The following is a 115,298-nucleotide window of genomic DNA, read 5'->3' on the forward strand; positions in this document are numbered from 1 at the left end:
TCCTCTTGCTTACGTGGTAATCCCTGGTCTTTTCCCCCGTTGCTTGCGTGGTAATCCCTTGTCTTTTTCCTCGTTGCTTGCGGGGTCACCCCCGGTCTTTTTCCTCTTGCTTACGTGGTCAGCCCTGGTCTTTTTCCTCTTTGCTTGCGGGGTCACCCCTGGTCTTTTCCCTCTTGCTTACGTGATCACCCCTGGTCTTTCTCCTCTTGCTTGCGTGGTAATCCCTGGTCTTTTTCCTCTTGCATGCGTGGTAATCCCTTGTCTTTTTCCTCGTTGCTTGCGTGGTAATCCCTGGTCTTTTCCCTCTTGATTACGTGATCACCCCTGGTCTTTTTCCTCTCTGCTTGCGGGGTCACCCCTGGTCTTTTTCCTCCTGCTTACGTGGTCACCCCTGGTCTTTTTCCTCTTGCTTGCGTGGTAATCCCTGGTCTTTTTCCTCTTGGCTTGCGTGATAATCCCTTGTCCTTTTTAGTCTTGGCTTGCGTCGTCACCTCTGTATTTAAAATGACATATACACTTTAGCATATGATCACTAGGATATTACTCTATTCAACTATGTTTTAACACGTTCAAACTCCATCCCAACATGGTTTCTTTGTTTGGAAAAAGACATTTCTTTTAAATATAAGGATTCTCATGTTTTTCCTTGCCTCTACGTGTACTATCGATGTAAACATAAACAATCCTATCTTTTCTCTAATTGAATGAATAGTTTGAATTTCGTTAATGCTACGTTAAATGCAGTTACCTTTGAAAGTTATCAAATTAGAGTAATATTATTTTTCTTACACTTATCTTTATTTTTTCTTCTCTATTAGTAGTATTACAGGCATTTTTTATTCTTCTTTGGTACTGAGAAAAATGACAATAAATTATAATATACATTTAAGATCGTAAAATATTGCCAACGGGAGGCAAACACAAGTAAAGATGACCATACATGTTCGTGCTCCTTAGTCCCAACAGGGCATGTGTATGCCAAGTCACCATGGCAACGCGACAGCACTGGTGGATCAACTCCCATTTTGTTCCGCCAAATTAATTTCTAATACGTCCGTAGACAGGTGTGTGTGAGTGTGTGTATATATACGCTGGGACATCAGTATTAACAAACAGTTACATGATAATGCGAAGATATTGACGAAATAGATCAGCCAATCTATATCAGGAGATCTAAACCGAATTTCTATTTCTGCCCTTTCAATCGATATCATTCGCTTCCTCGATGCTGGGTTTGTGAAATATCTAACTAGTTACCGTTGACGTCATAAGAATGAAATATTACCAATCATACGTATATTTAAGGTTCACCTAAGTATTTTTAGAATAGCCGCCCCTCTCGACCCGTGCAGTAAGTATTTGTAGAATATCCGCCCCTCTCGACCCGTGCAGTAAGTATTTGCAGAATAGCCGCCCCTCTCGACCCGTGATAAGTATTTGTAGAATAGCCGCCCCTCTCGACCCGTGCAGTAAGTATTTGTAGAATAGCCCCCCCTCTCGACCCGTGATAAGAATTTGTGGAATAGCCGCCCCTCTCGACCCATGTAGTAAGTATTTGTAGAATAGCCATCCCTCTCGACCCGTGATAAGTATTTGTAGAATAGACGCCCCTCTCGACCCGTGCAGAAAGTATTTGTAGAATAGCCGCCCCCCTCGACCCATGCAGTAAGTATTTGTAGGATAGCCGCCCCTCTCGACCCGTGCAAAGTATTTGTAGAAAAGCCGCCCCTCTCGACCCGTAGAATAGCCGCCCCTTTCGACCCGTAGAATAGCCGCCCCTCTCGACCCGTACAGTAAGTATTTGTAGAATAGCCGCCCCTCTCGACCCGTGATAAGTATTTGCAGAACAGCCGCCCCTCTCGACCCGTGCAGAAAGTATTTGTAGAATAGCCGCCCCTCTCGACCCATGCAGTAAGTATTTGTAGAATAGCCGCCCCTCTCGACCCGTGCAGTAAGTATTTGTAGAATAGCCGCCCCTCTCGACCCATGCAGTAAGTATTTGTAGAATAGCCGCCCCTCTCGACCCGTAGAATAGCCGCCCCTTTCGACCCGTGCAGTAAGTACAGTAAGCTGGGAACAGGGAAAAAAACTCATCTGCTGTCCCTTTGTAATTACCAGACCCTATCTATATGTTATTATCCGATTATTCCGTCTACTTCATCTGCTTTCCTCGAAGAATACTCAAAATATGACCATTTGGGACGGCTTCCTGCTAAGCAGTCCGCTAAGAGTGACTGCTTCGATTTTCATTTGAATAGCTTTCCCTTTCTTGATAGTAATACTCTTGTTCGCCAATTTACTGTGTTAGCATATCACAGTTGATTCGCTATTCCAGAGCTTGTTCTTTATAAAATCATGTCCGTGAAAGATATCGACTGTTGACCGACAAGAATACAACATAGGGTTTCCAGGGATACACTTTGATACAGACTTTATACAAGTTTTATGGTCATCATCATAACCACATTGGTAAATATTTACATTTCCACTGCACAGAGATGTTTCTACTGGACCCAATGTATGTTATTTCCGTATAATTTAATCTTGCTTGTAACAAGCATTTTCATTGGCTTAAAAATTTATGCCATCACGCATATGCCATGCCCATAACGTAAAAAATGACGTCGTCGTTTGTAACGTCGCTTTTGATTGGCTGATACTGCAGCGCAATAATTTCTAAGAGAAAAGAGTCCATCAATAAAAGTGGATCTCCACAGGGATTGTGTATAGTAGATTAAATTATAAGGATTAACTTGAATATATTTGTTATGTTATGGAGCTATAACACAAAAAACCGGAGTGTACTCTCATCCTAAACCGCTTCGCGGTTTATTTAGAGTACACTCCGGGTTTTGTTGTGTTATACCTCCATAACATGAAAAATATATTCAAGTTAATCCTTAAATAACATGCATTGGGCTATTGTGACGTCGCTATGATTATGACGTCATAACTGTAACATTGGAGATTGCACTGCTCCACTGTCAACTGGTGGCTGTTCTCTGTATGGATTTACCCTGACGTTGAAACATGTTCAGACTATTAATATGTCTTTATTTCTGCATGAACTGTACGTTGATTAACATAAAGTGTAAATATAAGTATTGGTTGTCATATTATTGACATGCATTGGTGTGTAACATACATTGGCTTACCTACATATTTAACATGGTACGCTATGTAAAAAATATGACAACCAATCCTTACATAAATTGTTTCTTTGTGAAATATGAAGGTCGATGTTTTGAGTATGCTTATTGGTTTACTTTGTTGTTTTGTTGTCAATACCTCGTTTCTCATAATGAGGACGTGACATTACTTGAAATTGACCTAGATTTACATGGCGGGTGTTGTCAATGAAGCAAAAAGACACTTACACTTCCGGGACTCCTGGCCTTGTTCTTCCTTTTTTTCTGTTTTTTTCAATTCTGAGTTGAAATAACGTTTTTTTGTTTGACATTTCAGAGCCTCTTGATATTGTTTATGTTATTACTGTTGTTGTTGTTGATGATGTTGTTGTTGATGATGATGATGATGATGATGATGATGATGATGATGATGATGATGATGATGATGATGATGATGATGATGATGATGATGATGATGATGATGATGATGGTGATGACGATGATGATGATGATGATGATGATAAAATCTTTATAAAGATAACATTGATGGATATAACCAGTTCTGGTTTCTATCAAATGGGATCTCTACTGGTTTGCTGGAAAGGAAGCTGCATTTAAACCGTTATTGGCCCAGCTGTTTGGGATTTCTCTTTTTAAATCTTTATATGATATAATTTAAATTGATATTATAGCATATCATCAGGATATTTAAATGAACTTTCAAAATACAATTTTAGATATATTTATAATATTTTGCCAATGATTTATCAGAACTTCACAACTTGATAATATCGTACATGTCATGTATTTCCGATGAGGACATATAAGACCCCGTATCAAGTATACATTAACCGATCAGAAGGGTATTTTCTATTCATTTCATTCAAAGCCGATTTTGTTTAGCAGATGAATTATGGTAGAAGTAGACTGAATAAAATTATTAAAACTGAAATCCTTTACACGGTGACAAATATCAAATATGGTATTTGTAACACTGTGAAAATATGGGGTTTTGGTATTAGACGATCAAAACGGTTCGACCGTATCATAAAAGTCGCAAATTTCCTGTTTGGATGCAGATAAAGCGACGTCAGAATAAACGGATGTTTCGGTACATCCTTACAACACTCTTAGATATTGATCTAATGATACAAATTTTGTATGCATAGTTTGCCATAATTATATATCAGCAGAAAACATTAAGTTTACGTAAAGTGACCCATTCAAAATGGCGCTAACTCTTGTCAAGTATGACGTCATTAGAATATGGTACATAACTGTTTTGTTGCAGTAAAATTTTCGTCGCTGCACGAGTTAAAACATGTATTAGATTTCCCGATGGACACCAAACATATTTCATTCGCAATGTAATATATACCGATATTTAGCCCTCGGGGAAAATATCGGTGTTCTGCCAATCGGGAACCGTCGGCACTTTCCGTAAACGAGACACATACTTTTCTCGTTTACTGAAAGTGCAAACGGTTTCCGATAGGGTGTTCTGCAATTCTCGTGAAATATTCATGGAATTCAACGAGAAACCATTTAACATCCTTTATGTATTTGTCTTCGCGTGCTTTTTATCTACTGTTTATTTACATTGTGTTTTCGTGTCCTCCTGTTTTGTTCTTTTAACCGGAAACGGTTGTTGAAAGACTACATGTATTTGCGCCATATTGCAGTATTGATGTTTCGTTCGTCTGGTCGAGACAAACACACACAGTTGTAAACAAAGATTCAATGTTGCTGATGGAAGTTGATTTATTTGAATTGCATACTCGTGTGTTTCCTACAGATAAACAGGCGCGATGGTTTGGCTAACTCACTATTATTGGAAATCGTTGAAAATAAATTACAGTCTGGCGTTGTGTCCAGGACAATGATACAGGACTCGACAGCCAACAAGAATGGATTCCATCCAATCCATTTAGCTAATGACTTTTCATAATATGATATGAATTGCAAGTGACAAAATATTACGTACAAGGTTTGAAGGCAAAAATCAGACGAACTCTAACTGGTTAAACCCTTTCACCCATGTAGACCGAAATGGACTCACCAAGCTTATGTGTATGGTAGAATCTACTTAAGTTACCTAGGGGTGAAAGGGTTAATATCAGAAGGGTCTAACTTTCTGGTTTAAGTAGTATTTTATACCTCATATGTTTTATATCAACACCTGACAAAATGCCATCAAATAGCTGTACCTGCGTACCAGAAAATCCAAGGCTCACCAATATTTTTACGAACCACGGAAAATGAATACTCTCAAAAACAACGAAAAATATATGTCTCGCGATATCGACAAGAATGACAGTAAATGTATTAGATAGAAATTGAATAATATTTTTGTTGTAACATTTGTGTGTGTTAAATATGCATATTATGTGTGTTCTATAGAGCGGATTACTGTAACATCTCCTTCTCTTGCGGGATGATCTATACACTTGCACTGGCGCAATAGCCACCTGGGACTAGAAATCGATCGGTCGCATACATCTATATATATACAGGTAATGGCCAACAGATTGTAGATTACCGAGACACGACACGGAGCTGGCGGATCAGCATATGTATATTCAACTCTTCATATCAATGTAGCGGGCGACACTGCTGCCGGAATATTGAGTGTATTTGTGAGCGACACGGGGAAGAGTCGGTGGTCAATATGTGGGAAGAAAAACTGACCATTTTATATAACAATAGCTAAGGAAGGTGACAGGGCCAGATAACGCAAGCGGACACTGTGATTATTCACGTGTAATTAGATGCTATTACACATGTGCATACCCACAGAAAAGGAACTACGGGCGAGTTGAAGAGAACGCCCCTGACCCTGGAATTATCGCTAGCTTCTAGAAACGGTTCCACTGACAGGGTTGTCAGTTCTGTTTGTCAAATAACCAGCACCACGGGGACGTCATATTATATTAGATCTGTACTGGAATCCGACAGTCAGACGCTATATAGACAGTAGAGAGAGTCATGTGTTATACTTTGCCATCTCGGGGAGGTTCCGGTCCGGGGGACAGCTGACACGCCGACCGCACTTTCTACCATCCAATTCAGGTAAGACCGATGTGAAAACAATAATATCACAGGGACCTAAGAGTCATTCACATGATCTCTTTAGCTTGGTTATATAATATAGTAAATATACCGGGTAGTTATTAATATGTTGTGAATTGTTGGTCATTTATTGGTCATGTTCGGGTGATAATTGTGCCGTATTACAAACTTAGACATCAGGGACCACGTTTAAATGAAAAGACAGCCTTTGTTTGTAACCGTTTTGTTTTATTTCCAAATAATTAGTACAAATATAATGCATGATAAATACGTGACAATTACTTTGTGATGCAACGGTTAAGAAGTCCTACTCATGTTATCATGATAAAAGTAAACAATCACTTAACGATGATTTCAGAAAAATATCTAACGTCAGCGTGATAGAGGTCAAATGAATCTCTGCGTGTACACTGCGAACTCTAAAAAAAAATCTATCTTTTTATCTCACCTGTAAATTCGTACCTGTGTTATCACCCGTTTCCGTATCGTAAGTGTTGAAAAAAATATAAAAGTGAACGGTTTTTTTTTATCCTTTAAGCACACTGTACTTGACAGTTGCATGGTTAATCGGCTTATACCTTTGTGACGTTACGCCAATGCATTTGAGCGGTTATTACCTAACAGAAAAAAACATCATTGATCTTTGGAAAGGTATGATGATCAGAAAGCGTTATGGTTTACTATAAATGAGTTAAGGATTGAATTAATATGCCACTTTCTCGTGAAACGATGTCTTGTCGAAGCTTCTATCAGGCTAAATTTAGTCGAATTAGAAAAGAAAAATGATCCGAATGCAACTATAAAAAAGCTCGTTATCACCGCAGAAATTGTACGTGCGTAATTATTACTAGTCGTAGTTTTAGAATTTTCAATAATCAAATTTTTGTGATTTTTTTGGGGGGACGTTTTAACCATGTTGAAAAAAAAAGTTATGACTTCGTGGGATTCTGGCGAATCGTTGAAGAAGTCGACTTAAGTCAGGTATTAGTGTTTCGGGAATTTGGCTGAGTTGAATAATTCTATCAAGACCTTCTAAAATAGTTCTTTTTACAAATTAGGATTACATATTCCAAACTAAGCATGTTTAATGTCCGGGGAGTGAAAATGTTAAAACCGCACGTGTTTCGTATATAGAATGTCGACAATTTAAATTTCCCTAATATCGTACTAAAGATAGCGTTCCAGATATTTAACACACTGATTGATTGCTACAAGAGACAAGTTGTTTGCTTGTTTGTTTTATGAAATTGAGAGATCAAATATGAAATAGTGAACCGCAGTAGTTATTAAACAATATATTAATTTTGAATAATTTTCCTAAAATGTTCATGGATATTGCGAATATGAGATATATCAACATTTCAACGAAATCGGTGTTTTTTTTTTAAATGTCCAATGACTTCACTTTTTTGTTTAATCGCCATATCCTTGTCCATGGTAAGGAGTAAAGTACGTTTGTTGTGACAAAAAATTAAGATAAATTAAACTTACATTATTGTGTCAGTGAGTGTTGTACCAACCCAATTGAATGCTATAGTATCACTGAAGAAATTATGTCGATACAGAAAACTGCTGTAAACAACGGGTGTTAATCTGAATTCGGTATTTTTTCCCTCTCGTTACTCCTCAGATTTCCTGTTTTCACTGTTGCTTTTCATTTTCATTTTCAAAGAAAACGTAAACCATTTTTTTCGGTAATTGAACAAACTGTTAATTAGATGAATCCAACGTTTTGATTATATCCGTAATTGTCTTAATGCATGACAGAGTTTTTTCAAGTGACATGCCTTCTTTCATATAAAAAGATACGTACGGTACATTAGATAGAAAAAAAACACACACACACACACAACGGAAAACAGTGTCGACCGACGTAAATGAAAGATCATTTTTTCTATTTCATTATCCGAGTAAGTCAATTGCACAGAAGACGCCATTTGAGTTTGTCGTTTAACCAAAAGCTGTTAAACTTGATGTAGTTACTGAGTATCTTGCGTATGAAAATTGATTTAAAACTGTAAAATGGAGACCCAGTGCGTTATAGAGACGCCTACGCAGCGACAGCAATCGTTTGAAGTTTTGTTTTTTTATCTATATTATCATAAATTTTCGTTTTCTTTTAGAGAACAACATATTCTTACATTAGGTCTTAAGGTTTTTATTTACACTCATTCATTGTATGACACATTTTCATCTTTTCAGGAATGAGATACATATTTTAACATTGACTCACCGTTCCTTTTTTCAAGATGCGCTAACGCGCGTCCTGGACTATATATGTTTGAGCGGGGCTGTGGTGTATACCATCATAATCCGGATATTCACGATCAAAACGGGAAAGAAGGGCGCTTTATCTTACGTACTTTGTGTTTCACGTGTGATATAAATAAGTAGAAATAAGAAATACAGAAAGTTCGCAAAACTAGAAAGAAATAAGGTCATGATTTTCTCTCTACCCTCCCAGAGTAACTTTCTCCCTTCAAGCAATCTTATATTTGATTTTTCCTCGCTATTTTTTCGTCCCACCCTGTCAACTAAACTGCCAAAATCCCCTAAGTTGTAAATATTTGCACAAGAACAAAAATATTAGGGTCGGTCGGACTTACCCCGGGGCCGAATTTGCCTCAATCTCCCGTACTATCACCGTTGCTAAAACAATATATCTGTAATATAGAAAAAATCAATATCTAAGGAATAGAGATATTTGAGTCTCCGTTATTTATACCTCGTCACTAGGCTGGGTCCTTATCCAATAAAGAGGACATTTGTGATCATTTAGAAATAGGACTCTCGTCTTTTTTATTATCATAATTGTAATGAAATCGACCACATTTTTAAATGAATGAGAAAATCGATTACAGACTGTTTGTTTCAGTAAATATAGAGTGTTTAACAAATGGGATTCTAATTAACGGTTTTTGTTTAATTTAAAGGGCATGACGTATATACTAATATTAAAATCGATGAAAAAAATAAACAAGGGCGACAGTTGTGAGACAGATATGTCTCATAGGACAATGGAAGCGTCAGAGGTTGCAACAGTTTCCCCTTAAGGATGTATGCTTCCTTAAATATTGCCAGGAACTTAAGGGTGTATGGTACCTTAAATAATGCCAGTAGCTTAAGGGTGTATGTGTTACCTTACTTACATAAGTGATCTCGTTTCAAGTTTTTTTCTGCTTTTTTTATCGTATAATTTAGAATTTCCTGGTTGGTATCAATGCATAAGTTTTCTCGTGCTTTGGTCATAATAAATTATACAACCAACTTATTTAATCAACAGCTGTGTTAAAATAGGATTACACCCGAGGGAGTTTATGGTTTTTTTTTAACTCTGCGAATATCTCAGTCATGATCAGGTGTCTGAAGTCCAGTCCATCAATCGAGAACTATTTTCCGGCAAAAAAAGTTTATTAATTCATTTCTAAAAGAAACCAGTACCTTGTGGATCAGTTATAAAAAACAATAATGAAATAGTGAAGGAGTTTTCTTAAAATTAAAATCCAACATTTTCTTTAATAAAGTTAAGGAGAAATCTTAAGGTAGCGACATTTTCCTTAATAAATTTAAGGGGAAGTGTTAAGGATATTTTCCTTGTTATTTTTTTAAGAGGAAATTTTAACGTTAAAACTACGAGTAATACATGTACTTTCCTATAGAAAATATTTGTCAAGAAATATCCTTCCTAAAACACTCTTGACACCGGAGCTGGGTATTTATTAATCAGTAAATTAAAAATAATATAGACAAAGTATCAAATCGTTGCTATTCATACATTACAAATGAACAGCGCATCAAACTAACCATGAGTTTGGTCAGTATTGACCCCAAGGCAAGACCACGGACACTGTCCATATATACATATATATATATTATGAATATTAGAATTCAAATATTAGGTTTCCGGATTATGTCCGGTGTAACTATAGCACTGCACGCTCCGTGGTCTGGGATCGATATGAAGTCCCGGTCATCTAGACGTTCCCACACAGACATGGTGGGGAAACATTTCATGAGAATCATAAAATCAACTAGTATAGACTCTAGTGTCAAATATACAGACAACCAGAATTGAGAAACTTTGCGATGGAACACAAAGAACAACTTTTGGGCAATTATATAAAACGATACTTGTGTATCTTATAATGCAATGTCATTACCACCTTTTTGTACATGATAGAACGATGTCATGACCCTTGTGTACCTAAAAAGGGATGCAATTGCCCTTTTTGTATCTGATAGAAGAATATCCTTCCCTCTTTCTTTCTTGTAAAACAATGCCATAACCCTTTTGTTTCTTACACAAGGATGTCAGTTCCACTTTCTGATATCGGACACTGTCATGACATTTTGTTTCGTGTACAGAGATGTCAATACTCTTTGTATCTTATAAGGAATGATGTCATGACCTTTTGTATCTTACACGTGGTATTTTTTTAGATAAACATATACGCACTTACCAAAGGTTTTAGCTTAAAAATTAGATCTGAAGTAGCCGTTGAGTTCTATCTTCCTATTCGTGTGATTGATTTGGCCGCCATTGTTGATAAACTGGATCATCACCCGTCAATGATGAACTGTGGTTATGACGTAATAAGCTGACGTCTATGTTGAAAGAGATGTTTAGTGTCATTTTGGATTACAATTTTCCAATTTTGTAAAGTGATAATGCCTAAAAGGCACTTTAATGTTGTGCCCTAATTGAAATATCGATTGCTCATTCTGCACTTCTTTGCATGTCCATAATATCAGCCGGACTGAGTACGTGATATATAAACAAACATGTACAAAGTGCAATCGAGTCAGTGTCATAATGACATGCCGGGCATAACGGAAGATCATCATAAGAGGCAAACATTCAGGTGACGTAAGGTTACTCCGGGATTATGATGTTATCGGAAACCGTCGGCACTTTCCGTAAACGAGGAAATACCTCGGGAGTAGAAGTAGGAATAATACAGACAAATTTTGTCCAAAAAGGCTTTCCGGAGTAAGTTAAGTTAGTCGCAGGTGAACCGTAACGGTCATGGCGGAGTTTGAAGCGTGTGTGGAAATTGCGAAGCGTTGAATCACGAAAGGGAGAAAGACATTTAAAAACATCCGGAATTTACATAATGGCTGCGATGTATACGTGAGGCTGTTCTAGAAACACACAATTTTCATCCGTATTTCCTCGTTTACAGAAAGTGCCGACGGTTCCAGGTTGCATTTATATACGAATCGACCGATTCTTTCATATACTGTGCGAAATACCTATATATGAAATATTTGGTCATCTTTGGAATATCATATTTGTTTATTAGTTTTACTTTCAATTGAATTGGACATCTTATATACTATATAAAATAACTTGAAAGACGGTGGATAGTATTTTTAAGTCCAACTTGACAGATTGAGATTGTTCTTTTTGATCATTGTGCCATCACCGAGTGGGATTATATATGTCCATTATCGCCAAATGTACCGTTAAACATACGTTTAGAGTTTGAAGCTTATCAGAAATCAAGGATATATATAATGATTTTCTTTGGATTTGTTTCAAAGGTTTTATTTACACATTATACAAAACCACTGTGCTAATGGTATTCAAATGACGTTGTGAAAGTTATTTGTTTTAATTCCCCTCTTTGACCGAAACCACTTTAAGTGGGTGATGGACTAACTCCTGACCAAACATTAATAGTGACATAGGCTCGGTGTCAGATTCCTGACTTACTGTCTTCTCTCACGTCTTATCAATCTTGATCCCGTACAAATATGTGAAAGGGGAAGTCAAGAAAGTTCGTCTTAACCCCCGAACTCATCCCCGCTCTGATCTGTTTATCGTTCTACCTACAAGTCAGGTAGAGCCGGGTGTCTAACGTTATGGTTCATAAATAGACAGGTATGTGTTTTGTAATGTGTATACCGAGAGCTATTATTGACCTAGTACTTCAGTATTAACTCACACATGGAGATCTAAGTCAATATACAGCATATATTTAACTCTCAGCATTAAAACCATAAATAGGATTCACACCCCATCGAAGAAGGCTACCAGAACATGTACGAAAGGTGTCTGGCGCTGTATAACAATGATTCAGGCACGCTGCCAAGCCAAGACAAACATTAATCTTATCTATATGAACATTCGTTCGCCTCACTTTATGATTTTCCATATCTCGACGCCAAAATATGAAATCTCTGGCCAATGTCAGCTAAGAGATGGTCTATGGGAATGGTTCAATATAGTCGAGCAATACATAATGTTGGCCGGGGCTATTTCCGTATCACGATTTAAAGTTCGTTTGACAGCGGACTGTTGTCCAATATCACTTTCAGTGATAAATATTCTCGATCACTGTGAATGATATTGTTCACCAAGAAGCGAAACATTGCCCTCGTTTGTAAGTTAAGTATTGACGTGACCCTTGCTTTATGTATAATGCCTGTATGATCGGTAGATGTCTGCGTTATGGAAAGTGATGTCCATGTATAAGTTTCATATTATGTGTTTATGTGTTACATGTAAGTAGGATGTGAAATAATCTAGATTTAATTTCAAGTACTATTTCGTCTTATTTTTCATTGCAAAGTTAATGTATGATACCTGTTCATGAACATGATGTATGTACGAATCATTTAACGAATTATGGACAGGTTTTTTTCATCTAATTAGATTGGGGTTTTTTTCTACGAGAAATACAAATCTCTACACAGAGTTGCCGTTCTTTAGTGTAATGAACGACAACTCTAGGTAGGGATTGGAGATATACTTTGTTTTGTCAACAACTTGGACTTACTGTAATACTAAGACATGATCTGGGTATACAAGAATGGCTGGAAAGAAACAAGTAATGTAAGGATTAATCTAGCTGCACTCATACTGTTAACTGCTGTGTCGTCTACCTTAGACGACTGGAATTGGGTCGGTCGTAAAAGTCGGGTGGGGGATCTGACGTAGAGGTAGGATCACAGGGACCTGAACATGCCTTACTATATAAACATCCTGATCTGTAGGGAGTTTTATAAGCCGTTTTAGGGGCTTATATCAACATTCCCTGATGATGGATGAAAATGAAAATGAAAATGCATGTAAATGAAAAGTACCAATGGTTCCTCTAAACCCGTAAAACGTTTAAGGATACTCCAAACATATAGGTATAAATAAACAACCTGTAATTGAGTCGCAAGTCCCTGTGGTAGGAATGAACTGAGTTAAACTTATGAATTCGAAATCTGAGTGCCAAAATTAAGATTATCAGACCGAATGGGATTTCTTTAATACGCAAATCTGACCATGATTATCACACGAACACACACTGAGGTGAAATGATGCAAGTAATCTGAGTACTTGTTTCCTAAATCTCCAAAGTGTTATTGTCCTGTATGTTTGTTGATGTAATCTTAATGGATTTAGAATTATACTTAATACATAACGATGACGGTGCTAAGTACAAGCAAACCTTTAATATATACCCATAGCTATTATTTATATGTTCACTACAAGTTGTTTTATAAGCATTACTAGAAGAGATTGCGTTCATAGGGCTATACACGCAATTTGATCAGCGTCATTTTGAAGCTTCTCCTCACACCTTGAATACCGTGTGATGACTATTAGACGCAAACATCTTGGTAACAGGAATCTCGTTTGCAAAGACTACATGTTAGTATATTGAACTCGAAATATACCCAGTGTTATTGAACTCGAAATATACCCAGTGTTTCTTACAATCTTACATCCAAAAGTCATGTATTAAGTGGGTTTTTTTATCTGACTATTCGTGTTATATAAGAAAAATATAAATACACAGGGTTCCAGTGTTTGCCTAGGAATAAATATCCGCGAATGATGACGTCAAACTGCAATTTAATTTAAGAATGATGACGTCATTGTCTACAAATGGAAACGCTTCCAGTGTGTTCAGCGTGTAGTTATAAAACACACAAGTTCATTACTCCCACAACTGTTTGTTATTAGAGTGACGAGACACGTGTCACTATAGAAATAGATGTATACATATAGATAGACTCTTTTATAGTTCTCTAATGTATACTTACATGTAAACCACATCTGGTGGCCTATAGCGTTGTTTAAAATGTTAGCTCGCTGGTTTAAACAAACCAGGTGCATGCATTATTCTGTAACAACGTAAAAGCGTAATGCTGCATGCAACTACGTATACCTACGGGCTTTTCGGTTCCATTAACTGATTAAATAAAATGCCCTCAGTTTGCTTGCATGAGGCATTATCTAATTGGTGGATTTTTTAGACTTGTGTGGCATTAACTTTTGGTATCTTGCATTTCTGCTGCATGTCAATATATATAAACTTCCAGAAGACATTGCGTCCATGCGAACGCAATGGAGCTGGTATCTTTTTGGCGCTTCTCTATCCCTCCCGCATAGCGTGGGACTATCGTAAGAAGCAAACATTTAGGTGAATTTAGGCTGTTCCAGGAATATAGTGATAAGGGGAGACGTTTATATTGCAAACAGTAGGGGGTATCTAGATTACTAATGATTACACAAGTATAATGTAAATATACTAAAGAGGGTATATATTTGATTTTTAATTCGGTACGAACGCAAGTTGGTTACAGATCTTTTATATTTACCATGCAACATGCTGGCATCAAAATTGAAAAATAAAGATGCCGTCCAATCCCTAAATGATTTGTTGTAAGAACATATGACTTTTTTGTACCCAGAAGATTGATATTGATCGGCGGTAATGTTTCTAGGTATTAGATTAGGTATTTGATTGATTCAATGATTCAATCACTTTCTATAAGGGGAAACGATAAAAAGTGCGTGTGTAAGATTACAATCATTGAAAGGGAAACATTTCTGCCATCTATGATGGAAAAAAACTGGACCTGCATGTAAGATAATCAATCATAGACGGATTGATTCAGGTAGCTTGACGTCATATTGTCGCAAAATTTCGCTTATCGATTAGTTTAAGAGCTACATACATAATGTAGAAATACGAAATGGTAGTGAAGACACGGGAATATAACAGGATTCATCAATAATATTTTTGTAATGTTTACAAAAGATGTTTGTGCTCTTTTAAGCTAACAAGGAGTTTTGAAGGCGCACGGATATCGAGCTCAAGAGCCAGGAGCATTCAATTGCTTTTCATCGTAAATGGTGATTAAAGAAATAGTAAGAACAGCGATATCTGGGCGTTATCACACCCCAATCGTTTGCGTCATCCTTTTAACCCGAGACCCTTGTGTCGGTGACATGAGACTGGTAAATGGTAGTTTTCCGGAGGAATTGTGGAACCACAAGAGTGGGTATGGATTTGCTGTTGTTATGACTAATCAATAAACTATCGATTAACCCGTCTACCCGGCATATTGAGGACAGCGTGACAGCGCAGCATTGATCACATTTTTATTAATTGTTAATCACAGGGACCTGCTAATTGGGACACAGTCTGTGTGCTGGGGCATCTGTTATTGGGAGTATAAGTAGTAGATGTATTATGGGCTTAATTCAACAATTGGGGAAATACCGTTCTCCAGTTATGGTATGTGTAGAAATGTTTGAAGGATTTCGAAGTCTGAATCTGGACCCAACTAAACTTTCTCTCCGAAAAACTCAAGTTTCAAGTGGGAGTGAAAATTGCTTGACATCGTTGAAAACATGAATATTTTGTATGTAAATGACATCCTATATCCACGCAGAAGGATTTATTACAAAAGGCACAATTTTAGTGTCCTTCTTAAACACATCCCAATATGTATAAGAGTGAGCCCCCTTTAAGGATCCCCGCTCCGCTGCATTGTGATTTTTCTTATATACAGTAACCTCCCCTCAATTTCATCTCGGATTACTGTAGAACAGTTGGACCAGTACGCTTCTCCTGACCGAGTACCGTTTTCATGCTCAAGCATAGATTTTGTGCTCCAGCCGAATTTCTTGGTCCCGCTACAAATTAAAGAAAAAAATCATTTTGTTAATGATTTGGAAAAACATTGCAGAAAATTAAAGCCAAAACTGCTTTCAATGTTGACATTTGACTTTTTGATCGTTTGACATGATTTAAGCGAGTTACAAGAAAGTTGGTTTGAGTACAGAATTCATGTTTGAGCATACCGTCACGAGCCCTGATCAAATCATCGTTCCTGTAATGTAATGACTCTTTGATTCTCGATGAAATCCGTCGCATAGAGGAATATTTTTAACAATGACTCGCGCATCCCGATTGCTAGTGCTGCGCGGAAGGTTCTATAGATTTACTATTAAACGTAATGGACAGACAACGTCATCCTGTGAGTCTCGTACCGGAAGTAACCATTAGCTGAGTAAGCGCTGCCTTAGAATGTCCTTTAATCGCCCTGAGTGGTTTTTGTGCATAATATGCAGCGCCTGGGACGTATTTTTTTCTGCAATCACATATTGACATAAAGTGTCTATCGGCTGTGTACTTAATCTGACGCAGTTAGTGTGTTTATATACTACTTACACGACACTTGTAATACACTCGCTCAATCCCGCCTTTGTAAGCCGAGAATTAAATCCTTTGACAAATATGTATTTTGAGAAAAGATATAAATGTCGATAATTCAAAACAATTCAATTACAGACTATTTATGAAGGAATTGTTATGACCGCACTTGTTGGATTAAAAGGGTGCGATCGAGCTCTGAACTTCATTATGAGTTCGTGTGCAACACCATGCAGTGATCCCCCATCCTACAAGGGTTATTCCGTCTTTGCGTATTGCAGAGTTTTCTTCTCTTGTGAGCAGGTATCGATTGTTACGTCATCGGTTTGTGAGAGTAACGTCATCAACTTTTGGGAAAACGATGTAATTTTCTCACACAAACCAATGACGTTACAATCAATACCTGCTCCCAAGAGAAGATAACTCTGCAATACGCAAAGACGGAATACTCACGTACGCTCTATGCACATGACAAAGTCGATGTTTGTTTGTTTGTTTGTTTGTGTTTAACAGCCCATCGACGGCTGTGGTCATTTAAAAAATAAATAAATAAACAAACATGTAAGTGACGAAGATAAAATCAGATAAAAATGTTCATTTTTAAAAAGCTTTCGCATTGTATGTGCAGATAATTAAAATAAAAAGGGGGTTAAAATAATAAAAGAGATAACGAAAAGATAATATGGACTATGTAATATATATAACGTCAAAGGGGGTAAGGTGGGTTAAAAGACATCAGAGTCTCTATAGAATAGACCGATGTCTTTCAAATAGTTTAATAATGTCTTCGAGTCCACGGAACTGAAAAGAGTTTTCATATCCGGGACTCGAAAGACGTTATCACGAATGTATTTAAAATCGGAACATTCTATTAAAAATATGTTCCAATGTAAATATAGTGTCATGAAGGTGGGTGAGTAGGATATGTGTGCCCAGTACGGAGCCGAGCGAGGACAACCTCCTCTCTGCGAATTTTCCGACTGGGAACAGATGTTTTAAGTTTTGGTTGTACTTTGAAAAGTTTGTTGCTGGTCTCGAGAGACCAGCGTTGCTGCCATGCATTTTGAATGACTGTACTAATAATAGGTTTAAAATCTGTATATAGTAGTTTGATATTTGTTTGTTGGAGATTTAACGAATTTTGTGTTGCCCTGTCAACAAATTCGTTGCCTTTAATTCCAACATGGCTCAGAATCCATAGTAAAGTTATTTCAGATTTTTTTAAGATACGAGATATTCAAAAAGAAAGGTTTTGTACGAGTGTGTATTTAGGATTTCGAAACAGTAAACTTTGTTGGACAGATAGAGAGTCTGAACAAATGATTGACTATTTAATGCGGTGTTCATCGATATGGTCGAGGGCCAAACCAATGGCGCATGCTTCTGCAGAAAAGATGGAGGCGCCGTCTGGTAGTCGAACTGAAGTACAAGAATTAGCAGTATAGCAGGCTCAGCCTTGCATTTAGCAAGGTTTATTTAAAACCTGAGACCAATCAAATAGCCACGTGCCGCGTGCCTTCAATTTTGGTATGAGATACCCCGGGGTGCCGGGAACGTAACTGAGCGTTACCCCTAGAGATTCGAGAGTGAATACCATGATACAACAAACGAGTAACCCAACATCCAGTGCCCGTAGAGGACTTAACTATGCCCCCCTCTTTCACCAATTCAGCTGCCAGGTGTGCTAAAATTATATACTATATCCAATTAAAACTTATAAATTCATTAATTGTACAAAGGAGAAAGGTACGAAAATATGTCTTTCACTGACACTGGTCACTCACTATAATTGATCCCAGTTACTATGGTACAATTTTGGTATACAAAACAGATTCGATCGTTTATAAGTCTTTGTCCGAGCGATCATTTGAATGAGGTGATCGTTGACCCCTTCCCATGGTATTGATGTTCACAAAACAGACACGATAGATGGTACCGTTCAGGCACGATAGTTTCGACTACAATATAATTAAGTTATTTTCACTTGACCTTGACCTTGGGGAGATACCGATTCGAGAGTTGTGAACGTCACGCCCGATAGTCATAATACAGTTCAGGTTAAACGTTTCTTCAAAACAAAAGCGACTATATGACCCAGACAGGCATTTATAACTGTATATACTTTGTACAATCGTAAAACATGTTCATCGATTGAACCACTGAGCCGTCAAGAAGTTAAATGTAGCGTAACTGGACTGGGTCGGCGACCAGGTAGCTCAATTGGTAGAGCGACCATCTAGAGTTCTGATGTTTCCGGGTTCGAACCCCGGTATGGCCGTGCATTTTCCTGCTCCAACTACATTTTGCACCCAATACGCTCATAAAGTGTTATGGGGTCTTGTGTGTCTCCGGGGTCGACGACTTTGTTTAAGGAGGGAGGAATGTACCAGAACTAGACTGGGTCGATCGTAGGCGACCAGGTATAGTGCGTTCGTCTATCATTCGGATGGTCCCTGATTCGAGCCCTTGTCTGGCAGCGCATTTTCTCGCCGCTCCTTATACACAAGTACAGCCACGTGAAGACGGACTGACGGATGCAATTCTAAAAGTCTGCACGGTATCACAGGTGGTGAAACTCCTACCCTACTGAAACTAGATGGTCTGATAAACGATTTAAAGGTATAAGTGTAAGAAAACATTATCAATATCAACTCGAATCATAAAAGTGACATTAAACTAGTACAAATTAACGGAGGCACCAATACCAGGGTATAGAGCAGTCTCTCCGTGTACGTGGGAACTAAACACCCCTGACTCGCGCCATGTATGTGATTATTTTTCTCATTTCTAACCCTTACACAATATATTTTTCAATTAGCCCTGTATACGTCAGTATTTGTACAGTCCTCGTGTCATGTATTTCGTTGATCGATATTAATTACGAGCAACAGGTGTTCTCGTGATCACCAACTGTCTCGTATAACGATACGTTTTGAGACGATTCTTTTGAGTACTGCCTTTGTGTATCAATCAATATTCAAAGAATTATTGTACAAAAATAATATCTGACAGATAAACGGAAGGACCGAAAACTCCTGATGGTTTTTTGAAAAATGTGATATAATCCGTTTAATTTGTTACTGATCTTTTTATGAAAACGTAAATAAAGTTTCGACTGTTTCAAAAACAAAATCGAAGGGAAAGCTAACGAGCCGTTGATTAATTGTCGATAATATTGTTGATATATTGACTAACCATGAAGCGAACACGCCAATACTCTAATTGACTTTGATCAAGCATCTTTTCGACAACAACGAGACTTAGCAATCAGGAATCGTCGGCACTTTCCGTTAACGAGAAAATATTACGGAAAGTGTCGACGGTTCCCGATGGCGAGCGTAAGCTTACATAATTTCTAGTAAAAACCAGTCTGATCACGCTCGACAGTTTCGAGCATGGGACGGAAAAGGGCGAAGTGGTCCGACTGCAATAAACACATTAAAAAACAAAACAAAAAAAAACAAAAAAACACACATTCCACGTTCTTCTTCGGTGAAAATATTTTTTTCTCGTCTAACGATAATCACCAAATGGTTCCGATTGGCGATTAGAAGATAATGCGGAACTGTTGAAACTATAATTGAAAATAGGGGTTTCAGCCGATCAACTGATTTTGGTACATGTTATATATATCGTATAAAGGTCGTTACTTGTCAGTACATTTGGTTTGGGAAAATTCAGAACTTATTTTTTTGTAAATAACAAGTGTCAAACAAAAGTATAGAATATCAATAAAGCTTAAAGATAGAAAAGTAAAAATGCTTTTGCCCGCATGAAAATGAAAAAAGAAAAAGCATTTGACATTTCAATAATTTGGTTAAAACTTAATGTCTGCAGCAGACAACGAAATATAATTCCAAATATCACATTCGGGAAGTCAGAAACTATATTGTTTGTGTCTGTCGCCATGAGCTAGAATATTTGACAGCAAGAGCACGGGCGCCTCGCAATAGGTTGCAATGCGTTATCGCATAGCAATTGTAAACGAATATTAAATTTGTGAACGCGTTGCTGAGTCGGCGGACTGTGTACGCTATAGGGGTCACTTTTTGACGCCAGGCACGTGCGGATGGATGAATCATAGAATATGTATGTTGTGTAGGGAATGATTAACGGTTTTGGTAAACAAAAAGCCCCCTTGTCCTGTAATGATAATACAGATAGATGGAAAGCAAAACGTATTTTCATTACGAGGACATGGTTCATTTAAACACTCCCAGCTTGTGTATTGTTTACTGTTATTTTTCGCCTATTCATGGGGTCCAACTAATTGAATTTTGAACACGCTGTTGCCAAACTGATTTCATATTGTCTTTAGAAACTGTTTCTAGCAAGTGACCGACCATCAATTTGCCGGGGTAAATATAGGGAATAATGCATCAAAATGAAAACGAATGAACATCCTTGTAATTTAGGATGTTTGATGAGAATTTCTATTGAAAGATTGAAACATATCTTTTATCATTTATGATGGTATGCATCGCAGTTCCGATTAAACATAATTTCCAAAATGAGCGTTCAAAACAACAACAATGTTATTTAGTGTTCTTCGTGATCTCAACGGTAGTAGTCTCAACAGTCATGTTTAGCGGGAACGAGATCGTGCTTTCTATGCATTCATCAGAAAACATTCAAGAATTCCTGTCATAATTTCAATTTGACGTCTCGTTACACGATTGATCTCCGATTACTCAAACAGATTGACGGATTTCCCGGACAGTTTCCGATTTGAAAACAATCACGTGTAATGGTTTTTGCTATTATTAGATAACAACGGTATTTTTGGTCGATAGGTTTATCTGAGGAGTGTACAAAGAAAATATTGCGTTTGCAATCCAATCGTGGGTTTAATTGTACGACACAGTTTTCCGTTTGTCCGTGATATCATGGTAAGATCGGCTGGAATAGTTGTGGCTAGTTTAATGATTAGTTTGGTTTAATTTTGTTTAATTCCTATTAACAGCTAAGGTCATTTAAGGACGTGCCTCCGTGTGTGTAGTGTATGCGTGCTTGCGTGTGTGTTTCATGAGACAGGGTATGCTGGTGTACTTGTCTCCTTGTGATAGCGCGGATCTGATGCGGACTTTATAGTGAAATGTCACTGAAACACCATGCCGAAGGCACCCAGCACAGCATCCCGCCCGGTCACATTATACTGACAACGGGTGAACAAGTTGTTGCCATTCCCCTAAATGCTGAACGCTAAGCAGGGAATAACAACTACCATTTGTAAGGACTTTGGTTATCCCGGCCTTTGGGACAAAACCCATTGCCTTCTTCACATGGGTGAACGCTCTACATTAAGGCCAAAAGTGAGGTGTGTTGCCAAGCAAGGCGCTAGGAACTAAATGGTAGTTAGAAGTAAAAAGAAAGATAAAGATCCCAAATATTGCAATGGGTGCAGCAGATTTAGTTTGGTCGCTTTTGTGTCCCCAACTGGAGGACACCAAAGCAAATCCCCAATTCTACAGTGGGTTCTCTCATTGGTCGCCTCCTACGATACATGCAGTGAATAACAGCAGGTGTATTCTTTTCCCGACCCCCACCTGCAGGAGGGGTGGGCTAGTTTAAAGAGAGTGGGTTGTGGAATAAGCGGATTTGTGGTGGCTGGGTTAACAAAACCTGATAAATGAACAGCTAGAATAGTGGTGGCTTTATTAATAGGACTGGGTATTGGGACAACCGGATTAGTGGTATCAGGATTAACGAAAAGGATAGTGGGACAAACATATTAGTGGTGACTGGATTAAAGAGGCTGGACATTGGGACACACAGATTAGTGGTAGCAGGATTAACCAAACTGGGTAGTTGTATAGCCGGATTAGTGGTGACTGGATTAACAAAACTGGGTAGTTGTATAGCCGGATTAGTGGTGACTGAATTGACTAGAAAACTGTTTTTCTCAAACTCAGTTTTGGTGTGTATTACGATATATCGAATTGTATCGGCCAAACAATATGGAAAATTCAAAGAACATTGAAAACGCCATCGTTTCTGATTCATACTGATGTATGGTCGGCATACATGCAGTCGTTATTTGAACAAAATCTACATCCGCACAGAGTGAGAACGACATTTGAAAGTGCATGCACCCATTCAAATTTATAATTTGTCATTCCCCGTGGTAGAAATTTAATAATGAAAAATATTGCAGGCTTTGAAATTACACCGGAATGGCTTGGAGCATGTGGTCGATATTTTACATCGACGCGAGAAATGTCATTGGTAAAGTTACTATCTCTGTGGCAATGATTCCTTGATTTCCTGAATGTATAAAAAAAAAAGCCTGACTGGTGATATTTCAAGTAGAAGCAATCTATGTTGTCTACTGAGTGTTTTCACAGCTTCTTTATCTAACCCAACCGAGGTACGTTATGTACAAGCAATAGCGCTGACCACGATGCACTTGAAAATATTGAAATAACGACGGTTCTATCATGATTATGTAAACAATGAAATCAGACGGGCAGATAAATGTAGGGACAGTGTCGCCACATATTCAGTCAAATAATAATTTTGGCTGGGTTTTTTTCACGTGAACATGAATCGATTGCATCCGGAACACCGTTGCCCTTTCTTCCGAAAAAGAAACCGCAAAGTTACGAGGTGTTTCGGATAAAACCGATTGGCCCCTCTAAAATTATATCGACCTTACCTTACTTATTTTATTGCTTTTAAAGAGAAGAGGGCCAAGAGAGTTTAGTTAAAACAGTTTATTGCCAGCAATGAAGGACACAATTGGTACTCCCAAGCATCTTTGTCCTTAAGAAGGGGAATGGTTTAGTTAGTTAACGATTCCTGATGTCTTATATAAGCTTAGCTTTGGATGGACACATTGATTTGCTATACATCATGAACAAAAAAGCAAGTGACTGACAAACAGATATCGACACTCCGCCAGTCTTCACATCGACACAAAAAAGGTATCCAAGAGCGCAACCTAGCGGAAAGAGACGGTACTTAGGCAGGCAATCAAGGCCAACTTCCGGATAATTCGATCGTCATAAGGAGCATCATAGTTCAGTTTAGGTGCGTCAGGCCGCAAGTTCGATCACGGTCGGCGGTGGCATATTTATTTTATTCAGCAAGATATCTACAGAATGGAGTACTTACTATAAGAGGATCTTGGTTGGGTATTATGGTTTATAAATGTGCTGTAGTAATAAAGTTGCATGACACTTGAAATCAGCCGTTTGAAACACGGACCCATAACAAGAAGAAAACAAACCATACACTGCCTTTTATAAAAAATGATTTACAGCTCAGAATATAACTTACGAAACTAGGTTACATTTCATCAATATGTTTTCAATAAACTTCATATTGAAATATAGGTTGAAAGCTTTTAACTTTAATTTTAATTACTATCGAGCAAAGAGATGACTATACATAAAAGAGACGATCTCTCGATATTTGCACGTGGTATTTTGTATCTCGTTCCACCTAATGAGTTTGCCATGATAATCTATATTCTGCACACTACATTGCCATGGCAACAAGCGCTACAAATTCCCTACACTACTTCAACATCAGTCTAAAAATCCATTTCAAACGTTTTCTGCTATCATCCAAACTCCAAACAGGATTGCACTTTTTTTTTTAATTTCAGCGATTCAGAAGAGGAGGTCTTTTTATTTAATTGATTTTCAGTAAACGTTCGTGTTTCTTTTGGATTCTGTGACTGCGCATGATGAAATGAATGTATGAAAGGTGTCGAATCCAGTAAATGATTCCAGATACATCTGTTGTGAATTCGAACAATTACATGGATAATAATACGTCATTAATTTGTTGGGGGTTTTTCATGTTTTTTCTTGTTTCTCTTAACTGAATGCGTGCTTTTTCGATGTGTGGTAGATTCATAACCTTCGGTGTGTGTTAGATCCATGTATTTCGGTGTGTGTTAGATCCAAGCCTTTCGGTGTGTGGTAGATCCAAGCCTTTCGGTGTGTGTTAGATCCATGCCTTTCGGTGTGTGTTAGATCCAAGCCTTTCGGTGTGTGGTAGATCCAAGCCTTTCGGTGTGTGTTAGATCCATGCCTTTCGGTGTGTGTTAGATCCAAGCCTTTCGGTGTGTGGTAGATCCAAGCCTTTCGGTGTGTGTTAGATCCATGCCTTTCGGTGTGTGTTAGATCCAAGCCTTTCGGTGTGTGGTAGATCCAAGCCTTTCGGTGTGTGGTAGATCAAAGCCTTTTGGTGTGTGGTAGATCCATGCCTTTCGGTGTATGTTAGATCCAAGCCTTTCGGTGTGTGGTAGATCCAAGCCTTTCGGTGTGTGGTAGATCCAAGCCTTTCGGTGTGTGGTAGATCCATGCCCTTCGGTATGTGTTAGATCCATGCCCTTTCTGTGTGTGTTATATCCATGCCCTTCTGTGTGTGGTAGGTCCAAGCCCTTCGGTGTGTGGTAGATCCAAGCCCTTTGGCGTGTGGTAGAGTCATGCCCTTCTGTGTGTGTGGTAGATCCGTGCCCTTCTGTGTGTGGTAGATCCGTGCCCTTCTGTGTGTGGTAATATCCATGCCTTTACGTGTAAGTTAGATGCATGCCCTTTGGTGTGTGGTAGATCCTAACTTTACGTGTGTGCTAGATCCATGCCCTTCGGTGTGTGGTAAGACCTATGCCTTTACGTGTAAGTTAGATTCATAACCTTCGGTGTGTGTTAGATCCATGTATTTCGGTGTGTGGTAAATCCAAGCCCTTCGGCGTGTGGTAAGACCTATGCCTTTAAGTGTAAGTTAGATTCATAACCTTCGGTGTGTGTTAGATCCATGTATTTCGGTGTGTGCTAGATTCATGCCCTTATGTGTGTGCTAGATCCATACCCTTCGGTGTGTGGTTCAACGATTCGTATGTTTTCAGTGAATGGTGTTGGATAGTTTTAGATATTGGTGGATGGAAGTAGTTTAGTGTGAACTGTATTTTTGCATTATTATAGTAGATATATATTAACCATATAGGAAGGTTAGTATTTTTTGTTCAAAATGCATTTATCGCGGTCAGCTTGATTTGCGATGCTTGTTATCTTGTTGCATAGCAACACTGATATTTCTGAACTAGAGAGTCGTTATCATCTTCTATCAATTTCAATAAAGTTGACGACAACGTCCGGGCACTTTTAGTTTTACAAAGAAACAGTTATCGGTAACATCTGGCTCAAAAGACTGCATAAAAACGATGCATTTTCACGGCGTATCATGAGCTGCTCTGTATAAATATTACATGACTGTGATAACGAAATTCTTTGTCGCCATACAAGCTTGCAAGATATGGCTGTACCTTTGACATTTTTCAGCAATTTTTCAAAAATTTGTTAAAAGCTTTATAAATTGCCGAGCAGATTTGCGACATGTTTGAGATTGCACAGGCACCAAACCTGGATCGATCGGTTGCGAAACTTCTTGTTTGATTACCATTAGACGATCAGTTCTGTCGAATCACGATACAGACGCCGGTCTGTGTATACACACAGTGGCTTCTTGTCTGGCCATATTTACTGTACTCTGAGAATTAGAAGCTCCTGGGAACCTATCAAGGAAACCAACATGAATACTCATTGGTATCTCAATTGAATTAGTCACGATTTAAAAAACGGATAATCTAAAAACAAATGGCATGTCATTTGAAAGCGCCATCATTGATTTGTACTGGTCATACCAGTCTTGTCATAAAAATGGAAGCAAAGTTTATAAAAAAAAAAGAACTCGATTTAATTTCATTTACGATGTTTGCAAAGCTGTCGTTGATGTGAATGATTAAAATGCCGTGATGTACACATTTGTGCTACAACAAAACGGCAACTGAATCATTGTAATCAGCCGTCAACTACATGACAACAAAGTCAGTATAGATCTATGTGTTCATCTGACAACCCAGACACTCGGTAACTGTCGGCACTTTCCGTAAGCGAGAAAATACTTTCCAGAAGGAAATTATACATCAATACGGTGATTGTGACGAAGGATGTCTGCAAAACATTATCATAAGTATTAAAGGAAATACTTATGTGCCGATGGTTCCCGATGGACAACCCAGATTACATTGCGCGTATAAATTCATCCACAAGGACTTCATACCGAAAGAAATATATCCAATAAACAAGTGTAAGCTGTGACGTCAGAGGAACATATTTGTGTGGTATAATGCTTTTGTACACCTACAGTTGTTCTTTAAATCATCTTATATGTTCTGCAAAACATCATTCGTTATGATACCGTATTGATGTTTAATTTTAACTTGATCCGCGGACAAAATGATGCTAAGGACGGAATATTGACGTCACGTTATCATACCGTAAAATGACGCTAAAACGTTCGCAGCTCATTCTTGTTTCAATTCATCTATTTGATCAATGGTTAACAACCGATAAGTTCCGAACATAAAAATAGTTCGGCTACTAGGGTAATACAACATCTGATAATCACCAGGAATAGAATAAATTTCTTTATAAGACGTCGGAGCTTCAATATATTGCACGTCTGCGAAATAAACGATTTCAATCGACGACGTCAGACAGATATATATATATATGTTGTATTTATTTATATATGTTTCCCTACACATTATTCGTGCATATTATAGATCATTTTACTTTAATTGTAAGCCTGCAAAGTTAAAGTTGGCTGTCAAATCCCAAACGCGCTTGTCGATGTTAAACTACGTCATCACCACATAGTGGGCGTCATAGTATATTGTGACGTTTATGACAATGACATTTTGTTTGAAATGGTCGACAGTTTTGCATATATGCATATCTATTATTGGGCCGCGATGGCCAAGTGGTTAAGACGTCTGACATTCTGCCACCACTAGCTCTCCACCAATGGGTCGCGGGTTCGAAACCTACATGGGGCAGTCGAGAACTCTGGCTTTCCTCCACCACCATAAACCCGGCACGTCCTTAAATGACGATAGCTGTTAAAAGTACGTAAAAGGCAAACAAACCAAATACAATATGTTAAATTTCAACGTGTTTTATGAAAACTCGAACCGAACAACATTGGAGAACGAATTGACGTGCTGAATACGTAACGAGATCACTTCAACGTATTAAATTGCTGTAAAAAATATTCAGAATTAATTTTGATCTTTTGTTTTTTCTCAGAGGCCCTACTCACCGTTAGGAATAAACAAAATTGACGCGTGAACCTATTGAACTTGGTTCGCAAAATTCCAAATGTCACTATTGTTTTTGTTTTCATTTTGACCTTTGAACTTGAACTCGCGGCTTGCGGAAATAAATGTCAATACCGTCCCGCTTGATACTTTATATACTACTTAATCATTCGAACATTGGGAAATCTTCGCTGCAGCTGATAAAGCTGCCAGCTAATATCATGATTGTCCCATTATTGGGAATGGCAGAATACCGCGAAGTAATTCTGCCACAACTGGCGCCCTTCCAGACGAAGGCACAGAAACTATGAAAGCCCTTCTTGCGCCGACTTGGACACGTTCAAAAGTTTCTACTAGCTCTTTTCGTTTTATTAACAGGACATACACGTCAGTTGGAAAATCTAAAATGCGCATGTCAACGCGACTGACGTCACAATAGATTTGAAGTCATTTCATAATGTGACGTCAGTCATGTTGACATGCGCATATGATTTGTCAACCAACGTCATCATTTTTGTTGCAATTTGTTTCTGTGTTAGACAAATATAATCAAACTATGTGACACGAACGTCATTTTACGTACAACAATAAAACTGTAGTTCCGCGGGCTGGTGTTTATATAAATATATCTCTGTTTGTTTTGTTGTTCTTTTAAAAATAAAAAGTGGCAGATTATTTTGTTAATCATTAATTTTGAAATGATAAAGCAGTATACTTATTGTGCAGTGTTGATTTCGAGCGATATGATCATGAATCAACCTCATCAACATACTTTCATTGTATAATACTGCCCCGCAGTTACAGTGAAAGGGATTAAACATGCACCATATATATTATGTACACCGACAAATAGAAGTCATTTTAGAAACATCTAGCTTTAGTTAATAATTACTAACAATAACACTTGATTGTACATCTATTTTAACATACCTACTAAATTTATATCTCTGTTTTATAGCGCTAAGATAAACCAACCAACGAGAGATATTGTTATTAATAAATAACAGCCAGTACCGTTACAAATGACTGTTTTCAAGTCGGAAACTGTTTGATATATACTGTTGTTAAATTCTCGACAAAGCGACATTTCCCTGGATGGATGGCAGTATAACGGGGTATTATTGTCAGTCAGCCGCAAAACAAAAGCATTGCCTGTTGTACCCTTTGTCCCCTTACATTACCCTGCCCGCCCTGGACCTGCTCCTAATTGAATTCACACCCAAAAAGGGTTTCTGTAGCTACGCCTCTGACAGTATCCCTCTGACCTACAGAAAGTATTGTGTACACATTAACACTGGCAGTTTATCGGGGTATTATTATTATAATAACAGTATTCCTGTCACCTATAGTGCACGCATCATCGAATAGCGTATTTTCCTTTGACCTATACAGTAGTGTACGCATCTTCAAATGCTGGCAGTTTAACGGGGTTTCATTTAAATGTTCTTTTCCTGAGCTTGTATGTACATATCATATCGTTCATGGCAGTATAGCAAGGTTTTATCATACTTACTTATGTACATGTATGATAACGGACATGGACGACCTGCTATATTACTACATCTGGCGCACCATTGGAGTAAGTACAACATGTAGATATACTGAGTGTCGAGTATACATGGACATGCTGTCTACTGTGTGTTTACTCCGCCGGCAAATCAACGTCTGTAACGACTTAAATTTCTTTTTATAGGGAGTCTCAAACCGGAGGTGGGTAATAACATAATGGCCATGTGCGTACACTAGTACGTGAATCCTGACGTCATTTCCGCTAGAGGAAGACACATGTATATATACAAACCCATTACTATGCATGTATTGACTCGCGCGTGGTTCGTGCCTGATATGTATTTACTTCTGTGTACAAATGTATTGGTATTTAAAAGATTTACAACACCGAGGAGACCTATTTATGGATTTTACTCCAAGATTACGATGCTTTCTCGTGATGGGTTGTCATAGACGGACAAAGTGGTCAAAGTGAGTCAATTTATCACAATTTTATGTAGTTTTCTTGTACAAGTTAACTTTTCGGTAACGTTTTTCCTCGAGGGTTGCTGACAGAAAACGGATGTAAAAATGAATATTTGTTCGTTTTTGAAGGGGGAGGGGGAATGGCAGTGATGCTGCCATCAGCATCATGCAAATGGGGTCCAGAGGATGAACATGCATTTAGGAAGAGAGGGTCAAAAGGCTGTCTTGGAATTAATTTTTAATTCAATGGGAGTTAGTCTGTCTTTAACATAATTATAGTGCTATTCCCCCCCCCCTCCCCCTTTTTTCTCAGTCCTGTAACATTCGTGTATATTATTTAACGTTTCTCTTGAAGCTTACAGTTTCGCTTATTTTAATCAACTAACTGAAACCAATATCGTCATGGCTTCTTTTTTAAGCAATTCTAATAGCATAAAAACATACTTTTCTCGAAGCATAATTGCACAGAGTCAAGTGTAATACCTCTGAGAGGATGGAAGTGATATATTTTCGCTGTGTTTTAACTACAATTTCAAGTGTACGTCAATCAGAGAGAGGGAGCATTTCCTCTGTCCTGTAGATATGTAACTAAGTATGCCTATTGGAGATAGCGAAGGTTTTCAGAATAGGACACTATTTCACCGCCGAACAGATTGAGGCCGAGTTTGAAGTAGAATGTTGTAAAAATTACAATCGATTGGAGCGAAGCTGAGATCTCTTCCTGAAATTGTAGCAAATAATAGTTTTGAAAGAGAGAAAAACAGGGTAATGGCTATCTTCAAAATTAAATGGTTACGTTCCCGATACACGTATTTTTCTTTGTTCCATTGGATTTTCTAATCACAAAAGCAAAGGCTCGCGGTAAGCTTTTTGATTGGTCCAAGACACCAAAAACTGACCAATCACAAGGCTGATAGACACTGGTGCTTGAGTTTTGAAGATTATCCAGAAGCTACTTTGGAGGTTGCAGCTGATTGATTTTACCGAAATGCTGTCGCGCGATTCACTTGTATTTTTAATTATCAAAGTTATAATCTGAGGTCACAGATAAAAACAGAAACTTTGATTGTGTCATGAGAAAATCCAAGCTTGCATAAAAGACACTGTGAAGTCTGCATCTCAGAAAAACTCGATGTTTTATGAAGCGTAATAAGATTTAACATTAGCGCTTTAACAAACAAACATACGAAATAGTAAGTGCTGTATAATCTGTGTCAATATATACGTATAGTTCTCGTACAAACCTTTATTGTAACGTTCTCATGTTTCATATTAAGTGTAGCACCGGTATATGCATGCACGTTAGCATGTTTCATGACGTCAATCCATTTTTGATATGCACTAAACGTCCTCTCATCCGGTTCACGTGAATTGTTTATGACGTAGGTAATGGCCTCTTACCGACATATATTGTTTCCTGGTACAATGCACTGCTCATTATTGAATGTTTTTTTGTTGTTATTTTTTGTCGGGTTTTTTTTGTAAAAGTTATTTGCTATAGCAAAAATGAAGCAGGACTTTCCCCTGTAAATTAAAATACTGAAATGCGAATGCGTGAAAACGTCAGTCGTTTGGTATAAGGAAATGTTGTCAGGCCAGGAAGCGTGCTACTTAGCGCCTTATCGTTTAATTAGTACTTACTATGAAAATTCTGTGTAAAACTCAGGTCACGGTGTTTTCCCCTCTTAGCAGAATTACAAGTAAACTGACCTGTGGCCGGACATTGCTGTATACCGTTAATGACCTACTCAAGACTTCCGTCCGCCGCTGATGAAGGTCGTTACAAAATGCAGTTGCTTTGTGTACACATACGGGGTTGCCTTTCTCATATGTAAATAAAGTGCATTGTAAATTGCATATCAACACTCAACTAAAACGGGTTTTTTTCGTAGTTCTTTCGAATTTTGTGAACCTTTCTTTAAATACTGCACTAAGTACAGATTATGAGTTACACAACGCAAAGACTAGAGTAATTACCGTTAAAAACTACAGGGCAATGCTAGTGGATTTTGGCAAAATAGAAAAACAGCGAAATACATACATAGACATGAAAATGTAGAAAAGTCGCAAAGTGATTGCTTATATTTCTAATATACATTAACATGAACAAAATTAACATAGCTTCAAATAGAAAATTTAATTTAAACATGAGATAAGATTCTTTAATAAACTAAAAAATAAATAAACGAGAGTAATAAATTATTCATGTATAAAGACTTAAAGATGGAGTATGTCCCTGAAAAATACCTGAACATTAACAGTAGTAATTTAAGGAAAATGTTTACTTCATTTCGTTTATGTGAAGACAAAGCTGGAGCTAGCCATGGGGCGTCTCAAAAGTATACCAAGAGACCAGAGACTGTAAAAAATGTGGTGTGTTAGAAAATAAAGTACACTTCTTTTTTCGCTGTTCCCTTAATGAATCTGCCAGAAAAGAATATTTCTAAAAATGCATTCCCAATCACAACGATGTTACCTTAGATACCAATTATTTGACCTCAATATTATCTACAAACTACTCTCAATTTATACTGGACTCTTGCTTGTTCATTAAACAGTCTCTAGAACTGATGAGAGTGGGCTTGCTGACAGTCTAAGGTATGGACTTTGCAGCTAAATATGTTTAAATCAAATTTTCCATTTGAAGCTATGTTAATTTTGTTCATGTTAATGTATATTAGAAATATAAGCAATCACTTTGCGACTTTTCTACATGTCTATGTATGTATTTCAATGTGTTTTTCTATTTTGCCTTCAAACTACTTTGTAGAACTTTATAAATGTGCAAATAAAATTTTGAATTTGAATTTGTAACCGTCTGACCGGAATGAATCCAAGGAAGCAATTTTTTCGACAGAGTTTGATGAAATGCGGTTAGTGACATACAGTATATTTGAAGACGATCCAATGGTATACGATGACATGATGACAATGTTTTCATATTAATAATAATAAAATTACTAATTCAAAGTTTCCGATATTATGATGACGCTTTTTTAATAATAATGATAATAATAATTCAAAATTCTTAAACACCACTTTATCATAACCTAGGTCGTAGATCGATTCAAAGCGGTTCACAAATTATAATCCGTGGTTTTGGGGCATTTGCAGCCAGGCAACATCTTTCTCTACTCCCTGAGGAGCATATAACCGGTGCTGCTATTAAGGCGCTCACAGCTAGCATTCAACAATTCTAGCACTGCCCAACCACGTACCGATGTACAGCTGACCAGACTGGAACAAACGGAGTAAAGTATATTGTTCAAAGATGGAAGATAAGTGACGTGTCTCGAACTCGCAATCCTTTGGTCGCGTGCCCGGCGTCCTACCACCAGACTATCGTGCCTCCGTAAAAATGCTGCTAGTCATTTGTAATTTGGTTCGCTATAAAGAATCTAGCATGGGTCCTATAAAACGAAGTAGGATCGCCCCGCAAAATTCACGTTAATGTACAAGTCTACAATATGGTGATGCTTATTATGTACGATTGCAATGACATGCCAGCAGACCATCGCGGTTAGAACTATAGCTTGTCATTGAGCTCCCAAGATGTCGTTGGAAGGACGGTTCCATCGCAAAACAAAACACTTCTTTGCCTCCAGACCACACACGCATGCATGCACACATGTGGAGGTATTAGCAAAGTAGCTAAGGACCAGTAGTTTACGTATTATGAAAAAAAATTCCTGTGAAAGCTGTATTAAGTGTATGAATTGATTAACTTTAGCTTTGGGATGGCTTATTTTAGCTGGATATAGAGCGCTTTATCAAATGCTGTATTATATATTGTGATAAATTGAGGACAGCGAGCGTGGGAGAAGCCTATAGGAGTCCTGAAAAGGCGATTACTAGAAGTCAGGTGGGCCAAAACCTATTTTTCTAATTTCAAGTCGTCATTTCCAGTCGTCATGGGAACGGGTCCTGAAATATGTACAGTTTCGTGCATATTTTCATTTCCAAAGCATATTTAAAAATTCGTCACAGATTTGATTTTAAAACTTGCCACATGAGTCTATCCCTGAAGAGAAGAGATGCCCTTTTATTATTTAAAGTTTCCAAATGAGACATTTTGAGTGTCTGTGTGTGGTTTTGTGGGTCTGGGACGAGGGGAGGGGGTAGTTGAGGGAAGGATTACTTCTTGTCGNGGGGTGGGGGGGGTTAAACCGTCATTAAAAGCATAAAGGTAACAGTCTTTCAATAAGCATGTCTCTACAAACACGCGGTATGTGATAGTGTAGATGGGCGTAACTTACAGCGATTACAGAAGATTTTGGTTGAGCCAGGTATATAAATACATACAGTGAAATTTAATTTAAATGCCACTTCACTTTTGTGACTTTACAGGTACGTAGTATATTACTTTCCAATATCAATTTGGCGTAGTCAATGTCTGTAGTCAGTGGAAGAGATAAGCATACCAATATGTGAGGTTACAATATTAAAATAAAATATCAAAGTGAGTTGAATCAGAAAAAGTCAATACGAAATGAAAGGTTCTTATATTTGTATATATATATACAAAAAGTTTACTTTATCGTTGTGTGGACAGGGGCTCAGTGACGGTGAAAAGTTCGCTATATCAACAGTAGAGATTATAATATATCAGCTTTACACAATCTTGTGTAGACTTTGACCAAAATATTAAATAAATAATCGTTTACAGGCATATCGGCATCGTAAAAGATCCTTGGTCATATTACATATTGTAAGTCAACAACGAAGCTCGCCGTTGATATCCTGTGTGGGAACACAATACTCCTGGAGTTTTACGCAGAGTGACGTAAATTCAACTGTTTTATTCCTGATACTTAAGTTGTTTAACACTTGTTAAAGTTCTTCACGTTTAATGGGTTTTCTGAACTCGGGCCAGCGTAAAATAGGTGACGTATCGAATAAAAAGTGCTTTGTTGCATTCCGTACTATGATGTGACTGGAGAGCGATTTCTATCGCACGTTAAACATTTAAGCGGCTAACAACAGCGGTAATCCAGATGTGGTTAAATGGGCAGCCGTTCAATAAACCCAACCTGGGCACTGTACACACTAGGTCAGAACTTCGCTAATGGCACTTCAATTAGTAGCTAAGTGAAAACTGATGGACATCTACTTAATTGTGTTTGTGTAAATCAGCCAATACATCGTAATCAATATGATGTTAAACGGATTATATACCTGAGTTATATACGTGTGTGTAACTTAAGGCTGTGGTGCTTTAAACTGGACCGATTCAATGCCCTGTTGATCTGGGTTGTTTTGTTTTCATTTTGGGATATAATTATAAATCAAGCGAACTGTTCGACGAATGAGGGGTATTCGAGTAAACCGAGTTCGAGGAAGTGGGGTTTTACTGTATACATGCTTCTATTTTGTGCGAGAGAAATAAGAAAATTCTGGAATTGTTTACTTATGTGAAGAAATATTTCCAGTTCTTCAAATTTCCATGAGGTACGTATCTAATTGAAATATCAAGTGTCATCGCAACGCAACAACTTAATTATATAAGTTGAATGACGGTATGTCCGCTGTCATTATAAGGTCACTTTCAGTAAAGTGTCATCTCAATGTTCTAAGGTCATAACTTGGACACGTTAGCATGTCACCGACCAGGCACATTATTCTACAGGAAATCTGTATGGAAAACCATTTTATTTATCTTTTTTGTTGTTTGTTTTCAATTGCAATGATTTGTTAACCTCAACCTAAGAATCAAGACGTCCTGGTGTCGTCTTAATCTTATATAGCTTTGATTGACTGACAGAAATGTATTTTACGTCAGAGTTAATTAGCTCAATGACGAACTGCATTTCCAACAGAATTTCACTCCGGTTCGTTTTCTGGTGACGACTCCGAACTTTTACAAAGTGTTTCAATCAGTTCTACATCTTTTCTTTTATATCTGAGAAGATCTGGTTTCAGTGGACTCAACTGGCTAAAATTTAAAATGTCAATAGGAACGTTTCAATGGCACTATATAGTACCCTTTTATGTGGAAGACTTGTGACACTCTCATATAATAAATTGTATTTGAGAAAAACTGCTTTTATTTCACGCAGCATTGTGTTTCCCCGTAAAGGCCCACCTCAATTTTTGTTGAGAAAAAAAAAAAAAAAAATGCCGTCGGAACTGTAGGAGTTTTGTACCAGACACATTTGATGTAGTTCAAATCGGTTTATCTGTTTGCCCATTTGTAAATATTATAGTTAGGATTTTTTCCCTAAAATGGGAATGTCCAAATTTTCAAAGGTTTTATTCGAAAAAACATGTTTTATATTTCGGAAATAGCAGTCGCTTAAACATTGAGTAATTCCATGTTGAAAAGTGGTGAAATCGAGCAATTCTGTGGGCAGTCCGTATCGCCCACGGATGGACCAATAAACAAAGCGAAAAATGGCATCCATTCACGTTCAGATATAACTCCGATACACAATAGCCACTTTTTATATCTCGTGTAGACCTACAAAATGTACATTGCATCTGTGCCTATACTATCATCATGACTGACAAATGGTTGACACGAATGATTGACGCTCAGATATTCAAAAAAACATAGAAAAGTTCGATCAAATTTGTTTATAATAGCAAAAAAAAGTGTGCAGGCTGATTTACTGGAAATATATCCATGGTATTTTGTTGTTTTCAGTGAAAAAAATACAATGCATCATTTAGATAGCATGCGACTTTTACCATTCCATGTATTTAAAACTTGATGAAATAAAGTTAAAGAATCATGTCCGGTCCGTTTTTTAATTATCTGGCGGGAAATAGAACGACCTGTGACGTAATCGAAAATGGCAGATGGAAAGTTTTTCGAAGCGCTGCAGTTTGAGAAGACTGTTCATAGATAGACACTAGCATTTCCAACTTACCTAGATGGAAATATGTTTTCAGATATATCTATGTTATGCAGTTAAAGAAGTAAATATGTAAGCTTTCCAGTGTCTAGGAAACTTCAGGTAACAGAAATTTTGCTTTTGAGATTGTCGTGACAGGCTGTTGATCATTTCGTTCAATCTTAGAATGAATGAGTTTGTTTAGTTATAAGACCTTTGAAATAACACATTACCAATAATGTGATTGTTACCTACAAGATGGTTAACGTTGCATCCATGCCATTGAACGACTGTTTTGTTTTGTTAAAAAATTGTTAACTTTGTGTACAGTAGTTTTTGGGGTATGGGTTTTTTTTGGGGGGGGGGGGCCGGTTGGAGATGGAAGTTGGTAGAAAAATTGATATAATATTTATTTCCGAATTCTGCCAGGCCCCATCCCTTCAGTATCAAATGACCATCCCCTAGCGACAGTCCATATCAAAGAACATGATAATGCAGACATAGTTTCTCATAAATTTGCCGTTATTATTTCATCTTCATCAGTAGATATTATGTGAGGAGTCAACATCAGATAGTTGTTTTTACTTTCTCATGCTTGCCGTTGCAAGGAATAATTGTTCAAATGCATACATCATGTTCCCCGTATTAAATTCTTTAAAGTGTCTGTAAATCACAGATGATGTACAGACCAGGGACCACTAAGCAAGTATTCCATTCATTTTTAAAAGGCAGCAGTGAAAAGGGCTATGTATGGTTTGGGCCTTTTTTGGCCCCCAAATCCATCAAAATTAAAAATCTTCAATATTGAACTTTCAAATAACTGTTTCTTTAATTTTGAATACCTCCCTTTTACTATAATGTAAACATTTATTTAGGTTTTCAATTATGGCTGCCATGGTAACCAGTTAATATTTGCATTTAATTATAAATTAATTAAATTTGAAAATTCAGTAAATTTTGACAGGTTTTTGCCTACTTTTTCTCTTAGTTAGTTACCATAGAGCGCACTCTTGAACAAACTTAAATTTCTCCTAAAGATGTATTACAGGTGCCTACACATTATCCTTTGATTTTGAGTTTGTTCAAGCATGCGGTCTACAGTTTCCAGGAGAAAAACTATGCAAAATATGACAAAATTCACTGAATATTCATTTTTTTCTAATTTATGCAAATTTGAACTTGTTACCATGGCAACACTAATTAGAAATATAAATAAATATTTTCATGACAGTGTTTGGGAAGTATTTAAAATAAAAGAAACAGTCATTTCAACAATCATTTAAAGATTTTGAATTTTGATGCATTTGGGGGCCAAAGCATGCCCAAACCATACATAGTCCTTTTACGCATCATTCAGAGGTTTTTTACGAATTATTTATCTCAATATTACTAAAGTTTTCTTGGTTTCAAGATATGATGTCTATCAAAAAAAAATGTTGATCAATCAGAAAAAATAATTCTAGTGCCAATTTCTTCTTTACATAGTAACCAAATAATTTCAGAATTTTGTTATGGAATAGAAATTTGCAACATTTTTTGTTAATAATGCATGAAATATAAGGAGGCAGAAACCAAATTGGATCACTATATATGCAAAAATACTTGTTAATTTATCAATAAATGTATCAACATGTAGGTTATTACAATAATGTATCCTTATAATACATAGTTATACATCATTCTCAGCCTAGATATGATTATTTTTTAAGTTCAGATAGCATCAGAAGATGTATTTCAAATGCAAAATCTAGTATTATTTTTTCTTTGAAGATTGAAAAGTACGTAAGAATTGTGTATTGGAATTTTGATTACGATCTCAAAAATCAGGAAATATATGTTTGTGTCCTTGTTTTTAGAATTAATGTCCTTGCAACATCTGAGGTCAAATGGAGACTGGCAAGAACCCAAACAAATCAAGATAAACTGTAGGGTAGAGATATAGGGCTACCAATTTAGCAGAAACATAGAGGTTCCCCAACGAGTGGTGGTTGATTTAATATCATGTTTATCTATCTCGAGTTAGTTAATTTTCAAATTGAATAAAGACACAAGGTTTACCGAGTGACTTTTGCGATATGAAAATGATAACCTACCATCACGATAACGTTAATATTCATATCTGCAAAGCCATATGTTTCCCTTGAAAATACACTATGTCAGCTTCCGATGGGGGAAACCGTGAATCATGACGTCACTATTGAAGATGACGTCGCAAAGCATTGACATGGGTAACCAAAAATGTTTACCAACTCCTAATAGGTTTATTCAATGAATTGGGGGGTGAGGAAACCTATAGTGGTTTTGGGAGAAATATGTGTTGCCTGATACAGTGATAAATCTAGGATTTGTGTGAGTGAGTCCTTGGGACCCACCTGTTCTGGACCCATGGGTCCCAGCAACGGCTGCCATAGGCAGCAGGCGAGGAGCGAGGCGACGAAGTGGGGGAGGGGGCTGTGGCCCCCGCCCTCAAGGGGGGTATGGGGGGTCTCCCTCAGAAAAATTTAAGAATGTAGATGCAAAATCCTGCATTCTGAGCACATTTCAAGTAACAATTCCTACTTTTGACATTGTCAGAAAATGTTGTTTTTTTCAATTTAAAAAAACAAATTATTACTGTATACAGCTTCCACACCTCATCCCCACCTCAACCTAAAACTTCCATTGGGTCCTATTTCAAAATAATGCGTTACACAACCATACACTAATTATAAAATAATACAAACGCTTAAACAACAACTCTTATTCTTTATTTTCGTGACAAGGGGCATTTCACTTAAGGGCTTTCAGTTTGTATAGGCGCCTCTCCTTGCCCTCTTTCCATTGTTGGAGGAATTGCCGCCTCCCCTTCTTTATCCACCACATCTTCTCTCTCATGGTCTTCGACATGATGCTTGTTGTCCCTTCCCCAGTCGTAGGACATCTTTGGGAGGCATTGTTTACATTCGTCCACAGTCAACCCTGCTCACTGAACTAATGCGCGATTGGCTGGTTACTGGAAATCGGTATCCAATCAGCCCGTCACTTACATGTATATGAAAGACCCGTACGCTATAATTAGAACAGGGAATTTCCACCACGGGAGTTCCACACATGATCGATGATGAAAGCAAAAACGACACGGGACAGCACCTTTTGATTTTGGTCAGATTTATTTGTTAACCAGTTTGACATGAGGTTGTACAACATAAGTATCTCCTAATTTTTTATGCGTCCCTAGGACGCTCATGGTTAGAATATGTGCGTCCTTTTCAATTTGTATGCGTCTCAGACGCAGGACGCGCACGTAGATTGATCACTGCTGATATGAATTGTATTAAAATTTTCTGATAATGTTCTGAGGCCAGAGTATGATCTTCGATATTATTAGAACATCGGTCAACTTTCTTTTATTGTATTCTGGTTAAAACCAAGGATATACAGTCAATCTCCAATAGATCATTCTATGAATAGACCACTGTAATTTATCATTGATGTACAATTTCATAATTAATCTAATATTAGTTATCCACAGGAAAAAAATCTACTTGCCCCACTTGTATTTTCGTAGTTAATATTGAGAATTCTCACTGGCCCCGACAATAAAACCTATGTGCACTGGGCTTGTGAAATTGTTCACCGATGTTTACTATATAGAGTGTCTGTCATATTGAATTAGTGATGGATTTTCTCTTTCCTACCAACTTTAAGAAAGTCAGACACATATATTTCAGACAGAATGGAAAGTATCGTTTACATTATATATAAAAAAGATTTAGGATTTAGGACATTCCATTTTTCATATCATGGACTATCCTATCTAAAGTATTGACATCAATTTTTTTTCACTTTTCAGATTTTGATATTCTCAGCTGTTGGAAAGTCTTTCAGCCATGGAGCCCTTGACAGAGGAAAGTGTGGAACATTTCCTCATGAACCATGAGGACTTTTTGGCAAGGTTTTATGAAAAGCATGGTTCAAAAGAAATGATTGAAAGAATGACTGGGAGAAAGACATTAAAAGTGGAAAATATCAGTATTGTGAAATCTGAGACCTTTATGGAGGATGTCCCCACCCCTAAAAGAAGATCTGTGACTGGAACGGCTGCAGGTAAACCCATGGGCGGCTATCAGTCATCTCAGAGGAACTCCGTCACGACCAGCATGTTCAAACAGTATGTGGAAGGACAAATGAAGCAAATGAAGAAAGCTTCGTTGGTTCAAAACATCCTCAGTTTGCGTAAACTAAATGAGCAGGAGTTATTCATGGAGCTCATTAGGGATATAGCAACGGAACTTGATGTGAATGTGTTGTGTCATAAAATATTACAGAATGTTAGTATATTGACTAAAAGTGACCGTGGCAGTCTGTTCCTGGTGCGAGGGAATGACCACAGGAAGTTTCTTGTGTCCAAACTGTTTGATGTCACCAGAACGTCCACTCCAGAAGAGTCCATTCACACAGAAGACAATGAGATAAAAGTGCCATTTGGGAGGGGGATAGCAGGTCATGTTGCTGAAACGAAAGAAACCGTCAATATTGAGGAGGCCTATGATGTAAGATGCTTATTTAGTTATAAACTTAAAAAATAAGTCTTTTTTTATATATACTATAATTAATTGTTTGAAAGCAAAAAAAAATAAAAAAAAATAGGGTTTACTGGATGTGAAAGTGTAATTTATTTCACAACTTACACTACAGTCTGGTCCTCTTCTGAGCATGAAATATTGATCAACTCTGGACTACTGTTGAGGTGAAGATAAATATGAACCTGAGAAAGAGAAATCTACGGAGACAAAATCAAAGTCAATATAACTTTTCATATCCATACAACCACATATTCAGCAGAAAAAAAGTCCATCATTGTTACATAATAGATCTTAATGAAATTACGCAGCTTTTATCATTCAACAAGATGGAATGTAAGCAAATGGTTGAGAGAAAGGGAACGGTATAGTTTGAAGTTTTGAGCACTCACCAAGATATGTACATGTATTACAAATTTGATTGACATGTTTTACATAGAGGTAAGTAATCACATACAATCTTAAAGCGAAACAATGTGTGTAAAAGGAAAAACTAAATTTAATGTATTGCATTACAGGGAAGTAGCTTTCAGTCAGATATTTGTGGATTGATTTTAACTAAATTTCCCCTTAGGAAGTGTACTGGATGAATATTATTAGATTATTTACAATCCGCCAAAATAACTTTAAAATATCTTTAAAATATCTTTATCATTTCATGCACTGAATCTGAATTGCTATTTCATGTTTTGGTTGCAGGTACAAGGGTTTATGCTTTTTCATTATTAACATACATACATGTGTGAAAATCGTGTTATTTTGTGGACATGCCATATGTAAATATGTCAATATACGCATCTTCATGCAGGACCCAAGATTTAATCAAGACGTTGACAAGAAGACGGGTTACAGAACACACAGTATTCTCTGCATGCCTATACTAAGCTATGACGACGAGCTTGTAGGTGTGGCACAAATCATCAACAAAGTTGATGGGCCACATGAGTTTACCAAACAAGACGAAGAGGTAATTTAGCTGCTTCAAAAACAATTTGGTGTGTTAAATATGTGGATAGCAAGTCAAGAAAAAGCATTCCAATCTAATTTGTAGATTTTTAAACTGAATTCACACTTGTTCACCTGAGAATGTTGGTTGTATTTCGTCCAAATTCTTGTTTTAAAATGTTATCTTTGGACTATATATTTCTATTTTCATCCTTTTAAAAGGGTACATGTATGTATTGTATCTCAAAGAATTAGGATTTTAATTTGATTGTATACGTTAGCCACTCCTTGACTTATTTGCACTTGGTGTCCAGCCTTGAGAAAGAGGTCAACAAGTTTTTAGGCTAGACCCAAAAAATATATATATATGTTTCCTGTAACACATTGGAAAAAATTAGGGTAAGTAGGTAAGTAACAGGTTTTTAAATTTTTAAAGACAATTTCATGTGGTTAATAAAGGAGAGTGTTCTTGACTTTAACAGTGCTTCTTTGTAAATTGCCTTAAAAACTTTAGGATATAGGCACAAAAACTCAGGATAAGGTAGGGTTACCGGAAACACCACATATTGTTTATTTGGCTTTATCGGGTATCATTTTCTTTAGTAAAACGGTTTTTACATTACCAGATGTGACACACTCTGTCAGTTTTAGAACCAGAATTTTTTTTGGAAATGTTTACAAGTCTGATTTTTTGTGGAAAATTAGTTAATGTAAAGTTACAAATTATTTTGGAAAATTCAAAGGAATGGAGTCATTTCGCATCCAAAATTATATATTCACTTCAGGGGAAATAAACTGAGCACTGACCATCTACTTGCATGTAGGTATAAGCTTACCTGTAATATAAATACATATATATGAGGCCATGACTGTTGGATCATTTGTGTATGGTGAATAAAGTCATAATTGTATCAAGGATTAGAACTGTGCTTATATACAATAATATTGGTAAAGCTTGGTGGGTCTACAGAAGGGATTAGGGTGTTGGTGCATTTATAAGTACATTAGTTTAACGGTATGTGTATCATTTTTAGTTACTTTCATTGTTACTGTTAGCTGATTCTAGCATATTACAAGCCGAATCATCTAATATGTAATAGTCTAAAACATGAAATATCACTTATTTTTAACTTAACTGGGTATGTATTGAAAAGATTACTATATATATATAGTAACAATTTTAATTTAAATCTGGAATATCTTAAAATATATTATGCAGTTGAATATTATTTCTTGATTTTCAAAAATATCTCACCAAAAGGCAAAACCAGAGTAACTTCTTGTGTAATTATAGACTCCTGATTTGGGGTATTCTTGTCTGGTAAGATGTACCCAGGGATCTTTCAAGACCTAGGATTGAAATCTGTCTATTCAAATGGTGTGGATCAGAACCACATATTAATTGGTTTTCCCCTCATACAGTTTATGTAAAGATTGTTACAAATTCTATTCTAGCATATAGGACGTCAACACCTGGTGATTTTTTCTATAATGTACAAGGAAATTTGAAACCTTGAAAATAATTAAATGTGACGACTTCATACATATATTGCTTGCTTACGATCATTGTGCTTTAGTTGATGTCATGAATTTTCTCACCATGTCTAGCTTTGAGTATTTATTGACCTTACCCAGTTCCTATTGGGCCTCTCCGTGCTATACAATGCTGTAAGCCCCCAATACACTGAACAATTTCTTTTCATTTAAACAAAAGTTCAGACAAATATTGCCTGCTTTAGTTGTAAAACTACAATACCTTTCCCCCTTCAGCGTTTATTCATATTTTGACTGTTGTACCTAACTACAGTAATAGCCAATGTTTGTTCATGCCATTTGTTAACGGGTACTTGAACAGCCTATATACATTATGTTTGCGTATACTTTGACCAGCTCAGTGTAATTCTGACCTGGCAGAGTTAAGGTTGTGATGGGATCTAGACTTATTTGTGGGAATTAGATTGGAGATTTTACAATTATGGGGACTCATCAATAAACCATTATGTCATCATATTCAAGAGAAATGGAAGGTGAGTTTGATTATGAAGATAAAAGAATATAGATGAAATAGACTTGATGTTCTGTTGACTTTACTGATTATCCAGATATTTTGTATAAATACAAGATTAATTGCTGATCATAACCAAATGATGATTTAGAAGTATGTTTAAGTTTGTCGGTTAATCTAATTTGAAGTTTGACAGATTGCTGAAATTGCATATTTAGTTCATTTGTCATAGTTTTGTGCAAAGTACAAACTTAATTGTATGCTTTCTGGTAACCCTGCATCTAAGTAAATCTTTATAATGTTATTTAGGATGTATATACCTTACTATGTCATCAGGCAGAAGTATGTAAATGCTTTTCCAAAGTGCCACTTTACTGGAGGAATGCTACTGTGCAGACGATGTAGCACCCAAACCAGACCATTTTATACTCTACCTGGAGTCTTCTGGTCAGGAGAAATACACCTTGCTATTATGACTTCAGGATGGAACCCGTAGATTGCTAGTGTTTTCTGCTTTGTCAAATTTATCCAAGATCTGCCAAGGTTTATTCTGTCTTTGCGTATCGCAGAGTTATCTTCTCTTGTGAGCAGGTATCGATTGTTACGTCATTGGTTTGTGAGAGTAACGTCATCAATTTTTGAGAAAACGACGTAGTTTTCTCACACAACCCAACGACGTAACAATCAATACCTGCTCACAAGAGAAGATAACTCTGCAATACGCAAAGACGGAATAATTAAATATGTAACTTTTGGGATCTTATACAAGTCATAAAATTGTTATCCTATGATCATGATGATGCTACATGTATGTAAAAAGAAAACAAAATCTCTAAACATGTATGTGTTAATGTTGATGTTGCATTCTGAAAGTTTTCGTTTCTCCATTGCAGTACTTCCGGAGGTACTTGATTTTCTGTGGAATTGGCATTACAAATGCCCAACTGTTTGAAATGTCTGTACAGGAGTACAAACGAAACCAGGTAATGTTCTTGTCCTCAACAATGCCAACGGGGGTAATATTTATACCTATAGTACTGAGGCAGATGTATTAATTATACCCCCCGCAACAAAGTTAAGGGGGGTATACTGGAATCAGCTTGTCTGTCCGTCTGTCTGTCTAACCCGTTTTTGATGAAGTTATGGCCCTTTGTTGAAAAAATTCTGAAACTTTTTGTCCGGACAACTCCTTCTAAAGTCATGGACCAACTTCAACGAAACTTTCCAGATATGATAACTACGACCTGAAGTTGTGCATCCTGGTATTAGTTTTTCATTCTGACCCTTTTTACGGAGTTATTGCCCTTTGTTGAAAAATGCTTCCCCGCACAACTTATCCAAAACTTCTGGTTCAATTTCAATGAAAGTTTTCACATGTATATCATAACTACCACCTGATGCTGTGCATCCAGGTATTATCTTTTCAATCTCTCCCTGTTTTTGGAGTAATGGCAATTTGTTGAAAAATACTTTTCCACACAACTCCTCCAAGACAATGCGGCTAATTTCAGCAAAAGTTTTCAGATATGATAACTACCCCCTGATGTTCTGCATCCAGGTATTTTTTTCCAACCCTTTTTTATGGAGTTATGGCTCTTTGTTGAAAAATTCTTGTCCTGACAACTTCTCTTAATCTACTTGACCAATTTCAAAGAAAGTTTACAGATATGGTAACTGTCCCCTGACGTTGTGCATCTAAGTATTACTTTTTCATTCCGACCCTTTTAAAAGGAATTATGGCCCTTTATTGAATAAACCTTTGTCTGCCTCATAAACTACTAGGCCGATTTCAATGAAAGTTTACAGATATGGAAATTACCCCCTGATGTCGTGCATCAGGCTAGTATTTTGTTCATTTCGACCCTTTTTAAGGTGTTATGGCCCTTTGTTAAAACCTTTGTCCTGACATCTTTTCCTCAACTAATAGGACAATTTCAGCAAAACTGGTTCATCTGGGCTAACCAGATTTCGTTTGTAAGTATGTTTTGGCATGGGGAGGGAGTACAGGAAGTATGTCAGTGACCTGTATGCTTAAATAAGTGTACAGCTCAGTCAATAAACAAATCATTACTGGTGGAAAACTGGATTGCTTTGCAATGCTTTGCCTTAGTAGGCCTTTAGCATACAGTTCTGGTTTATATAGGAGCAGGGGTATTTAAGTTAGCCTTTGGCTTACAGTTCTAGTTTTTATTGGCTGTTCCATTAGTGACCGCAATAAAACTCAATTTGCTATCGTATTTAGCTCATGATGTACTGCTGCAAATCTCTAAACAATTTAGAGTTGTCCCCTAGTTATTAAATCAAAAGAGTGCTACTGGCTTTCACTTCTGATGGGCTGAGACATATATACATATATAGCTATGAGCCTACAACTTTTGGTTTCCTAATTAATACAATTTTGTTCAAACTTGGTGGTATATATCGTAGTCGGTGGATAGCTGATATGGTGACAATCTACCTTATCCAGATCCCATAATCCAAGGTGGCTGTTGTGACTTCTGATTTGCTGAGACCTAGGCTATAACTTTTGTTCTATGGCTACAATTTTGTTCATACTTGTTGATAATGGTACACTTAGCAAATAACCTGCTAGTACTATTACCCTTTACCACAATTCCATAATAGAAAATTATCCCTGTGGCTTTTGGTTGGTGATCAATAAGGGGAAATATAGTATACTGTCAGACACACAGCAGGAGACTCACCCTTATTTCCCTAGTCGGGTGCTATATTTTATGCATAAAATGTCATACTGCAGTTATTCTTTTATATATATTCATGTAAAAAAAATCTGTATTTCTATAGCCCTTTCATTTTAATCTTCTATATATCTTCTTATACAATAATTTCAAAAACATCTTGCCTTAGACTTCCAATGAAATCCAAAATGCCAATCAACATCCATTCTGCTACTTAGAGTATTCATTTCATTATAAATGGGTGAGTTTTTCCTATCACAGGATCTGAACCTGATGCTTTATGTTTTAAGTTGCTGCTCAATTTGGCAAGAGGCGTGTTTGAGGAGCAAACAAGCCTGGAGAAACTCCTTCAGAAGATTATCCTACAGTCCCAGGACCTGCTCAAGTGTGAGCGGTGTCTGGTCTATTTGCTGGATGATGTCCTGGATCAGGTAGGAATCAAATCAAACCAATCCCTTAATTGGTTACTGTTGGGTTCATTTTAAAAACAAAACACGCTTATAAATACAGCATGAGTGCAGCTATTGGATATTTGGGCATTGTATTTATGGTTTGGCATGCCTGTTGATAGATTGTATGCATGCTTTTTGTTGCCTGGAAAAGAAACTCTTGCAGCATACATGTTGTGTAGTTCAGTATCTGTACTCACTTTTCAAAATATGGTGCTCAGATTTTGAAGTTTGCTTCCGTAGACTTAACGTTGTAACAAGATTTAGGCAGCATATATTATGCTATTTCATTCATCTTTGTACTTAGTACTAGTACCATCTATTATAATGTATCATTTAAGGAAAATTGTTTTTTGATTCAAACACGTTTTTTTGTCTCAGATATATTTTGGAATATAGGCACACAATTTTTCCAACTTTTGTCAAACCCTATTATTGAATAGCCTGTAGGCTATTATTTTTTACTGTAGTTAGTGTTAGTGTAGGCATTCAACAGGCTCAATATCATATATCATAATATTTAAATGATTATACTGTACCCAAATGTTTCTGCAAACAAAAGATGAACTGTTCAAACAAACTATTTACATTTGGAATTATTCTAAAAAATATAATTGACAACCAGAATTATTCGAATAAAAGATAGATAAATACTAGCACCGCTGGCTAACACATAAGTTTTTTTCTATCAATGATATTATTATGGATACAATTCACAATATTATGTAAATACTTTTAGAAAGTGATTTTATAAGGTAAAGGGTACCAACAGGTTATAAGTGTTCAAAAATGCTATTTTGAAGCTGTTTTTTTCGGCTTGGAAAAAATACAAAAGATATAGCAAAGTGGGGAAGCTCTTCTCGCTTAGAGTTATCTTCTCTTTATAAGGCATTATAAGTTTCATAGCGCTATTTACAAACATCTCCTGTATAGCAGTTGTGATAAAAACTAAGATCAGAAGTGGATAGGTGCTGTGTTTGACCTCTGGAATTTCTGCTTTTGGTTATTTGGTTTTATTTCCAAATATTGAAACATTTTCAGCAACTGCAATTCCATATGATGCATCAAAACTCAAAATATGTGTTTTATATGGAATGCTTGACTAAATCTCATGTTCAATACAGTGATTTTTAGTGAAGGGATTTATATTTTCAGTTTATGGTACATCGGTACGCTTTACCTTAACTCTTTGTGTACTAGATACTCAATATCTAAGGAATTATTAAAACACATCGAAAACACGATTCAATATGTCATATACATGTCTGGCACTATAGGGAGTAAACAGCCTGATTTGTTGATACATGTTGTCAGTGGTACTGAGAGTGTTAACTTTACTTTCCTGGAAAAAAATTAAAGATATTTAATCATAATGTATAGAACCGTATACATATCATATTAGACTGTATAGTCATTTCCTATTTCAGTGTAGACATCCCAGAGTGATTAATGTACATCAGTATGGTGCACATAGACCTATATAACGTGTATTTAGTTCGATTTAATTTTTTTGTTTTCTTTTCTTTCCAAAATTACAATATTTAGAACGTTCTCACAGGCTTGTTTGCCAAGGTTATGGAGGAATACATTAATCACAAACAACTGCGATGGGCTTTCAATAAGGTAAACAGAGGTAACTCACATCCCTTAACCAATGTAGTGAACTGCAATTTTAGGTTCTAAATTTACGCAAAACTGTTTTTCCTGACTTTCCACCATCACTTTCACTAAACTAAAATTGTAGGCTAGTAAGATATGCATTGCCATATTATATTAATGCATTTTTTTCTTTTTATAAAATAATTCATTTGTGTGAGCAAGGGGTAAATTTTTCAAATAAAAATTACTCCTGTATGATCATGTGATGAAAATATCTATACATTCAATTAACCTCTCAAAAATATTGTTCTGTGCAAACATTTAAAGTGGCAAAACGAACACAGAACTTTTGTTTGGACTTGTACTCAAATTAACCAATGTGTGCCAATAAAAATGTTGGTGGGTTTTCCTGTATTCATATGCCACTTCACAATAACTTTCAAAATTTGGGTACAAAATAGGAAAACAAAGCAAAAAAACTTTATAACAATGGAATTGTTTGGAATTTATTTTCTGGTTTGTTACCTGAATAGTATATATACCCTAAAAATCTTGAAATTAAGCCTGACTTGAAAATATGACCGAAATGAAAATCATTGATTTACCTTGCAAAAAAACCACCCTGAAAATAAGCTGCCTAGAAATTTGGCTATCTTCTGTTTTTGAACTGAATCTCACTTTATAAAAAGCCTTTAAGTTCCATCAAGGAAAGAAATGCATTTTTCAGAAAATTTTGCAAAGAATTTATAGCTATAAGCAGCTCCTGGTAAACAAGTATACACAACACAAGTTTGTCTTTACCTAACCTTTTAATGTCCCTGTCTCCTGTCTGAATAAACAGTGATGGGTACTATAAACCAACAATTTGTACATATGTATTGATTTTGGGTCCCTAGTGCAACAGCTGAAGTCGTATGAAAACGGTGTCAGTTGATGATGAGGCCACTCAAGGGTCCGCTTAAACTGCTATCTCATGGAAATATCATAACTTTGCAGAGTAACATATACCAAACCACTCTGTCTTATTGTTTTGACATTTGGAATATTGAAAAAAAATAGGTAATGTAAAGAAGGGAATAAAGGTTACAAGTGTTTCAAAAGAGCAGCAGCAAATCAATTTTGGTTCTTCAATGTCGCCAATAAAAGGGTAGAGAAGTTGACCTGCTGACCCCAAGTTTTGAGGGGTTCCATATCGAATGCATACATATACGATTCTTTATAACATCCTAGAAACAGCTCTGATTGGCGGTTTTAGTTCATCCACACAGGGAAAACAATAGGGTTTTTGTGAGTTGTGAACTTACAGTCTCGGCAGTAAACAATGAACCAGTCTACGAAATGATTTCAGGGGAAAAAGAAGCATGACGGCATATCATGATAACAGTGCCATCCATAAGTATGGTATTGTTACATGTATATACATGTCTGGCGAGAATGAAACTGTTCCATGTCTGGAAAATGCACCGCTGAAAACCTTCCACCTTTAAACTTGCTGTCTAAAATACGTAAAATTAAAACCACCTTGAAATTACCAGGTAGCTGTCTTGAAAACATAGTGGAAACAAAGTTGCAGCTTAATTTCAAGCTTCTTGAGTGACTTTAAAATGGTTGCTAACAATCCTAAATTGAGTGATAACACTTAAATACTGTTGAGTGTTAATATAATACATTGAGTGATCTCTCTGATAAAGTTCTAGTGATTAAAACTGGTTGATATCATTCGACTCCATTTATTGAGCTGTGTTTTTGGGTATTTTAGAATTGGAAGAAGTTTCATTGTTTGGGGGGGGGGCTACCGAGGTAGTCACTTTATAATATGACATGATTTGTTGTCGTGATCAATTAAAACAAATTGTCTCAAATCTGAGCTTATTCAACGTATCATCAGGATAAATCTGGTGACAAGGTACTGGGTTGAGTGAAAAATGCTATATCATTTTAAAAAACAAAACAGTTCCTGTGCATGATATAAATATACATGTTGTATATGGCAGTTGTACTTATTAGTGATATAAAGTGTAGTAAAATTACTGAAATTCACAATTTCAATTTTATATTTCTACTGAATTCTTCTGCTATAAGCATCTGCACAGCATTTTGATGTTTGAAATACTATCAGTGCTCAGTTATAAATCTGCATGTTATCTAACCAACATCAGTTGTATCTGCTGCTAATTTAGATTTCTCTATCTTTTATATTGAGAGATTGCATGTCAGAAGCAGGTTTAATTATTAAGTCCCATCACGGCAAGGTTGTGGAGGGGATGTAGCTTTCCATTAAGACATACTTGCACTATTACACCAGTTGACATTTAATTCTGGCGAATCTCTTCATTTCTTAACTGGTATTGATGAAACTTCATACAATGCGAAAACATCAAACACGTTCTACAATCAAAGCCGAAGTCACTGTTACTATTTATAGAAAATCTTTCCAATCACGACAAGGTCTCGGTTAAATATATATGGGCGAAGGTAACTTACTACTAGTAATTATTATAGACTTCATCTTGTGTTCTGTGTACAAAGATGTGATATTAAAGATACTTCTCTTTTCCCTGTAAATTTTGAGGAAATAATGTCTCTAAAGAACCAATAATATTCTCAAAGGAAATTTTCCTGAATTATTGAATTATTGTTGTGTAATTATATAGGATATCTCAAGTATAGAAATTGTGTTTAAGCTGTAATAAGCCCAGGGAGACGACATATAATGTCTAACTTTCAGATTTTTTTTTTTTATTGTTTATATGACTGATTTAAATCTTAGTCATGGGCGGATTGGTCGAGTGGTTAACACTCCAGCCTCCCAAGCAGGTGGCCGGGGTTCGATCCCTGAAGTCGCCGTACGCATGGAATATTCATAGAAAGTGTTTTTCTCCTGCCCACACAACTCCAACAACCCAGGTGGAGTATAAAATGTTCTTGGGCGGGTGTTGCGGTATCTGTGCTGTAGCATTCAAGTGAGGGGGCACTATAAATGATACCGTTGAAAGCACGGTCCCACTACAAACAGAACACAATACATCTCCAGCACACACACACAGGCATACACACATAGGGAGATATTAGCCAGGTGGCATAGGACTAGTAGTTTAGCGCCTGATAAGGAAGCTCCTGTGAATTCCTCAATATTGTATTGATTAATGTATATGCTAATTGTTATGACTGTATAAAAATTAATAATGAACTGTAAAGTGCTTTAGAGTGGCTTATCTTAGCTAGATAGGGCGCTATATCAAATGTTGTATATTTATTTAGTTTTTGGGGGACTAAATTTTTACAGGACAAGGAAATTGGGTTTTTTTGTTATTGAAATGTTATAGATAAGGTTCGTCTTTTCACCAGATATAGGTTTATTGTAGGATGAATATAGTTTAAAATAAATAGATAAAAAAAAATCAATTTATTTATATAAATTACATTTGCATAGCATTGCCACTTTCATAGCCCAATAGTAGCATTGGATAACATTAAACTTACCCTAAAATGTAGGTGATTGTCCAAAGCACGGTCAATAAAATGATAATTTCTTAAACTGTTTACAGACGGCAATCATTGGGAACTCATTACAGGAAAATTCAATATAGAAGTGATGCTTCATAAAGTTTTCTTATGTGATTATAAAAATCTGAATTGTTTAATAAACTTGATAATCGTAGGAATTCTCTGAAATGCATGCCTTGTTATTCATGATAAAGGAAGACCATAATTATATATATTTCACATTAACAAAAATCTGTAATTTTGTTTCCTATGTCACCGGAGACAAATTAACACCTCTTGACTCTCTACTCCCGTCAGTCAATTTGCTGGAACCATTTCTAAATTGATCTGACTTGAAATGCTTTTAATTTCCAAAGTCACTGTTAAGGTTCTTTATTTCCCCTTAATTAGTGTTTGAGATTAACAACAGCACTACTAACTCCAGAACTTCCCATAATTAGCTTGCTGACCTATTTTGTGAAAGGTTGATCTAATATGAGTGGTTAATCTTTCCTTTTCCCTAGCTTCTAATACTAACCAGTGCTTTTTGAAAAACGATATTAACAAAAAGTTTTGTTTTTTTGAATGACTTGTTTATAGTGATACACTAACAATCTACTAATAATTAACTGGAAAGCCCTGAAATATTAAAATTATGTATTTTGTTCTGGTTCTATGAAAAAGTTGTTGAGAATTTGAACTAATGTTTCCAATTTACTATATTAAAATTTGACATATTTTTATCCATAATTCAGACAACATATTACTAATTCAAGTCTATATCTACTTGGCTTTTGATTATGAGCATGGCTTTATTTCAGCTAGGTACTAGATCATGTATAAACCTAAGTTTTCTGATTTGGTATCTTTAAGTTATTGCTTGCTAGTAAAATATTGCATTAATGATTTGCATAATAATATTGATTTCATTTGGTATCGAAAATCTAGTAGCAAACACATTGTTTCTTTGTTATGATCAAAGAGTTGTAATGATTTAGATACAATTTGTAAAATAAATATCCATTAATTATCGCTACAACCATCTATAATAATGATAAAAACTCGAGTGTTTTGTTGTAAAGCATGTCAGTCATCTTAATGTTTGTGATTTGAGTATTTTCTGCTTCCTCAACACAATGGTATCATGGACCATTATTACAAACGTTTTTATCTACACAACTTGAACCGAGTCGCTTTATAATGTTGGATCTGACATCCTTGTCGATGAACTGAGCCGCTTTATAATGTTGGACCTGACATCCTTGTCGATAAAGGAGATGCAGCAGGGCATGTTGTGTTCTGTTGTTCTTGTTGTCATCAATGTTGTACATTTTTCTCATAGGATGCAGATAAGCCACACGAAGATTATAAAAAGCCGACCAGTACGAAGGTAATTCTATAAATCAAACGTATCTGTAGCCCATATGGCATGTAGTTTTCATATGTATGCCGTTTCTTCTGTCTTTTACTAACAATTGGAAAGGTTCGGTATACAGCAGAACTTGTGGTAATTCAGAGACTACATTCTCAACATACTGGTAACATATATAAGGTAGGTGGTGGCTGATGGCTTAGTGGAATAGTAAAAGCATGTGACTTAATTAATTTAAAGGTTCGATGTGCTAGCAGTTTTACAGTATAAGACTATTTAACATTAGCTGATTCTTTGGGGAAAATAGTTAGAAAGTAGGAAAATTCAGAGAAATATGTCATCATTCACTGATTAGCTTTTAGGCAACCTGTGTTAACGTTTCAATAATGAAATCTTTAGAGAGAGCAGATGTTGGAATGCTGGAATAGTTTGCTCTGTAAATAACATTGATAATGCACCAATGTAATATGGTTCATATCAACCAACATTTTCATGCCTCAGTCTTGACAGCATTTTTTTTCCATTTTAAATAAGAAATTTTATTAAACACTTAATTGGAATTGTGCGTTTGGCCAAAATTTCAAAATTCAAAAGATCATTATTTTAGTTGTCTAGATTGAAATTAGCTGATGCATGCATGTATTTTTTTGTTGACTGGAACGTGACGTGTTGGAATGAGATCCTCTACTTTTATCTACTTATATAATTAGAGTTAAATGAAAATCAATTATTTAAATCTGCTGATCAATTATATGTGTATAATTAAATCTAAAACACAGAAAAATATAGCCACACCCTTCCGGTGAGCATGTGAAGTATTGTAGGTGGGACTGATATATTTCTATAAAACTATCGATTTGGAGGTTCGTGGTGAATTAGGTACTGTAGTTTGAGTAAACACTTAAATGTAATGCACGGAGAAAAGAAGGTTGTCATTACTGCAACACAATGCATGACATTTAAATTTGTTTCAAAAGCATGTGAATTAGATGTGATATGCTGGAGGAAAAGCATGTGAATTGGATGTGATATGCGGGAGGAATAGATATTTGTTTTCTTCCTGCTTCAGTTGGAAGTATTTCAAGGGCTAATATTCTAACCCAGTAATTTTTTAACTAGTTATCCAACCCTTTATAGATTTGTAGTCATTTCTAGTTCATTTCATTAAAAATTGTATCTTATATTACACCAACTGCTGATTCATGATCATCAGCAACAATCTGATGTTTCATTTGTGTAATGAAAACTTTGGTAAAAACTGTCTGGTTGCTTGAGGTGTTGTTTAACAAGACTAGATTGATTGCATTGGCCAAAGAATGTAGGTACAGAAAGTGTGCTGTTGTAATCGTACGGTGAGTGAACATTTCATACAGAGAATTACTGTATCTATAATCTAAATGTATATTTTGCACTGTACATATCTTGCATGCAAATATGAAGGAAATCTGCATGAAGAAGTTTAATTTTTTGTGTCAAGAACTTGTTACTTCTTTTTTAAAGTTCAAATTCATGCATAACAAACAATAGTACATTTAAACAGCAAATTAAGCCAGTTACTTCCTTTAAAAAAATTTAAATTCATGCATAACAAACAATAGTACATTTAAACAGCAAGTCTGTGGTGCTAATATAATAGCATTGTGTCTATTAGTATAGGAATTTGTTGTTGCAATTTGCATTCATGATCAACTATACTTGGGTTGTTGCATGTTTGATTGGAAAGCTATATATTACTATTTTCTTTTAGTTTAAGAATTTATTGAAATATATAGTCTCATTAATGTTGAAATCCCAGTTTGTATTTATCAAAAATATTGAATCAAAAATTCCATGGCACAGTGCATTACTAGTATAACACAGATTAAATAAAATTCACCCGAAAAATTGTCTTTTTTTAAGAATTGATATTTTTCATCCTGGTTTCGAGAGCCCTCTTTGTAAACATGATTTTCTTGTCAATGTGTTATCATTTAACTTGCATAAAGCGAGGTCAAAATTGTGAACTGTTCAAACATATGTTGCATTTAAAAATTCACAGGTTGTGTTTAGATCACTAAGATAGAAAAATATAACTGCTACAGTATACAAGTCAATAGCAATAATGCTGATTAGAGTTGGATATTCGGTTCAGAAAAGTGTGACTAATGAAAGGTTTCTGTTTGCAGGAAGTCGTTTTCTGCAAGGCATTTGATTTGTGTGCCAAAGATGGTGGAACAATCCATGTACCAAGGTGACTTCTAAGTTCTTTAAGAAACTCTTTACCTCTATGGTTCATTTAGAACGTCCTATACAGATAATCATTTTGTCTGTCCCTACTTGAAAGCAGGGTTCTAATAAAACGCTACCTTAGGCTGCCTAGAATATGTTGCCTGAATGTCTTACAAGGGCAGCTTCTTAAGACTTCTTAAAATATGATTTGAAACATTTAATTTAATGAAAATATTGATTAATAGTATCTTAATAGAAACCCCGAGGGTTGGAGATTAATAGAATCTTTCACCCCCTTGGGGGTGAGATAGGAGAATCTCAACCCGAGGGGAAGATTTTTAAGTTGCCAAACACGAGGCTTTGCTGAGTGTTTGGCAACTTAAGAATCGTTTCCCGAGGGTGGAGATTCCCCTATCTCCCCCACAAGGGGGTGAATGATTCTGTTTCTCTTACCCTGTTCTCCCATTGTGTATCATATTGATATACACAATGTAACGATAACGTTACATTGTAAATTCAGGGTTGACGTGACGTTGGCGGATTGTTGACGTGACGTCATTGTATTGTTGAAGTGACGTCATGCCATTGTATGAATAGGGGAATCCCCCCGTCTCAACCCTAGGGTGAGACAAGGAAATCTCACACCGGTAAAAGTGCGGATACACCTGTTCAGGGTAAGAGAATACTCTGTCACACCCTCAAGGTAGCAGATGAGTGTAAACAAAAACACATGAATATTGTCATTCTCTTTTGATTACGTCACAATTACCAGTGACGCATTTTAATGACGTCACAATTGAACACGTGCTAATCGGCACAAGGTTATCTCCCTGTAGGGGGTGACAAGCTGTTCTTTCTCGGCTAAAAGGGGAGACACACCCGTGAAGGGTGGGAGACACATCCGTGAAGGGTGGGAGACACACTCGTGAAGGGGGGGGGGGGGGACAAACCCGTGAAGGGGGGGAGACACACCCGTGAAGGGTGGGAGACACCCCCGTGAGGGGGGGGAGACACACCCGTGAAGGGTGGGAGACACACCCGTGAAGGGGGGAGACACACCCATGAAGGGGGGGAGACACACCCGTGAAGGGTGGGAGACACACCTGTGAGGGGTGGGAGAAATATTTTTCTTTTAAATTTTCATCTGAGGATGCATTGAAGTGTAGAATTAAGCATGTATGCTTCAAAATGTTCTCAGCACTTTCTGTTGGCTTCAAGGATAACGTCACAGCTATTAACCATCTTTCGAAAATATTTGTCATCAATATTAGAATTTAAATACTCAGCCTGTATCCAATAATAGAAATCTTATGACCTTGGCACAGCTTATAATCTGTGGAGATAAAATTTCAAAGTTTATCCAAGTACAGTGAGATTATCCCTGAGTCACACTTTATTGCTCTCCATGTTTTAACTTATATAACTTCAATATATTCTCATTGTTTTTATGAACTAGGCTATGAAACTAAATGCAATAGGTAATATTGTGTTATGCATGTAATGAAGGCAAGTGGGATACACTGTCAACATACTTTTGTGCTAATTTGGAGGTGGTAAAATATTTCAATTGCTAAACATAAAATCCCTGTTTCCTGCGCATGTCACAAAGTATTTGATTGCTGTAGGGTAACTCATGATGTTTGTGACTTGGAAATTGCTGCTAATGTGCAGAAATTTACACTTCATCTCTTTTGTTTTCTTATTTCTTATAGTGTTGCCAGTTTAGCAAAATCAAAAAATGCTGAGATTGCTCGCCATGTGGTGGTGCAGGGAATGCCTCTCAACATTGTTGATCTGGAGGAGGATACAACGTTTAAAGGCCCGGTAAAATTTGGTTTGTTATGACAGGCTTCAAAGTGATATGTTTGATTTGTAGTAAAGCCTCACAGTATTTGATGTCTGCGGGAATGTCAGAACCAATGTGAAATATAAGGATTTACATGTAATTTATAAAATCCCTGTTGTGAGTTTTCTATACTTTACTTTTGAAAACAAAACAAGTCTATTTTTGTACCCTTATGGTAAATTCAAACTTCTGCTAATCAATGCAAAAATCAATATGAAGGTGAAAAGTTTGAAGACTTTATCACAAATAGGCAGACTTTGCAAGTATGCTTTCTGTTTGAATTAAACGTGAAAGCCACAATACATCTGGTAGTTGTTGTGTGGTTCCTACTCACAAAATCATCTCAATTAAAAACTACTCCTACTTGCGTCATTGACGGTATTGCAGAACCATGTCAGAATTTAGGCCAAACAAAAAAATATTTTGTGTTTCCGGTAACCCTACCTACCCTAATTTCTTGTGCCTACCCTACACTTTTTATTAAGGCAATTTTTAAAGAAGCACTGTTAAAGTCAAGATCACTCTTCGATATAAACCATATACAATTATTTGTTAATTTTTTTTTTTTTACCTACCTACATACCCTAAATTTTTCCAACATGTTGCAGGAAACACATATTTTTTTGTCTGGCCTTAATTAACCATGCAATTTTAAATCCAATGGTATTGAGTGCAAAACAGTGTTAAAACAGTGTAGATATTTAAATGTCAATAGCTTCTGTTAATCCATTACACACGATTCCATTTCATTTGACTGTAGCATGTTGACGAGGATGGGTTCCAGAGTAAGAGCATGCTGTGTATGCCTATCTACAACAGTGACAAGAAAATCATTGGGGTGACACAGCTGATCAATAAAATCAATGGCCAGGCCTTCATTGAAAGTGATGCCAACATCATCGAGGTAGGAGACCGACCAAATTATAGCTACAAAACACGGTTGTGTATCTTACAAGACCAATTTAAATATATATGAAAATGAAATCTGAATTGATGGTATACACTTATAAGTTTAAATCGATATGACAAAACTAGGTAATACAGTTGAATCTGTATTAAGTGGCAGCCTAAAGGAAAATTCAAAACCAGCCTTTGATAAGAATTGACTATTAACAAATTCTTTTTAACAGAATTACCAGACACATGTGACCTACCAAATGACCCCTTGTTCATATAACTGTTACCATAAACTGACCATCAACCCAAGCGCACATTCACACATGTATTTAAAGAAAGTTTGAAACAAAAAGATTCAGTGGATCAATTAAACTATGATATGACAGTAAACAAATGTCATTTCACTCATAACAATAAATCACCGGAGACTTGCTGAAGTGCTTGAATTACACAGCCATCTTTTTCATCAGCATTCAGGATTTAAGTTGAATTATAATGTAAAACATTGTCATCGAAATAAAAGTGACTTTCCTCCACTTGCTGGTTGCATCAGATCTACATTCTCATATACAGTTAAATAACAGTTTCAGAAGGGAGGAAAATGGTTGCATAAAAGTCACCTAATACAGATGGTCTCATGATTAGATTTATTTATAGTTTTTACAATCTTTTTAAAACATGTTGCTGTTGTCGACATTCCTTCGCAAAAATTCTGTAAGAAATGTCTTCTTTTTTATGTTTAGGCATTCTCTATCTTCACTGGCCTGGGGATCCACAATTGTCAGATGTATGAGAATGCTTGTAAGCTGATGGCAAAACAGAGTGTGGCGCTGGAAATCCTGTCCTATCATGCCACGGCTCAGGCTTCGGATATAGACGAGTTGTTGGTAAGTAGAAGCTAGTGCCCAATGCTATCCCAATCCCATTTTGTGATTTAGGAGAAAGTTTTTAAGCTTTGGACTGTTATTGAAAGTATTATAAGTATGAACAAAATAAACCCCACAGATATTTAGCTCACTTGGCACAAAGTATGAACGGTCAGGCACATGACGGGGCCCTCGCTGACCTCACCTATCATTGGTCTAGTTTCATTTTGATATAACTGTAGTTGAGTCACGACACTCAATCCATTGACCAGGTAGCTCAGTGGGTTAGAGCGATATTACAACAATCGGAAGATTTTCACACTCAGAACACTTTGATGATTGTATTTTGTTCATTTCATCTTTATTATTTTTTCATAAAAGTCGTGCAAGGTACGGTTTTCTTTTCAGAAATGACTTATCAAAGCTATAATCTTGTCAGAAATGACTTATCAAAGCTATAGTCTTTCTTGACAGGAGTGACTTATCAAAGCTATAGTCTTTCTTGTCAGAAATGTCACTTATCAAAGCTATAGTCTTTCTTGTCAGAAATGTCACTTATCAAAGCTATAGTCTTTCTTGTCAGAAATGTCACTTATCAAAGCTATAGTCTTTCTTGTCAGAAATGTCACTTATCAAAGCTATAGTCTTTCTTGTCAGAAATGTCACTTATCAAAGCTATAGTCTTTCTTGTCAGAAATGTCACTTATCAAAGCTATAGTCTTTCTTGTCAGCAATGACTTATCAAAGCTATAGTCTTTCTTGTCAGAAATGACTTATTAAAGCTATAGTCTTTCTTGACAGAAATGACTTATCAAAGCTATATAGTCTTTCTTGTCAGAAATGACTTATCAAAGCTATAGTCTTTCTTGTCAGAAAAAAACACTTTCCAATGGATAGTTACAGAGTACATAGATTTCAGCAGCGTAACAGGGGTCCTCAATTTATTGTATTCATATAAAGAACAAGCCCATTATGCAGTTTGGCTGTGAATTGTTATTGAAAAGCCTTCTGATAAAATTCCACTGCATGGTGTCTAATACATGATTGAAAATACAATACAAATTGAATTATACCAAACTAGGTAGAAATCAATACAAGATTTGATTTGAAAGTGGTTGTTTTCTTATTTTAACAAGCATTTTCTATATTTTGTATTTTTTGTTTTCTCATTATCAGACCTGTGAAATCCCATCTGCAGCCAAGATCGAGTTGTACTCCTTTGGCTTCAATGATATACCCATGCCTGATCTTGATACAGTTAAGGCTGTGGTGTGTATGTTCAAGGAAGCCGACCTTTTCACCAAGTTTCGGATACCTTATGATGTAAGTAAATGTTCTTGTAAACGTGGACCTAACTTGGTTAAGCTATATATAGATTACTACCTGCATCATCATGGGTACAGCTAAGATCTGTGATAGTTATAACGTTGCGATCATCAGGTCTTTTTGAGTTGTTTATTCATATAGGCAATCGATACATCACTGATCGATGCACATGTAGTCAAGAAGAATACAAGGTATAAAATGATTGCCAATACAACTATCAAAAGAAACTAACCTTTTCTGGAAATATTTCATTCATTACCAGGTGCTGTGTCGATGGGCGTTCAGTGTTAAGAAAAACTACAGGCCAGTGACGTACCACAATTGGAGACATGCATTCAATGTTGCTCAGACCATGTTCACCATGATATTCGTGAGTTGAAAATTCAACACAATTATCTATGTCGGATTTTCATCATAGGAGGAGAAGTAGTTACATGTAGTTCTACTTTTGTTGCAATCATGTTTGAAGTTTTAAATGAGAAGTGATTTTGATTGGCTGTTACTCAGACAATAGTATTGAACTGGACGAATTACAATCTTCATAAACGAGCTATAGAGTAATTGTAATAAAGATATAATTCTAATTGGATTGTAATTGACCTGAATTAGTAAATATGAATGAAAAAATCACCTGGATGACTCGAGATCTAATAACTCTCAGTGTCATCTTCATTGTCTTCATTAATGAGTATCAATGGCTGCCATGTGGGTAACAAGATGTCATTGAAATATCATGAAATGGCAGATACACTTGGTGTCTAGTGGTACTTACATATATATAACAGCTGCACATGAAACTTACATAGACTTGTTATTTTTATTCCTACAGACTGGAGGATTAAGGCATATGTTTTCAGACATAGAAATATTGACGTTACTGGTCGGCTGTCTGTGTCATGATTTGGACCACAGAGGAACTAACAACGCTTTCCAAGTCAAGTACATGTCCATCCATTGCATATCTAAGTTTCTTGATTAGTTTTAAACATATTTTGATAATAAACTGAGAGTTTCATTTTGATACTCCCATCTATGATGGGACATGTATTATGGTATGACATAATATTGTCTTGCTGGCTGGGTGTCAACAAATATTTCATCAGGGTCATAACTTCCTTGCTAATCTACCTATACATAACCAAACTTATTTTACTTGTGTATCTTGGGGATAGGTTGTGAGCCCTATACTGAAATTTAGTCATGTGCCTCATTATAATTGTACCCAGTTATAGCCTTTTGTTCATTTTTTGACACCAAAGTTTGTCAACAGTATCACTTTTGGGAAGGGTATCCCATGTTACAATTATGGTTTTTTAAGTTCACCTGGCCCAAAGTTGTCCGTCGTCTGTCCAGCATCAACGCTTTTCTTTAAACAACTTCTCATATCTGGCCAATGTAGCATGTTGGGATTTAGGGCTACAAAGTATGACTTTGACCCACTTTCAATATCACAGGGGTCAGATGTTTAAAAAGCTTCAAAGCAATTTCTTCTATATAACCCAAAGGTCTAGGATGATGATATCTGGCCAGAAGCATGCTGGGATGAATTGTTCAAATGAATTACCTTTAATAACCGACTTTCAAAGTCCCAGGGGTCAAATAAAACTCCAAACAACTTATTCACAATAACCAAAAGGCCCAGGGTGATTATATTGGCCTGTAGCTTAATTTAGCCTATTTAATTATATTCATCCTTGGTCCACTTTTGAGGTTACTGGTATGAAACTAAATACCATTGAGGATCGGCCAAGCCATTGGGCCGCTTGTTCTTGTTACAGTTCGGTAGTTTGATCAATTTTATTACAAAAATGCATTAGCAGAAAGGTTATTCGTATGGCCTTTAGGTTGATGTATTATGCAATTTGAATTCAGGACTTTAAATCGATTTATTTTATTTTGCTTTCTCAGGGTTGTCTCCCCTTTGGCTATGCTGTATAGTACCTCGGTGATGGAACATCACCACTTTGACCACTGCATTATGATACTCAACAGTGAGGTAGGTTAAAATAATTAACAAAGAATCACATAGTCTCAAACCAATGATGAGAAAATTGCATTTGAATTACCATACTGAAGCTGTTTTATCAACACCTATGTTCATTATTTGCTTGATTAAAATTGATCTTTCTTTTCAGAGTTTAATATTCACTGTAGTGTATATCTGCATATTTGAGTTGATATTTGAATTGAGACTCAGAGTCTGTAAATACATGTAGGTGTCCTTTTAATTAGCATCATATAGATTTAATAACTGGATTTTGAAGTTAGAATTTTCTCCACCGTTATAGAATAATCTGACAATGTTTTTTCTTCTTTTTTTTAGGGCAACAACATCTTTCAGTCCTTGTCATCAGCGGAATACAGAACTGTAATCAAGATGTTGGAGCATGCGATCCTCTCCACAGATCTCGCTTTGTACTTCAAGTAGGTGTTAGCAGAGTTTTAAGACTTGAAAGATCTAGTGTTTCTGAATGTTAAGCATTTGCAGATAATTTTATTAAAAATTAAAGTTGTATCATAATGTTTTGTGAATAAAGAGGATTTAAATCCTCCAGTGGTGACTAATATCAATAGAATTTATCATAAGTTAGGATCTGGGAGCTGGAAATGTTGCCAGAGGATGGAGAATTAAAGGTCAGAAGGAAGGTTTTGCTCACATTCTGACCCCAAATTCTACATGACGATTTTCATAATTATCCCCCTTTACTACATACTGGTAATGAGTGAATCTTTGTCTCCAATCTATGACTCCGAAATTCTGTAAAATAACAACAATGACATTGGGAATGAGACAATAAATATAGTAGATTTTCAAGATAAAGTACAAATTAACCATGAACATTTTGTGTAGAAAATGAGGTGACAAAATATTGTGATGTCATGCTGTGCTAGGTAACTATCAAAAACAGTCATTCATAATCTAGAGGTAATGAAATATATAGCAGGTTTATGATGAATACCTGGAGATATGTATCTGGCCATGGATGAATGTTAACATGGAATTCAATAGGTAAGTGAATATCCTAGATCTGAATAGTTGCTGAAAGAGGAACTTGTTTCCTTTGATAGCTGTAATGTGTTGTAAATAACTGTTATTTGTATATATTTACAGGAAGAGGGGAGACTTCAAGGCTTTGATAGACAAGGGAGACACGAAATTTGAAACAGATCATAATAAGGAACTGTTGAGGTAAAGTAATCACATTATAATCTGCACAAGTATAGGGCAAACTTTAAAAATAAAATAAATAATTTCAAGTGAATTCCATAAAATTGATTAATGATAGAATGAAAAGATGAATCCAGATTTTAGAACATTAAACAAAATTATTGTAGACATTGCTTTATCTTAAATCAGTACCAATAGTATTAGAAGGATTTAGAATAATGTAAGTTAAAAATGATTTCTTTTCTATGTGTTCTATTTAATGGCATATCAATGGAAGTCATGCTTTTTTTTATATATTTATATGCTTATTTTTTTACGATTGTGGTTAAAATACAGAGCCATGATGATGACCGCATGTGACGTGGCAGCTATCACAAAACCGTGGGAAATCCAGAAGGAAGTGGCACAGCTTGTGGCAAATGAATTCTTTGAACAGGGGGACATTGAGAAAGACAGACTGGGTGAAAAACCAATTGTATGTTTAAATTTCATATCAATCTTTATCATCGTGTGCTGTACATACTCAGATTAGTGCATTGATGTTTCAGTACATCAACCTCAGTTTTCACACCTAGATATATATGGGAGATCAATGAATACACTGTAAAAGCTCTAGGCCTTAGGCTTTATGTATGAGAAACATATGCAAGACCACACACTTGTGTTTTTCTAACAATCAAAAAGCACGAGTTTATTGCGCGGACGAATATCCGCACACGAGTGAATATATACGTCCGCGCAATAAATGAGTGCTTTCTGATTCGTCAGTAAAACACAAGTGTGTGGTCTTGCTTTTATCACATACCTTCCGTATTTGGTAGAGATCGATACAAAGATTTTATAAACTTTTATATTTTTTGCAAAAACCTGGAACTTTTCAGTTCGCCATGACAAGGGGATGATTCCCATAAAAAGTAGTTCCGACTAGTAGGTAAATACAACATTCCGTATTGCACATGTGCAATACAGAACGTTGTATTTCATGGTCTGAAATTTGCTTGTATTTCTATAACAAGATTCAACAGGTATGTGATAAACTGGATTATGAAATAAAATGCTGTTTTAAATTATCAAAGTTATACACGTCGGGATTTAGTGCTAGAACTTACAAAAACCTTAACGTATACAGGCATTTTATATTAGCAGCTATCATTATGTTAGAGCTCTTTAAAATAAGCTCAGGAAGCACGAACATATCGTGACCACTGGAAATAAGTATACTTACTACAGAATGATATACATACCTGTATGATGTTTCAAATTCCAGTATAATTTAGATATTTAAAAGCACACCCTTTAATTAAGGTTGTCTTTTCATGGTCTCTTATCCGTGTTGATGATTTATGCATTGCGCAGATGGAACTGATTTTTCATTGTCTTTTGTTTTGTTCACAATTTGTAGGTATACTCAGTTTAAATCTTGTTATATTTGCCAGGCTATAATGGACAGAGAGAGTTTAAATCTTGTTATATTTGCCAGGCTATGATGGACAGAGAGAGTTTAAATCTTGTTATATTTGCCAGGCTTTGATGGACAGAGATAGTTTAAATCTTGTGATATTTGGCAGACTATGATGGACAGAGAGAGTTTAAATCTTGTTATATTTGCCTGGCTATGATGGATAGAGAGAGTTTAAATCTTGTTATATTTGCCAGGCTATAATGGACAGAGAGAGTTTAAATCTTGTTATATTTGCCAGGCTATAATGGACAGAGAGAGTTTAAATCTTGTTATATTTGCCAGGCTTTGATGGACAGAGATAGTTTAAATCTTGTGATATTTGGCAGACTATGATGGACAGAGAGAGTTTAAATCTTGTTATATTTGCCAGCCTATGATGGACAGAGAGAGTTTAAATCTTGTTAAATTTGCCTGGCTATGATGGACAGAGATAGTTTAAATCTTGTTATATTTGCCAGACTATGATGGACAGAGAGAGTTTAAATCTTGTATATTTGCCTGGCTATGATGGATAGAGAGAGTTTATATCTTGTTATATTTGCCAGGCTATGATGGACAGAGAGAGTTTAATTCTGGTTATATTTGCCAGGCTATGATGGACAGAGAGAGTTTAAATCTTGTTATATTTGCCTGGCTATGATGGATAGAGAGAGTTTAAATCTTGTTATATTTGCCAGGCTATGATGGACAGAGAGAGTTTAATTCTGGTTATATTTGCCAGGCTATGATGGACAGAGAGAGTTTAAATCTTGTTATATTTGCCAGACTATGATGGACAGAGATAGTTTAAATCTTGTTATATTTGCCTGGCTATAATGGATAGAGAGAGTTTAAATCTTGTTATATTTGCCAGGCTATGATGGACAGAGAGAAGAAGGATGAGTTGCCGAAAATGCAAGTTGGCTTCATTGATGCCATCTGTATTCCTGTTTACAAAGTATGTACAATTGTTTATAACTTTATTGATATTTTTATACTTCAGAACATGATAATTGTGTTATACTTTGCACTCTAGATTTCAGTTTAACTTTTTCACCATTTCACAGATAAACCAAATGATCCAAAAAAATATGTTAAGCACTATTTTTTTAACTCACCTGTTCATCAACTAATTAACCAAACTTGTATTAACATGATATAAAACTCAACGTTGTTAAACTAAACCTTTTTAGCAGGACCAATTAAGGAGCTAACAGTCAGTACCTAAATTTCTATAAGGGATCAGAGACTGGAAAATCATATTGTGTGTATTTGAAGTTGTTTGAATCAGGGATAACAGACAGAATGACTTTAAGGGCCATATTAATGTCTAGATGTTAAAAATATATGTGTAATTGGCATTTTTTATTAGAACAATATCTTTCAAAAACCCAGTTTTAATATTGTGGTAATAACGTTTGTTCTGTATAAGATGTACAAAGCATAATAAATCTAATGTACCAAAATTTCTTGCAAGCTACACCATGTAACCAGACATTGCATGAAACTGTAGAAAGAAAAATTTGAAAAGCTTAAGAATTTTTGTTATCATGAATGATTTATTAATTCAAAAATTTGAAGTATTAAACTGACATTACATGCTGTAGGAAAATGATTTTACCTATAGATATCTTCCAAAATATCACTGGAGTTTGAAAAATAAAAGAGAGAAGTGTTTTTTTCATGATGATCACATTTTGTAGGTTTAAATCAATTTTCAGCTTTCCATTACATATACACTTTCAAATGAAATTAAATTCTAGCTTAATTGGTGGTATACATGTTTTACATCAACTGTAGTTTGTTAAATGATAAGGCCATATGCAGAAAAATTAAATGAGTCGCAACTACTTACAGTATGTGAGATAGTATGTAGATATAATAAAGCCTTTTAACTAATCATGTGTTTGGTATATGGTTAAGATGTTTTCAGAGTTGTGGGGTGGTTTACGGCCCATGTACAAAGGATGTGTATACAATCGGAATCAGTGGCAGGATTTGGCTGACAAGCAGAATGCACTAGAATCACCTTCTAAAGTCACCTCCACAGGTCTCCTTGTCAATATATCTTTATATTATTTTCTCTCCGCCTCTTCATCTTGTCCTAGCTTGATTACCACTGCAGAATCCTGCATGTTGGCTGTTCATTGGATGGTGCTTTCTTAACCTTAGTTTATCCTGAATATTGCCTGAAATGTCTTACCAGCTTACTTTTGGAATTCCTGAAGAGGTTTAATTTCCATACACATGTATTTATGTTGTGGTGTAAATGTGGGAACTAATTGAATTCTTGCATGCAAATTGAATAGAACTTGCATATGGACCTGAGAGTGCTCCCTACTCTGATATTGTAATAAATATTTACCCTGTATACAAGACTTAAAATATCCCTGCATGTACATGTATAGATAAAGTTAGAGAAATTCTATCCAAGGGGTTTAATGCTAAATTCTCATGGAACAAAATATTCACCTCGAAGCAAACAATAATGCCCAAAACAGTTGAGAATATCAGTGAAAATTATAGAAACATGTACATTCCATTACTATTCTGCAACACCATATATCATCTGATTGTAAAATGTTACGCGATGTCATTCTTTGTCTTTTATGTTGACTTGACAGTACAGTTTGCCTATTTAATTATAGTTATGAGTCAATCAAATGTAGAATTTGAGGATATGGAAATTACACCTATATCCCTCCTGTATGAAACTTCGAGGTGGTTTTAGTCTGAAGATTAGAAACTAGGGAAATTCTGCCTGTTAATCAGAATTTACAGGCGGGGTGGATCGAGGCAGAGTTTGAAATTGAACAAAGCTCCATCTGAATTATGTCTGTGAATTGATACAGAACATTGTTATTTTCTTCCTTCAGTTCAGAGGTGTAAGTTTCTACTCCAGTTGTTGCCAAACTACAGATTACCAAATGTGGTCTTTTAGGATACATGTTTTCTACCTTTTTATGAGTGCTCGGTTAAATACATGGGACCTTGTATATGTGTATCTTTTATGTAGAGGTGAGAGAAATGCTTCTTGCGTGAGACATCTCTATCTTACATGCATGATAAATTGGATAAATATCATCTGAAGAATGTTTCACAGAGTCATCAGTACACAGCTACATAATAGTGAATTCCATGCTAAAGTCCTCATTGTTGTTAATCAGTGTATGTACCCTAACAACAAACACCATGCCTGTGTGTTTCCCTATAGTAAACCCTGGAATCAGTATCCGGCACCCACACCCAATAGACCAGTTTAACATTTTGCTTTCAGTTTTCCACAGTATGCCCAAGTACCGGTATATAACATGACAATTCCTGGACTTTTAACCTACCTAACAAGTATTTCATTTCTTGAGCATTCTTTGCTTGTTGGCCATGTCATATTTAGATTATAACCTCTGGTTTTGGTAGTCTTAACAACGGTCCATTGACTAAAGGAAACAAGAGTATTTCAAAAAATTTTCATATTAACCCATAAATCCTTCCACCAATGTTCCTTGTTAATTCCTTAATCAGAAAATATTTGAAATATTTGCACAAGTTTAATATTTTACCGTATATGCCGTAATGGGCACCCCTCCTTCAATAAGTGTTCTTCCCTATATCTGTTTCCAGTGACAGGAGCATAAGAACATATGGTTGCATTATTTGGCTTTTGAACTTTTCAGCTTTTTTTTTTAGCAAACTTGGTGAAAGGGTGGCATTTTAACTCTACAAACTACTAGTAGTATTATTACGGAAATGTTGGTGTTGGCAATGCTGCTTCAATATATTCTCCACCACGTGTCAATATTTCTGCATACATGTATATATTTATAATTTGTGACGATTAAAATAAGAAAAATAAAAGTACTGAAAATTTCCACTTTTATGATACAGACGATTTCTTCTGATTAACCAAGAGATCCAGGCTGATAATATTTGGCCAGTAGCATGCTGGGATAAAGGGCTACCAAGTTTGTTCAAATGAATGACCTTCATCCATTTTCAAGGTTACAGGGATCAAATATGTTAAAATCTTTTAACGACTTAAGAGGCCTAGGTTGATGATATTTGGCACGTTACATGCTGGGATGATTAAGGGCTACCAAGTTTTGAAGGGCTACCAAGTTTTGAGGCTACCAAGTTTGTCCAAATGAATGACCTTGACTTATATTCAAGTTTAAACCTTTAAACAGTTTCTTTTGAATAACCAGGAGGCCTAGGTAGCAGAGTACAGTAGAAATGGCTTGATCCTAAAAATAAAGGGCATGTCTCATATAAACATGGAAAGCGGATTTATCCTGCACAACACACCTACATATATATATATATTATAAACTACATTTTGAATACAAATATTTTAGAAGAATGATTTCTTTTTCAAAAAGTGATTTTCCCAGATTTGGGACTTGTGAAAACCATGGTTACCACATCAAAAACTGCCAAAAAATGCTAAAATACATGATTTTTAACCAAAAATTTGACCCATGCAAATAGTATTTTTTGTCTAAACCTGTTTGAAATTGAATATCACCTACTCTGTAACAGAAATACTCACGTTTTAGCATAGGTCGTTCAACTGGATTTTTCACAATATTTACACATGTGCTGAGTACAAAAATAGACTACCGTACATGAAAAGCTAGCTTTTGTTGTGTAGACACAGATTTGTAAATGGCCAAAAATGTAGTCTCAAACCAAATTTTTTTTTTTTAAATGTGAAGCCCACATAGTCCTTCCTCTTCATCATGTATATGCCATGTAATATTACATTGGTTATTCATTATACAAAAATATCACCCATGGCCACCATACGCTACTCTACACTGCTACCCTAGGACGATGGTATTTGGGCAGTAATTACATGCTGGGATAAAGGACTACCAAGTTTATTCAAATGAATGACCTTTACCTATATTCAAGGTCACAGGGGATATATGTTTACAACCTTTTAACAACTTCTTCTGAATAACCAAGATGCCTAGGATCGTTGAAATTTTGCCAATGAACATGGTGGGATGAATGGCTACCATGTTTGTTCAATTTAATGACCTTGAATTTAATTCAAAGTCACAGGGGTCGAATATGTTGAAAACTGTGAAAGACTGCTTCTTCATAACCAAAAGGACCATGGTGATGATATTTGGCCAGTAACAAGCTGGGATAAAGGGTTACCAAGATCAAATGAATAACCTTCACCTATTTGCAAGGTCACAGGGGTCAAAAATGTTGAAATCTATAGACCAATTCTGAATAATCTAAAGGTCCAGGGTAATGATATTTGGCCAGAATCATGCTGGTATGAAAGACTTAAAAGAAAGGCTGTTCAACTTAATGTCCTTGTTTGACTTTCAAGGTCACATGTGTCTCACGTTTAAATCTTTTAATAGATTCTTTTGAATCAAAAAATGATATTTTGCCTGTAGTATTTTAGTCCACTTTTACGATTACAAGTGTAAGATTAATACCAGGTGAGCAATACAGGCCCATTGGGCCTCTTGTATTTTTACCTAGTATTAAAAACATTTTAAAAGTATACAATGTTCTGAAAAAACGAGTGGGAAATTTTGATCGGTGATTGTGGTGTCTGCTCTTTGTTAACACAATATATTATTTCCAAGTTCAAACTGCAGAGCTATAACATTTGATTCCCAAGGCATGTCCAGGCATGTGGTACAGATCCTATGTCAGCCTCTATAAATATGTCTATAAATATAGTTTCTTCATTTTCACTGCTTGCTGACTATAATTTACTTGCAATCGGAAAAAGATTTGTGATTGGTGATGGTATAATTGTGAAATTCATTTCTTCATTGATATAATTTTTTAATTAATATAGGAGTATGCCTTTTATTTTACCAAAAACAGTGAGCATGTTTTTTTCCCCAGCATCATGCATATGATTGATAAATTTTATAGAACGAAGTCATTTAATCAGAAAAAAATATTGATTACTGTCTCAAACTTATTATTCTAATGTTGTACTGAGTAAGCTTGCATGTTGTTTGGAACATGTATGTATACAATGTAGTGTACATGTCTCATTTTAAATGATACAGCTGATGGGGTCATGTTATATTTTTTTTTAAATCAAGATATGTAAAAGATCTTGGGTACATGGTTCTCATATCTAGCCATCTCTTAATAGGTGTATGCGTTACATTTCAAAGTAATTGTTCTTTTCTCCTTATTATTTTGTAAAATATATCAAGATAAGAAGGCATTATCAACATCAAAGTTGTCTTTTCTTGAAAATATCATTAGCAAGTTTCATAAAAAAAGATTAACAAATTCTGTTTCGGCTAAACAATCAAAATGCAAAATAAAGCAACTTGGCCAATTATAATGTAGAAAAACAGAAGCTAAGTAACATAATCAAATGAAAACAGACACTAGTATAGTTTAACCCTTTCACCCCTATGTAACTTTAGTAGACTCTGCCATGCATTGATCCAGATGAGTCTATTTTGGTCTACAGTGGTTAAAGGCCTATGGAAAATTTATATAAATTTGAAATTAAGATACATGTACTAATAAAAGTATGGTATCATTTAAGGTTTGAAACGCATGTGTTTTTAACATTTATGATGGTATACAGCACAGCTATGCACATCTTGGAAAATAGGGTTGAATTGAAATGTGTTGCATACCATCTTCAGTGTCAAAAAGATGCATTGCAATCCTTATATTTACTTTTCAAGACGATATTATTCCATCGATCTCATTCAGTTCAAAATATATTTTAAACCAAACTGTTTCACCGAACACTTTTTCCGTCAGTTGGTGAACATCAAATAAAACCATTCAGGAATGTCAGTCATAATATAAATGTGACATCACATCATGATTGGTCCGTAATTACTCAGACAGTTTGATTAAAAAGGCCAAAAACTGTTTCCGATTGGAAAATAATCACACGTAAAAGTTCTTGCTGTTTAATTGGGTTATAACAACGTTTTTTATATGGTATATGTCTATCAAAGGACTTTTCCTGGCAGAGTGCAATGGTGCAATCGACTTTCGGACAGATATTTCATTCTATTGTAGCACTCTGCAACTCTAAGAAGAATTGCCTTTTGTAAAAATTAGGAAAACATTAAGGTATAATCAAGGATTTGTTCTTGAAAACAAGTCCTTCTGGTTTAATAAGTATTGTGATGGCAATAAAGTGATAATATGTAATTAAGCTTAAGGTAAGACCTACAGAGGTTTTGTGACATTGTCATTGAATGTTTTCATCCCATTTAGATATTGTTTGTGACTGTGTTATACTCCTTCCAGATGTTCGCCGAGATGAATGGAAAACTGGATCCTCTGTACAAAGGTGTAATGAATAATAGGGACAAATGGCAGAAAATGGCTGATGAATATGAACGTAAGATGGCAAGCAGTGGAAAGCAGGCAAATCATGGTTAGAGATCAGTTTCTGTATTTGAATTCACATATGGCTGCTATATTTTATAGGCTAGATAAAAATGGAAATCTACCTAGGCTGATTTTGCTTTTTGTTTTTACGTATAATCTCGCTTTCTAATATATTACGCTTTTAACAGTTCTGAATCTTTAAAAGATACTGGTGTGCTGTTTTATTTAAGAAAATTTGCCAGGAAGCTCAGGTGGATTTCCATACATGTGAATTGATAAGAAATGGATTTCTCTCAGATTATACCTTTGTACTGGAAGCTCCGATGAAATTTCCAACAGCAAAACTGGAATTTGATTGGAAGTGCCAGTATTACTAACCTGATTCTAGTTTGCATGTTAAATTATTACTAACATCTTGTTGTATTGTTTACTGTTGTTTGTAATGTTTTCAGTTTCGATGTTAATCCTTGTTGTCAGAGTGTTGTATATGTTGTCCATAGTGTGCAGCACAGTGCACCTTCAAAGAGGTGTAAAAACTGTTTTGCAAAATAATTAATATTTGGCTGTCTGCATGAACTTAATCGTTTTTAAACTGGTGCTTCCTTCACATTTCTGATATGGCTTATTATATTATGATAAAATTATCAAAGCTATGTTATGAATGTTAAAAAAGGAAATTAAATAGAGAATAATACATGCCTTTTTCCATATCACACCCTTGGTCGAGGGTTGATACTGGGTGTGATATGGAAAAAGGCGTGTTTTATTCTGTTTATTACATACTTACTAATAAAAACTACTAACTTATGATTTATTTTCATTTTTGAAATATTGAAAAATGTTTTTTTTTTTCAAATGGGGTGTGATATGGCTTTTGCGGGCTGATATGGGTTTTGGGGTGTGATACGTCGGGGGCTGATACGGGTTTTGGGGTGTGATACGGCGAGGGCTGATATGGGTTAGAGCAATTGTGTCGTATCGCATATACAAAAAACCTGTATTTATTCGTAAGTATGAAATAAATGTTATTAATATCCAGTGTAGTAGATAATGGCAATGATATTTGATGAATAATCAACAACATGTTACATGTCTGTGTATTATGATTGAATGAATGAAAAGGTGAGAAAATGTTAGAAAAATATAAGTAATGAAGGCCACTTTGGCCTGAGTTAATATCCAACACTTTTAAATCTCAGGTTTTATATTCCTTCATAATATAATAAAAAATATTTCTAATAATAATTTAAGTTATCACAATGAAGACTTAATTTAAACCTGTGTTAGTGATAAATTACAAGATTTTAGCATTTGAGTCATTTCCCTTAGTCTGGTAGACTTTCGACTATAGAGTTATCTACTTAAGTGCCTATAAGACAATGTGACCTAAATCATTCATAAATTAGCTCCAAAAACTGTACAACTAGAGGGGACTTGGGTTTGCACAGTAGCATTAGTCGATGTGTGTGTCACTTTGTCTGGGGTATATATCTTATACACTCTTTCACCTACAAATGCTAAATTTTATTTTGTATCACTTGGGATGATCGATTGAAATGGGTCTTGTGCCTGTTAACAGCCTTTTGTTCATGTGTCACTTTGTCTGGGGCATACATCTTGTATAGTATATATGTTACCTACAATGGCCGAATTGTATTTGAATACCTCTTGGGAGTATCATGTACAGAAGTGGATCTCATGCCCAAGTATATACAGAGTTATAGCCCTTTTTTCATTTTTTTATTCTGAAATTCACGACAAGGTGGGAGGAGGGATTGCTTGCAATACTTTGCTTTGTTTAAACTATGCTGTTCTATTGCCTGTACAACCATTTGCCACATGATGCCTCCTTTTGATTTCACCATCAAGGCATTCACAGCTGATGTCATAGTTTCTGGATGCTGCAGTCAATGGTCCTGTCCTGCCAGTTAAACATGGATGTATGTGGAATCATTAGATATGCACATGCACGCATGTTAATTCCCTCAATAAAGCTAATATGTCAAAAACAATCCACACCCGGCTAAAATGGAGGCTTTAGAAGAGAGTTGCACATGTTTTTTGTTTGTTAGGAAATGATGCATGCACACGCATACATTGTTATCCAATGATACATGGAAACTAAACAATTGAAAGTGTCATTTAACAATTTTTACATTGCAGACATAGAATAATATTGAAAGTAGTGTAACATACGATATTGCAAAGTAGGAATTTCATTGGTGTGATCACGAAGGCATTTCAAAATTATCGGCAGAAAAGATTCTGCCAAAATCAAACTTCAGGAACAGCAGGAAGCTAGTGATCAATTAAAATAATGATTTAAATTCTATCTTTTGGTACTGGTAATGGAAGTGATACAAAGCTGAATTTGTATACAATCACCATAAAGCCTTCAGTACAATTGCAAGATTGACCCCCTCCCACCTACCTCCCCCATATTTATTTATTATGAATTTTTCATATTATTCCAAACAAGGAATTGGCCAGGAGTGCATCACGTGTCCACCGATAAAAACCGATAATGACTTGGAGCGCGTGATTTTTGTTCAAGGACTGGGTGTTTCTAAAAATAGAATTATGACGTGTCTCCAAACAATGCACTGTCCCGCTGCCGAAGTTGTTTTGCTGTGGGTTTTTTTGTCGTGTTTTTTTTTGTCAGATTGCTTACATCACTGTTTTGAAAATAATGAAATAATAGTAGCATTTGGCTGAAGTCAATGCCTGGATTTATTCACCAGAGCAAGGATATATTGACCGAGGATTGCTATAATTGAATATTGCAGACTCTTCCAAATTTGTTTTAGTTGTTGATGAAACTTGCAAGAAAATAACCATATCCTTTATCAGGAGAAGACAATTGATAATCAAAGTCTATACTGCATATCTTGTCTGTCAAACTAGTCGTTTTAAGGAAAAATGTCTAAAACATTTGTCTTCTTCTCTTCGAAAGAGCTTTGACAGACTTGGTGTGATACTTTGTTTCACCATCAACTTGTTGTAATGGATGTGTCAACAGTTATCAGTTACACATGTACTAAAACTGTGTAGGTTAGATTAAGAGGATGTGGTGTATTACACACAATTTATGTTTTGAAGTTTAGTTTGTACTTAGTATAAGTTGCTAAATGTTTTTACTTTCTTTTCCTACTAACATAAAACAGTGATATTTTTGTAATCACCTGGTTAGAGGGACTGTATGGTTAAAAACTTTCATAGAACTATGAGATGATTGTAATGGCAAGATAAATCGATAACAACCCTATTTGGCGCCATTCTTAGGTGGTAAGGATTCAGAATTGTACAAATGAAGGAGTTGACTGCTAAATTGACTATGTGACTGTGATTCTTAAACTTATGAGATAGTTACCAACAATATTTGGTTGGGGAAGGAGGCTGAGGGGGGCATGGCTAAAAATGTTAATTAGGATAGACCTTAATTGGGGTCTGCCCCTGGCAGTAGGAACTTGGACGCTAAGCCAAGCATGGAAACAATGAAAAGAAATATACAATTGCTAAGCATGGAGATCTTGATACATATTTTCTACTAGGATTGGCCCTTGGGTCTGGCCCCATCCCTTGGATTTTAATATCAATGTTTCTTTGAATGAGATTATTTTGGTAGGATTTCTTTAACATACAGGTGAGCAATACAGACCCTCTAGGCCTTTTTGTTATATGTACACTAATAACCAATGTCTCAATAGCATACAGACCCTCTAGGCCTTTTTGTTATATGTACACTAATAACCAACATATCAATAACATACAGACCCTCTAGGCCTTTTTGTTTAATTTACACTAACAACCAATATCTCAATATCCTACTGACCCTTCATTTACCTTGTATTATATATAATTACGTGAAACATTAACATATTAACACATGTTTGTTGGTATTGCTGACTTGTTTATTCTGTTTTGAAAGAAGTTTTTATTACATGTTTTGGCCCAAAATGATGTGGTTGATGGGCTATAAAACAAAACAGATAGTTATATCTTATATTTGCTATTTAGCCAGTGTATCTTAACAAATTACAAAATGTCTAGAGTTTTTTGAAAAAAATAGCTTTCTTTATGCAGAAATCTTTATTCTATACAGAAAATCATGGGGAAAAGAATGTAATTATGGAAAAATTTTGATATGATGATGAAATCATTATGATAACAAATATCATAATAACTATAGTTAATATAGTAATTCCCTGTCAATGATGAACATGTGAATAATGTAAATGAACGTGGTACCCGGGTGTTGTAGATGAACAAGGACATACTTTTAATTCTCAATGCTCTTTCCCAATGTTAGATACAGATGAACAACCTGCACCAGCCAACAACTCAAGTCAGGAACAAAAAACACAAAATGGAGGAGTACGCAAGAACAGTACAAACAATACCCAGCAAAAGAAGGTTAGTTTCTTCATAAAATACCTCAAAACATGAGGAAAAGAAAGTATGTATGTGCATATGGTAAACTTCTTTCACATCAGAAATGTTTTCATTGTTCTGTTAAAATTAAATTATACAAATTTGCACAAAACACAAAACCTAAAGTATCTTTTGTTGCAAAACAAAAAACAAAGGAAGGTGGACTTCCACTGGTAGCCAATTATGATGTCTCCTAACTAGAGCAGGACTGATCTTTAAACAAATGTTACAAATATTAAATTTGGTTTAGTCTTTTCTGTCATTTTTTGTACAATTAAATATTACTTTAGCCATTAAGATTGATGTCATCTTTTGTAACTGTTTGAATGAAAAAAAATATGTGCTATGTATCATGAACTTATTTTGTATTCCTCGATTCCAGTATGGGTCAAATGTGATATCAAACAAGACTGACTCGAAAAGCTCTAAAAAGACCAAGATCTGTTCCCTGATGTGACAAAGTGTTACTCCTTTGTCTTGTGCTTTGAGATTTTACGGCTAGGGTCAAAGCTTGTTCATAGGTCGTGTGAGTCCTCAACAGTGGATTTACGGGAGATATGATGTGTGGACAATCCTTGACCCGCCTCTTACAATCAACTTTGACCATCTGGCAGCTGGATTATGTAAGACTGACCGACATTTGGCCTAGAGGACATGGTGTGCTGACTGGTGCAGGAGAACATTTTATCCTGGTGGTCATCATCGTCATCACCCTTTTCTGCTGATGTATATTTATTTACACCATTGTAGTTGTTTTTGTTACTTTCACCGTGATGAATGTTAATTGTAAATAGATGTTTATAATACATTAGTATACCTTATAAATTATTCTTAAATCACTTTTGTGCAATGAATCTAAAAATAAATCGGAAAAGGTTTTAAGACATATGTAATGGCAATTTATATTAGTTAAATACTGTTACAGAAAAAGACAAATATTTAAATAGGTGTGTTTAATTGGAATTTAATTGATATATAGTCAACTGCATGTATTGTGAAGCTCTTTTAGGCATCACAAGATCGTATGCAGATTTTCTTTACAATGTATTTTTACAGCTATAAAAGCTTAACACTGTTGGTGATAAAACATGTAACTTGATATTAACTTCATAGAAATCATCCGGTTTGTTGTTCATACCACCAATATCCTTTTTGTCTTGAAAGTTTGCGTCTCGTTGAATAGAGGATCGTACACCTTGGGTTTTATCAACACATCAAAATATTAATGCTATTTACCACATGCATTTTCAATTTCTTATTAGATGTGGATGTGTTATTCTTTAATAATTGCAAATGGAACGCATATTTTATTTATCTCAAATTTGAGCTCTGCTCGAAGAGATATCATGCAATATTGCTGCTATGAGGACAACGCCAAAGTGGTCCGACATATCAAAATATGACAGATGTTACTATGTAACACATACAGAATATTTACATGTACGTACCTTCGTAAGTCGCCGTGTGGTCAAGACAAAGGTAGGGTTTCAGCCCAGGTACGACACAAAGTGGCTTCTGATAGGTATAGAACTGACACTGCTCAAACATGGCAATTTAGCTATCAATCGAACCTGATATGAAGTTCTCCCTAATCCCTAGCAAGTCAGCGTCTGTTGAAAATGGCAATTGTTGTTTGTTGAGATATTTCTAATGACTGTGATTTTCCCAAACTCTACATAGTCAAGGATATCAAGGACGACACCTGATAATGATGGTCCCATACGCCTGCGAATCATTGAACTTTCATTCATTTTGCAACTTTTTCATCAAATTTTGTTGAAGGTACATGGAGTTGACTTCAGAACTATCAAATATCCTCTCCTCAATACCTTCAACAATACTAATATTGATTAGAATACCAATTACAATGTGGAAATTATTGATTTACCTGTCCCTCCCCTCATTTCTTTCTCTTACCAGACCATATCACCCTTTATCTGTCTCATTCAGATGACCACTGATGACTGCTAGTTGAATTTGCCTGAAATATCTAATAGTGGTTGTCTTTTGTAATAGTGGTGTCTTAAGTTCGCTCCACCTTGGTTCCCCTTACCAATGATTACTGTATACTGGAAACTTTTGCACTTCACGGGTAAAATCCATATTCACCCAGAGTTATTTTCTACCGTAACATGTCATTACAATGTATGGCATGTATTGAACTGAAGTACCCTACTAAGATAATTTTGTCCTCATTCAGAGAACGAAAAGGCAAAAGTTGAACTGCGATAAACATTTCCTGGCATACAGTATTCATCTTAAGGAAACAAGTGTGTTTAATATTGAATCCTACGATACCATAACTCAGTACAGGTATTAGGATCTCAATATGTTGAGCATCATAGTAAATAAAGGTTTGGTTTTGATAAAATTGTTATGCACTTAGGTTGGAGTCTGGACAATGATTTTTCAATACCGTAATATTTGTTGAAAAAACTTCTTATCTTTTAGCAAGGATTATTCTCGTATCTGTAGATTTTTAACTCTGAACTTGTGCCAAACACTTACTCTCTGTGATCAGTCCAGTGAATATCAGTATGATGTAGTTTTAACTCTTTCACTTCATGCTATTAATCACTGTTATTTATTTTTAATGTCAATATAGATTTTGAAAAAGTTTTCTTAACCAATTTCAAGTGAATCATTTTATTGAATATTTTAACAAACACGTGCATGTAACATTTGTTATTTTGTCTTTGCGTATTGCAGAGTTATCTTCTCTTGGGAGCAGGTATTGATTGTTACGTCATTGGTTTGTGCGAGAACATACCTTGTTTTCTCAAAAATTGATGATGTTACTCTTGCAAACAAGTAACGTAACAATCAATACCTGCTCCCAAGAGAAGATAACTGCAATACGCAAAGACGGAATAAGCTCATCTGGTACAAAATATCTGGGTGAGCTTATGCTGTGGTGCTTCATCTGATGTCTCAACATTTTTGTAAAACAATATCTCTCAAACTATTGAGCAGATTTCAACCAAATCTTGGTGGCAGGATGGGAATTAAAAGTAAAATAAGAAAGAAGCTGACAATGCTTGGAGCTGAAGGGTAGGGTGAAAAGGCTGACTTGTATTTTAAATACATCACCTCCTAAGCAACTGTGCAAATTTCAACCTAAAATAAAAGCTTCACTTTTAAAATAGCCAGGTGAGCAATTTAGGTCTGCAATGGCCTCTTGTTAAAGATACAGCTTATGTTGTTATTTTATTTTGATAAAAGTGAAATTGGTTCTCCCTAATACAACTATTGTAATGGTTGTATACATTTACAAGTACCAGTTGTATATACAACTCTCTGTAACTTGTGATCTACGATAAGATGTACAACTGCTATATTATATAACTGTTGTAACGTGAGATACTCCTACTCTGATGTAGAACTCCTATCCTTCAAATACAATACTTTTATTGTTGTGACATTATGTGATAGACAATGCTGTCTCAGACTGTTTCTTGTTAAAGTTATAAGTTCTTAAGCCTGGAATGGAATAAAAGCGATTATTTATTATTTATTTGTTATTTGTGCTTTTTACTAAAAACCTAAGGAATATTAACAGTGGTATGTCTTATTAACCAATCCACAGGTGTATCTACCAACAATACAGTTTTCAAAATTATGTGGGTCTTACATCCCATGTTGAACTTGACTGGGCCCAATTGATGGACCCAGCTTATCAGCTAAGGCTTGTTTCATAAAATGTTGGTGAAAATCCTCTTTTTTGAAAAGTCTGTTGAAGGTTTTGCACTCTTAGACCTCGTATAGTCCAGCAATACAGCCCCTTCTTGAGTAGAAGTTATGTGATCCTAATTATGTAAGCATCATTTCATGAAATGTTGGTGAAAATCTGCCTGTTAGTTTCTGAGAGAAGTCTTTTCAAGGTTTTATGAGCCTTATGGCCCAGCCCCTCGGTTCCCTTAGGGGTCGACTCGTCCGGAGTATGCATTCTGATCCTCACCTCAGGCTGATGATAAATACCAATTTTTTATCAGAATCTAAAGATGGTTTCCGAGGAAGAAGATGAAATGTGTTTTTTTTATGCATGACGGATGACATCCGAAGCACTACAGCAGAAATGCACTTGCAACAGATCACTCAGGTGACCTAAATATAGGCCAAAACTGCCCTGAATTCCCCTATCTATGGCCAAAACAGTTATCAATTTTATGCTTCAGTTTTTTTACATGCATTTGATTTCTGTAACATTCAAGGATTTGTAAGATGGAACATCAAAGTCCACAAGCTTTGATTTAAAATGCTATATATATAATTTAAACATCAAGCAATCTAACCACCTAAATATGGAAGTACCAATACCGTCATTGGAAACATTTACATTTTTTCGTGAGCACACTGCCAGGCTTGTCACAGAATATAACGCATCATTAATTTATAGGAACATTTACTTTATTTCTCTTGAATCTACCTGGTACATGTAAATGAAGTGTGTTGCATTCATGACAGAAAGCATGACCTACGGTAACGTATTCTTACTCTCAAATGCCGAACTTTCTAAGTTCACACCCTGGTACTACGATTCAGTACAACCTTGTAACAGTTAAACATTTTACATAGCCCCAACAGCAAAAATCACATGATCCCCAAAATCAATCATTAATGAGTTTTCAATCAAATGTTTAATGAATATGAAAATCCTTCAAGTTGATTCCCTACACAGATCCTTCATACAAACATAACTAAAACAATTATCCCCCTTTCAGTTTTCAAAATGAAGCCAAACATTTTTTTTCTCAAAGAAATGCTTTGTTATGCAATCTCACTTACAATATGTTGTCTCCTAATCATGAAGCATATAATCTTGTCAAATAGTTTTCATTTTTTGGTCACAATTACGACTACCGTGCTTACAATATAGCTACATGTATACAGCACACACAGGTATTCCATCTTTGCGTATTGCAGAGGTATCTTCTCTTGTGAGCAGGTATTGATTGTTAAGTCATTGGTCTGTGTGAGAAATTTTCGTCGTTTTCTCAAATATTGATGACATTACTCTCGCAAACAAATGACGTAACAATCAATACCTGCTCAACAAGAGCAGATAACTCTGCAATACGAAAAGACGGAATAGGCAAAATATAGTTTTCAAATCACCACAAATATTTAAGCTTATATATATCTATATACCAGGTATGTAGAAACTACTGAAAATATTACCAAACTTTTCAATATAAGAAATTGACAAAACAGATGGAATAATTTGGACTAAATGTCATGGTGCTGTAACCTAAATCCATACTCTGTTAATGTGCAAGATGGAACAATTACAAACAAATTACATTGGTTTTTAACATTGCATAATCATACAATTAAACAGGATTAATTCTCATAAAGGTCAACATGCACGTCAAGACATATTCTCAATATGTAACACCAAGAAACTGAGGGAGAAACGGAGGGTTTGTTTTATTATCAACAGAAATGCATCTAAATGCTATGACTATAATTTAATGTACTTTTCACAATTTAAAAAAAAAAGGGATTTGATAATTTTTCTTATGAATCATAGATGAAAATCATAGGATTTATTGTTCTTGTGACAAGTTAAACTTTTATTTACAGATTAAAACGTTATTTGGGTTTTTAAATGCTGATGAAAAAAGATTATGTCCAGTTACTACCTGTACACAGAATAGAGTTGTCTCCCCTCATGCACACATTGAACACGGCTATTATAATTTAGTGTCTAGGCTCGAAAAGACATTCTTTTGGTTGATTCTTAAATTTTTTACACCATGAGAGAATAATTGTACAAGATTATGACAACAACACACATGAAATGCTTTGTTCTGATACAAAAGATTATTTTAAGTAAATGAAGGATCTTGACAAATACACAATTTTCATAATCAGAATATGCTATAAACAACCGTTAAAACTAAGTCATATATCAGAGGATATGGATACTAACAGTACAAGTGATATGTTAAAATAAACTTCAAACAAGTTTTACATTGTAAAATTAATTACATAATCAATAATAAATCATGTATTATTAAAATCAACAGACTAGAGTAGAAATACATTTTGATTGGTAAAAAAATCATCATAGACCTGCTACTTGTGTTAGTTTTTAAGGTAAGGGGTACATACCGCGGCATCGGTTATAATCTTGAAAAAGACTTCTACTGGTTTTTGACATGGAGTACTCTCCCTTGTATATAGAAGATGAAGCAGTTCCATTGCCAATATATTCATTTCTGTGTTCAATGGTGTTTTTTTTGCAACCCCAAAGTACGACTTTTAATTTTGAAATCGATAATTTGTAATTCTTAGTATAGTGTAGGATGGGCCGTGTGAAGGTCCCAAGTTCGAATCCAGCAATATTTGATTTTTTTCATACATTTTTTTTCCATTTTTGAATTTTCAAATTTTGAAAAACTGTTATCAACTAAAATGCATTGGATCAAATACAGAATGTTCTTTTGGAAATAATTTTCATACCAGGGACATTAGTTACATTACATGGTACCCTTTATCTTAAAAACTGTTTTCTGCCCTATACGGTGCATGACACTGCTCTGATGACAAAAAAAAATAGACATAAAACATGTACAACTATATTAAATCAAGCATAACTAAATGTAAATACATGTATATTTTCAAATATTCTATTTTGTATCTTTTGAAAACTGTACTTATGGATGTTTGTTTTCATTAATTTTATAATCATTGTAAATTTAAAGAACATTAAATTTCATAAAACAACATTATAATTTCAGACAGTAAGTGTTCATAAGAGGATGAACATCAATTAATGATTAAGCAGAACTTTATTAATTATAAAAGAAGTAATATTTTTGCGTAAGTGATATTACCAATCACAACTATAATGTATATATATATAGGACGCAGACAACAAACCTTTTCATGCGTCTCAGTACTGGAATTGTAAAAAAGCACCTGTTTAAAAATGTTGTACACATATATAAAAAAAAATCTTTGAATTACGAAACGCGTACACAAAGTGCAGTGTATATATACATACATTGTTATATACAATTCTATATACATGGTTATTAATACAATGCAACAATACAAAAATATACTTACTCCACATGTACATAACATATGTACAAACATCTCTACAACCTAAAGCAATCTGCCCACTAACCCTGTGATAATTAAAGTCAGTTACTGTTTAGTCCCCACATATTTCCTATGGGCAGATAACATTATCTTGCAGTCGAGTCAACTCTGCCATTCCTACAACCGGAACAGGATTCTTTAGATAAAGCTATTTCTGCAATAATTCATCAACACACAGACATTTGTATCATCTTTAGATAACATGGTTAGTTTTTTTGTAAAGAGCAATATGATCTTCATAAAATACTCACTTTACTATAGAGCATAAAAAGAGTTAGTCTACTTAACTGTGCAAAGGGAGATAACTCAATTATATGAAGTATGGGCATATTTTAATATTTATTTGGATAGTGTGCAATTCAGTTCCATTTTTTATTAATGTGCATTCTCTTTTTAAAAAAATTAAATTTATTTCTGAAAACTGTCCAAAATTATCGCCTTTATATCGTTACCCTTCTTAAAAAAATACAAATGTTCATTTTTCGGACAATATATATTTTCATTTTCATTTTTGTATCAAATGATATTAAGTAGTGCTCAGCAAGCAAGCTTTAATTAATGATAATTGGTCCAAATAATCACAAGATTCAAATATCTGAAGTGTATTATTCACACAGTAGTAGTGTATCCTTGTAATCCCATTTAGAAGGACCGAAACCCCTTGGTCCTACAAATGTATTTCAGAATGAAAAAAATTACAAGTGTATGTATATGTAGTAGGGATTAAATCATAGGTACATTGGAAGGACTTCCTGTAGTGGCGCTTTTCTAACTTTTCTTTGACATCATATTCACCAAAATGTCCGATGTATGTTGTTTATGTTCAATACATTTTCTTCACCACTTAATTTCTGATACCTAACATCCCTAAAGTGCCTCACAAAATGGCTAGATTGAAAGGTCAAAATTGACGGAGAAAAGTTGCAATGATGCAACATTAATTACTCTATCGTGAAATGTTGCACAACAGTCATGGGAATGTTAAGTGTTTTGAGATCTCATGTGATCAAACACTTGCAGCATGTTTAACCGTACATTCCGGGTTGTAATGTAGTTGTATATACAGGAATTGTATCTAGTGATCAAGGCAAAAAATTCCTTGCGTCCTGAAAAATATACTAACATTGTAAATGTTTCAGGGTAAAGAACACTAACAGCTGAACATGTATACTGTAACAGTAACCTATGATAAATAGTGACTAGCCACACACACATATATAGTAAAACACAACCTACTCAGTAAAAACGTGCACGCTGTGCAACACATAACATCAAAGTAAAAATAATACATAGTCAGTATTTGGTATTAAGTTAATCCCGATAAATGACAGGCCGGATGTACACATAAATCCATCAGATAAATAAACAACCTGTGTGATTGGATTCAATTTTCATGCCAAATTGCCCTTGATATTCATTGCCCTCTGGTTATAACTGACCTTGAACTTCCACTGTGACCTTAATTTTCGAGGCAGTGGTAACATTAGTGTATACCTTACTGAACTGGACGAACTTTACTCAAGTCACATCAGTCCACACACAATGTTGCTGGTCCAGTAAAGCATATGTCTTTCACCAACATGACCAGGGTTTGATTTCCCCATAGGATGTGTAAGTGTGTGCACAATGCCCAACCACATTGGTTTTGTCAGAATGCAGAGATTTCCTGTGTCAGGCCAGCGAAAGTGATTTAAAACATTTAGAGGATCAACAAATTAATGTCAATAGTTAGAAAACAATGCCCATGTAATAATGACAGACCTGACCTGTGAGTTTGACTTGCCATTACTGAGAGTGGTACGAGGAAAAATGTTGATTTACTATTTTGGAAGGATATCTTCCATGGACAGGTCTATTGTGAGACAGACTCCTCAATAAATCTAACGAGCAGACTAGAAAAACATTACAGAATTTGTGTGCAAAGGGTTAACCTACTAACCAATAGTATATATACAGGGTAGCTAACTATTTCTGGCTTGGAACTAAAATATAATTGTATAGTATGGTTTGTTTGTGTTTTACGTCCTATTATATTAACAGCTATGGTCATTTAAGGACGTGCCAGGTTTTGGTGGTGGAGGAAAGCCAGAGTTCCCGGAGAAAGACCACTGACCTAAGGCCAGTACCTGGCAACTGCCCCACGTTGGTCTCGAACCCGACCCAGTTGTGGAGGGCTAGTGGTAGCAGAAAGGCAGACGCCTTAACAACTTGGCCCCCCCCATAATTATATTGTTATAAGTTAAATGACTGATACAGAATATCCACAATATCAGACTTACAGGACTAGTAATATAGATCATTCACATTAATTTGAATTTACAAAATTTTGTTAATTACAACCAAATCTAAAACACCTTATCTTGGAATTACAGAATACAATTTAATTCTGTTGTGAAAACCAGTTCCTCAAACAATAACCAGACCTCAAGTTACAGGATTAACAGAGCCTGGATCAAGTCTAGTGTATGGGGCAGGTTTTTTATATATCTATATTATCATAATCTTAGTGTGGGCTGCATCAACTACTGCTGTGAATCCCCGGGGTCTCACCTTTGGGGGAGGGGGGGTTGTTCTGCATAATAGATTGCATCAAACATTACCACACAACAGACTGATCCCCTACCAGGAGAAAGGATTAGATACAAGGACTTGTGTGAAGTTATGCATGAATGATTACTCTTGTGAGAAATCTTGAAAGCTCAATTCTATAAATTTAAAATTTATCACAAGTGACCATATATATACTTAGTACATTCCCAGTACTCACTGATCAGGCAAATATTGTAAATATCATTTCATGGCAAGAATTATCAAATATGGCAAGTAATCTGTAGTATATATTGTCTATAAAACTAAGTATCTATCTACCACATAGCACAAGGGGGTCATTTAATTATCCCTAGTTTTATAGTCTTAAGTACATTTTACCTCATTCACCCCTGAAATTTCATAATCAACTATTCCAACCTTTGAATTGGAAGAGTCCAAATGTGTCATCAGGGGTGGATGAGTTAATGAGTATGCCACGTAAACTAAAACAAAAGGCTAAGATGTGCATTCATCGGCTAAGTTTATGGAAGATTTTTTAAATAATCGAATTTCGGAGCAGTATCTTTGTATAATCTTGAAAATGTTTACAATGATATAAATGTTAGCGTGACTGACATTTCGTGTACGTGAGCTGGAGGAATGTTTTCAGATAAACGGGAACTATTTGCTTTATGTGGTCTGTTTTTCGCAGATGTCTGCTTTCAGCCTGGGAATGTTGTTTGAGCGGAATGTATCAGATTTAAAAAAGTAAATCACATTTCACACTGTGTGTGAGGGAATCGTAAACAGGACTCAACTGAATTCTCTAAAGAATTCACAGGCAAGGTCTTCAACATAATACGAATAACTTTAAAACAATTTTGATCAAGTGTTTAAGCATGTGATATATAACCTCATAAAAAATATTTCATTAACAATATGAGGGTGACATCAATATAACAAACAAGCACACAATCACTTCTTTGTCAATACCAAACAGACGAAAACAATCTGTAACCTGTTGTGTAATCACAAAGTTAAAAGGTCATGACCTTCAAAACAACCCCAAGTTTACACTCATCATTATAACTGTATGCAAATGAACTTTAAACAGTGCAAATGAAATAAAAATTGATTGTAAATACTTAAATACTTGGAAAATGTAAAAAAAAAAAAAAAAAGTGCATGTTCTTTCAGTAACGATTATTATGAATGGTTCCTACAAAAGCCAGCCAGCTGGCAAGGAAACATTCCTGGTCCCCAGAAACATTGGGCATTAACAAATACAACTAAATGTGTAACAATGTGATAAAAACAGTCTTCGCTCTCTCAGTACTGTACAACTGATGCAAACAAAATCAGGGCCCGCATTCATGAAAACATTCTCAGACTCAAGCATGCATTTTGTGCTCATACTAGCCTCCTTCTAACTTACTTCAATCATGTCAAACAATCAAAAAGTCAAGTGGAAATATTGAAAACAGTATTCAGTTAAAGTCTCTTTAAAAAATAAAATTAAAAAAATCCAAATCATTTGAATTTTGTCTTCATTAATATCTGAACAAGATCTTGGGCTTGAACACAGAATCTGAATTTGAGCATAAGACAGTTTCATGAATATGGGCCCAGTCTCTGGTTCCCAGAACACCACATGGCATGCTTTAATCACTCCTGGGGTTTGTGTTAAAATTACCCCCAGACACAGAGAGAGGTGAGAATGCACACATTTTCAAACATAATGCATTATCAATTATCTGGATGGATTTTGGATTTCATAATTAAAATAGCTGTGATCAGAACTATCATCATTCATACTGCCGTTTTCTTGATCAAACACCTTTCTTGACATTCAGAAGCCATTATATTTTTTGGCCCAACTTAAAATTTATCACTAGTTTATCGTATTAAAAATGTACCATGCAGCAAAATGTTCTTTGTCAAAATCAGATTAACTGTTCACTGAACTTTAGTAATTTTCCTTTTTTGTTCAGCAACATTATTTCATATGATAAATAAACAGGAAATAATATTCTTTTTGAAACAAATTCGAAAAAATGTGTGAAGATTAAATTCAGTAACGCTAACTGAACCTAGAACGTAGAGTGTTCAAAACTTCCTCAAACATTCCGAAAAGGCAGAGTGAAAAAGACAGACGGCTCTCTGAAATGATGCTTCAAATCACACCTATCAGGATTTCAAAAATAAATGTCTTCTCGCAAGCTTTCCTTACATTGCGTTTGTGTAGATGTGAGGTTCAAGTGAATGTCAATTAAAACTTTGGATTAACAATATAAATACGTACAAAATACTAACGTTAAACAATGGAAATAAATCATGTTTACTATATTATCCAATCTGTTTGTTTAACTGATTACTGAGATACAAAAAAAAATCACACATTGACAATTCATTGGAATGTATGTATCAATCAATTTCATCAGAACTTTTAGTAAATATGTGGCATAAAATTTCTAAAAAAAATAATTTAGCACTGATTTTCATTTGGTTTCGGTTTTTATACTTTGTAATCCTTCAAATCAAAATTTGAAACAGAAATCACTGAACACCGAGTAAATAAAGAAGTTAACTTAAAGAGATTATATATATGTATTAGATAACTATTCAAAAATCACAAATATTTCACACAGACATATTTTTACAAAACTGAACTTATAACCTAACCTGGGAAGGATTGGTGTCCTATTTCAATGTATCCGAATAAAAAATTCTAGACAAAAATAAAATCTTGAAAAATATATGTGATTTATCAAATATGTTATGGATGGATTCGTACTAGCAAACTATTATGGCTTATATAATAAGAGTGGTCTTGTACCCAGTCAACATTTATCTGTTTTGGGTACCTATATCTGACTCCATACAAGCTGGGAATGTAATCAGCTTATACCATGTAAGTCAATCTATTTTATTTTAACTACAAATAAAACAATGGGTTTTTTTGGTGGCAATGCAGTTAAATAGACTATTAATAAGTATACCATTGGTCAGCTACAACCTATTGGAGATACCTAGGACTGGAATGGTCAAATATGCCGTCCCCCTGGAATGGTCAGACCAATATAATCCCTACAACCTGCTCTTGAGCTCATTCATTTTAGCTACAACCTAGCCTATTGGAGATACCTGGAATGGTCAAACGCCCTGAATCCCGTGGAATGGTCAGACCAATATAATCCCTACAACCTGCTCTTGAGCCCATTCATTTTAGCTACAACCTAGCCTATTGGAGATACCTGGAATGGACAAACGTCCTGAATCTCGTGGAATGGTCAGACCAATGTAATCCCTACAACCTGCTCTGTATTCCTCGAATCAACTTAATCCTTAAAATCTACCTCTGTATACCCCTCTAGGTGGTCAAACATAAGCAACCCTCCAGAGGGGTCAGACCATTGCGATGCCATCATCAACACACCATCTTCCATCTTTTACGAATCATGCGGCAATCTTTTTGAATCTAAACAAAGCTTTCAGTTTATAAATTCTCAAATGAAAAGACATTTAACTATTGTTTTAATTAGCCCTTCAATTAAATAGGTCAATTTTTTATAAAATGTCCACTATTCAGTCGAATGCATCGATTGCCAGAATTTCATTTCACTTAGTACAATTCAAGTAATACAAGCAGTGACACAAATATTTCCGGTTACATATGATACAATGTATAGAACACATACTGACAAAATTTAGTGGGCTTCCTGTGATTACCATTAAAAACCTCAAAAGTTGAAACACTGGAACCAAAAAGATTGTTGCATGGTCATAAAGAAAAAAGACATTTCGCGAAAAAAATAATCATAAAATTATTCTAAATTCCATAAACCAACATTATATACTCCACATTTTTTCTTAAGAAGTGGCCCCGATATGTAAAAATGTATTTACTACATATTACAGCATAAACTTGTATACAACACAGTATACCATTTATAGCATTACATTAGTACAATATAATGCCGTTATCGATGACTTTGTCAGCCTCCCGCGTGAAACCACACTTGAGTTTGGCTCCGGAGAAGATGAGAAATAACAAGTTTATGAAGTAAAGGCCGGTGGCAGCCACAAGCAAGTAGAAGGAGTAATCGAGGTCGGTGTTGTTCTCTGTGGTATAGTCGGCCAGACGATCCTCTAGTGGTAGCACGTTGTACTGGTAGTATCGGAAATACAGGACGAGGTACATCACCATACCCAGGGCAGTAAACAGTACTGGAAAAAGACATTAATATCAAATCTCATCAGGATTTATAACACATTAGTCCCAGTCTATTACAATATAAACTATATAATAAACAGCAGCTCAGAAAACTAAACTCTAATGGAGCTTTTGACTTTTGAGGGGTTATATACATGTATGTGTCACACAGTTTAGTTTCTCTGACCATGACTTTTACTACAAAAGGGTACTTAAATAACAGAAACTTCCAGTGTACAAAATTTCTATCTAACACCCACTTTTCACATGTGTGATGTCACAATGGGACAACAATAATGTGACTTCACCAAATCAGGAAAAATCTGATGTGGAAACTGCAATGCATGTTTTTCGTGGTTCCTGAGCTAATTCTGGTGATAATTATAATATACTTTTTTTAGAAAGAGAGAAAAATACCCTCAGGATTTCTGAATATTGGCAAAACCCTCATCAACAACCCTCAGGTTTTACCTGATTTGAAAACCATAAGTAAGAATTTTGCTTTCCTACACCCCTGGACCTGGAAGTGTCTATTAGTCTAATTACCAAGTCATAATAAACCAATCTACTTTACAGGGTCAGCACAGAAACTCATGAGTTAAGAGTCTGGACAAGTATTACAGTGATTTCACATATGTCTTTTCAAACCAAAAGATTTATTTTAATTTTAAATGAAAGGTGAGAATCTTAAAAACTGTTCTTACATGCCAGACCGTTCCAGAGATAAAGGCCCATGGGGCCTGTGATGGTTTCTATCGGCTTGCCGGCGATGTTGAAGATGGAGAATCCGATTGAGACCAAGCCCCAGGCCATGCCGAGCGCAGACAGTACGATGGTGGCTACCCACAGACCATACGGGAACAGGCCGAACTCGTACAGCTCTTTTTTAACTGTAAAACAGAGCACACTTTATAAACTCATAAAGTTTACCTTTTACTGGAAAACAGATGAAGTAGGTCAGTAATGGGGGACAGATGTACGGAAACAGGAAAAACTAGGTCGGAGACATTTTATATAGCAACAGTCTATAAGCATCATCATTATACAATATTCCATCAATAAATGTCTTACATTAAATTTGCTTGTGAAGAGACTTTTCTATCTATTTGTATGACACTGAAGTGGTTCTTTACTGTCATATTTAACCTATAAATTATACATAATAATACAATACATATATATGCAATGTTTCTATCAGCACCAATACAATACATGTATATGTAATGTTTCTATCAGCAATCTGGTTATGAAAGGTGTTTATAACACTGCCGGCAACATTTAGGTTCTGTCAGCTACTATACGTGTACATGTTAGTTCAGTCTCACAAAACATTGATCGGCTTGATTTAATGAACCATGACTAAATGTTTCAGTTATTTCTTCAATCAATGACGGAGCATAATTTTTATAAGACTGGTTATCATGCATCGATCATTGTCATACATCTACAACAAGACAGCCAATAAATAGTTAAAGCTGGTTTCGGATTTCGCAATGAACACAAATTAAATAGTCAGAAAGATTTTCAACAAGTAAAACTTGTTTTCTTGTAAATTCATAAACACAATCAAAGGTTAGTGAAAATACCCAGAACCTTGATCAAGCTGTACAGGCAGTGTTTTTCTTATACGGATCACACAGAACTAGGCCAGGCTGGCTGGAGATTTCTATCTTCTACTAATTAGTAATCAGTGAGACTTCTAAATGAATAATTCAAATCAAGAACCCATCGCTGGGTTAAAGTGTGGCAAATGGAAACCTTAGTTTGGAATTTAATATTTATATTCACCTTTTAAATAACATAGTTATCACTAGTGACCCAAGTGTTGGTATCTATTGACAGCGTCTAGTTGTTCAAACATATCTGAACTTAAGGATCCCTGTCCCGCTGCACTGCCGTTTTTCCTATGTACAGTGACCTCCCCTTAACTTCCCTTTTTGATATTACTGTAGCACATTTGGGCTAGTACACCTCCATTGACCGGGTATAGCTCCATTGGTTACAGTGACAGTATATGACTGGGTATAAGCATTTAAACTAAAATTGAACTATTCGCTGATGGAATTAGGATCTGTGAACTCGGCTTTCATGTGTCTGAGAGAAAATGATTTAGTCCGAGGTTCCTCCTCTATAAAGTAACTGACAAACTTCAAAATGTCATGTCACGTATCATTCTAAAGTCAAGTGTTCGAACCCAGGTCCCAATGATTTTATTACACTCAGAACACCCTTGTTGATTACCAAGGTATGTTTTGTTTATTTCAAATTTTTATTACAGTATTTCTCATAAAAGTCCCATCAAGTATGGTTTTTCTTTTCAGAATGATTATCAAAGCTACATGCAGTCACGCTGGAAAAAACTGTTTCCAATATGTATAACTTAGTTACAGTTTTTGGCAGTGGTACGGGGATCTATATTATCTTATATTAATATTGAGTCATATCATATAATAAAACAATATGTATACAGGTATTCAAAATTGCTGAGGACAAAAAAATGAAAACCTTTGTACCTTTTCAGATATTTCTCAAAACTTGCCTTCTAAAACACTTTTTTTCATGAATGTCTACATTTTGTAATTTAGCTTGTCATGATTTGAACATGTTACCAGGCAATGACACACATCAGGCCACCTGCAACTGCATCATGACATTGTGGTGGCTTTTGATCTAAACTTCAAAATGATGATATTATTTTGTATTTCGCTTTGTATCAATTGAAGTAAAACATTTCAAAAGTTAAAATGTCTGCCTTGTGGCCATTGATATTACAATTTTACAATAAAAAACAAGTGGGAAGTCTCAATAGTAATTTCCACCTGGTCTGGAGTGACATTTTACTCTTTAACATCGAACATTGACAACTTAAATCAAAGCAGGGGAAGAAGTCTTTGTTACTGTAACAGGAGAGGAAAAATGCATGGCCAGGCCAGGGTTCTAATCCGGGACTCTCTGAACTCTAGATTGATGATCTGGCCAACTAGCAGCTACATTTTTCTCCCTATCGGTTTTAAAAAAAAAATGCCTAATGCTTATTAATTAATACCCAAGGAGAGTTTAAATATGAAGTTTGAGAAAAACCATCCAGTTCTTCTCGAAAAAAAGTGATAACAAGAACTGGACACACCACTGACCATGGCCCAAAGGTGTTTTGAGTGACCATGGTGGTCGAAATACTGGAGGTGGCCTTACAACAACCACCCCCCTCCTCCTGCCCAAATAGGTCGGGACACCAAATCATCATCCATAATCTATCTATCTATATATTAAATATCAACTAGGAAGTTCTAGGTATCAGTGTGGAATACCAGTGAGATTAGACTAGTGAGGTTTAGAGTCACCAACTGATTATATATATAGCGACATACTGAATGACTTCTACATAAATTAAATTGTATACAGGTACCGTAAAAACCCATATAATTTGCACACCTATGTAATTTGCACAGGTACTTTTTGAGGCAGAAAATCCCCAAAAAAACTTGTACTTGAATATTTTGCGTACCAAAATAATTCAAGTTCCGAAAATCGAAATTACATGGGGTTTTACAATAACAAAAAAATATTTGTCAACATAAAATCAGTGAAAACATTACTGTTGAATATTTCACATAAAATCACATGCAACAAGAGGCCCAGAGGGCCTGTATCGCTCACCTGGATATCTAAGCAATCATGGCAAAATATTCTCCAAATGAGATCCAAGGGAATATGCCAGACCTCAAGGCCAATCCTTGTAGCATATCTGTATTTGATTTTTTATGCCCAGCAATTTTATGTATGGTTATGGGGTGGGGATCTCAACTGTTTCCAAGCTGTGACTCAGAAACTAGGTCCCTAGGGTTGTGGCCAGACCCCAGGATAAATTCTAATATCATGACTGCATTTGTCTCTTTTTGCCCAGCATTTGTATATATAGTTTTGGGGTGGGGATCTCAACCGTTTCAAAGTTATGACCCAGGGGTTATGTCTGCAAGGGTGGGGCAGACCCTTGGGTCAATTCTAATACCATGACTGCATTCGTCTCTTTATGCCCAACAATTGTATATATAGTTTTGGGGTGGGGATCTTAACCGTTTCAAAGTTATGACCCAGGGGTTAAGTCTCCAAGGGTGGGGCCAGACCCTAGGGCCATCCTGGAAGCAAATGTGCATTCCTCTCTTTATACTCAGCAATTGTATATATGGTTATATGGTGGGGATCTCAACCATTTCCAAGTAATATTTTTTTTCGGCCCTACCCCTTAGCCCGGGGGGTCAGCCCCACCATTTGTACAATTTTGAATCCCTGCCTCCCATGAATGCTTCCGACCAAATATGATCAATATCCATGGTATAGTTTTACGGAAGAAGTCGTTTAGAGCAATATAGCCAAATTGCCCCCTTTTGGCCCAGCCCTCAGCCCCCTGGGGGGTCAGCCCCACCATTTGTACAATTTTGAATCCCCACCACCTAGGGATGCTTCCAGTCAAATATGGTTCATATTTATCTCTTAGTTCCAGATAGGAGGTCGCTTAAAGCAATATAGCTAAATAACCCTTTTTGGCCCTGCCCCTCAACCCCATGGGGGTCAGCCCCACCATTTGTACAATTTTGAATCCCTGCCTCCCATGAATGCTTTTGATTAAATATGATTGATATCCAGTGCATAGTTCTATAGAAGAAGTCGTTTGTAGCAATATAGTCAAAATGCCCCCTTTTGGCCGGCCCCTCAGCCCCCTGGGGGGTCAGCCCAACCATTTGTACAATTTTGAATCCACACCACCTAGGGATGCTTCCAATTAAATATGGTTGATATCCATCTCTTAGTTCCAGAGAACATCTCTTAGTTCCAGAGAAGATGTCGCTTAAAGCAATATAGCCAAATTGCCCCCTTATTGCCCTGTCCCTCAGCCCCCTGGGGGGACAGCCCCATCATTTGTACAATTTTGAATCCCCACCACCTAGGAATGCTTCCAGTTTAAAGAAATTGTTGACGGACGGACGACGGACGCCACGGTATGGCATAAGCTCACCTTGGTACTTTGGACCCGGTGAGCTAATAATGCTACACTTGAAAAGTTAAGTGTCTAATATATCAAATACCCCCAATTTTTACCACTTCAAATGTTCAACTTCTATAAATTTCTTCCAATGTAGAAGAGAGATGACCCATCTATGATGACCAATCTATAATAAATCAATTCTAAACTGTGTAACACTATGAGCTTACCACACGATACCTACAATTAGCTCTCCTAGCAGAATATTATTGATTTTCAGATTAAAAATAACGTAGAAAACATATACCAGCCAGTGCTTTGCTTAGTAAATATTACCAAACAGTAAATCTGTGCCACATCCGTGTTGTGAATTAATCGATTATTTGGACAGATCATGTGTGAGTTGCCTTAGACGTCATGACATACAGTAACATTTTTACATGGTTTGAGAATTCTAAATAAAACCTTTATAACACCCACAGGTAACCCTCAAATATAAGTAAAACCCTTGGGTGCAGACTACAGTCACAGTCACCTGATCATGATGACACAGGTAACTGTAAATATATTTGAAGCCACCACTAATGACTGTTACCCAGGAACACTAACTGTTGTTTTAATATTTGTAACAGATTTGCATTCATACAAGCATGAAACTTCAAAAAATCTGTTTAATCCTTATATGGTAACCTGCATGTGGCTAAACACTGACCCTACTAATCAATTTTAATGTGCAGCCTGAAATGCATGCAGGTAGTATACCTGTAACATTATGTCTTCATTTACTGTTTCCAGTAGCTAGCCATGCATATAATACAAATAACGATACTCCCCTATCTGAAAAAGAATATTGATAAAATATCCAATAAAGTCATGCTTCAGATCCAAACGGTCTTACCGGTATTTCAATCAATAATCGTTGGCTGTATAAGGTATATATATACAAAGCCGTAATTTCAATAAACTTAGGAACCTAAACTGATAACTCTGACAATGAGAATGACATTAAATCTACAGGCTGTAGATAAACGGAAATATCTAATTTCCGACACATTGATATGAAGACGGATATTGACCTGAAGAGGAAGCTAGGACTGTCGAGGCGTTGTTGTATTCGTCTACCACCATCTGTAGTTTTGTTTTCTTGTCGACGGCTGTTGTGTTGTATAAGAGACAATACCCAGCCGCTCCGTCACACACCACTGTTACAAAACCAATCCAAACAAACAAAATCAGGCATGCAAACAAACAACAACAATACAACATTTCACAACATCTAATATATATAAAATAATATACAGTGAAACCTGTCTAGTCCGACAATGTGGGATACAACATATAGACCAGATATGGCAGGAATGTTGGAATACACAGGTCTCAATATTGGGTATAGTATTTGTTAGAAATAGGATCACAGCATTATATTGGATTAGACAGGCTGTCAGAATTCTTAGGGGTCAGATGAGACAATGTCAGAGTACTCAGGGGTCAGATTTTAAGATTTAAGAATATTCAGGGATCAGATTAGACAGTATGTCAGAATGCTCTGGGGTCAGATGAGGCAAGTTTCACTGTATACAGAAATAAAAACAGAACAAAAAAAATAAAATCAGGATTCAAAACTTAAACACTACAAAAACTGGTGCAATAATCTGATACAATATACCATTGAGCGGGAGCATGCTGGGTGTACGAGGAATTTGCAAACTGAAACTAATGTTATTTTTTTTTAGCTACATTACGTTTGCCTTATCAAAAAGTTAGGGTGGGCTTGCACAACTTTTTTTAGTTTTATCTATATAGTATCTATATATAAACTCTTATATTTTGCAAAATATGTTTACACATTTTCTATGTATAGAATTTCGTTTTTCCAGATGTCAACATTTCATGTAATTTTTAAAAACATGTGCAAAGCTAATAACATCATGCCTGTTTCATGTAATGATGTCTGTGTCATGTAATGATGTCTGTGTCATGTAATGATGTCTGTTTCATGTAATGATGTCTGTAACATGTAATGATGTCTGTGTCATGTTATGATGTCTGTGTCATGTAATGATGTCTGTTTCATGTAATGATGTCTGTATCATGTTATGATGTATGTTAATGTAATGATGTCTATTTCATGAAATGATGTCTGTTTCATGCAATGATGTCTGTATCATGTAATGATGTATGTTAATGTAATGATGTCTGTTTCATGAAATGATGTCTGTTTCATGTAATGATGTCTGTTTCATGTAATGATGTCTGTTTCATGTAATGTCTGTATCATGCATTCACACACTAAAAATTATCATTCAACTTTATACACTTCGCAAATTACAATTTTTGTATGCCAGTGACAGCATACATACTGATGCAGCCCATTACCTGTGGTATGTAGAAATTTACTTTATCTATTAAGTGACCGGTGTATATGTAGAAACACAAAACTCTAACAAACTCCAGGTTAAATTATATACTGTGGGGTTCCTATGACAAATGATTCGGTGTGAAATGCTGATGTCACCGTGGTAACCAAAACATTCTGTGTAGACAGGACTACACTTGATGGGCGATGTTAGGGTATTGGTGTAAATGTGTTCATTATATGACATTTAAAGGCGGTTACAAGATAACATTGATTAACAAAATCGTTACGTCATCTATTTTAATAAATGTACCAGGGAGAGTTTTAGACTTTTCAAAAGTGGGCACCAAAAACAGGTGATTGATTGGGTTACACTTATTTTAGGAATATGTGACAAAACTGTAAAAAATATTTGGTCCCTTGCAAATTTTTGCTAATTTTGAAGAAAACATAAATTTACAGTCAACACTGACCTTCACTCAATAACTGTTGTTCTTGCTAACTGGAGTTATTATCTCATAGACCTTGACAAGTTTCCATGACATCGACAACAATAAATATAGACTGAACTATATATATATATATATATATGCAAATTTTTTCGCAAACGAGACACATTGCCATGTGACATCATCAATAGTAGATGTACATACAGTGTATGTGCATGTGGGCGGAGTTTACCAAATGCAAATTTCCAGCCGTTAGTTCTATTGAACCCATCGATATATATCGTACCTTAATAAGTTTTGAAGATGAAATGAAATATCCTTTTGATCAGAAATATGCATAAAAATGTTATGAACCATTCACAGAAAAAATAAACGGTAAATGTAAGAAATAGTTTTCCATTTTGGTAAGGTCAGGAGGTGATAATTCGATCCAGTTCAGCATGAGTAAATATATCATAGATGGCTTTGCCATTTATTCAATTTAAACAAGAGCTCAAATGGAGTTATAATCACCACATATAAGCTATTCCTTAAACAAACAGAAGCATTTATTTGTTATTTTTTTAAGACATATGTAATAAAATGCTTTATTCCATAATATATCATAACATTGGCAAGAATATTAAAAAGGTAGTTTAATAAGAAAAGAACATGCATGGGGAAAATAAAACCGATACTCATGCATAAATTGAAACTTCTGTCATGATTAATTTGTTGACACATTATCTAAATAAGTAAACAGAAAATATTACTGGTCACCATCAACAGGAATTTTATATTTAATTCTGTCGCTTTACAGCTAAGTTTTTCTTAGTGTGTTTAGAATATATTCTGACATTAACTGTTCTTATATAAAATTTACACAAAAAATCTTATAGGATATATATATTATATATAGACACACAAATCTAGGGTAGCTATATATAGATAGCTAGATATATATAGCTACCCTAAAGTTACCGGAACAAATTAGACTGCAGACATCACTTTATTTTCACAGCCATAAGTCATGAAATGTAGGATGGTCAGTATTTACATGATGAAACATCGCAAGCTACAGAGTGGGAGTCGGGTAGACACCTTGTCTTGTACACAAACTTTTAAAAAAGTATGTGATAATTTATTAGCCCCTTTCTTTGATTAGCAATCCTGGCCTATACTTTAATTATTACTTACAAACCCTACATATCTAGGGATCTAAGTTTTAAATCAAACACTTCTCCTATATGCTTAAACAAATTAAAACATATTTCTGTTGTTATTAGCTGTACAGTATTATCGTAACATTAGCAAAAACGTTGCTGTAGCTACCTGGTCACGTCACAGGTCACATGACAGACGTCAATGACGAACGTTCAAACATAATGTTTCCTTAATCATGAAAATGTGGGGTGTTTTAGAATTTAACATTGTAAATATAACCTACCCTTAATTTTGTTTAGGATATAAATGAAGCACAGTTGCACAAGACATCTTTCACTAACCATGTTTCGGTACAATATGGTCACAGTTAAATGGGTCTACACATACAAGCAACATTTAGACAACAACAACTGTCTTAATACAGCAACAACCTTGTCGCCAGATAAAATCTTCGAAATATTAAAAACAGTAAACAACATCATAAGATGTGTTGTTCATATAATGACTACAATTAAAAAACATTCACCCAAATTTCAGTTTGATTTGTGAAAAATATGGCAAGTTATGAAAAATGCAAATATTACAATTGGATGTGTGCATGTTACATGCAGGTACATGTACTATGGTATGCTTCACATTCAATGAAGTGTCTTCAAACCCTACCCCTCCAAACAACAAGAGTAAGCAACATCAGCAGATATTGTATTTGTATTACTGTATATACTGGACCTATACAAATTCCAGTTCAATATCACGTATGTGAAAAAATAACCAAGTTACAATTTATAGTGAATTGATTTTTTAAGGTTGACAAATGTCACAGGTATATATGTGTATGTGTACACTGATCAAAATGCATCTGTTAATTTACATCCTTTTAACAGCTATGATCATTTAAGGGCGAGCTGGTTTGCTGGTGGAGGAAAGCCGGAACACCCAGAAAACAACACCGACCTGTGGTCAGTACCTGCCGACTGCCCCATGTACATAGGCCACAAAACCAGGACCCAGTGGTGGAGGGCTAGTGATCATAGACGGTCGATGCCTTAACCACTCGTCCACCACAGCCCCGCCATCTTCAGACTGCATTATATTACTCAAAATAATCCTTAAAGTGAGTGGAACAACGAAGTTAGTTTATTTACCCAGTACACTATATAAAATATATAATGTCACACAAACATATAATGGACCCTTAGTAGAACAACGCCCATGTCTGTAGGGTCTGATAACATTCTACACACACGATACATTTAAAAAAAGTCTAAGTGTGTTCACCAATGTACATGTGAAGTCCTATGTACACACATGATACAGCATAAAGTTTAGTTCAAGCACACGTGCAAGGTGAAAATTGCACCGATCCTAACTCATAACACAGGGGTAAAGGACAATGTCAAAAAAGTGTCGAGGAATGTTTACATTCATCTTTTAGGTTTCTGGAGGACGCACCTAGCGGTATACAAAAGCCCTCTTATGATAAAGCAAAGCAAATACCCAAAGGAGATAAATAACTTGAATTGTGAACCCAGGTTTCCATAATTAACTGTGTAGCGGACATCCACAACCAGTTAGCTCAATTGGTAAAGCGTCCGTCTAGAGTTCGGAGGGTCACTGGTTCAAAACCCAACTATTGTTATAAGGGGATACCAAAACTTGGGTTGTAAAAAGTGGTCTCTTTGGGGGCAAAGTCTTAGAAAAAGGAGGGAGGAATGTAACAGAACTGGACGGGGTTGATCATCTACCGCCACATAGCTAAATTGGTATAGAGCGTCCATCTATGGATGGTCCTGGGTTTGAACCCTGGTCTAGCAGTGCATTTTATCTCTCTTGATATAATTGACACTTGTGCTGACTGATTTCGGCCTGCTAGGCAGGTGGATGTCAGAGCACAACTACGTACATTCAATATAGTTACTACATTGAATAAGGAAGTAGATATGGAGAAAAGATAAAGCAAAATTCTGATTGGTGCATACATAATAAAGTATGAGATAATAATACATGAGTGATCATTATATTAAAGGCTTGAAGTAAATATAAGTATCAATTGGTACATTTCAGGGGTAAGGTGAAAATATTCAAAGTTTTGAGGAAGGAAGAAATTGATAAATCTGGATCCATGTTTTACCTGTAGGAGAAGGCTAATAGTAATCCTGAACATTATAGCTAATGTAAGACGGTGATTATATGGTTATGATTCCTATATACACTAAGTCACAATATCAGTCAAAATCAATATCTGTGAAAAATTGAAAAGCAGCTGGAAAATACTGAAAGTTCCAAATTGTACAGTTAAGATGAATCCCAAAGATGGGAAAGGTCCGGGATACCCTTGCATCAGAAAGTCTGTAGGAAGTAATAGTACGAGTCCTGACAATTCAAATGTTTGTATGAGGATTTAGGCTAAAGGATGGCCCTGCAGAGTATATCTAGTGCTTTAATCAAGAAGGCAAGTAGTACATATGTACGTCCTCCATGCTGTAGATTGATGAATAGGATAAGTTTATTCATGTTTGGCAATAGTAGTTTTCAATAACAGTGATAGTGGTTATACCACTAGAAAGTAGATGTATAAGTAGTTTCATACTACTGTAGTGAGATTCTATACATGTATGTAGCTGAACTGGCCATGGGCTGGGCCATTTTCCAGCCACCAGTATAAAGCTCAATCGGTAGAGCGTCTGTCTAGAGTTTGGAGGGTCCCGGGTTTTAACCTGGCTTGCAGTGCATTTTTCGATATATCTTGTTCCACACACAGTTTCTTCTTAGATGATCATGAGGTGATATATATTTGCATCAAAGAAGGTTCTGTTCATTGTCTTTTGTTTGCATCATGCAAAAAGGCTCCTTGTCTTCATCCAAAATGACCAGAAGTCAGGCGCCAGTCAAGAGTGGGCAGATTCTTACATGGAAATGCAAGGATTCTTGAATAAATGTACACATAAGAAACAACATCCAATAAGTGTCAAGGAAGGTTTACATTTATCTTCTAGGTTTTTGGAGGATACCCAGTTACACGTCATCAACAAACATAAGCTCTGTATTACGACGCCACGACGCCACTATAAGTATAGGGGAACAGATGTTGGTTTCGTGGTGGAAGAAAGCCCACATCCCGGATAGCACGACATTGTCGGGCCAATGGCGCGATGCGACGATCACATATCGACCTTGGCCCAACCGATAAGATAAGCTGCATAGCCAACGACCGCATCTCGCCGTTGGCCCAACGGCAGTGTTAAGCTGCATTGCCAATGATCTCATCGCGCCATTGGCCCAGCTGTGGAGTTTAGCTGCAAAGCCAACGATCGCATCTCGCCGTTGGCCCACGGTCGGAAATTAACTGATCATCGAACCATAGTCTAACGGATATCCGGTATAGCCTCGTTCTGAATGCAGCTTTGCTGGAAAAATAGGAAGCGGGTACGTGTTGCAATGTCTTGACAAAAGTAAGTTACTGATGTATCAGCAATTATCTACGAGAAAGATGAAAACGTGTAAATGATAAAGTTGAATATAATATAAAATCTACATTCTATTTTCATTGACAACTCACTTCAATTCGAATTCTGGTTGTTTAGCCCCATGTCCTGTTCGCACCATCTGCCCATATGACATAATTATGGCATGTAGAGCGATGAAAATTGTGATTGGATAATTCCAGATCCCGATTTGCATATTTGCAAGGAAAGGTACTCTTGTTTGGTTGAAATACAAAACGAAACCGCTAAACTCTAAACTGTATTTTAAACAGACAGAAATGTAAAATATACCAGGCGTTGTTACAGGAGTCCAATTTTAGCATTATCAGATGGTGGCCCAACAATATTTTCAGATCATGGCCCTACAGAATTTTCTGCCAGCCCAACGGACAAAAAGCTGTAGGGCCGATGTTGTATGCCTACGTTGAGCCAACAGTACAGTTTCGTTGGGCCAACGTTGGCCCATCAGCGGTGTGCTATCTGGGATGGTAAAACCACCAGAGGGGTAACAACCCTATCAGACATCACACTCTTTTTCTGCCACCGCTGAGGAACAAACCCAAATTCTTTGGAGAGTGATGCTCTGAAGCTCACATTTGATTGCACCAATAGTAGTGATGACTGCCCGTTAGCGATCGCAGCTAACGATCGAGGCACCCCCAGTTGTATACAGAAGCCTTTTTAATGTATGGTAAAGCAAAACAAATAACAAAAGGAGGGAAGCAACTCCTGAATCCAGGTTCCCATAACAGTATTGATATGTATGCGGACTAGTTTCATCCCGATAGGCCGGCCGTCGTCAGAGCACAGCTATTTGGTGACTACACTGCAACTACATGTGTACATGCATAAGTTGGTGGTGGAGTTACAATGATGGTCATGTGACTTACAACTCAATTTGTTTTTTACATATTTTGTTGCAACGATAACCATCTTACATACTAATGACAATTTATTTCACATTACACACATTTGGTACTAAAAATTTGAACTTGTCATACAAATGTATGCACCTCAGCCAATTTTTTTTCACAAATCAATCTGAACTTATTATAGTCATATTAATAAAAAAAAACATCTTCTGATTTCGTCTGCTTTTTGATAATATTTTTTAAAGATTTTGTCAGGCGACACTTGTCGCTTTCAAGTACAACACATTTACAATGTCTATAATGGTACGCCGTCATACAAGCGTATGCCTTTCTTTTTTTTCTTTTACCTTCGATTGTTTGTTCTCTAGCGCCGACTCCATAATTAACCTTTCTTGTTCCTGCAAACAATCCAAAAGTAATATTTCCGGTGAATTTCCCAACTGTTTCAGAAGCATTTCTACTCAAAGTGTTGTTTTTCTTTTGTGCAAAAGCCGAAATCCAATGCTCTGTGACGAAAGCAGCCACAACAAGTCCTATTGCTGCTAAGCTTACGTATATTGTCAATCCGATAAACACTTTTTTAGTTTCCCCCATTTCCTTAGAATTCCTCTAGTTATGCTTCACCTAGGAGCTCTGGTATTCGTAATGGACAGCTACATAGAACAGATAACGAAAGTTGATAACAAACTGTCACACCCAAGAAAAACCGGAAGTTCAGCCCGATAGCTCGAACGCTTAAAATTTAGCCTAAAAGTCAAGCGTCTTGTTCACCTGGGATTGAATGTGACCGCACACCTCTCCACCTCGACGTAGACCTATTCGAAGGAAACACGTTTCGTTGGAGGTCATAAATCCGGACCCTAGTCCATTTTAATGTTGTAAGCTCATACTTCATTAGATTGAACCATATGTAATGTTTTGTTTGGTAAATTGAAAGAGTCCTTATTCAAAACACCGATCCGGTTACACGTGTGACATGACAACAATCAACACGATACAAATCATTAGCAAGTTGTCCAGCCTAGTTTATTCACCAAGGTCTTATCAATATTTCAAGGACCATGATTCGTTATTTGTATGGTACCATTTATATAAGATGCGAACGCATGGTACTTAATATAAAAGACCTCAACATTTTCCAGGGTGATTTTGAATGGGGGGAGGAGGTTATCAAAATTGAACAGGACCGGAATACGTATTATCACATTGCCATGTTAAGTCTTCACGTAATAAAGAAATGTAATGGTACAAAGTACAGTGCTCCAGATAACTTTTGAACATGTGGGGTTTTTCACCCCTACCTCTCCAAAGTGTTGGGGTGAAAACTTAAATTTTAAACCATGAAGTGCTGTAAAAGCAACGTTTCCTGAAAATGTTGAAATAAGATGAATAATTTGTATGTGTTATTCTTATAGTATGCGGTTAAGAATGACTCAAATTCATATTTTTGTGTTGTCTTGACATGTGGTATTATTTTTCCATTTCACTGTGATTGTGTTTAAATGTTTAAACCCAAAACTCAATGAGTTGCATATTTTTTTCGTTTGAATATATATATAGTACACATATCCTTCTTCGTTTTTTATCATTCCATATTCGAACAGCCCTTCTTGGCTCTAAGTCAGTTCAGGTCCTAACATGTTGATTTTCATCAATGTATTGACAGTTGCTGCTTTGAGAGAGCATCTTAACCGTGACTTTAGGCGGTTTTGCACACTGAATGATCGTTCACATTCTATTGATGTTATACACAAGGTTAATGCAATTTGTGCTAAAACAGAAAAGTTTGGAATCATTTTTGAATGAAGTAAAACTACCCGACGATTGTTGACATTTTGATAGCGCCATAATTTAATTTTCTCTCGTGTTAGCGTTTGTAACAGGAGGCATTGATATGCAAGCGTCTCGGTGACTCACTGTAAGCGTATTATAATATGCTAAATTGGACCCGGAGACTGACGCAATGTTCCGGATTTTGCTTGCGTGAATTAAGCAAGTTCATTTTTTTCTTTTGCGTAATTTGTGAAATATCGTACGTGAATACGCATTCACGCAAGCTATCTGGAGCACTGAAAGTAAATTGTGCATTGGTAGGATATGGTATAGTGGATAACGAACACCAAGACCGTTGATTTTGGATCTATTCCCAAATGTAGCAGAACTGGACTGGCCCTGGGTCAATCGTTAGCGACCTGCTCAATTGGTAGAGCGTCTAAGGTTTCGAACCCCGGCCTGGCCGTTGCATTTTTCCTCTCCTATAACATTTGGTGCCTGTGACCAACCCTTGTTTCAAGTACTAGCTATATATAGGTGAATGTTTGACTTGGTTTGTAAATAGTTGTGTCTTCGGAGAGCAAAGACTTCGAAAAAGAAGGGAGGAATGTAGCAGAACTGGACTGGGTCGTGACCAAGTTACTCAATTGGTAGAGTGTCTGTTTAAAGTTTGAGGGTCCTGCATGGGTTCGAACCCCGGTCTAGCCGTTACATTTTTCCTCTCCTTAGTCTAATTAAACCTGATTGGAAACAAAAAGGTATGGGTCATCTGCCCAACCAAATGAGTTTCTCCTGGTACTCTGGTTCCACTCACATTAAGAACACCCCCGGGGCCCCCCTCCACCTCTGCAAGCAAACATCCTGGTCAGCAAAGCATTAATTAAGTAGCTCTAAACAACTTGTTGCTCATAACTGTTGTAAAATACATTTGTAAGTACATGTAATATCTATATCTAAATTGTGCATTTCAAAAATATATAATGCATATGGTAGACCCATAGACAATTAAGTCACCAAGGACATCTCTGTAGGTCTATATAGGAATCATTCATTTCAAAGACCAAGTTGTCTATGATGTTTGTTCGTATTATGTAAAATATTCAATGACAAGTATATAGTAAGGAGCAAAAAAGTGTTTTATTTACTCCTTCTTTTCCTTTATTTTTACACAAATTATCTTCATTAAATATTATCAACCACTGAATATACAATTAAAATTTCTTGGAAAAGGTCAGGTCTATCCAAAGTTCATTAGGTCTATACAAAAATGTTTACCAGTATCTCAATCACAGCCCTATTGTCTATGTTGTATAAATTCTAAGACTGGTATATTGAACAGTATTATAGATAAGGAACAGGGCCTAGTAGCTAGCAGGGATCAAATTGCTGCAGTATATAGCATAACATTTGTATTTGTTCAATGAAATGTGAATTCACTGAGGTATAGAGTTGTCAAACCTCCCCCATGATCATTAGGAAGGGGGCTCCCTCATTTTTACTAAAATTTACCAATCTCCCCGAAAACTCCCTCATTCAAGTCCAAATTCACACAAACTCAAAATCAACATCCTGTGGTCAAATGATCTCCTAGTTACTGCAGGGTGTCTGTGTGTAATGATCATAACATTAACAGGTATGTCTGAATCAAATGAATGCTTTTTGGAGTTATTTTGATACATACAAAGGGAAATATAAATTGAGCAAAGCAATTTCAGTCACGTTTCACACTTTCTCCCTCATTGGAAATGTGAATGGAGTGAGATCTCCCTCATTGGAAATGTGAATGGAGTGAGATCTCCCTCATTTGAGGTTTCAGATGTTGACACCCATGCTGAGGCCTATAATGTCAACTCTTTTTGTCAATGTCTCGTTTAAAGTTGTGCCAGCATGATATATATATTGATAGCATCAAATTTGCATACAAAATGGCATTGATTAAATAGTTCAGATATTTTACTTACACTTTCTCTGGTTTTAAACATCTGTGACTGAACCAAACATAAGGTTATTGCTCCCTCAGCCTTTGTAAGAGCCTTTTTTGAGAGACACTTTTTTTTAAATCTAATATCCTGGAATTTTATTTAAGATCTCAGAAATGTGCATAACATAAATAATTGTACATATTATGACTGGTACACTATGGATTATAACTCAATATTATGATTATGTGTTTACAGGTAATAAAGAACTTCCCAGATGCAGCAATGAAGTATTACACAGGAAGCTTTATATTTCCTTTCCAATGGGATCAAGTTGTAACTGGGTTTTGGCAGAAGTATTCCTTATCAAACAGGTATTGCATCAGCAGCAGCTATGTTTCTTTTCCTTTTTATTTTCAAAATTTCACAAAGTTTTTTTATTGTCGTATTATGTTGATATACAGTGCACCAGTCAAGGCTTTCAGTCGACTCTTGGCATTGAAAGTAAACAAATATGAAATAAATACTGGTATGTCGTCTCAAATCCAAGAGTCAAAGACTAATTTTGGGGAGTCAATGACTAATTTTGGGGAGTCAACGACTAATTTTGGGGAGTCAACAAGTTACTCTCAAGGATTTTTTTGAAAGAAAGAAAATACAGTTGTATCTCCTTGTAAAATTCCAGTGTCTTTTTCTTCTGGTGTATCTGTTTTGAAAAGTTTTCATATTTCATACATTTATAATTAGTTTAACGATGTTTTATCAATTTTAGTAAACACATAAATTCCGAGGATGTGCTGTCACGGAAGATTGTTGAAGGCAAGCTTTTCTCAAAGAGACTCATCAACAAGTCGGCTGGCTCTGCCCAGAAGGTGGCAAACATGCTGTTTAACAAAAAGGCAAAACGGACATGGGTCATTGAGGAATCTGTTGTAGACCCGGTGGAGAAAACCATGGTTACCTACACACGAAACATTGGCCTCAAGGAATTAGCTGTAAGTATCTTACATATGTCTCACTTACCTACACACAAAACATTGGCCTCAAGGAGTTAGCTGTAAGTATCTTGCATGTCTCAAGACCTAAACTGAGGCATTGGCCTCAAAGAATTAGATGTTAAGTATTTGATATGCTTCCAGAACCTTCTCATGAAATATTTGCTAAAATAAGTACCTTGTATCATAGTGGTATGTAATATAAAGCCATCTGGAACCTAACACAAATAAACGTGGCCTCCAGGAATAAGCTTAATAATAATCCACCAGAACCTACACATGAAACACTGGCCTCAAGGAACTGTTTGCTAAATTTCAACATTGCATGATCGATACACTATGTAGTATTTTAGTTCCAATAAGATGGGTTTTGTTTTCTAATGTTTCAGTTCATCAGCAAATAGATTGTTGTAAAATGATATATGAGAATGCTGGTATTCCTGAACTTATTTAAAGATGTTTTCTACAATTTCAGTTGATTGAAGAAAAATGTGTTTACAAAGCAAACCCAGAGAAAACAGATGAAGTCATACAGATGAAGAGCGCTTGGATTGACTCCAGTCATGCCTATTTAGGCAGAATCATACAAAACCTTGTTTATCAACATTTCAAACGTCGGGCAGGAAAGTCAAGTGGTGAACTTCTTGGTGTCTTAACAAAACTATATAGCATGGAAGTGGCCGACCCCACAAATAGCTCGGGTATCAGACCCCTACTGAAAGATCACGACATCACAGGAAAGGCAATTCGTGCGGGCAAAAGTGTCGCTCAGAAGACGCCAAAACTTTGAAGGTGCCTTAATTTACATAGCTGTGTGGATGAAGTAGTCGGATTTATCTTCGGGTGAGGGGATGAATATTTGATTTGGATAAGTTACAGGAACGATAAATCATTTTTGCTCTTTTGGTAGTCAATACCCGGTGTATTTATGAAGAGAAAAAAAGTAATAGAACAATGCTTACAATTAATTAGATCATCTCGGTCAACTTTAGAAGTTTTTATAATTCTTTAAAAAAACAGATTCAAAAAGAGAAGAATATTTTTATATGATTAATTTTTATCCCTTGGAGCTTGTGAATACGAAGGAATGTCAATTTGTATAACTTGTAAACTATACTGAATTCCTGCGCTATAGAATGTTCAAAACAATCTGATTTTTTTGGTTTCAATCACTGTGAAGATTTTTATTAATTTCTAACAAACCTTTGAAGTTTTACGTAACAAAATCTTATAAGAGTTGATTGTGCTAATGCTGCATGGTGTATATATTATCCATGCTTTGTGTGAATCAGTTTGTACCTGTTTTCATCAAACCTGTTTCCTTATAAGTTGAGTGCTAGATTGACTTAAGGAATTATTCCATGGCCATGATGCCATACAAGTTAAGTTATAGGGAACAGATTACACACACAATCTATGTAAAACAGGGTTGTATGGAGCTTTTATACAACGTGGGTTAAAACGTTTGTTTTATGTTCTGATTCATGAAACCATGGATGTGTAATTGTGTATGTGAAAAAGATATTAAGGAATATACATCAACTGTTATTGACAAATGGTAGAAAGTCAATATGTGAGGTTGTGTTGAGATTATTACCGATAGTTTGGGGTGTATGCTGAGTCATCAATCTTAAGCATTGTGACATCTACCTCAATAAAACATAAACACCCACCGCCATCAAGAATCATGTACAGCTAACATGTATTCAAAACATTGTATTAGAAGAAACAGTTATGGTTTTAAATGGAATTCATGGTTTCAAAGTTTAAATGTCATTTTCCCATAATTAAGCATTGCCATTTTGTTTGACTGATGCAGAGTAAAGATGAAATTCTGTAAATTTCTAACTGGGAAAGAGGCTATAATTATGATATACATTGAATGTATATATATAATAGAGACCATTTTTTACCAGTTTGATAGAGATTCTACTGATATTAACAAATGTTGTGTCATTTTTAGCGATTAAAATACCTCAAAAAGCATCATGCATGTGATAAAAACAAAAAACAAATGCAAAAAATTAGGGACTTATACAAACTGCTTCTCTCGTATGATTATCATACTATCAAAGTTTCACAAGTTTGTTCCTGAAACTAATTCACTCAATATTGTTAAAAGTCTTAATTAGAAGGTAATAAATTTCATGGTGTTAATGTACAGTGTAAATTAAACCCCAGGGGAGTTTTGTCTGTAGTATACAGATTTTAATTTGTTTTACAAGTTCATGAAGATACAATCTTCGTAAGATACTGTATTCAGTTTAGTAAGTGCCCCAGCCCTTAAATGTTCTTCATCTTAAAGATGTTTTCCTCGTCAGAGCGTACATTCCTTTCCCATAAATTACAGACTACCTTTAACAGAGTGTCTTTAGTTAATGTTTAAGAATTTCACATCTTGGAACATTCTGCGATTGTTCTTATTTTCCAAAGTTCATAAACATTTATTAGAAAAAGCAATGTGCTCTAGTTATGCAACTAAGTGTAATTTTATAAATTACCTTTAAAGACTGAGTGTGAGATTTGTGACAAAATTGGAAAAGAGACCAAATTTTCGATTGAAATGGGTCCATGAATACGTGATTTCATTGCATTTCTATTACACAGATCAATCCCAAATATTTATATTACATTTTCATATCTAGAGAACCAGTCCGCTGGTAGATTTTGAAAAAATCTGCTAGCCCAATCAATATCTACATAGTAGATATTTCCATATATCACTGGCCTTGACAGAACATCTACATTTTTTGCGCTCTGCATACAATTCGGTCCAAGTGCATTAGTTTATCGTCGAATATTTCCACTTGAACTTGTTTCAACTGGGATATGCGAATGCGGCCCAAGTCAATTTGATGTCATGTCAGTTTCAAGTCAGCTGGAAAGGGGGGGGGGGGGGGGGGGGGGGGGATCATGTGAATTCAGGTTATTTTTTTTATGTCAATTCCCCATCAATTTCAGGTCAAGTTAAGATCAAGTTTTGGCCTGAAATTGAATTTTCTTGCTCATTTTAGGTAAAATTGACCTGAAAATTAGACCTGAAATTAACATCAAGAAATGTTGTCTGTGTATGGTGTAAATAGTGGATATGTATATTTCAGCTATACATCTGATTTGTATACTAGCTAGTATATAATTTACAATTGCAAAGCAAAATATTAAAGTTAACATGGTTTTAACAGAGAATTAATTCAATTATATAGGGAATGAGATGATTATGAACCAAAGCCATTTTTTTACAGGGCAGCTTAGAACATGTGCTTGTGTGTGTCACCATTTTAAATACCATTTTTCAATGAGTGTCTGGTTTGACTTAATTTTATTCATAAATGCTTTTACTTTTCAGGGACAGATACAACTCGAATGTGTTTATTTTGGAGGTTTATGTATACAAGACAAACCTAAAACAACTTTTGTTATTATTTTACCTGGATAATCTAATGTTCTGATTGTATTCAAAATCTGTAAATGAAAAATTAGAAATTTCACAATTATTGTGAAAGTTCGCTTTTGAAAATTAGCTAGACTGAGCAATAGTTTTTCAGTGTAGAATATTGCAAAAACTATCAAAATGGAATGGAAGCTATGATTTCATTTTGTGCCTATGACCTATGATTTGTGACAAAATGTTTATGTGTGTGCTTGTGTGTGCTTGTGGAGAAAATTATTAGTGCTAGCTAGTGACTGATGTCATCAAAAGATTGATTTAACTTTGTTATGAACATGTAATAAAAAAAAATATGAAGTAAAACAAGATTTTGAATTTATCTTTAAAGGGAAAAACCAGAAGGGAACCAAGATTTGGTGACGGGTATACTTGGACCTAAACTGAGGTGTTCAGAGTGATTTAAACACATTAATGGGGTTTAGATCAACTTTTGGTAAATCATATAGATATACTATGAGAAAAATAACCAGTGATTGCATTTAAATACAAATCTTACTATAGTGATTACTATTTGATTTATTAGCTCACCTGCCATACCGTTGTGTCCGTCGTCCGGACGTCCGTACGTCAACAATTTCTTTAAACGACTTCGTCTTCTTAACCACTTATTGGAATTTAACTAAATTTGTCTGGAAGCATCCCTAGGTGGTGGGGATTCAAAATTGTACCAATGATGGGGCTGACCCACCAGGGTGCTGAGGGGCAGGGCCAAAAGGGGGAAATTTGGCTATACTGCTTTAAGCGACTTCTTATATGGAACTAAGAGACGGATATCAACCATATTTGACCGGAAGCATCCCTAGGTGATGAGGATTCAAAATTGTACAAATGATGGGGCTGAACCACCAGGGGGCTGAGGGGCAGGGCCAAAAGGGGGAAATTTGGCTATACTGCTTTAAGCGATTTCTTCTCTGGAACTAAGAGATGGATATCAACCATATTTGACTGGAAGCATCCCTAGGTGGTGGAGATTCAAAATTGTACAAATAATTGGGCTGAGGGGTGGGGCCAAAAGGGGTTATTTGGCTATATTGCTTTAAGCGACTTCTTCTGTAGAACTATGCCATGGATATTGATCATATTTGGTCGGAAACATTCATGGAAGGCAGGGATACAAAATTACACAAATGGTGGTGCTGACCCCCCGGGCTAAGGGGTGTATTACTTGGAAATAGTTGAGATCCCCACCATATAACCATGGTATACAATTGCTGAGTATAAAGAGAAGATTGCTCATTTGATTCCAGGATGGCACTAGGGTCTGGCTCTGCCCTTGGAGACATACCTTAGTCCCTGGGCCATAACTTTAAAACTGTTGAGATCCCCACCCCAAAACTATATATACAAATGCTGGGCATAAAGAGACAAATGCAGTCATGATATCAGAATAGACCCGCGGGTCTGACCGATCCCCTAGGGACCTAGTTTCTGAGTCAAAGCTTGGAAACAGTTGAGATCCCCACCCCATAACCATACATAAAATTGCTGGGCATGACAAAATCTAATACAGTTATGCTACAAGGATTGGCCTTGAGGTCTGGCATATTCCCTTGATCTCCTTTGGAGAATATTTTGCCATGATTGCTAAGGTATCCAGGTGAGCGACACAGGCCCTCTGGGCCTCTTGTTTATAGAATATCCTTCCTGTTTATTTACATATAGTTGTTCCTTATAAACGGGTACTGTAGATACTGTAGACGTCCTATAAATAGGTTGCTCCCTCACTTCACAGGAACGGTCCCATTTTTACATGAGAATAGATTAAACATCTCGCACACGCTTTTATTCTGAAAACGGGAGCATTATGCTATCATTTTATGTAGCGTTACAAGGGTAACGTCGTTAATTTTATTACACATCATACACCCTTGATGATAGCGCAGTGCTCCGTGTTCACCATTACCACTTAATTTCACGGTAGGAAAGTGTCGAGAGAAAAATCAGTCATCCATGTGTGATGTAGAATTTCAACCCTACGAATAAGATTTTTGAAGTTTGGCACTCCGCAAAGCCACACGATAAACTTCGGGAAATGTTACCCATGTGTTGAGATTTCTGTCTACAACCCGTAAAACTGATGAGTTCTATTAATCTTAAAGTCACCATTGGACGTGTTAAAAAAATACTATAAATGCTGGAAACTTTATGGATTAGTGTCGGCGATTAGGAAATGTTTAGAAAATTACGAATTCAGGGACTATATACTTTTAACCGCCCTGTAATACCAGTAAATATTGCACTATTTTCAAAGACAACTAGGGGTTCGTACGTTTTTTTATGACATGCTAAATAATAAAAGAAATCTCAAAGCTAAAGGTAGAGAAAAATGGGGAGAACTCTGACTTTAATGATGATGACTGGGTCAGAATACATGTATACTTGCTGCCTTTCCAAGTTACTGAAAATACCAAACTTCAGTGGTTACAGTATAGAATCATCCATCATATTTTAACAACAAACTCATTTCTTTTCAAAGCACATATAGTAGTCAGTCCACTCTGTAACCTTTGTAATATTGAAAGAGAAACCATTGAACACTTGCTTCGGGAATGTGAAGAGGTACAGAATTTAGTACAAAACTTAGATAGCCTGTTGGAAGCACTATATATTCCTTTTACAGTTAACAAACAAACTCTACTGTTTGGTAAGATTGATAATAATAACAATCCTTGTCCTAAAGTGGATAATGAAATTATTTTAATCATAAAGCAGTACATTTACAAAACAAGATGTTTACATCAGACACTGAATGTCAATGCCTTGATTTATGCCTTTATGGATCATTTCAGTGTGCAGAAATATATATCATAAG

General features: G+C 35.8%; 3 protein-coding genes across 9 annotated transcripts; 2 read left to right on the forward strand and 1 right to left on the reverse strand.

Moving 5' to 3' along the window:
* The first annotated feature begins 5,658 nt into the window (after positions 1-5,658).
* On the forward strand, positions 5,659-80,723 carry LOC110455362 (cGMP-specific 3',5'-cyclic phosphodiesterase-like). 6 transcript variants are annotated; one of them, XM_021505455.1, is made up of 21 exons: positions 5,659-6,197; positions 40,392-41,091; positions 41,930-42,088; positions 44,965-45,054; positions 47,061-47,201; positions 53,647-53,694; positions 55,842-55,906; positions 57,597-57,708; positions 58,491-58,634; positions 59,371-59,514; positions 60,670-60,816; positions 61,082-61,189; positions 61,649-61,758; positions 62,728-62,815; positions 63,143-63,243; positions 63,932-64,009; positions 64,325-64,463; positions 66,304-66,387; positions 72,699-72,828; positions 77,092-77,195; positions 77,596-80,723. In XM_021505455.1, exons 2-21 carry the CDS (start codon positions 40,429-40,431, stop codon positions 77,668-77,670), a joined length of 2,730 nt encoding a protein of 909 aa, XP_021361130.1. In that variant the 5' UTR covers positions 5,659-6,197; positions 40,392-40,428; the 3' UTR covers positions 77,671-80,723. The 6 variants fall into 6 exon arrangements, with proteins under 6 accessions (XP_021361130.1, XP_021361128.1, XP_021361132.1 ...); XM_021505453.1 differs by lacking the exon at positions 5,659-6,197 and adding an exon at positions 29,553-29,732; XM_021505456.1 differs by lacking the exon at positions 5,659-6,197 and adding an exon at positions 29,554-29,732 and having other exon boundaries at positions 72,699-72,792.
* Positions 80,724-86,389: 5,666 nt separating this feature from the next.
* LOC110455408 (clarin-2-like) lies at positions 86,390-105,046 on the reverse strand. Of its 2 annotated transcripts, XM_021505526.1 has the most exons (4): positions 104,699-105,046; positions 97,123-97,248; positions 91,770-91,955; positions 86,390-91,079 (listed from the first exon to the last, which is right to left on the reverse strand). In XM_021505526.1, exons 1-4 carry the CDS (start codon positions 104,943-104,945, stop codon positions 90,814-90,816), a joined length of 825 nt encoding a protein of 274 aa, XP_021361201.1. In that variant the 5' UTR covers positions 104,946-105,046; the 3' UTR covers positions 86,390-90,813. The 2 variants fall into 2 exon arrangements, with proteins under 2 accessions (XP_021361201.1, XP_021361202.1); XM_021505527.1 differs by lacking the exon at positions 97,123-97,248.
* Positions 105,047-105,117: 71 nt separating this feature from the next.
* Positions 105,118-112,789, forward strand: LOC110455412 (PRELI domain-containing protein 1, mitochondrial-like). The gene is made up of 4 exons (XM_021505537.1): positions 105,118-105,229; positions 108,302-108,417; positions 108,816-109,038; positions 109,514-112,789. Exons 2-4 carry the CDS (start codon positions 108,329-108,331, stop codon positions 109,826-109,828), a joined length of 627 nt encoding a protein of 208 aa, XP_021361212.1. The 5' UTR covers positions 105,118-105,229; positions 108,302-108,328; the 3' UTR covers positions 109,829-112,789.
* The last annotated feature ends 2,509 nt before the right edge of the window (positions 112,790-115,298 follow it).

Source organism: Mizuhopecten yessoensis, unplaced genomic scaffold (genome assembly GCF_002113885.1).
Source record: "Mizuhopecten yessoensis strain PY_sf001 unplaced genomic scaffold, ASM211388v2 scaffold8213, whole genome shotgun sequence".
Classification (NCBI taxonomy): Eukaryota; Metazoa; Mollusca; class Bivalvia; order Pectinida; family Pectinidae; genus Mizuhopecten; species Mizuhopecten yessoensis.

Bases quoted from the DNA above. Each gene is read 5' to 3' on its own strand.
- LOC110455362 (XM_021505455.1), top strand. From the start codon at position 40,429: ATGGAGCCCTTGACAGAGGAAAGTGTGGAACATTTCCTCATGAACCAT. The intron at 59,515-60,669 runs GTAAGTAGAAGC...TCTCATTATCAG, and splicing joins CGGATATAGACGAGTTGTTG to ACCTGTGAAATCCCATCTGC. The intron at 61,759-62,727 runs GTACATGTCCAT...TTGCTTTCTCAG, and splicing joins AACAACGCTTTCCAAGTCAA to GGTTGTCTCCCCTTTGGCTA.
- LOC110455408 (XM_021505526.1), bottom strand. From the start codon at position 104,945: ATGGGGGAAACTAAAAAAGTGTTTATCGGATTGACAATATACGTAAGC. The intron at 97,249-104,698 runs GTAAAAGAAAAA...GTTTTGTAACAG, and splicing joins TAGAGAACAAACAATCGAAG to TGGTGTGTGACGGAGCGGCT. The intron at 91,956-97,122 runs GTCAATATCCGT...TCTGTTTTACAG, and splicing joins AGTCCTAGCTTCCTCTTCAG to TTAAAAAAGAGCTGTACGAG.
- LOC110455412 (XM_021505537.1), top strand. From the start codon at position 108,329: ATGAAGTATTACACAGGAAGCTTTATATTTCCTTTCCAATGGGATCAA. The intron at 108,418-108,815 runs GTATTGCATCAG...TATCAATTTTAG, and splicing joins AAGTATTCCTTATCAAACAG to TAAACACATAAATTCCGAGG. The intron at 109,039-109,513 runs GTAAGTATCTTA...CTACAATTTCAG, and splicing joins TTGGCCTCAAGGAATTAGCT to TTGATTGAAGAAAAATGTGT.